The sequence below is a fragment of the Lithobates pipiens genome, unplaced genomic scaffold, assembly GCF_037356315.1.
Source record: "Lithobates pipiens isolate NorthernLeopardFrog02 unplaced genomic scaffold, aLitPip1_a1.2 Scaffold_10, whole genome shotgun sequence".
NCBI classification, from domain to species: Eukaryota; Metazoa; Chordata; class Amphibia; order Anura; family Ranidae; genus Lithobates; species Lithobates pipiens.
The window spans coordinates 164,653,223-164,797,401 of record NW_027507686.1 but is presented as its reverse complement, the minus strand read 5'-3'; the positions used below and the strand labels follow the sequence as shown (position 1 = coordinate 164,797,401).

Below are 144,179 nucleotides of genomic sequence, written 5' to 3'. Positions count from 1 at the left end.
TTGGAGAAAGGATATTAAGTACCTAGGAGTAAGATTAACTGACATCTTGAGGAAAATCTATATTTTAAATTATATACCTTTATTAGATGAAATAAGAAGCGAAACAAAAAAAAAATGATAACTAGTCCCCTGTCATGGTTCAGGCGAATTAACGCGATAAAAATGATGATAACTCCTAAAATTCTCTACAAATTTCAAATGCTCCCCTTAACAATCCCACAATCCTTTTTTAGAATCTTAAAGGGTATCATTTCCAGCTTTATATGGCACAATAAAAAACCCAGAATTTCAGCAATGGTATTATACCAAGGGAAAAATCATGGAGGACTAGTGGTGCCGGATTATAAAAAAATACTATAATGCGGTGTCACTTTCACGATTAATTGGATGGACAAAAGGGTCTAGTGATGAAAGATGGAGAAATATTGAATTCACTTTGAGTAATATACATTTAGGTCACATAATATGGAACCCACCACAATTTAGGAAATTAAGACAGAATACACATGATATCACATGCACTACATTTAAAAGATGGTATAGGGTACATACACAAAAAAAATGAAAATATAACTCACCGTTGATTTATTTAAAGGAAAATGATTATTTTGAGCCAGGGAGGAGGGACGTTGGAGGAAATTGGATCAAAAAAGAAAACGTGCAAGTGAAAGATATAATAGAAAATGGTAAAATACATACAAGAATTGCAGATAGACACGGAGGTGATGAAAATTGACATATGGAGGTACACCCAACTGAAAAGTTTTCTGGGGAAATTACCAACCTCAATTCGATCCTTATAAGATTATACAGGGATGGAAAGGTTAGTTATGAAGGGAAATTCAAAAAATAACATTGCACGATTATATAAAATTCTTCTAGAGGAAGAGGGATGGGATGTCCCTCCATATGTCAAGAATTGGGAAAGGGAAATAGGAACTAGATGCACTAAACATGTTAGAAAAAATATGGAAATTGATGCATTGTTCAGCGATAGACTCCAAGATGGCGGAAATGAATTATAAATGCCTGGCAAGATGGTATTTTACGCCGGAAAGAATTAGTAACTTCCAGTTAGCGAGGTCATCTGAGTGTTGGAGAGGGTGTAAAACCAAAGGTACAATGTTCCACATATGGTGGGATTGTACCATTATCAAAAAATATTTGATAGAGATCTTAGAACTCATAAAGATGATAACTAATAAAACTATCCCAGTGGACCCATGGGCGTGTTTGTTCCATGGGACAAATAGATCAGTGAAACAATATAAAGCCTCGTTAACTCCAACTATGCTTAATGTAGCAAAGGGCCTAATCCCCAAAAAAATGGCAGACAATAGAAAGCCCCAAAACATGTAATTGGATATTCGGAGTAAACACCATACAAAAACTAGAGAGGGAGGAAGTATGGGAGGAGGATCTGGAAGTAGAGGTAGAAGGACAAATGGAAAGAGTGGGATCGGTTTAAAAGCTCTTATGTGTGTCTCAATAAAATTGGAGATCAGATAGGAAAGAGGGGTGGGGAAGGGAGGACCAGGGCGAGATGATGAGAAAAGTAAGGGAAAAGAGTTTGTCGACTGCCTTTTAGGATGGAGATAGTGGTGCACGGGGGGGGGGGGGTTGGGAAACAAAGATTGTAAAGAGAAGAGGCACCCTCTTCTCTTCTTGTTGGAGCACACGCTTTGTGGAATAATGGACAGGGTATGTGAGACAGAACAGAGGGAGGAAGAGGAGGACTTCCTTACCTCTCAAGGCCCCCTTTATCCTGACAGTATTCCTGCGGGCCAACCAATCACACAGGAAGAGGAGGAGGATTGTGTCAGCATGGAGGTGGAGCCTAGCACTCAGCATCATCATCAGTCTTTAAGGGATTGTTTGCAGTCCCCAGAAACCTATGGACTTGTAAGTGGTTGGGGGGATGGATCATGTCATCCTTAGTGACCCAGAGGACTCCGGATCGATCCTCCCTGATCCTGCAAAGCCTGCGAAAGGACCCTCGGATTCGTGATATCAAGGAGAGGGATCATTACTGGCTGGCAACCCTTCTTGATCCACGTTACAACGGTAAGGTTGCAGAACTTATCCAGCCTTCGCAGAGGGAGCAGAGAATGAAACATCTTTGGGAGGGCTTGCAGAAAAGTTTGTGTGTTTGCGTTTCCAGAGCCTGGGAGGTTACAATTTCCTGGTCCTCCTGGAAAACATATTGCTGAGGCTTCGGTCAGTCACAGAAGGAGCGGTGGAGAAGGTGGCCGTCTGACCAATGCGTTCAGACAGTTCTTTAATTCCGCGGCGCCAAGGTCTGATCAGTTCCAGCCAGGGCTGGTGCAAGGATTTTTGGCACCCTAGGCGAAACCTCATTTTGCCGCCCCCATTGGCTCCGCCCCTGACTCCACCCCCAGAATACCGCTTCACCAGCGCTCAACAATTCCGCCTCACCAGCGCCCATAAATTACAGACTTGGGGGAACATTTGGCAGATCAGTCAATATAATAGATATATATATACACTCACATTTTAAAATTACATTTCATGGTCATCACATTCACATAATGTCATTCACATTAAGGCCCCTTTCACACTGGGGCGGTGCGGGCTTCAGCAGCAAAGCGCCGCTATTTTTAGCGGAGCTTTACTGTTGTTTTAGCGGCGGTATGCGGGGGTTAAAACTGCCCCGCTAGCGGCCGAAAAAGGGTTAAAACCGCCTGCAAAGCGCTGCTGCAGTGGCGCTTTGCCGGTGGTATAGCCGCGCTGCCACATTGATTTAGATGGGTAGGAGCATTTTAGGAGCGGTGAATACACCGCTCCTTCGCCGCTCCAAAGATGTGGCTAGCAGGACTTTTTTCACCGTCCTGCCAGCGCACCGCTCCAGTGTGAAAGCCCTCCGGCTTTCACACTGGAGTGAAAGGGGCGTTTTTTTTCAGGCGCTACGCAGACGCTATTTTTAGCGCTCTAGCGCCTGAAAAACGCCCCAGTGTGAAAGGGGTGTAACAGAGAGAAAGCAACAGTTTTTTACTTACCTCACGGTCACACCAGTAACACCTGTTGCTGGCACCAACTCCACTGTATTTGCTAGCCTGTGTACCTGCCTCGTGTGGTGCGGTGCCTCTTCTCTTCCTGTTCCAGGCTGCACGTACCTGACCCCAAGCCCAGAGAGCGGCCGTCAGGTGCCACGCTGATGCCGTCATGCTGTAGCCTGTATCCCATGATGCATGCATGCTGCCTGCATCCATCCCTGTCCATCATTCGTTCCAGGAGAGCGGGGGGGCGGGGCCACGGGCTCCGTGCTATCAAAGGGCATGTGTAATTTCAGAGGAGGACTGACAGAGAGCGGAGGGGCGGAGCGGCTGCTACTGTGCCTGTGTGTGTGTGTGTCAGGCAGACTCATCATAGCTATTAGCTAATGTCCCAGACCGTCGGACTGACAGGTGGGGGAGGGGGATCGGCTGCAGTGTGCCTGCCTGTGTGGCATAACTATTTTCACAGACCATCGGATGATCGGAATGAAGTGGAGGGGGCGGCTGCTGGTGTGTGTCATCATCACAGAGCGAGGACTGAGTCTGACAGAGAGCGGAGGGGAGGAGGGGGGCGGCTTCTGCCTGAGACACAGAGGCGGTGCGGTGTATGTTACTGGTCTGAATAGTGATTGGACACATGATGATACACTGCGTGAGCGAGATGATGATACCAGAAGAGAGGAGGATTACTGTGGAAAGCCAGAGCGGGGCGAGGGGGGGGCGGATGGCGCCGCTGCTAGACATGGCACTGACATTCATGGTAGTTGCAGCAAGGAAGCCAGGAATAAAATAACCAGCGGCCGGGCGCCCTAGGCGGCAGTGCGCCCTAGGCGGTTGCCTAGTCCGCCTAGTGGTAGCGCCGGCCCTGGTTCCAGCAACCATCGCCAGCGTCTGATTCACATGGTGCAGGAATACCTAGGGGCAAGATCATACTTGGAGACCTTTCCAGGTGAAAGTCCACTGGGTTACTGGATCTTGAGGATGGATCACTGGCCATAGCTTGCACAATATGCAATTGAGCTACTAGCCTGTCCTGCATCCAGCGTTCTTTCTGGGCACACATTCAGTGCTGCTGGAGGCTTTGTAACTGATCACAGAGTGCACCTGTCCACAGACTTAGTTGATCGGCTCACCTTCATAAAAATGAATCAGTCTTAGATCACCAGCTACCAAGCACCTAATGCTGATTAATTTTTCTATGAATGTGATGAATGATCCCTTGAAGACTGCCTATGCTGAGTGACTATACTTGTCATGGATCTGCCACCTAGGGGTTAAAATAGTGCAGACTAATTTCAGTGATTGGCAACAGGCTGCCTTATTTAAACACCTCAGCAGCACTGTGTCTTTGATGTCTGATCAGCAACTCATACCTGTTCCAGTTCCTGTGATCCAATCTGTTTCCTGTGTTTGACCCGGCTTGTTTGACTATGATTGATCTCTGTTATCCTGACCCTGGCCTGCCTTGTAACCACTCTCAGCTCTACACTGCTTGATATCCTGTTGCCTAACTTTGCCTGTATCCTGACCATTCTCTGCCTGTCGTCTATATCTACATCTGATCATGTTACCAAACCCGGCTTGTCTGACTACGTATTCAGTGTCTCCCCAGCTTACCAACCTGCTTCCTGTTCCCTGCTGCACCAGCTGAACTGACAAGACCAAGGACGAAACAGGCACCTATACACCGCCAGGCTATTGCGGCCACTGTTGCAGCACTGGTGGCCCTTGAGCCGGGGTTGTATGAGACAGCCTTCCCACTGCACGTCAGGCTCATCCGGCAGGTACGTAACAGTATCAGGCAGCCATGTCTGAGCCTGCAAGTGGGAAGTCGGCCATGGATGACATCTGTCAGCACCTTGCAGCCCTTACCCAAGCAGTCATATCTCTACAGGAGGGTTATATGCAACTGGAACAACATATACAGACTATCTACACCAGCAAGCACTGCTGCATCTTCTGCTTCAGGGACTGCCACTGCAGCAACCTCAGTGGTGATGTTGCCCCCTGAACCCAGAGTTCCAGCACCAGAGAGATTTTCAGGGGAAAATTTCCTTCCATAACGCATGTGAACTGTACTTTGCCCTGCAACTTCAAACTTTCTCCCTTGAAGCCACCAAAGTAGGATTCATCATATCACTGCTTTAGGGTGAGCACCAGTCCTGGTCTCATCGGATAACAATCCTGTTATGCTGAGTGACTATCCTATTCCTCCTCAATGTTCATGTTGATAGCTTCTAAGAACATTTTTGTTTCAGGACACCTGTCTGAGAGGTTACCTGACTGGACGGATGGCCGGCCCCTCTGGCTCGCGTTGGCACACGTTGGCACGCGTGTTCCTGTGTGTGCGCTCCTGTGGGTACTTGTGCCCGTGTGCCGGCTGAACCCGATGCACGTGTTGGTGCGCGCAGATGCATATTGGCACGCATGTTCCTATGGGCATAGACTCGCATGCTTCTGGGGGGCGCCGGGGACGAGCGAGGGTGTTCGGGCGCGTGCGCGTGCAGGTTTGCGCACGCCTTTGCGCATTGGCGCACACATGTGAACGCTGTTTGGCGCCGACTGGCCTATTTAGTCTGGCTGAACCCATTGATCAGTGCTGCCTGATCAATAGCTCCCTGTGACCTTGTTCCCTGAACCTGAATTCCGGCTTGACTACCTATTGACTCGGCTTGCCCTTCTGAGCTTCCTGGATATCTGCCCGCATCTAACCTCTAGCTCGTTTTTGACCTTTCTTCTGCCTGCTCCCTTGTACTTCCTTGCCCGCATGTTGCTGAACCCAGCCTGTACCTGGACTTACCTTACCTGCTCCTGCTCAGTGTCTGTAGCCTGCATTCCTGCTCTCCACCTTGCTGTCTGAAGACCTTTCTCTTCCAGCATCAATACTTACCTACCAGGCTCTTATACTCCTCCGCGCTCCTGAGCCACCTGTCTTCTCTACCAGGGGCCGCAAGTCGGATACGTAAGGGAGACCACCCTCTGCCCAAGTGGACTCACGGGTCAGGTAGGTAGGCTCTGATAGCACCACCACCAGTGCCTAAGGCCCAATTTTTTTGCCCTGTTTAACAGGGGTATGTAATTCCAATTTTTGCTGTAAGCAGGTTTTGTTAAGGAATGCTGGATTGGTGGCAGGAGAAAGGGGAGGAGCGGAGGGGAATTGAGCAGAGTGGGAGTCCCTCTCCAGCTCAGTAAAGCAAGGAGGAGCAAGCTTGAAGGGACCATGGTGGCGGTGGAGCAGCTCTTTGCTAGCTTGCTAGGCCAAGGCGGCAGAGGTATTGGGAGATGGTTCTACAGTGGCCGGATTCATGGGGCGGGATTCCGCTAGAGCACGGCGGTCCCGGCTGCCTGCTCGCTCGAACCCCCCACTCCTCCCCCCAGGCAACATGGCAGACACAGCCGGGCTCCGTCTGGACCCCCCGCGAAGCGTGCAGCGGCGCACGCGGTGGATGGGCAGGGGAGGTGCACCCATGCAGGCCAGGGAGTGGCAGGCTGAAGATCTGGTTGCCCCGGGGCAGCCGCCGGGCATACAGCATGGAAGGATGGAGACAGAACAGGCCCAACCCTCGCTTCATTGCAGTGGGGGCGGGGCTACAGCCTGGGAGACAGACATCACTGGCCTTCCAGTGCATTAGTGCATTAGCCGGCAGCCTGCCTTTGATGGAGGGATGGAGGAGGGTGGAGCCAGGTAGCGCAGGACGGCACCATGGAGAGGGAGCCACAGGCACAAAGAAAGGCAGGAAGACATCAGCAGTGGGAACTGGCGCGCAGAGGAGGAGCTGAGAACACTTGCTTGCAGTGACGCATCCAGAGATGGTCTGTCGGCAGGCTATGGCGGTCGAACAGAGGATGAAGGGCAACCAGAACAGCCGGCGGTGATGGAGGCGGGATGCTCGGCTGGGGGGAACCCTTCCAGGCAGCCCGGTAAGCCAACATTTTCTTGGGGTAATGGAGGCGGGGGAGGTGAGGCGTCGAGGGGTTAGAGGGGGTAGTCAGTCCTTGGCAGAGCGATCAGTGTTGACCGCCTCCAACCCTCCAGCCACGGCATTCTCGGACCGCGCCACAGTGGATACAGGGTTACAGGGCTTCCTAGCAGGGTTAAAGGAGCTAGTCACCAAGTTTGAGCCAGGGCCGAGTGGCCTTGCCTCGCCGGTGTCAGTATGGGTGTCCCCAGGGGGATGGGGCAACCAATTTGGGGACGGTACTGGGGGGGGTCGTTCCCACACCCCCAACAGGGTTGGCAGTACCGGTAGCAGAGGCGGCGGTTGCAACGGAACAGGGTACAGTACCCAAGGCGAGTGGGGAGTCGGGGGTGCTTCCAAAAGCAGGATCTGGTCAGGCTGGCAGATGTGGCAAAATGTGAGGTATATGTATGCTTCAAGAAGCCACTCGGAGCGCACCTTAAACAGGAAGTACGGGAAAAAATATGGAAAGGTGAGTACGTGGAGATTTTCACGTTATTGCCACTGGAAATATTTAATCTGGATAGGGTGAAGCCTGAGGATCACAAGAAAGAGGACGAGGAGAAGAGGAGGTATATACTTATACTGAGGACTTTCCCAAACTGGCTGCAGGCCTTCGCCATAATGGCGAGCGTCATAGGAGAGAAAAACCCAGAACACTGCTCGGCGCTGTTCTGCTACTTGGATGCCATGGGAGAGGCGTACAGAGTGTATGGAGGAACTTCATGGTTGCGTTATGATGAGCATAACGTTATGATGAGCAGTGTAAGCAGAAGAGGGCCATACATTGAAGTGGGATCACAAGGACCTCAGCATGTGAATGCGCATGATGGCTTCTACGAGACAGTCAAATAGTTTTTTTCCAGGGGGGCGGCTGATGGCTCATCCAACCCCAGACAATCGGCCACAAAAAAGAGAGGGATATGCTGGCAATTCCATGAGAGTTCCTGCAGGTTCGGAGGGTCCTGCAAATATAAACACAAATGCTCCGGCTGTGGAGGTGGGCATTCAGCATTACGGTGCTTCAAACAAGGAAAAATTCGAGCAGGTGAGTCTGTCAGTAAGGGAGACAAGGACAGTGAAGGTGGAAAAGATGCTACCTTTCCTCGATAGGTACCCAGATAGGGGAGCAGCGCAATTGCTGGCCCAGGGGTTTAACCACTTGAGACCCGCGCTATAGCCGAATGACGGCTACAGCGCGGATCTCCTTTTCCGGGACTACGTCTATTGACGTAGTCCCGTGCACGAGCGGCCTGCGCGCCCCCTGAGGGGCGCGCGCGGCGCGCTCTGTGATCGGCGAGTCTATGAGACTCGGCTGATCACCGATCCGTGCAAGGGGTCGATTCTGACCCCTTATCACGTGATCAGCTGTCAGCCAATGACAGCTGATCATGTGATATAACGGAGCCGGTAATCGGCTACTAATCGACCGATCACCGGCGGCAGTGATCGGGACATCAGTCCCGATCACGGCCAGTCCTGCTAGTGCCCACCTGCCCCCTGCCAGTGCCCACCTGCCCCCTGCCAGTGCCACATTAATAAAAAGTAAGTGCCCCTCGTCAGTGCCACCCAGCAGTGCCCATAGTGCCACCCAGCAGTGCCCACAGTGCCACCCAGCAGTGCCCACAATCTGCCTCAACAAAGGTGCTGCACCCCAGTGCCACATATCCGTGCCCATCAGTGTCATCTACCAGTGCCCAGCAGTGCCGCCCATCAGTGCCCAGCAGTGCCACCTATCAGAGCCACCTATCAGTGCCACCTATCAGTGCCCATAAGTCCCATCTATCAGTGGTACCTATCAGTGCCCATTCGTGCCACCCATCCGTGCCACCCATCTGTGCCCCCCATCCGTGCCATTTTATCTGTGCCCATCTTTGCCCATCAGTGCCGCCTTATCTGTGCCTATTAGTGCCGCCTTAACTATGCCTATCAGTGCCCACCAGTGCAGCCTATCAGTGCCCACCAATGCAGCCTATCAGTGCCCACCAATGCAGCTCATCAGTGCCCACCAGTGCAGCCTATCAGTGCCGCCTCATCAGCGCACTTCAATGAAGGAGAAAAATTACCCGTTTGCAAAATTTTATAACAAACTACTAAACATGTTTTTTTTTTTTTTTGCATCTTTTTTTGTTTGTTTAGCAAAAAATAAAACTCCAAGCTGTAATTAAATACCACCAAAAGAAAGCTCTATTTGTGGGAAAAAAATTATAAAAATGTCATTTGGGTACAGTGTTGTATGCCCGCGCAATTGTCATTCAAAGTGCATCAGCGCTGAAAGCTGAAAATTGGTCTGGGACTGAGGGGGGTTTAAGTGCCCAGTAAGCAAGTGGTTAAAGAAGGTTTTAGGATTGGTCAATTCTCCCCCGCCGTCACGTAACTTGTGGTCGGCCTTACAACATGCAGACGTAGTTTCTGAGAAACTACGGAAGGAAGTGGCGCTGGGCCGCATGAGTGGCCCCTTTCCTTCCTTGCTGCTCCCAGACTTGGTAGTTTCACCATTGGAGGTAGTGCCAAAGAAGGAACCTAATAAATCCACCATTTATCATTCCCTGAAGGGGGTTCAGTAAATTATGCCATTGATCCAGAGATGTGCACATTATTGTATACATCTTTCTTTGCAGCAGTGTTTTGGGTGCAGAAGTATGGGCAAGGGGCACAGATGGCAAATGGCAAGAGGAGTTCTATGTAGACCGCTGCCTACCCATGGGGTGCTCTATATCTTGCGCATTATTTGAGCAGTTTATTTCATTCATGGAATGGGTGGTGAGTGACGTTGCGGGAGTAAATTTGATCATACATTATCTAGGCGACTTCCTTTGCGTGGGCCCAGCTGCGTTGGAAGTCTGTGCGGTACTGTTGGCTACGTTGGAATCCTTGGCACTGGAAAAGACAGAAGAGAGAAGGTCCGGCTACAGTGCTGAGTTTTCTGGGAATTGTCCTGGACTCTATGGAGATGGAGTGTAGGCTTCCAGAGGATAAATTGAAGGCATTGCAGGTGGAGATTTGGGGTATTATGGGATTACACAAGGTGAAATTTAGGACACTGCAGTCATTGCTGGGTAAATTGAACTTTGCATGTCACATACTTCCGATGGGGAGGGTATTTTGCAGACGGCTGTCTGCAAATATCGCGAGGTGATGCCCCCTAAGCAATATGTGCCCTTGGTGCGGGCACATAGAGAGCATCTGATGGTGTGGCACGCATTCCTGGCTAATTTCAATGGCAGGGCGTTATGGATGACAGGGCCGGTTAGCAATTTCGATTTGGAGTTGTACACAGAGGGTCGAGGGATCAAGGGGCTACGGAGCATTTTTTCAATGTAAGTGGAGTGCGGGGCCCTGGCCTGAGTCATGGCGGGCAGCGGGACTTGTAAAGAATATGTTGCTGTTGGAATTGTTTCCAGTGGTTCTGGTGGTTGAGCTCTGGGGGAATCCTTTAGAAACTTGAAGGTGAGGTTTCATGGGGACAACCTTGGGGTGGTACAGGTGATTAACAAAGTGTTGGTAGCATCTCCGCCAGTGGTGAGGTTGCTCAGACACCTTGTTTTGCGATGCCTGGAGCTGAACATATTCATTCACGCTGTACATCTACCGGGAGTGGAGAATGTCAATGCCAATGCATTGTCTCGCTTCCAGTGGGACAGGTTCCGGGAGTTGGTGCCGGAAGCGGAGCAATGCGGGGTCCCTTGTCCTGAGGGGCTATGTAGGATTGCCTTGGACGAGTATCTGGATGGATCAGACAGTCAGTGAGTGAGAATACGTGGGCAGCGTACAACAGGGTATGGCACGAATGGGGATCCATGGTGCAGCAGGTGACAAGGGACAAGAAGAGCAGGAGCTGAGGTTGTTGGTGCTTTATTTTGTTTCGAGAAATTTAGAAGCTGGGGTGTCGGTGTCAAGTTTGGAGAAGAAGTTGGCAGGATTGGCATTTGGGTTTAAATTCCGGGGACTATCTGACTTCACAGAGGATTTCTGGGTTCAAGCGCTGAAGGGTTATCGGCATGGTAAGCTGAGTAGGGATTCCAGATGCCCAGTTTCATTTGAGCTTTTGGGAAGGTTAGTAGCACAATTGGAGGCAACGTGTTCATCAGAGTTTCAGGTGGTTCTAGTCAAAGTGGCGTTTGCACTGGCATTCTTTGAGGCTTTTAGGATTAGTGAGTTGATTAGCCAGTCAAAAGGAGGATTAGGTGTGGCGGAATTTAGCTGTGGTTCAGATAAATTATCCATATGGGCGCACAGATCAAAAACAGACCAGCGGGGCAGGGGAAGGATGGTGCAGGTTTTTTCACTGCCCGGTATTCCCTTGTGCCCAATAGAATTGGTAAGGGGGTTCTTAGAGATATGCCCGCACATAGAGGGTTCCTTATTTGTGCACCAGGATGGGTGTTCGTTGTCACGCTTTCAGTTTAATGTAGTTTTTTTCAGAAATGTCGGAGGCATTAGGTTTGGGGGATCAAACATTTTTGTCGCATTCATTCCGCATAGGGGTGGCTACTGAGGCAGTTAGGTGGGGGTTGGATGAAGCGGCAATAAAACGAATTGGGAGATGGGAATCGTGGAGGTTCAAATCATATGTTCACCCCCACTTGATGCATGTTTAAAGTCAAGGTAGGAGGTTAAGTGTGGTATGTGGTACGTTGATACACATTGGTTTGGGGATATTTACTGTGATGGGGGTGTTTTTCTTTCTTCTCATTTAGGAAGGACCCAAGGACTGGTCTGGATAGTAGGCCACTCCTATGTGTGTTGGGTGGCCAGGAGAGGTGATGCATGGCATGAGGGGAGGCAGTTGGGTATTTCTAGAAGGGAAGCCTGTATTAAGTGGCTGGGGGTGCCCGGAATACTCTGGAGTAGGGCAGTTCCAGAAATGCACAGATTTGCGTGGCTGGACAGACTGCCTGACGTATCAGTGTTGCACGTGGGCGGTAACTTGGACTTGATGCATGACATCAAGTTCGACTTCGTATGGCCTTTCCAAAAATGCTTATAGTGTGGTCCGACATCATAGGGCGGACCACTTGGAGGTTGGCTGGGTCTGTGGAGAAGATTAACTGGGCCAGAAAGAAGGTGAACAGGGAGGTCAGCAGGTTTGTGGTCAGGAATGGGGGATTGGCAATTAGACACCTGGAGTTGGAAGTAGACACCTGGCGGTACCTGCGAAGTGATGTTGTACACCTTAATGAGGTTTGTAATGATCTGTGGGCATTGAGTTTACAAGACGGAATCCACAGAGGCGGGATGTTGGTCTTTGCGGGTAAAGGAAGAAACCCCAGATGTGGAAGAGTTTGGGACCCATCAGTGGTATGGGTCCCGTTGATGGTATTTCAGCGAATGGTTTTAGCTGGAATTGGTTAATGGGGGGCACTGCGGTAAGTGGTTTTGTTGTCTCTGAGCTAGCATGTCAGCTGCAGGCCTGTTTTCAGTTTATGGTACAGCAGTGTCAGAGTGGAGTGTGTCAAGATTGTGTTTTTTTTTTTTCCTGCAAAGGCCAACGTGAGTATCTAACTGAGGTGGGTGGTACTAATAGGTATTTTTATACAGTTAATGTGAATTTTATTGAGTGTTAATAAAAATGGCTGCTTTGACCAATATTTACTCCAGCTTAGTGTGGTCTCAGTTATTGGGCAAGAGGGTTGGGTATTGGGAGGCTGGAGGGGCGGGTCTGGCTGCAAGGTAACAGGCAGAGTACATCTTTTATACAGTAGTCATGCGCCCAACAAAAGTATCTGTGAGGGGTTACAGTGTTGTGCCACCACCACCGGCTAAGGCCCAATTTTTATGCCCCTGTTTAACAGGGGTGCGTAATTAAAACGTTTGATCTAATGTTTCACAGCAGGGCCCGTAACTGCGCTCAACAAGAGTATCTGTGCGGCTTTACAGTGTTGTGCCACCACCACCAACACCACCGCCTAAGGTCCAATATTTCTGCCCCTGTTTAACAGGGGCATGTAATTACAATTCTTGATATAATATTTCGCAGCTGGGCCCGTTACAGCACCCACCAAGAGTAATGCCCCATACACATGGTCGGACATTCTGACCACAAAATCCGTCTGATTTTTTCCGACGGATTTTGTCCGAAACTAGTCTTGCATACACACGGTCGCACAAAGTTATCAGAAAATCCGATCGTTCGGAACAAGGGGACGTTCATAATGTATGACGGGACTACGTAGAGGCCAGTAGCCAATAGCTTTCATATCCAAATTTTTTCTGAGCATGTGTGGCACTTTGTGCGTCGGAATTCTCTACACACGATCAGAAAAAGTGCGATCGGATTTTGTTGTCGGAAAATTTTAGATCCAGAAATTCTGACAGAAAAAGTCCGATAGAGCCCACACACAATTGGATTTTCTGACAACATAATCCGATCTGACTTTTTCAGTCGGAATTTCCGACCGTGTGTATAGGGCAAAACTGTGAGGGCTTACAGTGTTCTGGTACCACCAACACCTAAGGCCCAATTTTTCAAAGAGTATATAGGGCAGGCTGCATAGTATATACAGGTGGTCCTCTATTTTCAAAGATCGAAATTACAAACGAAACGACTCCTACTTACAAATGGTGGGAGACAACAGGAAGTGAGAGGAAATCTACCCCTAGGAAGGGAAATTCTCTCCTGTAATGCCACGTAAAAAAGACCAGTCTTTCCTTCAGAATAGGCCCAACCGAATCATTCCGTCGTATAGTCCGATCATGCGTGGTATGGTCTGATAGTTTTTCTTAAAAAAATCCTGAATGGACCTAGAAATAGAACATGTTTCAAATCTGATGTTCCTATCGGGAAAACCGTTCATCTGTATGCCGGTCCAACGGACCAAATACAACGCAAGGGCAGCTATTGGCTACTGGCTATTGAACTTCTTTTTCTACTCCCGTCATACGTCATCACGTTCAAAACATTCAAATGGACTTTAGTCTGTGGGCATGTCCGTTCATTCGGAAGTCTGATGTAACTCTGTCGAAAGTCCATCGGACCTTCGGACCTTTTCTGCCGGAAAGTCCAGTCGTGTGTATGTGGCATAAGAGTTAATATGGGAAAAAGGTGTCTCCACTGATGCTTTATCACCAATACTTGTTTCTACAACAATGCAACATTTTCAAAATCAAATTCTCATTGGGACAGAAAGTGAGGTGAAATCTTCTGAACAGGGGCACAGACAGCAAAACAAATGTTATAGGGGTGATGATAACCCTTCCCAATGTTATCCAAAAAGCTTTTAAATATATTTTCTTTGGCTGGAGCTACACTTAGAAAATGTACCTGTTCCAAATTACAAACAGATTCAAGTTAAGAACAAACCTACAGTCCCTATCTTTTTTGTAACCTGGGGACCGCCTGTATGCTGCTGCTGTTCAGAGTACATAGGACCTGGGGGCTCCACACCTTTTTTTATTTGGGTGCAGGGTTCACCTTAATATCCATACCAGACCCAAAGGGGCCATTAATGGGCTGGGGCAACATTACATTACAGCCGCAAGCAGTTTTAAATAACTTTAGAAAAATGTCATTTTGTGCAGGGACTGTTCTAAACACGGGAAACGTACCACTTTACAGGCATACTATAGACACCCCCCAGGTACGATATTTAAAGGAATATTTCACTTTTATTTTTTCACTTTAAGCATTATTAAAATCACTGCTCCCGAAAAAACTGAAGTTTTTTAAACTTTTTTTGCATTGATACATCTCCCCTGGGGCAGAACCCAGGTCTCCAAACATTGTTCTACATTGTGTGATTTACAAACCTATATCATATATATGCGTGGATTCACTTTTTAGCAGAATTGTATATTGTATACACTAATAAAGATTTTGTAACATTTTATATATTTACTTTTTTGTGTATTATAAAACACCAAATGGCCCCCTACTCTCCTTGATTGGGGACTTTGGGTTCTCTTTTTCCCTTTTGTCTGTTATAATCAGGATTAATTTATTTGGTTGATAAATTAACCACTTGCTTTACTGGGCACTTAAACCCCCTTCTTGAACAGAACAATTTTCAGTTTTCAGCTCTTTCACACTTTGAATGACAATTGTGCGGTCATGCAACACTGTCAGGGCCGTCTTTAACCACTGTTTCGCTGCAGGAGCGATCCGGGATGAGGGGATGGCCGTTGGTTTCTGGCCATCCCCTCTCGATCGCTCCTGGCGAATGAGAAGCTTCCTTCCACTGTGTATAGTAAACACAGGCAGGGAGGAAGTGATGTCATTCTCCTCCGGGCGGTCTTATTGACCGGACTACGAGGAGAGGACACAGTAAGTCTGCACCAAACACTACACTAACACATAGGCACACACAGGTACACAACCCCCACCCCAGATCACCCCCCCGATCGCTACCCGATCCCCCCCGCCCCCCCCTTTCCCCGCCAGTCACAGTGTCACTGATTGCAGTGATCATTTATTTACTGATCACTGCATTCAGTGTCAGTTGTGACAGTAAAAACTGTCAGGGCAGTTAGTGTTAGGTCCAGGGTAGCCCCCTACCACCCCCCAATAAAGGTTTAACCCCCTGATTGCCCCTAGAGTTAACCCTTTCACCCCCTTTTGCCAGTGTCACTAAGCGATCATTTTTCTGATCGCTTCATTAGTGTCGCTAGGTAGCTAGTTATTTTTTTAGGTTCACCGCCAGGTTTTTATAGCGCTAGGTACCCCGATATACTACCCAATAATGGTTTTAACCCCCTGATTGCCCCTAGTTAACCCTTTCACCCACTTTTGCACGTGTGTCACTAAGCGATAATTTTCTGATCGCTGCATTAGTGTCACTGGTGCCGCTAAGTAGCTAGTTATTTTTTTAGGTTCACCGCCAGGTTTTTATAGCACTAGGTACCCCCATATACTACCCAATAATGGTTTTAACCCCCTGATTGCCCCTAGTTAACCCTTTCACCAGCGATCACCGTATAAGTGTCACTGGTGGCGCTGGTTAGCCAGTTAGTTATTTAGGTTCCCCGTCAGGTTTTTATATAGCGCCAGGGACCCCCATATACTACCTAATAAAAATTTGAACCCCCTGATTGCCCCTAGTTAACCCTTTCACCAGTGATCACCGTATAAGTGTTACGGGTGACTCTGGTTAGTTTGCTTTTTATAGCATCAGGGCACCCGCCATTTATTACCCAATAAAGGTTTAACCCCCTGATCACCCGGCGGGTGATATCAATTAGGTTTTAGGGTCAGGGTCTGCGTCGCCCCAGGCAGCGCTAGGTTAGTGCCAGTGCCGCTAACACCCACGCGCAAAGCATAAACCTCCCGTAGTGGTATAGAATCTGAACAGATCAATATCTGATCTGATCAGATCTATACTAGCGTCCCCTAGCAGTTTAGGGTTCCAAAAAAAATGCATTGTTAGCAGGATCAGCCCAGATACCTGCTAGCACCTGCGTTTTGCCCCTCCGCCCAGCCCACCCAAGTACAGTATCAATCGATCACTGTCACTTACAAAACACTAAACACATAACTGCAGCGATCGCAGAGTCAGGCCTGATCCCTGCGATTGCTAACATTTTTTTAGTAGCGTTTTATATTTAAATCCGGAAGGCAGTGCTTGGTTTTCGGGGTCCCGTACGCGGCTAGGCTCCCAAAAAGTGACCCACATGTGGTATCCCCGTACTCGGGAGAAGCAGTAGAATTTATTTTGGGGTGTAATTTGACTTATGCCCATAGCATGTGTGAGCAATATATCATTTAGTGACAACTTTGTGCAAAAAAAAAAAAAATTGTAATATTCCTGCAACTTGTGGCAAAATATAAAATATTTCATGGATTCAACATGCCTCTCAGTAAATAGCTTGGGGTGTTTACTTTTCAAAATGGGGTCATTTGGGGGGGGGGGGTGTTGTGCTATTTTGGCATTTTATGATAGGTAGTGAGGAGTGAAATAAAAAATTTGCACCCTTAGAAACCCTGAAGGCAGTGATTGGTTTCGGGGTGCCGTACACGGCTAAACTCCCAATAGGGTCCCACATATGTGGTATCCCCGTACTCAGGAGAAGCAGCAGAATGTATTTTGGGGTGCAATTCCACATATAACTATGGCATGTGTGAGCAATATATCATTTAGTGACAACTATTTTGTAAACTTTTTTTTTTTTTTGTGTCATTATTCAATCACTTGGGACAAAAAAAAAAATATTCAATGGGCTCAACATGCCCTTCAGCAATTTCCTTGGGGTGTCTACTTTCCAAAATGGGGTCATTTGGGGGGGTTTTGTGTTATTTTGGCATTTTATGGCCTTCGAAACTGTGATAGGTAATGAGGAGTGAAATCAAAAATTTGCATCCTTATGCCGCGTACACACGATCAAACAAGCGGGTGGAAAAGTCCGGCAAACTCTAGTTCGCCAAACAATCCCCCCGTGTGTAGCCTCCGGCATTCTTTTTTGACCCGAAAGTACGGCGGACTTAGAATGTAGTTTTACACTCCAATCTTCCCGCCGGACTCGCATTTCGGCGGACAATCCAGCCGTGTGTATGCCAGTCTGCCGTACTTTTGAAATGAACTGACTTTTCCCGCCCGGAGAAAAGTCCGCTCATTTCGAGCGGGTCTCCAGGTAGGCGGGGCCCGTGAAGGAGACGTGGCTGGTCCCGCCACCTGGTATGGACTTAAAGGGGAACCCCAACGCCGAAAAAAATCGGCGTGGGGGTCCCCCCAAAGTCCACAACAGACCCTTGTCCGAGCACGCTACCCGGCCAGCCAGGAAAGGAGGGGCGAGCGAGCGCCCCCCCTCCTGAGCCGTACCAGGCCGCGTGCCCTCAACATGGGGGGTGCCTTGGGGAAGGGGGGCCGCGCGGCCCCCCCACCTCAAAGCACCTTGTCCCCATGTTGATGAGGACAAGGGCCACTTCCCGACAACCCTGGCCGTTGGTTGTCGGGGTCTGCGGGCGGGGGGCTTATCGGAATCTGGGAGCCCCCTTCAATAAGGGGGCCCCCGGATACCGACCCCCCACCCTATGTGAATGAGTATGGGGTACAATGTACCCCTACCCATTCACCTGTAAAATAAAGTACAAAAAAAACACAACACAAAAGATAAAATAATTTATTGCACAGCTCCGGGGGTCTTCAGTCTTCGGGGGTCTTCTCGCTGGACTCCTCCGCTATCTTCTTGTAGCTCTTTTACTAGCGGAGGAGCCCGGCATTCTTCTTCATCGCTGCGGCCTCTTCTTCCGACTTCGGGGGTCTTGTCCCCCTCTTCGGTTCTTCTGCCGGGCCACCGCGCCTTCTTATAGCTCTTTTACAGGCGGTGGCCCGGTCTTCTGTCGCCGTCGCCGCCGCCGCCTTCCGTTCTTCTTCTTCTTCTTCTCCTGGAGATGTTGACTCGACGTTCTCTCCGGCCGCAATGCCAGGGACGTGCGTACTCAGGAGAAGCAGCAGAATATATTTTGGGGTGCAATTCCACATATAACTATGGCATGTGTGAGCAATATATCATTTAGTGACAACTTTTTGTAAACTTTTTTTTTTGTGTCATTATTCAATCACTTGGGACAAAAAAAAAAATATTCAATGGGCTCAACATGCCCTTCAGCAATTTCCTTGGGGTGTCTACTTTCCAAAATGGGGTCATTTGGGGGGGGGGTTTGTACTGCCCTGCCATTTTAGCACCTCAAGAAATTAGATAGGCAGTCGTAAATTAAAAGCTGTGTAAATTCCAGAAAATGTACTCTAGTTTGTAGACGCTATAACTTTTGCACAAACCAATAAATATATGCTTATTGACATTTTTTTTTTACTAAAGACATGTGGCTGAATACATTTTGCCCTAAATGTATGACTAAAATTGAGTTTATTCGATTTTTCTTATAACAAAAATTAGAAATATCTTTTTTTCTCAAAATTTTCGGTCTTTTTCCGTTTATATCGCAAAAAATAAAAATCGCAGAGACAATCAAATACCATCAAAAGAAAGCTCTATTTGTGGGAAGAAAAGGACGCAAATTTCGTTTGGGTACAACATTGCATGACCGCGCAATTACCAGTTAAAGCAGTGCAGTGCGAAATTGTAAAAAGACCTCTGGTCCTTAGGCTGAAAATTGGTCCGGAGCTGAAGTGGTTAATATTGATTGGACGCTGGGCATGCATTTTCTTTGGCCCCCCCCCCCCCCATGCAATTTCACTCCCCCCCAATATTCCAAAGCACATAGACTTATATATAAAAAAAACAGACATAGACTTTTCTCCAAAAAACTTTAATAATATAATCAAAGAATAGTCATGAGCTCAATGTTCGACTCGAACACCGGCTGTTCGCCCAGTTCAGCGAAGCCAGAACTCTGTAGGCCGCTCGCGCCATATTCGCGTGGCGCTCACGGCCCACGATGCACTGCGCCATCGCAGTGCATTGCTGGCTCATGATTGGCCAAGCATGCACTGCGACCCCGCACGCTTGGCCAATCACAGCGCCGGCAGCAAGGAGAGCAATAATTGCCTGTGGCCAATTATAGCTCGGGGGGTTGAGTACACGCCCCACACTATATAAGGCCTCCAGCACGGCGGACATGTGTAGTGTGTTGCGGCGGTCAGGGAAAGAGCAGGATAGGTAGGGACAGTGTTTTTGTGGCTTGCAAACCTAGCACTGTTAAAGTGGGTGTTGTGTGTCTCGAGCACACTATACACCTGAAGATACCCTTTATTACTGGTGTTCTGTAATACAGGCATCTGCAGCAGTTAAAGTGGGTGTTGTGTGCCTCCAGCACAGTATACACCTGAAGATACTCCTTATTGCTGGTGTTCTGTAATGCAGGCATCTGCAGCAGTTAAAGTGGGTGTTGTGTGCATCCAGCCTAATATACACCTGCAGCTACCCTTTATTACTGGTGTTCTGTAATACAGGCATCTGCAGCAGTTAAAGTGGGTGTTGTGTGCCTCCAGCACAGTATACACCTGAAGATACTCCTTATTGCTGGTGTTCTGTAATGCAGGCATCTGCAGCAGTTAAAGTGGGTGTTGTGTGCATCCAGCCTAATATACACCTGCAGCTACCCTTTATTACTAGTTTTCTGTAATGCAGGCATCTGCAGCAGTTAAAGTGGGTGTTGTGTGCCTCCAGCACAGTATACACCTGAAGCTACCCCTTATGGCTGGTGTTCTGTAATACAGGCATCTGCAGCAGTTAAAGTGGGTGTTGTGTGCCTCCAGCACAGTATACACCTGAAGATACCCCTTATTGCTGGTGTTCTGTAATGCAGGCATCTGCAGCAGTTAAAGTGGGTGTTGTGTTCATCCAGCCTAATATACATCTACAGCAGTTAAAGTGGGTGTTGTGTGCCTCCAGCACAGTATACACCTGAAGATACTCCTTATTGCTGGTGTTCTGTAATGCAGGCATCTGCAGCAGTTAAAGTGGGTGTTGTGTGCATCCAGCCTAATATACACCTGCAGCTACCCTTTATTACTGGTGTTCTGTAATACAGGCATCTGCAGCAGTTAAAGTGGGTGTTGTGTGCCTCCAGCACAGTATACACCTGAAGATACTCCTTATTGCTGGTGTTCTGTAATGCAGGCATCTGCAGCAGTTAAAGTGGGTGTTGTGTGCATCCAGCCTAATATACACCTGCAGCTACCCTTTATTACTAGTGTTCTGTAATGCAGGCATCTGCAGCAGTTAAAGTGGGTGTTGTGTGCCTCCAGCACAGTATACACCTGAAGCTACCCTTTATTACTGGTGTTCTGTAATACAGGCATCTGCAGCATTTACAGTGGGTGTTGTGTGCCACCTGAAGCTACCCCTTATTGCTGGTGTTTTTCTGTTTCTGTAACACAGGCAGGCAGCTGCAGCATTTACGGTCCGTGTACTGTGTCATCTGCTCAGTGTGCACCTAAAGCTACCCAATTGCTGGTTTTCCTATCTCCCTGCAGGCTATTACTATGTTTGGAAAGCCAACAAGGAGAGGCAGTCACGAGCCAATAAAAGAGGGCAAGCAGGGTCTGTGTCTAGAAACAACAGTGCTGGTTGTGGATGCGGTGCATCGTCATCAGCACGTGGCCATGGGACACGCTTGTCCTTATTTTCGGCAGCTGAACATGTTAAGCCGCATCATGCCGAAGACTTGGTAGAGTGGATGACCAAGCCCTCCTCATCTTCCTTATCCTCTCTCACCCAGGCTCAGGGTACTAGCAAAGCAGCTGTCAACGCGTCCTCTTCCCTCATCTCAATGTCATCAGTCACTCCTTCACTAGACCCACCATGTCCTCCTGAGGAGTCCCCCGAACTGTTTGAGCACAGTGTTGGGTACATGCTCCAGGAGGATGCCCAGCGTTTTGAAGGCTCTGATGATGATACCCAGCTAGAGGAATGCAGTAGCGTGAGCGCAGAGAGAGGGGATTCTCAAGAAGGACAGCAATCTGGCAGTCATGTTCCATCAGCTGCAGCATACTGCCAGGTTTGCTCCAGTGATGAAGAGGGAGGGGATGATGCGGTCACTGACTCCACATGGGTGCCTGATAGGAGAGAGGAGGAGGAGGAGGCACATCTCCAACGAGGCAGGATACCCTCTGGGGGCCAGCTTAGCGGCAGCACACACCAAATGCCACTTTTTCTCACGGAAGGCGATTCTGGCTCTCTACCAGCATGTGGAATGCAATGTCCATGCCTTGCTGGACAGGCGGTCAGCGGTAAGGTGCATATTACCACTGACTCATGGTCCAGCAGGCATGGACAGGGACGTTACCTGTCTTTCACGGCCCATTGGGTCACTCTTCTGGCAGCTGGGAAGGATGCAGGACAAGGTGCAGTAATGTTGGAGGTTGTTCCTCCACCACGCCTCCAAAATGCTACTACTGGTTGTGACACACCTCTCTCCTCCACCCCCTCCTCTTCTTCTTCCTCCATGGCCTCTTCCAGTGCTTTGTCCTTGGAACCAGCGGTGTTCCATAGGCGTTCAAGGGGCTACGCAAGTACGCAGGTAAAAAGATGCCATGCCGTGCTTGCGCTGGTTTGTTTGGGGGACAGGAGCCACACTGGGGCAGATATTTTGTCAGCTCTGCAGGGGCAGGCCAAGAGGTGGTTGACGCCACGCCAGCTTAAGCCAGGAATGGTGGTTTGCGACAATGGCACCAACCTCTTCTCCGCCCTCCGACAGGGAGAACTGACCCATGTGCCCTGTGCGGCGCACGTCCTCAACCTGGTGGTGCAGCGGTTCTTGGGCAGGTACCCGGGCTTACAGGATGTCCTGAGGCAGGCCAGGAAAGTCTGTGTGCATTTCTGCCGATCATTTAATGCAAATGCTCGGCTGGCTGAGGTCTAAAAGGAGTTGAACCTGCCCAAGAACCGCCTTATATGTGACATGCCCACCAGGTGGAACTCAACGTTGGCCATGCTGCAGCGGCTGCACACGCAGCAGAGGGCCATCAATGAGTACCTGTGCGACTACGGCACCAGGACAGGGTCAGGGGAGCTTGTTTTTTTCTCACCACGCCAGTGGGGCATGATCAGGGATGCATGCACTGTCCTGTGATTCTTTGAGGAGGTCACGAGGATGGTGATCAGTGATGCATCAGCGACACTATACCTCTTGTTCACCTGTTGGAGCATAAGCTGCGTGGAATAATGGACAGGGAACTTGAGGCAGAAAGAGGATAGTGACAGTGTTCCTGCTGTCCCACCCATCACACAGAAAGAGGACGAGGAGGAGGAGGAGGCTTGTGTCAGCATGGAGGTGGAGTCTGGCACTCAGCATTAGCAGTCTTTTAGGGATGATTTACAGTCCCAAGAAACCCGTGGACTTGTACGTGGCTGGGAGGAGGTGGCTGCAGAGCATGTTGTCCTTAGTGACCCAGAGGACTCCGGACCGAATGCCTCAGCTAACCTTCGCTGCATTGCCTCCCTGATCCTACAAAGCCTGCGAAGGGATCCTCGAATTCTTCGTCTCAAGAAGAGGGACCATTACTGGCTGGCCACTCTCCTTAATCCACGGTACAAGGGTAAGGTTGCAGACCTTATCTTGCTGTCACAGAGGGAGCAGAGGCTGAGACATCTCCGGGAGGCCTTGCAGAAAGGTCTGTGCAACGCGTTCCCAGAGACTGGGCGGTTACAAACTCCTGGTCCTGGACAACGTGTTGCTGAGGCTTCGGTCAGTCACAGAAGGAACGGTGGAGAAGGTGGCCGTCTGACCAATGTGTTCAGACAATTTTTTAGTCCGCAACCCCAAGGTATGATCAGTTCCAGCAGCCATCGCCAATGTCTGATTTACATGGTGCAGGAATACCTAGGGGCAAGGTCTGACTTGGACACCTTTCCCACCGAAAATACTCTGGGTTACTGGGTCTTGAGGATGGATCACTGGCCAGAGCTTGCATAGTATGCAATTGAGCTACTGGCCTGTCCTGCATCCAGCGTTCTTTCGGAACGCACCTTCATTGCTGCTGGAGGCTTTGTAACCGATCACAGGGTGCGCCTGTCCACCGACTCGGTTAATCGACTGACCTTCATAAAGATGAATCAGTCATGGATCACCACCAGCTACCAAGCACCTGAAGCTGATGTAACCAAATAATTTTTTCTTTAAATGTCACATCCCTTCAAGACTGCCTATGCTGATGCGGAGCGACTGTCCTGTTATGTTGACTGACTATCCTCTTCCTCCTCAATGATCCTGCTGATAGCTTGGAAGAACATTTTTGGTTCTGGGTGACGCCACCAGTGGCTAAGGCCTAATTTTTCAGGCCCTGTTTAAAAGGGGCATGTAATTACAATTTTTGATGCAATGCTTTGCAGCAGGGCTCATTCCTGCACTCCAACTAGACTATCCGGGAGAGGTTACAGTGTCATGGCACCAGCACCAGTGCCTAAGGCCCAATTTTTCACAGCCGGGCCTGTTGCTGCGCCCACCGAGAGTAACTGTGAGGACTTATAGTGTTGTGGCACCAGCACCACAACCACCAAAGGCCCAATTTTTCTACCACTGTTCAACAATGGCATGTAATTACAATTCTTGATATAATCGTTCACAGCAGAGCGCCCACCAAGAGTCACTTTAAGGGTTACAGTGTTATGGCAACACCAACACCTTAGGCCCACATTTCTGCAGAGCATAAAAGGCAGGCCCCTACTTTCAAACATCCAACTTACAAACGTCTCCTACTTGCAGACGGAAGGAGACAACAGGAAGTGAGATGAAAAAAGACAGACGGCCCAAAAAATTATACAGGGGTGATAACCCTTCCCTATGTTTTCCAAAAAGCTTAAAAATAGTTCAAAATTAGAAACAGATTCTACTTAATACAACAAACCTACACAGTCGTCTTGTTTGCACCGCCTGTATACTGCTGTTATGGGTATATAGGGCCTGGGGGCTTCACGCGTTTTCCTTTTTTTAATTTGGGTACGGGGTTCCCCTTAATATTGGTACAAGACCCAAAGGGGCTGGTAATGGGCAGGGGGGCTACCCCTGGCATTTTTTTCTCAATGATTTTCATCCATATTGCCGGAACCAGACATTACATTAAAACCGCAAGCAGTTTTAAATGACTTTTTTTCCATTAAATGTCATTTTGTGCAGGGACTGTCCTAAACACGGGAAACACGTGCCACTTCACAAGCATACTATAGACACCCCCAGGTACGATATTTAAAGGAATATTTAACTTTTTTTTCACTTTAATCGTCAATAATATCAGTGCTCCCGAAAAAAACTGTAGTTTTAAAAAAAAAAATTGCCATTGATCCATGTCCCCTGGGGCAGGACCCGGGTCCCCAAACCCTTTTTAGGACAATATCTTGCATATTAGCCATTAAAATTAGCACTTTTTATTTTGAACGTTCGAGTCCCATAGACTTCAATGGGGTTCTAAAGTTCGTACGAATTTTCGGTCCGTTCGAAAGTTCTGGTGCGAACCGAACAGGGGGGTGTTCGGCTCATCCCTATCAAAGAACTGCTTCACACTGATTGGTTGTTAGAGGGTAGTGCACCTTATTACTGCTCACTGATTGGTTACTATTGTCTTCTCTCCTCCTGTCCTGCAGAACCTCACACATCTCCTCTCCTCCTGTCCTGCAGAACCTCACATATCTTTTCTCCCCCTGCCCTGCAGATCATCACACGTCTCCTCTCCCCCTACCCTGCAGATCATCACACGTCTCCTCTCCCACTGCCCTGCAGATCATCACATTTGTTTCCTCTCCCCCTGCCCTGCAAATCATCACACGTCTCCTCTTTCCCTGCAGATCATCACACATGTCTCTTCTCTCCCTGCAGATCATCACACGTCTCCTCTCCCCTGTCCTGCAGATCATCACAAGAAGAGACATGTTCTTACCTTGCTATTGTGCCCCCCATACCACGGAGCTCTCCAGATCCACCACTACATGGTTGTAAAAGGCCAGTCTGAGTTTTGTTCAGCAACCAGACCAGCCTCTCCACCCACTGGACAACATAGGAACAGCAGCAAACCAGCAAGGAGAGAGAAGGCGGAGTCCCAGAACAGGAATAGAGTAACAGACATAGCAGAGGAGTCGGGCTGCCCTCCACCTTTGCAGTCTGACATGGTGAGGCAGGAGACCTCACTCTCTGTAGCAGGGACCTACCTGGAAGCAGTGTCAGATATTCCTCCACCCATCGAACTAGGCCAGAGAGTAGACAGAGTGTTTTTAGATGTTTTAATTTGAAATGTACCTTGACGTGCTTTAGTAAGGTCTGTACTTTGGAAAATGTCCACCACAGCCTTGGTCTTGGTCTTACACATAAATGGACTGCCTGCACACAACACCCAGCAGCTTAAAGACACAGGCCATTAACAAACAGGTTTATACTTAGCTGCTCGGTACATTGAAATTGTACAGAACAGCCCCGATCCTCCTCTTCTCAGGTCATGATGCATCCAGGATATCAACCTTTGTAAATAGAGCACCGCAGCCTTAATGTCGCTATACAGCCTAAACATTTTTTACCTTAATGCTTTCCCTGTATGTTTAGGCATCAGTATCTTCCTCCCCCCACCCCTACTTTTACTTTACTTACCTCGGGGTACCTCGCAGGTGCTTATGGCTTCCCCTTTCCAGTGAGCGCCCCCATGGAAAGCCGCTTCTTATGGGGGCACTTGTGTGGGCTCGCTCCTGAGCCTCGCTGTCTGCATCTATAGACACAGACAACAGGACTTTGATCCCCCACCACTATCCACTCCCTTCTCACTGGCTTTTATTGAGGGCAGCAGGAGCCAATGGCTACTACTGCCTCAACAAAGCCTGTAAGACCAGGAAGTAAGAGGGGAGAAGAGCTGCAGACAGGCACAGCACTGGATCGAATGAGGGCTCAGGTAAGTAAAAGTGGGGGGTGAGGAAGGATACCCAAACATGCAATGAAAGTATTAAGATAAAAATGTTTAGGCTTTCTAACCACATTAAGGCTGTAGTACTCTAATCAAAAAGGTTATGTTCCTGGATGCATCACAGACACATTTTTAGACGCTGAAATTAACTAGTATATTGCTGTTAAGACAATTTAATACCGGTTTTGTTTTTAAAGCGATATATCCGTTTTTCCTGCTATATGTATTTTTTCTTTATCTATGTTTGATTGTAATCTTTGTATATTCTTCTTTAAATAAGAGATTTTACTGCTTGAATATTCGCACATCCCCTGAGGAAGCGTTTCTGCGAAACATGTCGGGATAATGTGCAATAAGATATTTTCATCCAGTATATTCAATTATTTAGACCACCATTGCATTGTACTGTATTATATTGTTATTGTCTGTATATTTTATGTGTATATGACATTTTTAACCTTGAGTCAAATAAATAATAATAAAAAAAAAAACCTTTTGCATAATTATGCATTATTATATTTTTCCAGATAAAAAAGCACTGTTAAAATCCTTTGTTCTCCCTATTATATTTTCTAATTTTGGGATGTGGTGCCTACTCCTATGGGTGCTTAGCCTGTTTAGTTGAACCAAACCTATTCTTTATTTAATAAATGATAAAATTCCCAAAGCGCTATGGATGATCTAAAGAGACAGTACAGCATACGTAGCATACGTATAGCTACCTTCCTTGAGGCTCCATTTTTCTAATTGATGCCTTAAAGTGTTTGTAGCCTAATAAATAATGTCATTATCAACCCCTCTCACGTATCCAGCCATAATGCACTGTATAAGTATTTTTTTAAAACGATGCCTCTAAATACCTTTTTATGCAGAGATCTTCAGGTCAGTGACGTGACTCCCGTCCACTCTCCTACTCCGATCCAGGGCTACAGCGGGAGGGGCTGAGATCTCCTGTCATGGTACTACTTACAGCGAACCCTCAGGCGAGCAAGTGACACGGGATCCCCCAGGGTGTGGAATCTAAGAGTCAGCCGGTGTTCCGTCAGTGACCCTCTCACAAAGGTTTGGACTTAGCTGCGTGCTGACCCCAGGTCACGACCCCCGGGTTCACCCTGCTCGCTAGCTAGGGAAGTACCCGAAGACATTGTAGACAAGGATTGATGGATGAAGCAAGGAAAGCCAGGTAGTGAGCCAAGGTCAGGGCGGGCTGCAGACAACGTAATCAGAACAAGCCGGGTCGGTACACGGAAGATCAGATCACGAGAAGACAGGAAAACAGGTTTCACAGGGGAGCTAGGAACAAACGTTGCTCAAGCAACCAGTAGCAGGTTTGAAAGGGGTTTAAATAGAGAAGCACATGAGGGCTGGACAGGAAGTAGCAGGAAGGAATCATATATTAGGCAACAGGTGAAGGGCGTCGACACTCATAGCTGGAGAGTGCACAGAGCTGAACACCAGACAGTGGACAACAGATGCCAGCCGACCCACTGCAGTAAAGGTGAGACACAGATCAGCTGGCCGCTCAGCCCCTACCACTGTAGCCATGGATTGGAGGTGTAGCGCGGCCGGGAGTCACATGACTGCCCTGAATCTATCTGAAAAGGGTATTTATAGGCATTGTTTTAAAAAAAAATACATAGGGCATTATGGCTGGATACACGAGAGGGTCTGCCAGTGACATTTTTGAAAGTTTATTTTTCTACTGATAGCAGAAGGAGGGGGGGGGGGGACACAGAGCTCACGGGCAGGGTGGGGGAGGGGGGAGAAGGGCACAAGAGAGCTACAAATGATGGAGGCATGCAAACTGACCATGGTAATCAGGGCTCAGCAGCCATGATTATCGTGGTCATTACAGAGAGGGGGACACAGGAAGTGACAGGATCAGATCAGTCCTGTTTAATCTGCTATAAGGGAACAGGGGCTCTTATTTTTTTAGAGTTACAAACAGTTTAAAGAAAGCTAACTAATAAGGGGATGAGTCACTGCCTTGATTCATTCACTTGTGTATACATTTCAGCATAGAGCTATTGAGCTCTATATACAACAGGCTTTTTTCAACAGGCAGTAAAGAAACTGTGTGAAAAGGAGAGCAAAGTACAGAAAAATGGTGCTGCGTGCTGCCAAAGTGATATATGAAATACAGTGACCTTATTTAAATTGACGTCTAAGCTGCTGCAAAATTGCATCCAAACCAGTGTGGTCAGTTACTTCTTTGCATTCATCTTGGTAGCACAGCCTGCCTGTACTTCAGTGGTCAAAACTTCTGCTGGCTCCCTGCACAGCTCCTCACTGGGAAGAAAGGTGTACTGCTGTTTCTCTGTCCCCTACTGACACATGCCTCTGCCCTGCTCATCCCAGTATATTTCTGTCTTCATTTTACACTGGCCTGTGTCTGTGCTCTGTTCAAGCTGCTGCTGTCATGCCCCCCACCATCACAAGGTCTCCACCCCCACCTCTCTAAGCCCCTTATGCAGCTTAAAACAGAAGTCATGAGGTAATGTGACCATTTATAAAAAAAATATTTTTACACACACACATATACATATATATATATATATCTATATATCTATATATATATATATATATATATATATATACATTTCTATTTTAAATTGAATGAGTTTTGTAAGGTGAAGGTTCACAAATAATTTCTACCCCGGTTGACTAGAAAAATATTACAAAAGCAATTCTTCATATTTTTTTTAACTGAAAAAATATATTAATATTTTTAGTTCTGAAGACAAACAAACAAATAAATGACATACAAAATCACCATGACATGTTCTCTTTTACTACTTAAACAGCTGTAGATGTTGGTTAATTTTGAATAATAAGCTTTACATTAGGCTCATTTATATTAGTCTATAGGCCTGATGCAACATGTTTAAGGGTTTAAGTTGTTTAAGGTTGGGTGCCATATTCCCGAGCAACATTCATGGTTTCTATGGTGGCACCTGGTTTTCATGGCAGCCGGAAATAATGAGGTCCATTTAGTAGGTTGGACCTATGTGCAGAGCTCATGATGGTGCTGTGAACCTGGCTAGAGGGCAGTGCAATGAAGAAGCAGGAGGAGACAGCACCAGGTTCAGGGAGGATTTATAATAGTAAGTGGGCAGAGGCTGATGCCTTTTTTGGTGCAGCTGAGGAGATGGAATAAAGTGAGTACGACTACACAGTTAATGGGACAAGAGCTGGGAAGATTTCATTGCTCTAAAACTCCCAATAAGAAGAGGTGACCTTGACACAGTACTGCTTCAAAAATAAAAGGAGTGGATTTTTCGGCTAAGGATCCTCATGCCGAATGGCTTAAAAGTGAAACTGAATTTACAGATATTTCAAACCCCATAATTTGATCTCCACCAAATTGACCGTTTATCAAAATGTTGTACCAGGCAATGGGCCTCAGTGTGTATAAATGTATCTGTGCACAGTGTTACATTCACACTTTTGATATAATTACTACTGTATTCAACCAATATGATTAAAAGTACGTACAGTGTTAATTGGTGAATGTTTATTCACCCTATACATCAGTATACTATGAACTGCAATAATCTAATACTGCCACAATTAAACTTTTTCCTTACAGCAGCCTGAATCCCCCTGTGGAGTTAACATGATCGTGTCTAGACCGGAAGTGACGTAACAGGAAGTACCTCTCCGGGTGTCACTCTGAAAACCTATAAAAAGGATTCAGTTCAGACTAGTACATCACCCTGAAGAAACCCACATCAGAAGTGAGTGAAACATGTCAGTGTTTGCCTCTAGCCAGCCCTGGCTTTTCATCATCTTCTTTTAGCCCTCCTATTGTTTCCATGAACCGGAAGTCCAGGAACAACCGGAAACTGGAAGTAGATGGCAAGATGGCCCCATGACAGTTTTTGAGTGAATAATACCCTGTGTGTGTCACCAGGACTAAGAATACAGAGATCTGCACCCTGCACATCTGAGAATCCCTGCAAAGGACTCTGAATTCATCGCCCTGCACCCGCAACTGAGCCCCAACTCAATACCTTCTAAACAATGAGTTCTTTCAAGCTGGTATACCCAGCCCCTTTGAGACTTTGTGCTTTGACTCAGCTGATTGCATTCCTCTATTTACCTGATATGTGGTGCTGCTGTTAAGGTTTCATGGAAACATGGTGTTGAAGGTTTAAAAGACTCACTGTGGATTTATGAGTATTTGCAAAGCTGGTTTATCCAGTAGGTGATTACAGCTTATATATCCTTTGAGACTGTGTGCCTTGATTTAGCTGATCCACATTATTCCATCTACCTGATATATGGTGCGAAAGGCAAATCCACTTTGCACTTTAAGTGTGAAGTGCACTTGAAATTGCACTGAAAGTGCAGTCGCTGTAATCCTGAGGGGTAGATCTGAAATGAAGGGAAGCTCTGCTGATTATATTATCCAATCATGTGCAAGCTAAAATGCTGTTTTTTCTTTTCCTTTCATGTCCCCCTACGTCTAAGTCTACAGCGGCTGCACTTCCAAGTGCAATTTCAAGTGCACTTTGCACTTGTAGTGTGTACTTGTAGTGCAAAGTGGATTTGCCTTTTTGTAAATAACCCCCATGGTGTTGAATATTTAAAAGGCTTAGTGCGGCTCTATGAGTCTTCCTAGACTCAAGTCACATTGCTACATCATGGCGTGCTGTATTCTACTGTTTTACCATCTATATGGCTGATAGTGCTACCGCAAGAATCTACACCTGCCATTTTTTGGGCATTGACAGCTTCCAACCTGAAATTGCATTTATTTGTCAGTGAGGATCAATGCATTTACTATGGCTGTAAATACTTTATGCAACAGCTTTATGGGCATATAGGAAGTCTGGAGGTCCATGATTAAGCACAATACAGATACCGGTCTGTGCAACCAAGGTGTCCTAGAACTCACCTCGCCCAATGTGCATAAATGTTATGTGATAAGTCACACTAAATGACCTGGGTTAACACAAGCGCGTGATGTGGATATGGTTGAGCTCATGGACATGTGTTTTTAAGTGATAACGTTGTCAGTTTTTATTATGTGCAAATTCCTATTGTTTATGCTAACCCTTTAATGATGCACTTTTTTCTACTTAAATTGCTTCAATAAAGATTAATCAGGTTAAACCGCTGTTTGTTGCTTTCCCTTTATTGAAGGTAATGACACCTTGGGTCCTATTCCCACTCCCCCCTTTTATTTTGGCTGCAAGAGCTGGGAAAGCATTTCCACCTACCCATCCTAAAATCTGTCTGTTTCTTTGCAGGTCTGTTTCAGCTTTGGGTAAAAGCCTGCTAGGCGGATCAGTGTAACTTGAGGGCAGATTTGGAACCTTCGAGACTGCAAGTGGGAACAGGTACTGACTGTAGGCAGAGCTATAGTACTACAGGCAGAAAAACTGCACACTTTTGGCACAGTGTGCATTGCCAAGGGGAAGGTCTCATCTTGCTTCCACAAGCAGCATATTGCAGGCAGGGCTCAGCTGCAGGATTGGGCCCAAGAAGGCCAGGAATATGCTATGAGGGTTCATAAGGAGCCAGATGCATACTGGCTTAGCCAGAGTCTGATAGGTCTCAACAGAGAGCTTGGGTGGCAGGGGAAATGGCACTATCTGCTGTAGGGCTTTATAGTGATGAATGCTTGAAATCGTCCAATAAACTTAAGTCCCCCAATTTTTTGTCATTAGGGTTGCTGTCCTGATCATACAAACCTTTAGACAACATGTTGCATCAGTTCTAAAAAAACAAAACAAATTGGGTGCATCCCTAGGCAAAACTTTTTTTTTTTTTCTTAGTTTTGTACAAGGTGGGGAAGGGTTAGAACCTCAAGTCTGTTTGCTGTGTCCCCTTTAGGCAGATTCACATCTCTATTTATACTGTTGACTATAAACCTTTAAAAAGAAAGTCAGCGGAAATCCAAAATGGACATCTGTTGTAGAACAATTATCTAAGAAGTGAATTCCCATCCCCTTTAGAAATTTTGCAAGTGGGATTTGGGAAATGTTGTGCATCTGGGACAGGAAGATGGAAATGTACACAGTGGTATACAGACAGTAAAAAAAAAGACCGGGGTTTAACTCTTATACTCTACCAAAAAAGTTTTGCCTATATGTACACATTAAGTTATACATATCCCGTTTTTTTCCTAGGATGTGCAGAATTTTATACCGGAAATTACCACAACAAGTTAAGCACCTTGGTCTGGTGTATGTCTTTTTCTGATTATTATTTATACCAGTCTGCAAGGCTAGCAATAGTCTTATGTTTAGGTGCTTTTTTAAGCGCCTTGCATATTTTACAGTAATGGATATCCCAACCAAATTCTTGAAACGAATGGAACTTTGTCCTCCAATGGAAATATTTTTTGTATGCTTCATCATCTTTGTCTAACTGCAGGATATATGCAGCCAGTTCCTGTGCTGTGGAGAAGTCCTCCACATGTATAAAAGAGTCTTTAGGAATAAAACGTTCATAATTTGCCCGAGGAGGACCTAATACAATAGGCACACAACCAGACATGAGAGAATTCTTCCATAATTTCTCGGTTATATAGTCTTCATGCACAGAGTTTTCAAAGGCTAGATAAAATTTATACTGGGAAAGGACTTGTTGCTGTTCACTATTGGGGAGACTTCTATGAAAATGTCCAAATACATCAATGGACACATACTGTTTTAGCTCCTCATAATAACGCACTCTTCTGGAATTGGAATTCCAGTTACTGATTGCCCAGGCTACCAGCTTATTTTTCGCTGGAATAGTGAAGTTCACTTCTTTATCATTCTGCTCCAGCCAACCATAAGGGGTAAAAACATCAGAGTCAGACCTGTAACTCATAGTCAGGCTGATGAGATTGTTCAGAAAGTCTAAGTTTGGAGTGTTTGATGGAGACTCTAAGTTAAACCATACCCAGTACTGATTTGGTGGTCTTGGCATGCGTGGTAGGTTTCTTTTAGAGCAGCAAACATCTCTGTGGTGCAGAACAACTGCATCAGCAGCAGAATATAACAGTCTGTTCTGTGTGTAAAAACATCCTGAAGTATTATAACTCAGTGGACACTGATTAAGTGGAAAGGTATCTCCAAATGGCCAAGTCCAAAGTAGAATGGTGATTTGTGAATGGTTAGATAGTTCCAAGCTGGGGTCCTCAAAGTTCATTTTAAAAAATATTGATGTAAGATTTATTTTGCTATAGAGCGTAAACAAAATGCAAGCTATACAAAATTGTGAAATCAGTATTACAAAAGATTTCTTTAAAGATATATTGCTACTGGGGGAATCCATTTTGTTAGGACTGTTTAGGAATGTTGCAGTGTTGAGACAGTCCTGTGGATGGGATGCCGAGTGTTATTCTTTTTCCTATTGGAGAAACAGATTATTAGGTCATGTATTACAGTTAGTATGTACTGAAATATATGAAATTATTAAAAGAAAAAAACATCAATACTTATCTGTATATTTAGTCTAGAAACCTACAAATTTGCTTGTTTTTATTTATTTATTTTTTTTATTTTTTTTAGAGCCCTACATCCTATAGACCCAATTACAAATAAAAAAAATGTGTGGAGAACTATGACATTACTTATTCATAGAATCCTTCCATCAACCCACCATTCTCTTAGCATGATCAGTATTATGAAAAAAATGCAAATTTCTATCTTTCTCCTGGATACGAAGTAGGAACACAGTCTTTTTTTTAATGACAAATGTATATGTCTCCCTATTAAGCTGCTCACCAAGCTCATGCCTTAAAACATTTATCTTTTTTACAGCTAAATAACATAACAAATATGGAGAATAGACATGTGTGGTTCGTTTTTGTTCCAAAAATTCTTACAAAATTCTTGTTCAGAAGTTTCCGAATTACAATAGTAACAAATTTAAATGAATCTGGAATAACTAAATTCAATTTCAGTCAAAATTCGATTCATTTTCGAATTTCCAAATAGCCAAATAGAAAAAAAGAATAGAAAATAAAAGAATAGCGAAACAGAACAAAATAGAATAGAAAATAAAAGAACAGAATAAAATAGAAAATAAAATAAAGGAATGTAATTGAATAAAAAAGAAAAATAGACTAGAATAAAAATAGAAATAATCTAACCATATTCTGAAATTCGAATTTCAAATAAAATAAATTCAAATTTGAATGGAATAGAATAGAATAGAAAAAAAGAATGGAATAGAAAGGATTAGAATAGAAAAGAAAAAATAGAATAGAATAAAATATAAAGAATATAACCATCTTTGGAAATTCAAATAAATTTAGATTCGAATGGAATAAATTTGAATAGAATAAAAAGTAAAGGTATAGATCAAAATATATAAAAAATATAAAGAATATAACCATTTCCTAAAATTCGAAAAGAATACATTTGAATAGAATAGAAAATAATTGATTTGAATAAAATAGAATATAAAAAAATAGAACAGGAAAAAATTTAATATAATAAAATAGAAATAATATAACCATCCTCTGAAATTCGTATTTCATAAATTCAATTTGAATAAAAAATAAAAGAATAGAAAAGAATATAAAGAACAATATAACCATCTTCCTAAATTCGAAATTTCGAATAGAATACATTTGAGTTAGAATAGAATAAAAAATAATTGAATATAATAGAAAAGAATAGAAAGTAAAAATGAATAAAATAGAAAAGACTAGAGTAGAATAGAAAAAACTATAGAATAGAAAGGAATAGAAAGAAAGAATACTATATAACCATCTTCCAAAATTAAAGTTTAAAATAGAATAAATTTGATTTAGAATGGAATTAAATTCCAATTTGAATGGAATTCAAATAGATTCAAATATTTTGAATTTTGTAGACATTAATTCAATAGACCAGAATAGGAAAACATAGACTATAATAAAATAGAAAGAATATAACCATCCTCCAAAATTCTAATTGAATAATATATTCAAATATGATAGAAAATAAAACAAGAGAAAATGAAATAATATAGAAAAGAATAGAAAGAATATAACAATATAACTATCTTCCTAAATTCAAATAGAATACATTTGAGTTTTAATAGAATATTAAAAAATATAATATAATAGAAAAGAATAGAAAGGAAAATAAAAGAATAAAAGTATTCCTTGCATGAATCCCTGATCCCTCAAACTTGGTTACTATATACCAAGGATATGCAATTAACGGACCTCCAGCTGTTTCAGAACTACAAGTCCCATGAGGCATTGCAAGACCCTGACAGCCACAAGCATGACACCCAGAGGCAGAGGCATGATGGGACTTGTAGTTTTCCAACAGCTAGAGGTCCGCTAATTGGATATCAGTGCTATATACATATGCCCCTGCAAACTGAAGATTTGTAGAGACAAACTACATTGGATTTGAATTTATTATATAAATAAGGTATGTCAGTGCTCCCTTTCCCCCTGTTTCACATTTAGTCTGTGTGACTTTGCGTGGGTTGGTGTGGGCCCATTCCATACTCCTTGGACAGATTACCACCTGGAAACTACCCCGCCTATATGCTTTTAATCGACTCTAGCCATGCACGATATTTCAATTTGAAGATGTCTTCATCCCCCTGAAGATCAGAACAATATACGATCAAAACATGTTGGAGCTCTTCTGTGAGCAATAGCATTTAGTGTTAAACTCTTTTTTGCTATTTGTAATATTGACGTCTCATGTTTGGATACCATGCATACCATGTTTTTTTTTATCATATATTTGTTCGTAATAGAACTTTTTTTTATACATTCTATTCAGTCCATTTTTTTCTAGATGCCCATTAAGCCCCTGGGAGCAATATTTGAAATTTAGATATAATATATAACCACCTTCCAAAATGTTAATTAAAAAAAAAAAAAAAAATTTGATTTAGAATGGAATAATTCCAGTTTGAATGCAGTTCAAATTCATTTGAATATTCAGAATTCTGTATAATTTAGTCCAATTCGTCCGAATTTGAAAATTCTAATCGATTTGAATCCGGATAAACAAAACTAATCGGCCTATAACCAAGAAATCATCCAAATAATGCAGGATCGATCCAATGCCCGACAAATCCTTGACTATCCATTCCAGAAAAGAACTGAATAACTCAAAATATGAACAGGATATAGCGCAATCCATTGGCAGGCATCAAAAAAAAAAAAAAAAAAAAAACTCCCCCCCCCAACAACATCCCAACAACCGTACCCTATCCGGACCGACAGTAATCTAAAGGCCGACTCAATATCGGTCGTAGCCATCAGCGTCTCCTTCCCGAATTTTTGTGCCCACCGAACCACTTCATCAAAGAGGCATAAGAACCGATGCAAAGAGCCGGATCAATCGCATCATTCACCGACCCACCGTTCAGGTGTGAAAGATGGTGAATAAGCCGAAACTGATTTGGTTCCCGCTTAGGAACCACCCCCAATGGTGACACCACCAAATCCCCCACTGACAGTACCGCAAACGGACCCACCATTCTACCCAAAGCTACTTCTTTCCGCAGTTTACTGGAAACCACGTCAGAGTGTTCATATGCCAACCGAGGGGAGGAGCCTCCGCCAATTCACAGGGAATCGAGAAGCCCTTCTTAAAGCCCAACCACAGCTTTCTCTCCGCTCTCCTGTTTGGATACCTACTTGGGGACGGCGCCATTTTTTCCACCTTCATCAGCATCCTCTCTTTTTCCAGCATCACCCCGTTTTCTCCCTTTTTTTAAAACATTTTGACAAGGGGTGGGAACTGATGCAGCCCGAACACTCATGTCTAAAGTGGCATGAACCCCCGAACTTGCAAGTACCCTCATTGTACTGCCAACAGAACCCTTTCCGGCCGATGGTGAAAAGGCACTCCTGACCCCCCATGAATAGGCTGTGGCCCTACGCTGGCTTGCGTCATGAGCTTCATCCACAAATCTATGTCCTTATGATCCCATCACAATGATAGTCTCACTGCTTTCCGTTGCCTGTACTGCTTACCATAGCTCAACCATGCCACCCCCCGTATACCCTCTGGGCCTCACTAATGTAAGCAAGATAACAAAACAGGGCCAAATAGTTTTCCGGCGTCTTTTCTCCGTTGACACTGGCCAATATGTGAAATGCCTGCGACCAATTCACAAATGTGTGTGGAATAAGGCAGTAATGTTGTTTCTCTTCCTCCTCTTTCTTACTCTCGTCGGGTTTAACTTTATCTAAATTAAACTTCTCGAGAGGCAGCAGCAAGAAAATCTCCATGTAGTCGCGCTTCCAGATTTTTTCCCTCACCTCTGCTTTTAGATGAGTACCCAGAGGTCCCTTGTAGCAAACATAGACCTCGCAGCGGGCTGCATCCACTGCAGGGTCAGCCCCCATCCCCAAACTTACCTGTGAGGAACCTACCACCGTCAATGGGGCTGCTCCCACCCCTGTACTCACCTGTGCAAGTCCCCCCACCCTCTGGAGATCCGCAGCCACCCAATTTGCTATCAAATGCACCGCTGGACATACCGTGGCCCCCAAAGTGACCGCCGGCAGAGCGAGGGCCCCAGTGCTAGACTCCCCAACTTCCACCCATGCCACAGTGGGCAAAGTCATGGAGGCACCAGGCTCTGCCGCAATCCCTCTGGCCACAATAACCCTGCAGCCCGCCAGCCTAAATGCCACTAATTGCTGCAACAAAGCTTCCCCGGGCCCAGGGGCACCGCCCGCCACCAAGCCTACCCCACCCCTTGACGCCAAGTTTGGTGCCACCTGTGGACTATCCCCGCCCATAACCCCTAAAGAAGCACCGGCAAGTGGGGGGGAGACACAGACAACATGGACACAGGAGACGATAAAGGTAAAAGACTAGAAGAGGACTTACCAGGCTGCCCAGGAGAAACCAACCGACCAGCCATCACACCAGATCCATGCTGAGGCCCTGACTGGCCCAGCTCACCACTTCTGCCACATTGAACTCAGAATCAGACAGCTCTCCCTCTGACCGCTGAGCCTCCCTTTCTGTGGGGGACGCTGTGGAAGCCGACGAGGCCAGGTGCCCCCGAATGTCGTTCTCAACAGTGTTCCTCCCCACCGCGCTGCCCTCCACTACCGACCTCTCCGCTGAGCCCTCTGCCCGCCAGCAGATGCTGCTCTGGAACAGGTGCCATCACCACCTGGACCTCTGCTTCTTGTTGCGAGGGCTGCGTCCGCCCTGGTTGGGTAGCCTGCTTACGGTCTGGCAGCTCTTCCTCGGAGGGCCCCGGACGTGCTGCAGCAGCATACCGGTCCACCATTGTAGAAGGCCTAGAGGGGGAAGGAGACACTCCCCTTCTGGCCGGGTCCCACCTGTGACGGGATTCCTCCCATCCCCCTGACCGAATCAGGTGCATGGCGCTTGGCCCTGGGAGGAGGAGGGTCCAAAATCAGGCTCCCTGAGTGGCGGCACACCCTGGGTGCCGGATCAGGGTTGAATCGCGGTGGAGGCCATGACTGTTGTGCCCCCTGTGTGGGGGGGCGAAGCCGACATACCTTACCCCGGACCCGGGAGCAGCTCAGCGAACTGCTCAGCCAAAAGGTCCGGCCCGTGGACCATGGCCACTGTGCGGAACTGCTCCAGAATGCTCTCTAACCGCTCCATAAAGAGGTAACAACAAAAAAGCTGATGCTGAGCTGTTACCTCTTCCACTGATTCTCCTGACTGAAAAACTCCACCCCTTATCCTCACTACATGTGCTCTGCAGGAGCCCGCCCAACTGTGCTGCAAACCACATTGTCCCCACTTCCTGTGCACCAACCAACTGCCCCCAGTCATACAGCCCCTCCTCTAAAGGTTACCTCTGCTCCAGAGCTAATCTGTATACCTGGAAGTCTCACCTGACAGTACTCCAGTTGGAACATCCATGCAAGCAGCCCAAGCTAGTGGCCTGTTCTTTGAGCCTGGCACCTCCTTCAGGGGTGCCTGGAGCTTATCCACAAGGGGAGCCCTCTCATCATTGGCCTCCAACAACAGGTACATAATACTTTGCAATTTTAAGTTGAGGAACATTATTTTGAAATGAAAAATATGTGAATCTATCCATGCTACAACATACTATATAAAGCAAATGATGAAGCAGCCAGCACAGTTCGACTAGCAAATAAAAATACATGAAAAGTCCATATGCAGCGCTAAAACTACTTTCACACTGAGGCACTTAGTGCTAAAATAGCACCTGCAGATGCGTCTCTCTAATCACTCCAGTGTGAAAGCCCAAGTTATTTCTCAATAGAGCTGTGCGCTTGCGGGGCGTTGAAAAAAAAGTCCAGCAAGCAGCATCTTTGGGGAGCTTTAAAAAAACACCCTGCCCATTGAAATGAATGGGCACCTTTGGGATGAATTAGAGTGGAGACTGCGATCCAGGCCTTCTTGTCCAACATCAGTGCCTGACCTCACAAATATGCTTCTGGAAGAATGGTCAAACATTCCCATAGACACACTCCTAAACTTTGTGGACAGCCTTTCCAGAAGAGTTGAAGCTGTTATAGCTGCTAAAGGGTGGGCCAAAGAAATATTGAACCCTACAGACTAAGACTGGGATGCCATTAAAGTTAATGCATGTGTAAAGGCAGATGTCCCAATACTTTTGACAATATAGTGTACATGCTTAACTAGGAGACTGAAAGTGGAATACAATAAACAGATACAGCAGTATAACAACAGTATTGGGATGCCATGTGGTGCAACCTGCGGAAATGTACTAAATCACTATCAATCAGAGAAACTCAATATTTTTATCAGATGGTACTATACTCCTTTTTGGCCGGGTATTCACAGGTCAAATGTCGAGAGACATTTGGCGGTTCAAAAAAATAAACAGCCGACATTCGGTTTGTGTGCATGTCCTTCTGTCCAACAGAAGCCTACTTCTGTCGGACTAGCATGCTGGAAGACCAGCAGCTGGCCGACTCTCGATCAGCACTCTCAGCCAATGGTGGAGAGCTCTGATCGGAGTGTTTGGGGGGGGGGGGGGGGCTGTCACAACAGAACACAACAGCTCACCTGTACTAACTTTGCATAGTGAGTACAGCGGGTCTGACCGGAGCTGAGTTTTTTTTGTTTTTTTTTCAACCCAGCGGGTAAACCTATAGTGTGTACCAGGCTGTAGACTACATTCTATTTATCCACAGGTCTCTCAGTCCTGTTTCCATTGTTGCCCTAGCTCTGGATCCTTTATCCATATATTTTGACCTTGTAAAAATGTCGATCCAGTCTGGCGAATCTCTCCACGAAATTTGCCAGTACACCTATCTCCCTAACAATGGATAACTGTTTATTCTCTTCCAGTCCATTAATATCACACCATACAGGGAAGCTGATTTATTTGTGTTGCCATTAAATGAGAAATAGCTTTAAATTGAGAATTCCCCACAGTTCCCTTTTCACGAATAACGGCTAGGATGGTTTCTACTAGCTTGATGAAAAACATATTTCACACTATACATGATTCTAGGCCTTGCTTTTCAGAGAAATTGGGACCCATTGTTTTTACTTCGTCTTCCCTCCTCCAGCTAAATCTTTAAAAAAAAAATGTTTCCCGGTATATTACACTGTTTAATCTCATACATAAAGTGTATAATTGTTTATTGAAAAAAAAAAATATCAGCAGTGTTTGATTACTATGCTCTGTTCCATGATCCATGATTTTACTTACTTAAAGTGGATGCAAACCCCCAAATTTCTATTACAGTCCACAAAGAGTTAATCCAGCTCTGAGAAATCCTCTTATCTATCTTCAGTAAGATAAAAACAGACACACAGTGAAATACTGTAGGTGTCAGTTTCCATCCCCTTGCTGTGAATGGCAAGTGATTTCCTTATCTCATGCAGGAGTGTGAGAGAGACATTCTGTGTACTTCACATCCCCCTCCTTTCTTCTCCAGCTCTCCCAGGATTGGCTGCTCCACACCTCAGCATGATTGGGCATGCTGAAGTCATGTGGTGACTTTCCTGCATTTTGACTGGATATTAGAGATCATGGGGCATAATCTACAAGATCAGCAGAGGTTCAGTGTAAGAAATATCGATGCCTGGCCAAGGGGAGTGTAGAGGTGGGCAGGGAGTCTACTGACATCACATCTCCATCCACCCATCCCTGAACAACAGACCCGTCCACAGAATCTGGAGTATTGCAGGGCTCCAAACAGCTACAGGGGAGATACTTGACAGGTAAGGATACATGCAGGAGGCATGTATATCCTTATAGATCAGCACTATGGAAGTAATTTAGAAATTATGAGAGTGGGTTTACATCCACTTTAGGTTTTGTTACACTCCCTTTAGTTTGTACAATTGTATGTTTTGAATATGTATATCTTGAACTGCACCACCAGTTTTGGTGCCATTTTTCTATTGCTTCATTCTATATGCTTACTTTATTGAGGTTGAATATGTATATTCTCAATAAAAAGTTTGTAAACAAAAAAACTTTAGCATCATATGACTATATATCACATGGTACCTTGCCGCCTGCAAGCAGTGATTCCTGTACTGACCCCGGCTCCTGAAATTTATCATCCCAGCAATTCTGTAATTCAAAAGATGGGCTCTGTGAAATGTGTGATCCAGCAGTGGCTACCCACTTGGAAAAGTGAATACGTAACATGGAATTCCAGAAAGTAAATGTGTGGGATCTTTACAAAGCAAGTTTACAAACTTCAAGATTATTCAGATTAATAGTAGGCTGGAAATAATTTAAATACAATGTAGAAATGAATATATTGTTTTACATTTAGTGATGTATTAATAGTATTTCCTTATTTTCCAGCTCATAAATTATGGATTGGTGGAGGTTGTGGTAGATTGACTTTTGCTATTTTGTGTGTTTACCGTATATACTCGAGTATAGGCCGACCCGAATATAAGCCGAGGCCCCCAATTTACCCCCAAAAAAACTGGCAAACTTATTGACTCGTGTATAAGCCGAGGGTGAGACATGCCTGTCCATCCCTGTGTGTGTGTCCGTCCATCCCTGTGTGTCCGTCCATCCCTGTGTGTCCATCCATCCCTGTGTGTCCGTCCATCCATCCCTGTGTGTGTGCGTGTGTCCATCCATCCATCCATCCTGTGTGTGTGTGTCTCCATCCATCCATCCATCCATCCCTGTGTGTGTGTGTCTCCATCCATCCATCCCTGTGTGTGTGTGTCTCCATCCATCCGTGTGTGTGTGTGTGTGTGTGTGTGTGTGTGTGTGTGTGTGTGTGTGTGTGTGTGTGTGTGTGTGTGTGTGTGTCCAGCCTACCTGTGTCCCGAGCCTTTGTCCCGAGCCTCCGTCCCGTGCCTTGCCGCCGTGCCGCCGTGCCTTGCCTCCGTCCCGTGTCGTGCCTTGCCTTGCCTCCGTCCCGTCCCGTGCTGTGCCTTGCCTTGCCTCCGTCCCGTCCCGTGCCCTCTTCGTCGGCGCCTCGGCGGCCATTGTAAAATTCAAAAGCCTCCGCCTTCGCCTGTGATAGGCGGAACACTGAATTTCCCAGCAGCCTGTGTTCCGCCTATCACGGACATCGTATCATCCTCGTCCGTAGTACGAGGATGATACGATGTCCGTGATAGGCGGAACACAGGCTGCTGGGAAATTCAGTGTTCCGCCTATCACAGGCGAAGGCGGAGCCGGAGGCGCGGCTTTTGAATGATAGAATGGCCGCTGTCTGTCTGCTCGACACGCTGATCGAGCGGGCAGACAGCGATGACTCGAGTATAAGCCGAGGGGGGCACTTTCAGCCTCAAAAAAGAGGCTGAAAATCTCGGCTTATACTCGAGTATATACGGTATTTATTTTTTAGGGCAGTGGTTTATTTCATCATTAGCTGATTCTGTTACAATACACAGCAGTGGCGGAATTATCAGGGTCGCAACAGTCGCAGTTGCGACTGGGCCCTGGAATTCCATCACTGTGGGGGGGCCCCGGCGTGGTTGCTATTCACAGGGCTGTGAGTGAAGAGCGTGTCTCATGTAAACAGCAGCACAGAGACACCGGCACTCGGGAGTGAAGTTTCATTTTCCCTTGTCCTCTCGCAAAACACACAGCTGATCCTGCTCCCCCTTCGGCCCCCCCTCCCCTCCTCTCCTCTCCTGTGTTCTCCGCGGGCATTCAGGTGTGAAGCTAACAAGCTCACATTTCCCGCGGAGAACACAGGAGAGGAGAGGAGGGGAGGGGGGCCGAAGGGGGAGCAGGATCAGCTGTGTGTTTTGCGAGAGGACGAGGGAAAATGAAACTTCACTCCCGAGTGCCGGTGTCTCTGCGCTGCTGTTTACATGAGACACGCTCTTCACTCACAGCCGTGCTGACTCCTCTCCAGTGTGTGCAGAGACTCAGGAAGATCCCGCCGCCCATCAACATCATAGAGCTGCTGATCGCTGCCTCCCCCCAGGTGCGGGGGGGGGGGGGTACAGAGATCTGCTGGGGGCCAAGGTGCACGGCGGAGTCCAGCAAGGTACAGAGAAACCTCTTTAAGGGGGGTGACTGTCTAGGGACCCTAAAGTAAGGGGGGCTCTCTGGGGACCCTAAATTATCTGGGGATCCTGATGTCCAGTACCACCGCCACCCATCCTCCAGTATCACCACCACCACCGTGCTACCCACCTTCAGTACCACCGCCACCCCTCCTCCAGTACCACCACCACCACCGTGCTACCCACCTTCAGTACCACCGCCACCCCTCCTCCAGTACCACCACCACTGTGCCACCCACCTTCAGTACCACCGCCACCCACCTCCAGGACCACCGCCACCCCCTCTCCAGTACCACCACCATGCCACCCCCTCTCCAGTACCACTACCATGCCACCCACCTCCAGTACCACCGCCACCCCTCTCCAGGACCACCATGCCTCTCCAGTACCACCACCCTCTAGTACCACCACCCGCCACCCACCTCCAGTACCACCGCCACCCCTCTCCAGGACCACCATGCCTCTCCAGTACCACCACTCACCCTCTAGTACCACCACCGCCACCCACCTCCAGTACCACCGCCACCCCTCTCCAGGACCACCATGCCGCTCCAGTACCATCGCCACCCTCCTCCAGTACCACCACCACCCACCTCCAGTACCACCGCCACCCACCTCCAGTACTACCATCCCCCTCCAGTACCACCGCCACCCCTCTCCAGGACCGCCACCCCTCTCCAGTACCACCACCCCCCCTTCAGTACCACCACTGCCACCAACCTCCAGTACCACCACCACCCACCTTCAGTACCACTACCACCCCTCTCCAGGACCACCATCCCCCTCCAGGACCACTATCCCCCTCCAGTACCACCACCGCCACCAACCTCCAGTACCACCGCCACCCATCTCCAGGACCACCATCCCCCTCCAGTACCACCACCACCCCTCTCCGGGACCACTATCCCCCTCCAGTACCACCAACGCCACCCACCTCCAGTACCACCACCCCTCTCCAGGACCACCATCCCCTCCAGTACCACCACCGCCACCCACCTCCAGTACCACCACCAGCCCCCCTCCAGTACCACCATCCCCCTCCAGTACCACCACCGCCACCCCCCTCCAGTACCACCACCGCCACCCACCTCCAGTACCACCACCGCCACCCACCTCCAGTACCACCACCCCTCTCCAGGACCACCACTGCACTGGTGACACAGGTTCCACTGGGGACACAGGTTGCACAGAAATGTTTTACTTTGTTGTACAGTGGAAAAAAATATAGTATCAAAATCATGCTTTTCGGGGGGGGGGGGGCCCTTAGGTTTCTAGTTACGCCTCTGATACACAGTATGTACTCCAAAACATTTTTTTCCGTTTTGGATGTAGTGGGGAAAAGGATAAAATCTGATGTAAATTTTTACTTCTATTAAAGTGTATGTCCACCCTAACACTAAAATCCATGCATCTACAGACATCCACAATCTAACACTAACCTATCTAGCCCTATAAAGATGAAATCAGTATACATACTTTTTGAAGCCATCCAATCACCATCGGTGAAATCTCTGCAAAGGACACAGCCGACAATGGCTGTGAAATTAATGGGGAGTGACCTCATCCTTAGACTTACTATGTGGCTTCCGTTGTCAGCTATGTCCTCTGCACCCACCTCCACAAGAAAGCCACCGCTGACAGCTCAGCGTGGGGTTGAGTGGACTTCAAAAATGGTATATATACCTGTTTCTTCTTTACATGGCTAGATAAGTTAGTGTTAGATAATGGATGTCTGTAGATGCAGGGATTTTAGTGTTATGGTGGACTTCTACTTTAAGGGCTCCCATAGAGAGATTATTGTCCTAGTGACAGTGTCTCACCAGGCAGGAACAGGAACCCCACCAGAGATAGAAATATTGTTTTAAGTAGGAGAAGTCTAGAACCTCTATTTGTAGGATATACAGTATCTCACAAAAGTGAGTACACCCCTTACATTTTTGTAAATATTTTATATCTTTTCATGTGACAACACTGAAGAAATTACACAATGTAAAGTAGTGTGTGTATAGCTTGTACAACAGTGTAAATTTGCTGTCCCCTCAAATTAACTCAACACACAGACATTAAAGTCTAAACCACTGGCAACAAAAGTGAGTACACCCCTAAGCGAAAATGTCCAAATTGGGCCCAATTGGCTATTTTCCATCCCCAGTGTCATGTACTGTCATGTTACAAAATCTCAAGTATGAATGGGGAGGAGGTGTGTTAAATTTGGTGTTATCGCTCTCACACTGGTCACTGGAAGTTCAACGTGGTACCTCATGGCAAAGAACTCTGAAAATCTGAAAAAAATTATTGTTGCTCTACATAAAGATGGCCTAGCCTATAAAAATATTGCCAAGAACCTGAAACTGAGCTGCAGCATGGTGGCCAAGACCAGGGCTGCCATCAGGGGGGTACAGCCGATACACATGTACCAGGCCCGAGCATCTGGAGGGGCCAGGGGCCCGGGGGCAACCAGGAAGTGCGCAAGAAAGAGGAGCCAGAAGAGAAATAGTGCAGGAAAGGAGTTGTAGGCTAAGCTGGCAGGGCTGGGACTCGGAGATGCTATGAGGGAGGGACTTAACAGCCTTTCCGTTGCTCATTGGCTGAGGAGGCAGCAGGAGGCAGGCTGCTCCGCCTCCTGCTGCCTCCTTAGCCAATAGGTGCACAGGGTGCACTGTCCATCACTGCAGAGCCTTGTGCTTCCTGTGTTGATGGGAGGGACAGAATTCCTCTGAAAAGAAGCTGCTGTTCCAGAGATTGAGGTGAGTGTGAAGAAAAAAAAAAAAAAAAGAAGTGTTTCCCTGAAGCTGCTAGAAGACATTGTATATGCACAGCCTGTGCTCCCCTGTTAATATCAATCACTGCATTGCCAGCCCTATTACTGTCTTTTTACCAGAGTGAAAGTAACGTCACATATGTGCAGCATAGGTGTCAGCTTATATCAGCTTACGTCACCATGTTAAAAGGACAGCAATATGGGTAGCATTACAGTGACTGTTATAAGTCCAGGTTCACTAAACTAGCCAATGCTCTGAAAATCAATCCATGCGGATTGCTTTTCAGGCCCCTTTCAAATGAGTGATCTGAACGGGTTCTCCTGTCCGCTTGAAGCAATCTGATCGGACCACCCATTGTTCTCTATGGATCGACAGATTTAAATGGAAATTTGTCTGTTTACACCTGCCTACCTCCAATCTGATCTGGCAAAAAGAAAAGATGGAAGACCTCCATTCCCCTCCGTCTGGCTGGATCAGAGGACAGTAGGGTGTAAATGGACAGCATGAGTGTACACAGACCGGTCAGTTGCCTGCTCAGCTTAATTCCCACGGACAGAGCCCCTGTTGAGAAAAACTGGATCGGCCCCTGTGAAGATAGCAGCTAGAGTGCAGATAAGGCTAGCCATAGACAGTTTGAATCTCAGTCTGTTTAGCAGAGACTGGTCAAGATTCAAACTATGGATGGGCAGGCTGAACGTACCCATGGTAATCGATCAACTTGAGTACAACCAGCCTGTCAGATTTTACATACAATTATCACTAGCAGCTATTGTAGCCACTAGCAATAATTACTGTGTTCTCCTGGCAGGGGTAGTTTTCCGTCCCCCACTGGGAGAATGCAATGGCTCCACAGCAGGGATTCCCCCATCAACACAATCAAGCAATTTTTTTCCTGCAACCCGTGGGACACAGATGGGTGAAACAAAAATGAATGGGGTTTTAACTCTTTCATAATTTGGCCAAAATGGGGAAAAAGGCGATTGCTTTATATATACTTTAGTATGATACATAAATAGAACATCTAACAGGGTTGTGGTTAGAGCTGCCACGATGCGTCGATGTAATCGACTACGTAGTCTACGAAAATACGTCGACATGCGTGAATGCCGTCGACGCGTCACGCACGTGTCATCTCGCGGGCAAATGGCAGAGGCGGCAGCTGCTGCTGATGCTCCTCGTCCCCCTGCTCCCGGGAATGGGAAAAAAAGTTCTGGTGCAGCACGAAAAGCCAGACCACGACTTTCAAAAAAGGTATGGGAATTCTTTAACCACTTGCTTACTGGGCACTTAAACCCCCCTCCTGCCCAGACCAATTTTCAACTTTCAGCACTGATGCACTTTGAATGACAATTGCGCGGTCATACAACACCGTACCCAAATTACATTTTTATCGTTTTTTTCCCACAAATAGAGCTTTCTTTTGGTGGTATTTAATTACAGCTGGGAGTTTTATTTTTTGCTAAACAAACAAAAAAAATGCAAAAAAAATAAAAAATCATGTTTAATAGTTTGTTATAAAATTTTGCAAACAGGAAATTTGTCTCCTTCATTGAAATGCGCTGATGAGGCAGCACTGGTGGGCACTGATAGGCTACACTGGTGGGCACTGATAGGCACAGTTAAGGTGGCGCCGATAGGCACAGATAAGGCGGTACTGATAGGCATAGATAAGGCAGCACTTATGGGCACAGATAAGGCGGCACTGATTGGCAAAGATGGGCACAGATAAGATGGCACAGATGGGTGGCACGGGTGGGTGGCACGGATGGGTACCACTGATAGATGGGACTGATGGGCACAGATAGGTGGCACTGATGGGCGGCACTGATGGGCACTGGTAGATGACACTGATGGGCACGGATATGTGGCATATGAGGTGCAGCACTGTTGTTGAGGCAGATTGTGGGCACTGATAGGTGGCACTTGGGCACTGATAGGTGGCACTATGGGCACTAATGGGTGGCACTATGGGCACTAAGGGGTGGTACTGATGGGTGGCACTTTTACTATATGTATGTTGCACTGGCAGGGGGCAGGTGGGCACTGATGACTTGGCCGTGATCGGGACTGAAGTCCCTCTCACGGCCGCCGGTGATCGGCTTTTATTTTCTCCTCGTGCTGACAGCTGATCACGTGGTAAGGGGTCGGGATCGACCCCTTGCTTCGATTGGTGATCAGGCGAGTCTCATAGATGCGCTGATCATAGAGTGCGCTGCGCGCGCCCCTCAGGGGGCGCACAGGCCGCTCGTGCACGGGACGACGTCAATAGACGTAGTCCCGGCAAAGCAGGTCCGCGCTGTAGCCGTCATTCAGCTATAGCGCGGATCTCAAGCGGTTAAACAGAGGCCAGATAAAATGGTCCTTTGTTCCCTCTGCAAAAACGAAATGGTGTACCACAGCAGCACTACTGCGATGCACAAGCACCTCAGAAGAAAACATCCTGGCGCACTACAGCCTCAAACGGACGAGCCATCTTTGTAAGTACTACTTACTAGTATTTTGTTCGTTTTGGGAGACAATGGGAGTAATTTGTGGTCAATATTTATTAATATATTAAATTTATATGCTCATGCTGCTACTGCTAGTAAGTAAGATACATCATTATTAGTGCATGCTCAGGGGGTACATATTTGTTGCTGTGCTAGTGTGCTGCTTTGCTAATTTCTTTTTTTTTAGTGGCCATCTCATGTTTTTTTAAAATGTTTCACATTCACAAGGCACTTTTTGCACTGCAGCCCTCTTGCTGATCTGGGGATCCCTCAGGGCATGGTTTGACAACTTCCTGCAATGTATGAGCTGAGAGAAGAGATGCCATGCTTTTCTTCCAATACACAGAGCAGCAACAATATAATATAAATGTATTTAATTGCAGACAGACATTTACTACCCTACCCGTACCCCCTTTTAAATACCCAGTACAAGTACATTATTAGCATTGAGCATTCATGTTGGTTAAACTTGGTTCAGGTTCCTAAATGTTAATTATTATTGTGTGTCTTTTTTTGTTTTTTTTCTCAGGAAGAGGCAAAGCTGTGTACAGGAGTTCTTCTTTCATAAAAAGGATGTCACTGTTTGCACACCCCAAATGGCCGTTGCATATACCAATAGCACACTCAACATGATTGTAAAAGATATGAGACCTCTTTCCATTGTAGACGGTCAAGGATTTCGTGAGATGATCAACACGTTTTACCCAGGATACACACTTCCCTCCAGGTCCCATTTCACTAAGCTGATGGAGAAGAAATATAAACATTTTGAAAGATTGAAAGCATCACTTAAAGATGTGAAATCAAAAATAGCTCTCACCACAGACGCATGGACCAGCATTGCCACAGAGGCATACTTGGGTGTCACATGCCACTTCATCAATGAAGACAGGAATCTTACATCGTACAATCTGACCACTATGCCACTTGAAGATCGGCACACAGCTGAAAACATTGCTAACTGGGTGGAAAAAGCAGCTGAAAAGATTGAGATATCCATGGCCAATGTAAATGCAGTTGTCCATGATAACGCTGCAATTGTTGTCGCTGCTCTGCGTATTTTGGAAGAAAAGCATGGCATCTCTTCTCTCAGGTGTGCTGGTCATACATTGCAGTTAGTTGTCAACCATGCCCTGAGGGATCCCCAGATCAGCAAGACCCTGAGGGCTGCAAAGTGCTTTGTGGAACATTTAAAAAAAGTGAGCTGGCCACTACAAAGCTTAAAGCAAAGCAGCAACAAATGGGTACCCCTGAGCATGCACTAATAAATGATGTATCCGTAAGATGGAACAGCACTTTACACATGATCAGCCACCTGCTTGAACAGACGTGGCCTGTGACTGCAACTCTTTCTGATCCTGATGTCACACCATGAGGGAAGCGCTTCCTGGATTTAAAACATGATCAGTGGAGCTTACTTGAGGAAGTGGAACAAGTCCTGAAGCCATTTGAGTGTGCTACTGTTTTCTTGAGTGGAGAGTCCTATGTGACTGCTTCCGCTCTACCTCCTCTGGTAAAGGGCCTCCAGAAATCCTTACAGAGCACAATTTGCGAGACAGCAGCAGTCAAAGCTTTCCAAAGTGTTGCTGCACAGGAGATGACATCAAGATGGGAGCGGGAAACTAAATTCAGAGATGATGGTGGAGAAAATATATGTCTTATTGCAGCAGCCCTGGACCCCAGATTCCGCAAACTAAAATTCCTGCCAGCAGAGGACAGTTTAAAAGTTCACCTCAAGGTCCAAGCTCTTGCTCTTGAAGTGAAAAGATGATATGAGGAAGAGCAAACGCAACATCGATGTGAGGAACAATGGTCAACCAGTGCAGACATGAAATTTTCTGAGAAGAGGCAAGTGTCTCTGTTAGACACTTTGCTCGGTTCTTCAGATTCAGATGACCACCACAGTAATGGCGAGGATGACACTGGTCACATAAAACATCAAGAAACCCACAGTAAAGTTGTGCAGAATGAGATACACATGTATTTCAGTGAGCAGGCTACTCTAAAGGAAGAAAATCCGCTGAAATGGTGGAAGGAAAATGAAAAGAGGTTTCCCATCTTGGCCATGCTGGCAAAGAGTTATTTGTCTGTGCCTGCAACATCATCACCATCTGAAAGGCTTTTCTCAGTTGCTGGCAACATTATGACTAAAAAAAGAGCAAGCCTAACATCAGAGCATGTCGATATGCTAACCTTCCTCCATTGCAATGCTAAAATATAGCATTGCAATGGAGGAAGTAACACAGGCCCCCAACCTTTTTCACTCATGACTGTGTGTTGTGTTCTTGTTGGGCTGTATTAGTGTATTTATGTTGGGATGGCTCATGGCTGTCTTCAGTGTTGTATTGGCCATATTTTTGCACAGCCACAGTGTTGAGCAGTGCTTTTCGTGGGCTTGGTTCCTCCTTGCTTCCTTCCTTGAAAACTGTTACCTCCTCAGGTATGTTTTACATTACAATTATACACCACAAACATACTGCTCAATCAACTCTACAATAACACTATGTAAGTAATAATGATTACAATTACATAGTGTTATTGTATGTTGACCAGCATTTTTGTGGTGTTAAACAACAACTCTTTAGGTCAAGAGGCATAATGCCATATAAATTCTGCCTAACACTTTGCAAAAGATGCATTCAGAAGGCATTATGTGTGGTTGAGTAGTAAGGTAAGGTTAACAGTACCACACACTGTTGCACATGCACAATGCATCTTTTGCAAAGTGTTAGGCAGAATTTATATGGCATTTTCATGCCTCATGCCCTAAAGCGTTACCTTGTATTTTTTGGCACTTGTGTTTTTGCACACACAGTGTTGAGCAGCAGTTCAGACTCAGAGCAGCAGTGCTTTTGTGGATATGGCTCCGCCTCCTTCTTGAAAACTATGTTACCTCCTCAGGTATGTTTTACATTACAATTAAAGTAACACACCACATAAATTACTGCTCAATCAGCACTCTCTACAATAACACTATGTATTCAATGATGATTACAATTACATAGTGTTATTGTATGTTGACCAGGGGCGGATCCAGGGGGGGCAACGGGTCAATTGCCCCCTCCGAGAAAACCGCCAGCTGATGACAGCAAGGCCGGTTCTGCGGGTCCAATCGCGGCCGGTTCCGCGGGTACCCGCGGGCCGGTTCCGCGGGTCCAATTGCGGCCGGTTCCGCGGGTACCCGCGCTGAGTGGACGGGTGGGGGGGGGGCAGCTGGGCGGCTTAGGAGGGCTGCTGGCCAATCAGGAAGCCAGCAGGCAGGGGAGCAGGGAGATGACATCGTCTCTCACTGCCCTGCATCCCTCCAGTTCCGCCCTCACTGTGCAGGAAGCTGTGTGCAGCAGAGAGATTGCATCATCTCTCTGCTGCCTATCTTCACTCTGGGACCCAACAAAAGACCACCTTAGAAGAAAAGTGACACAGTAGGTGACAATCCGCAATGTGTGGCAGGCTACGTGGCAAGTAGCAATCCGCAATGTGTGGCAGACTACGTGGCAAGTGGCAATCCGCAATGTGTGGCAGGCTACGTGGCAAGTGGCAATCCGCAATGTGTGGCAGACTACGTGGCAAGTGGCAATCCGCAATGTGTGGCAGGTGACGTGGCAGGTGACGTGGCAAGTGACAATCCGCAATGTGTGGCAGGTGACGTGGCAAGTGACAATCCGCAATGTGTGGCAGGTAACGTGGCAAGTGACAATCCGCAATGTGTGGCAGACTACGTGGCAAGTGGCAATCCGCAATGTGTGGCAGGTGACGTGGCAAGTGACAATCCGCAATGTGTGGCAGGTGACGTGGCAAGTGACAATCCGCAATGTGTGGCAGGTGACGTGGCAAGTGACAATCCGCAATGTGTGGCAGGCTACGTAGCAAGTGACAATCCGCAATGTGTGGCAGGTGACGTGGCAAGTGACAATCCACAATGTGTGGCAGGTGACGTGGCAAGTGGCAATCCGCAATATGTGGCAGGCAACGTGGCAAGTGACAATCTGCAATGTGTGGCAGGTGACGTGGCAAGTGGCAATCCGCAATGTGTAGCAGGCTATGTGGCAATCCGCATCTGGTGGCAGGCGACGTGGCAAGTGACAAAATCCGCAATGTGTGGCAGGTGATGTGGCAAGTGACAATCCGCAATGTGTGGCAGGCTACGTGGCAAGTGGCAAGTGACAATCCGCAATGTGTGGCAGGTGACGTGGCAAGTGACAATCCCCAATGTGTGGCAGGCTACGTTGCAAGTGGCAATCCGCAATGTGTGGCAGGCTACGTGGCAAGTGACAATCCGTAATGTGTGGCAGGTGACGTGGCAAGTAACAATCCGCATTTGGTGACAAGTGACATGGCAACTGACAATCCGCAATGTTTGGCAGACTACGTGGCAAGTGGCAATCCACAATGTGTGGCAGACTACGTGGCAAGTGGCAAGTGGCAATCCGCAATGTGTGGCAGGCTATGTGGCAATCCGCATCTGGTGGCAGGCGACGTGGCAAGTGACAATCCGCAATGTGTGGCAGGTGACGTGGCAAGTGACAATCCGCAATGTGTGGCAGGCTACGTGGCAAGTGACAATCCGCAATGTGTGGCAGGTGGCAAGTAACAATCCGCATTTGGGGACAAGTGACGTGGCAAGTGACATCCTCAGGGCTCCCACTGATTCTGCATTATGGTGAGTTGAACCATTTAATTTTATATTACAATGTATTAATAGAAATAATGCGCTTCAATCATCCTGACACCATAACAACCATGGTGCCATAATGATTGAAGCGCAAATACCAGCCATTTCCCATATAAATTGCCCCCAAAAAAACATATTTTATAGCAGTGCCCCTCCCGAGATTAGACTCTGGATCCGCCCCTGATGTTGACCAGCATTTTTGTGGTGTTAAACAACAAAACTTTAGGTCAAGAGGCATAATGCCATATAAATTCTGCCTAACACTTTGCAAAAGATGCATTCTGAAGGCATTATGTGTGGTTGAGTAGTAAGGTTAACACACAATGCCTTCAGAATGCATCTTTTGCAAAGTGTTAGGCAGAATTTATATGGCATTTTCATGCCTCATGCCCTAAAGCATTACCTTTTTTATTTATGGGCACTTTATTTTTGTATATTATGTCTTTCATGTGTTTTGTACACAGTGTTGAGCAGCAGTGCAGAGCAGCAGTGCTTTTGTAGCATTTTTATATGGCATTTTTTAATGCTTCTGGCTCTGAATTAATGGCAATGCCATTATTCATGCCTAATGCTAAAGTGTTGTTTACATTTTATTTTTGGCACTTTTTTATACTGTAAACACTTTACAACATTGAAGTACATTTTTGGAAAAAATTTAATAAAAGTTGAAATATTATATTTAGAAGTTGTACGTATCATTTTTTTGTAAAGTTATACAAAGGATTATCTAATCACAAAAGGAACACACTAGATTCATTTAAAAAAAAAAATAATTGGATAGTCGTGGACTAATCGAAAAAATAATCGATAGATTAGTCGACAGACAAATTAATCGTTAGTTGCAGCTCTAGTTGTGGTATTGCATGAGATTTCCCCTCACTTTCTGTCTTGATGTGACCAGAACAGGAAGTGTGGGAATCTCCCTGTGGGGCTATAGCCAGCAAATGTTAACCCTATTAAATGTTCTAGTTATGTATAAAAAAGTAAATATAATGAAGGCATTTTTTTAAAATTTTGGCTAAATTTTGGAAGAGTTAAAACCACATTCTTTTTTTTTTTTAATCATCGAGGTCCCATAGACACAACAGGTAGTGAGAGAGAAATGCCTTTGGAGACAGTTGCCACCAGAACTGGAGTCCCAGGATGGAGGAGGAGGAGGATATGGGATAGAGGAGGAGGAGGATATGGGATAGAGGAGGAGGAGGATATGGGATAGAGGAGGAGGAGGATATGGGATAGAGGAGGAGGAGGATATGGGATAGAGGAGATGGGACCGGAGGAGGATAAGGACATTGACACTGGATGGAGGAGAAGTGCCTGGAGGAGGGTGTGTGATGGAGGATATGGACTGGAGTAGGAGGAGGACATGGGATGGAGGAGATGGACTGGAGTAGGAGGAGGACATGGGACAGAAGGAAGGAGGATGTGGGATGGAGGCGATGGGACGGAAGGAAGGAGGATGTGGGATGGAGGAGAGGGGACGGAAGGAAAGAGGATGTGGGATGGAGGAGATGGGACGGAAGGAGGAGGAGGAGATGGGATGGAGGAGGAGGAGGGTTGATGAAAGGGTTACTTCTTCTGTGACCCAGTTGATGAGAGGATTGTGTGCCTTTAACCAGGGCTGCCCAAGGATGGCTGGAAATAAAGGAGAAGTAATGACATCTAAACATAGCAATTCGCAATGTCCAGAAGCTGTGAGACACAGGATGGGTTCAGTCTCTAGAGTAACAGGCCCAGACTTGATACCTGAACCATCTGCCAGATGGACCGTGAAGCTGTTCTTCTTGGCACACAAGGGAAGAGAGTGCATATTAGCAAAGGTAAAGTCCACAAAACAGCTATAGGCCCCAGAGCCCACAATGGCAGAAACGGTAAGTGCCTTTCCGGTTAACTGGAGGGAGACTGGCAGCAGGGTGCGATATTGGCTGGAACTCAGTGCCACAACTGTAGAAGATGGAAGGAGGGGTCTTCTACGAAGTCTCCTGGAACAAGTCTGTAAGAAGTGCCCCTGCTCACCACAATAAAGACAGAGGTTATTGAGGCGACGTCGAGACCGCTCTTGAACTTTCCTGACGTCAGAAACATTTCTTGGCAAAGTTGAGAAGGAGGCAAGTGATGAATCCATCGAGCAGGTAGGTAGTGGATGAAGGTTCCCGACTCTTTCAAACTGTCTTTCACATAGGCGACGGTCAGTCTGTATACTGAGATGGATTAAATCATTCCACTCTGGCAAGCTAATCCTTGATGGCTTCTGACAGGCCAAGAGGAAATTGGAAATGTAAAGCTGAATCATTCCATTCAGTATTGGTGCTCCATAAAAGAAAGTTGGACACATAGTCTGAAGGCTTGTTGTAAATGACTTAGTGAAGTCTCTGCCATCTGGCGACGGGTCGGCATATAATTGAGCCATGGCAGTGAAAAAGGAATTGACCGAAGCCAAGATAGGGTCAGGTTGTTCCCAAAGCTAAAATGCCCAAGCCTGAGGTTCCTCCAGCAATAAGGATGAGGAATCCCACCTTCACTTCGTCGGTAGGGAATGTACGAGGCAACAACGAAAAAAAAAATATAGTTCACAGGCATTCTGAAAAGTTCTGTATTTTTATGGTCCCCAGAAAACCTTTCAAGTAGAGGTACCCTGAGTTCAGGAAGGTAAGACAGTCCATTTTGAGTTAAGCTGGATGTATACTGCAGTTGGTTATGGATGCGGGTCATGTCCATGTGCAACCCTTGCACTACATGGGAGAGTGCGATAACAGTCTGGCTGAGGGTTGACAGCAGAGAGTAGGGATGCACCGAAATTTCGGCCGCCAAAACATATGGGCCGAAAATGGCCCTTCGGCAAAAAGCCGAAAGAGAATTTCCGCCGATACGGGTGCCGAAAATGGGGCGGGGCTTGGTGCAGCCCATCACGGGGGTGTCATTCTGTCTTTAGCTCTCCTCCTCCCCTCCCTCCTCCAAAATTGAGGCGAGGACCTGTGGAGGCTGTGGTGACCATGACTACCTGAGATGAAGAGAGAGATGCTGAGGGAATAAACATTGGCATGCCATTCCAATTTGTGAGAAATTCGACTCCCATGGGCAGATCTGCTATAGCTGGCACATCTTAATTTAAGGATTTAGTCAGGGTCTTGTACCTGGGAGAGAAACACTAAAAGGTGGGAGATAAAGGATCACCTTGAGTCTGGCTGCTGCCTTGGCTGAAAATGAGCGGTGATAGTCAAAGGATGGGCACCCTGCGTACTTGTGACCTGCTGCATGCAGATACGGGTCCAATTCTACCCTCCTGTTGGGGTTGCTCTGCCTAGCATGTCTGACTGTCCCCAAGGCCAGCACAAACTCTGTGACAGTGAGCTTGCGATTAAGTAAAGGGTCTCTGGCCTTCAGGATGACGGAGACATCTCCCCGCGAATATGACTTGTTCTAGGCCAAGTTGTGTACTGCTTTGAGGAGGGATGCTAAGTTAACGTCGTTGTCATCCAAGATGTCCTCCTAGATGCCCTGCTAGGACAAGGTGTGCAGACTCACAACCTTGAGTCTGGCTGCTGCCTTGGCTGAAAATGAGCGGTGATAGTCAAAGGATGGGCACCCTGCGTACTTGTGACCTGCTGCATGCAGATACGGGTCCAATTCTACCCTCCTGTTGGGGTTGCTCTGCCTAGCATGTCTGACTGTCCCCAAGGCCAGCACAAACTCTGTGACAGTGAGCTTGCGATTAAGTAAAGGGTCTCTGGCCTTCAGGATGACGGAGACATCTCCCCGCGAATATGACTTGTTCTAGGCCAAGTTGTGTACTGCTTTGAGGTGGGATGCTAAGTTAACGTCGTTGTCATCCAAGATGTCCTCCTAGATGCCCTGCTAGGACAAGGTGTGCAGGGAAGACAATGGTGCAGAAGTTGGGTGTACCTGTAAGTGAAGGTACGGGGATGACGGTGGTAACTGGAGCTGGTAGGGGCGCGGCTGGGCGTACCTCCAGGTCTGTCACTCTGCTTGGACTTCGGCGACTGCTGTTGACAGTGTGGTTACCCAGGAGTGCAGCTGAGTAGTCGCAAAGAAGATAGACTGAAGTGGTGCCTGGAAGGGCTGCCACTGGCGGTGGAAACAGTAGCCTAAAAGCTTGGTTTCCTGGCTGCAGAAGGGTAGGATTTACTCCTGCGACACCGTTCTGCTATGAGTTTTTTTTATATTTATTTTTATTTAATGTGAGACTGTAAACCGCCACTTGCTGAGACCGCAAAGGGTGATGGCAGGGCTGAGGCAAAGTCCTCACTGTCTGCCTGCGACATAGCGTCAACTAAAAGCAACGGGGGGGGGGGGGTGCGTATGTTTGAGGTAAGTTGCAAAGGTAGGAGGGGATAGTTGCGTTTGGGTAGATAAGATGAAAGGCGGAAGGAAACAAGAAGAATAGGACAAGGAACGACAGCCATAGTGACAGTTGGTTTGCGCTCGAGCGCTGTTGAGTGTGACTTTAGAAAACTCAAAAGAACGCGTGACAACCATGGTGAGCCAGGAGGTGACTGGCTAGGTAACCGATAGCTCGGGTGTCAGTCTGTGCTCGGCACAGACTAATGAACCAGAGTGCCCCAGGGCGGACTGGGGTGGGTAGCTGAAGTCTGGTATACTAAGTAGGAATGTTGCGATCTGTAGTTAATTGATGTGGGTTCGGTCTACTAATGCTTGCACTGCCAGCAAGTATGGAGATTAGGCGACCTTGTCTGCGTATTGAAGGCTTGTGCTTCGAAAACAGAGTGAAGTGCACAGAAGTATGTGACAGTTGCTAACGCCTCAGGAGCAGGTCAAATTCTGTATGTGAAGTAAAAATATGTAGTAAAAGAGTGTTTAAGAGAAAGGGGGAATCCCTTTGAACTAAACACCTGATTTTATGCCCTAGTTGTGAAGTCGACTGGTTGGGGTCGAGAACTGAGTTGACCGGGAGCCTGTAGTAAGGCGACATGAGAATTTCGTTTTGACAAGGGGGATTGCAAAGAGCTGTTTGGGGCAAAGCTGGCCCCCTGGTGAAGATGCAAGCCCTCGACAATGTTTTTTTTTTTTTTGGGAGATACTGTCCAAACCTGGTGCAGGGTGGACCAACTGGTGTTCTAACTGGCCTAAAAAGGGAAAAGCGACAGAGAAAATGATGAGCAGCCGTGTTGCTACTGGAGACGATGAGTGGCAGTTTGAGCCACTTGCTGAAATGCTTGAAGCGATTGCAAGGAAGCTGCCTTATTTGAATTATAAATTGAATTATGAAGTGAGAATGAATGAATGAGGTGAGCAGCTGTGTTGCTACTGGAGATGAGTGGCCGTATTAAGCCATTGCAGAGATGCTTGCAGCGATTGCAAGAAAGCAGCTTTATTTGAATCTATAAATTTAATTATAACTGTGTAGGAATGAGGAGAGCAGCCGTGTTGCTACTGGATATGAGTGGCCGTATTGAGCCATTGCATCGATGCTTGCAGCGATTGCAAGGAAGCAGCTTTATTTGAAAGGTGAAAGCAATGTTTTGCGGAATTATAAGTGTGTAGGTATGAGGTGAACAGCAGTGTTGCTACTGGAGGCGATTGGCAGTTTTGAGCCAAATGCAGAAAGACTTGCAGCGATTTGCAAGAACACAGCTTTGTTGAAAGGCGAAAGAAAAGGTTATAGAGGAAAATGTGATTATGTAGGAATGACCGTGCGCAACACTGAGCAAATTGGTGGAGAGAATTGTGTATGATCATGTATGGATAGACTGAGAAAGTCAAACGTAAGTACTGCTGAATTCGTACAGTCGATGTGACTAGTTTGAACTGGGCTATAGCTATGGAATAGTCTGCGAAAGATTTGACTCATTTGAGTCGGTGATGCAACAGGATTCGGCTTGGTTGTTAGAGTTGCGTTTGGCAAGGACTGGAATCATTGCGCCGATGCTTCGACTAGACTCAAATCCTCCGTAGGTGCGACTGAGAGGCTCGTATATGGGATCCGACTGTATCGCTGAGGATATGGCTGGGTTCGGATTAATTGAATTGTGATGGTGGTTGAAGGGGCTGGTGATTGCCAATTAACGGAAACATAGACGCGAAGTTGCGACTAGATTCGAATCGGCCGTAGATGCGAGGTGACTACAGGGCTCGTATGACAGATCTGACCGTATTGCCGATGATATGGCTGAGTTTGAATCAACTAAATGGTGATGGCGGGTTGAAGGGGCTTGTGATTGCCAAGTATCCGAAACATAGAAGTGAAGTTGCGACTAGATTCGAATCGGACGTAGATGCGAGGTGAGTAAGGGGCTTGAATGTCGGATTTGACCGCATCGCCGTGAAGTGAACGGCTCGAGTAAACCCGCGTTTGGTAGAAAGCATGAAATACATGAAAGATGACATAGAAAGACTTACGGTGGCGTAAGTGCGACTTTTGCAAAACGAACATGATAACGTAACTACTAGAGTTTAGAGGAGCGGTAACAACAAAGTCCTACCTGCGACAGCGAGTGTGTAGCGGTCCGAGCGTGGGACAATCGATGAAGATATACGACCGATCTCGAAGGTACAACTACGTGGAAACGCAGTGAGTTGGCAGAGTCAGCCTGTGCAATGCATTTGACACGAATCAGCTTAAAAATGTATGAGATGAATCTGATATAAATTGGCAGTAAGGAGTATCTGATACGAATTGGTTGTAGAGTGTATGCCATTCCTTACTGTGAAACCAAACACCTATCAACCACCCATCCCCCCAGGCTAGTCAAGTGCAGGAAAGAGATCAGGTGGGTTTAATTACACCTCAATCAGCCACAGAAACCCATACAAACAATACCTGTTTATCTCAAAAAAAGATGAGAACAGTGAATTTTATATCCAGTGAAGCCTATGGCGAGTGATATTGGAGAACGACCGACCGCGACTCGGAGACTTGGATCTATGAATGAATCGTATGTTTGGTAGAAGGAATTTACGAATGTACTATGCCTGTGCTGAAAGATGTCGGGACATGAGTGTCAACAACTCAGAGGTAGGTTTTGCGAAAGGGGTGCAGGATAGTAAGCATGATAAGCCGCAAGGTTGCACATGATATGAAAAGATTCAGATACTACTTATCTGCGACCATGAGCGGGAACCGCAGACGAAGACCACGAATGAAGAAGCCGAAGTGCACCTGTGATTGGACACATGGATAGTCGACCGTGAGGGAGCTGAGAAGAGTCGGCCCTTTGATGTGCAGTACCTTGCACTGGAACCGACACAGACCATTGTGGGTGGTCCTCCCATAATTACGGGCCACCATACTGGCCCTCTTATATATATGTACATGTGCGTGCGTGCGTGCGCGTATGTGTGTGTGTGTGTGTGTGTGTGTGTGTGTGTGTGTGTGTGTGTGTGTGTGTGTGTGTGCGTGCACAGTCTCTGACCAGCTCCTGTAGCATGCCTGCAGTCTCTGACCAGCTCCTGTAGCATGCCCGCAGTCTCTGGCCATCTCCGGTAGCATGCCCGCAGTCTCTGGCCATCTCCGGTAGCATGCCCGCCGTCTCTGGCCATCTCCGGTAGCATGCCCGCCGTCTCTGGCCATCTCCGGTAGCATGCCCGCCGTCTCTGGCCACCTCCGGTAGCATGCCCGCCGTCTCTGGCCATCTCCGGTAGCATGCCCGCAGTCTCTGGCCATCTCCGGTAGCATGCCCGCAGTCTCTGGCCATCTCCGGTAGCATGCCCGCAGTCTCTGGCCATCTCCGGTAGCATGCCCGCAGTCTCTGGCCATCTCCGGTAGCATGCCCGCAGTCTCTGGCCATCTCCGGTAGCATGCCCGCAGTCTCTGGCCATCTCCGGTAGCATGCCCGCAGTCTCTGGCCATCTCCGGTAGCATGCCCGCAGTCTCTGGCCATCTCCGGTAGCATGCCCGCAGTCTCTGGCCATCTCCGGTAGCATGCCCGCAGTCTCTGGCCATCTCCGGTAGCATGCCCGCAGTCTCTGGCCATCTCCGGTAGCATGCCCGCAGTCTCTGGCCATCTCCGGTAGCATGCCCGCAGTCTCTGGCCATCTCCGGTAGCATGCCCGCAGTCTCTGGCCATCTCCGGTAGCATGCCCGCAGTCTCTGGCCATCTCCGGTAGCATGCCCGCAGTCTCTGGCCATCTCCGGTAGCATGTCCCCAGTCTCTGGCCATCTCCTGTAGCATGTCCCCAGTCTCTGACCATCTCCTGTAGCATGTCCCCAATCTCTGACCATTTCCTGTAGCATGTCCCCAGTCTCTGACCATCTCCTGTAGCATGTCCCCAGTCTCTGACCATCTCCTGTAGCATGTCCCCAGTCTCTGACCATCTCCTGTAGCATGTCCCCAGTCTCTGACCATCTCCTGTATAAAAATATTTTTTAAAAATAGTCAATTTCGGTATTGGTGCTGTTTCGGTATCGGTTTTCGGGATCAAGGAAGATTTATTTATTTTCGGTTTCGGCACCAACCGTTCGGTGCATCCCTAGCAGAGAGACCTCCCTTTCAGACTCCATTACTTGCTGACTGGTACTGGGCCGAGCAGGGCACCTGAGCAAGGTCACAAGAATAGCCGGGTTTGTCAACAGGCGGGCAGCAGGGTACTGGAACATCAGGCAGAGACTGGTCAGATGGGAAGCCAGGTTCATCAACAGGCGGGCACCAGGGTACCGTAACATCAGGCAGAGACGGGTCAGATGGGAAGCCGGGATCAGGAACCAAAGATCAGGTATAGCAGAGTTCAGAGCAGGGTCAACGGGAGCCAGGGTCAGCAACGGGTAATCAAACAGTGCAGGTTTCAGAGTAACAGGAACAAAGGTGAAAGACCAGTCAACGCTGATCTGTTGCTCTAAGCAGCGCTCCTGCACATGTACGCTGCTCACAGGTGCGCACAGGCATCTGTGGCCCCCCTGTGCGCACGCGCACTTGGTGATCTCTGATGGTTCTTTTAGTTCCATGCTCGCGCGCACCATTCCTTTAAAGCTGCACTGCATTTTATACTGTGTACACAACCAGAAGTGTAGACAAAACTGTACACACTGTATTAGATACTGTGTACACCGCTAGCACTGTATTAGAAACTGTGCAACGGCTGCACTGTTTTGTATATTGTGTACACCACCAGAAGTGTAGTAGAAACTATACGCACTGTATTAGATAATGTGTACACTGCCTGAGGTGTATTGGAAACTGTACACGCTGTATTAGATACTGTGAACACCACCAGAAAAGTAGTAGAAATCATACACACTGTATTAGATACTGTGTACACCGCCTGCACTGTATTAGAAACTGTACAACGGCTGCACTGTATTGTATACTGTGTACAACACCAGAAGTGTAGTAGAAACTGTACTAGATACTGTGTACGCCACCAGAAAAGTAGTAGAAACTGTACTATTGCTGCACTGTATTGTGTACACCACCAGAAGTGTGGTAGAAACTGTACACACTGTATTAGATACTGTATACACCACCAGAAAAGTAGTAAAGACTGTATTATGGCTGCACTGTATTGTGTACACCACCAGAAGCGTAGTAGAAACTGTACACACAGTATTAGATACTGTGTACACCACTAGAAAAATAGTAGAAACTGTACTACGGCTGCACAGTATTGTGTACACCACTAGAATTGTAGTAGAAACTGTACACACTGTATCAGATACTGTGTACACCACCTGCACTTTAATAGAAACTGTCTACGGCTGTACTGTATTGTGTACACCCCAGAAGTGTATTTAAAACTGTACACACTGTATTAGATATTGTGTACACCGCCTGCACTGTATTAGCAACTGTACTACAGCTGCACTGTATTGTGTAATGTGTACACCACCAGAAGTGTAGTAGAAACTGTACGCACTGTATTAGATAATGTGTACACTGCATGAGGAGTATTGGAGACTGTACACACTGTATTAGATACTGTCAACACAACCAGAAAAGTAATATAAACCGTACACACTGTATTAGATACTGTGTACACCGCCTGAAGTGTATTAGAATCAGTACGCCACAGAATGCACTGTAGATATAGGCTACAGATGCAGAGTATTATATATATATATATATATATATATATATATATATATATATATATATATATATATATATATATATATATATATATATATATATATATATATATATATATACACACACACACACACACACACACACACACACACACACACACACACACACACACATATTATTATTGTTATTATTATTAGTCTAGCAGCAGCATTCATGATGGACTGAAGGAGGGATAGTCTATTTTAAGGTAAGCCAATGAGGAGGAAGTTGCAGTAGTCAAGGCGAGAGATAACCAGGAAGTGAATCAGGAGCTTTGTGGTTTCATTGGTTAGAAAGGGACATAGTTGAGATGTTGCAGAGGTTGAGGCAGCAATCTTTTGAAAGTGATTGGATTTGGGGCCGAAAGGAGAGTTCAGAGTCCAGGATAACACCTGGCATGCTGACATGTGGGGATGGGTGGATGGTTGTGCCATTGCTCTTGACAGAGAAGTCAGGGGAAGAGGCACGTGGGGGAGGAAATATAAGCTTGGTTTTGGACAAGTTTAGTTTGAGGAAGTGGTGCGACATCCATACAGATATGTCTGTTAGTAAGTTAGTGATGCGTGAGCAGACTGATGGAGTGAGTTGAGGGATGGAGAGATAGATTTGTGTGGTTAGCATAGAAATTATCTTGAAAGCTGTGAGAGGCTATCGGCTGACCCAGGGAAGAGGTGTAGATTGAAAATAAAAGAGGTCCAAGAACAGAACCTTGGGGGACCCAGACGAAGAAGAGGAGTGGAGGAAGAATTGTAAGTGACCCCGAAGGTGCGTTGTGATAGGTAGGATGAGAGCCACTGAAGAGCACAGTCACAGAGACCAAGGGAGTAAAGTTTTTTTGAGGAGAAGGGGGTGGTCAACCATGTCAAAGGCAGTTGCAAGGTCCAGAAGTAGGTGTACAGAATAGTGTCCGTTGGTTTTTGCAGTTATTAGGTCATTTGTGAGTTTTAAAAGAGCAATTTCTGTGGAGTGTTGAGGGCGAAATCCAGATTGAAGGGGGATCAAGAAAGTTATTCTTAAAGGAGGTGGTCACTCGGTTGTAAACCAGGGGTTCAAGGAGTTTAAAGGAAAAGGGGATCAAGGAGATAGGGCGTAAGTTGTTAAGATTAGTAGGGTCCAAGGACGGCTTTTTAAGTATGGGGGTGACCAGTGAATGTTTTAGAGCATTGGGGAAAATGCCAGAGGTGAGGGAGAGATTGAAGATGTAGGTTAGAGAGTGTAGGATAGAGGCAGAGGGCGACCATAGTGTTTGAGACTAAATAGGCTCCAGGGGGCAGGTGGTTAGGTGGGTGATAGAAAGGAGTTCAGCAACTTCATCTGTAGTAGCAGATTTGAATAAGGGGAGTCTCAATTGTACCTGTTGATATGGGGCCTTAACTGGGGGAGATACCTGTAGAGTGGAGATTTCATCACGGTTTGTATTAATCACCTGGGCAGTGCGTCAGTCAGTGGGTGGAGGCTGTGGAGGATGAAGTAGAGAGTTGAAGGTAGAGAAAAGTTTACGGGGACTGAATGAAAAAGGTGTTAATAAGAGTTGTAAAATAGGTCTGCTTGGCAGTGTGGAGAAAAGCATAATATTTTTGGAGGGCAGATTTGTATTGGTTGAAGTCTTTGAGAGACTTAGTCTTGTGCCACAGACGCTCAAGAGCGCGACTACGTTTTTTGAGAACTTTAGTGTCATCTGTTTGCCAGGGTTGTAGGGGTCGAGGCCCGATTCTGCATGTTGTGAGGGGAGCAAGCTTGTCCAGGGTGGAGGACAGGGATTTATTGTAGATGGAAGTGGCTTGGTTGGGGCAGGACAGAAGAGAGATTTTGTCATACAGGTGGTCAGTAGCAGAATAGAGGAGAGAAGAGTTGAAGTTGCGAAAGTTTCTACGGGTGATGGCTAGGTAATTGGAGGGAAAGGTGGTGGAAGACAGGGAGAGAGAGAAATGAATAAGATGATGGTCGGAGAGAGGAAAAGGAGTGTTTGAGAAGTTACATGGAGTGCATAGGTAGGAGAATACAAGGTCAAGGGTGTTGCCATCAGAGAGAGTATAAGCCTGTACCCATTGCTTCAGGTCAAATGAAGAGGTTAGACTAAAGCCCCATACACACTATCAGATTTTCTGCTGATTTTTTCCTTCAGATTTACCAAAACAATGTAGTGCAAGGGCCTGCCTGATTGCTTAACCACTTAACGACCGCCACATGCCATTGTACGTCATCACAATAGCATGTACAGGCACAAGCACATACATGTATGTGCTTGCCTTCCAGCGGGTGGGGGGTCCGATCGGACCCCCTCCCGCTGGATGCGGCGGTCCGGTTCGCTTCAGGAGCGATCCGGGATGAGGGGATGGCCGCTGGTTTCTGGCCATCCCCTCTCGATCACTTCTGGCAAATGAGAAGCTTCCTCCCACTGTGTATTGTATACACAGGCAGGGAGGAAGTGATGTCATTCTCCTCGGGTGTCACAGTGTCACTGATTGCAGTGATCATTTATTTACTGATCACTGCATTCAGTGTCAGTTGTAAAGGTAAAAAGTGTTAGGTCCAGGGTAGCCCCCTACCACCTCCCAATATAGATTTAATCCCCTGATTGCCCCTAGAGTTAACCCTTTCACCCCCTTTTGCCAGTGTCACTAAGCGATCATTTTTTTGATCGCTGCATTAGTGTCGCTAGGTAGCTAGTTATTTTTTTAGGTTCACCGCCAGGTTTTTATAGCGCTAGGTACCCCAATATACTACCCAATAATGGTTTTAACCCCCTGATTGCCCCTAATTAACCCTTTCACCCCCTTTTGCCAGTGTCACTAAGCGATCATTTTTCTGATCGCTGCATTAGTGTCGCTAGGTAGCTAGTTATTTTTTTAGGTTCACCGCCAGGTTTTTATAGCGCCAGGGACCCCCATATACTACCTAATAAAAATTTGAACCCCCTGATTTCCCCTAGTTAACCCTTTCACCAGTGATCACCGTATAAGTGTAACAGGTGACTCTGGTTAGTTAGTTTGCTTTTTATAGCATCAGGGCACCCACCATTTATTACCCAATAAAGGTTTAACCCCCGGATCACCCGGCGGGTCATATCAATTAGGTTTTAGTGTCAGGGTCTGCGTTGCCCCAGGCAGTGCTAGGTTAGTGCCAGTACCGCTAACACCCACGCGAAAAAGCATACACCTCCCGTAGTGGTATAGAATCTGAACAGATCAATATCTGATCTGATCAGATCTATACTAGCGTCCCCAGCAGTTTAGGGTTCCAAAAAAACGCATTGTTAGCGGGATCAGCACAGATACCTGCTAGCACCTGCGTTTTGCCCCTACGCCCAGCCCACCCAAGTGCAGTATCGATCGCTGTCACTTACAAAACACTAAACACATAACTGCAGCGTTCGCAGAGTCAGGCCTGATCCCTGCGATCGCTAACAGTTTTTTTTTGGTAGCGTTTTATATTTAAATCCGGAAGGCAGTGCTTGGTTTTCGGGGTCCCGTACGTGGCTAGGCCAAAAAGTCCCCCACATGTGGTATCCCCGTACTCGGGAGAAGCAGCAGAATTTATTTTGGGGTGTAATTTGACTTATGCCCATAGCATGTGTGAGCAATATATCATTTAGTGACAACTTTGTGCAAAAAAAATAAAATTGTAATAGTCCTGCAACTTGTGGCAAAATATAAAATATTTCATGGACTCAACATGCCTCTCAGTAAATAGCTTTAGGTGTCTGCTTTCCAAAATGGGGTCATTTGGGGGGGTTTTGTGTTATTTTAGCATTTTATGGCCTTCGAAACTGTGATAGGTAGTGAGGCGTGAAATCAAAAATTTGCACCCTTAGAGACCCTAAAGGCAGTGATTGGATTTTGGGGTGCCGTACGCAGCTAGACTCCCAAAAAGTCCCACATATGTGGTATCCTCGTACTCAGGAGAAGCAGCAGAATATATTTTGGGGTGCAATTCCACATATAACTATGGCATGTGTGAGTATTATATCATTTAGTGACAACTTTTTGTAAACTTTTTTTTTGTGTCATTATTCAATCACTTGGGACCAAAAAAAAAAAATTCAGTGGGCTCAACATGCCCCTCAGCAATTTCCTTGGGGTGTCTACTTTCCAAAATGGGGTCATTTGAGGGGGGGGGTTTGTACTGCCCTGCCATTTTAGCACCTCAAGAAATGAGATAGGCAGTCATAAATTAAAAGCTGTGTAAATTCCAGAAAATGTACTCTAGTTTGTAGACGCTATAACTTTTGCGCAAACCAATAAATATACGCTTATTGACATTTTTTTTTACTAAAGACATGTGGCTGAATAAATTGTGCCCTAAATGTATGACTAAAATTGAGTTTATTCAATTTTTCTTATAACAAAAAGTAGAAAATATATTTTTTTCTCAAAATTTTCGGTCTTTTTCCATTTATATCGCAAAATATAAAAATCACAGAGGCAATCAAATACCATCAAAAGAAAGCTCTATTTGTGGGAAGAAAAGGACGCAAATTTCGTTTGGGTACAACATTGCATGACCGCGCTATTACCAGTTAAAGCAGTGCAGTGCCAAATTGTAAAAAGACCTCTGGTCCTTAGGCTGAAAATTGGTCCGGGGCTGAAGTGGATAAACACTGAAACTCCTAAGGTTTGACCTCATATTATATGGTTTTAGTAAATCTGAAGGAAAAAATCTGCAGAAAATCTGATAGTATGTATGTGGCTTAAGAAGTTTATAAGTAGCAGGAGTATTTGTATTGGCAGGGATGTTGAAATCACTGAGAAGGATTGTAGGAATTTCTGAAAAGAGAAAGTAGGGTAGCCAGGCAGAAAACTCATCAAGGAAATTCGATAATGGGCCAGGGGGCCGGTAGATTACAGCAATTCTTAGGGAAGTTGGACAGAATATACGTATACAGTGAGCTTCAAATGATGAGAGGGAAAGAGAGGGAGGGGAGTGAATAACCTGGAAGGTTCATTGGGGGGATAGGAGGAAATCCACTCCACCTCCCTTGCATCCATTAGACCTAGGGGAGTGAGTCCAGTGAAGGCCACCCTGGGAGAGGGAAGCAGGAGAAGGGGTGTCAGATTTGTGGAGCCAGGTTTCGGTGAGAGCAAGTAGATTAAAGGAATTAGTGACAAAGAGGTCATGCACAGTGGTGAGTTTGTTACAGACAGAGCGAGCGTTTCAGAGGGCGCAGGAGAGAGGGAGGCTGCCATTGGAAAGAGGAATGGAGACTAAATTGCATAGATTGTGACTACTACCAGAGGGTGTAGGGTGATGGTGATGGATGTGTTGGGTACAGTTAAATAAGGGAGGCCCAAGGTTTGGGGAAATATCTCCAGTGGTTAGGAGAAGCAGAAAAGGGAGGGAGGTAATATGAGAATACGATTTGTATGAGGGGACATGCTTCAGTATCCTGGGGGGTTTGTTAGCAAGTTGGCTTAGAGTTAGAAAGAGGTGATGAGAGCAGTAATAGGGGGAGGGGAGAAGTGAGGGCGATATGTACAGATTGTGGGGTGGATAAGAGGGGTGAAGAAAAGTGAGTTTGAGGAGAGAGGTTGCAATTGTGAAAAGGAGAGGTAAAGAGTGCATAAATCAGAGAGGAAGGTGAGATAATTTGGAAACTAGGTCACCTGCAGTCTGCTGTGGTTTGCTTTGTGCAAATTGCTGAAGTGCAAGAGTGGAAGTACCATTTATTTAAAGAACACCACTTCTTTGGAAGAACCCCCTGTATGTGTAGGGTGTGGATCGAATCTGGCAGTTAATCAATCAGGAGGTAATATTAGGCACACAGCTAGCAGAGCAAAACATTTCACACCACAATCAAACTGCAAGAGGACCAAAAGGCCAAAATTGGAAAGCTAAGGGAACCCATCATTTAGGTAAGACTTATTAGCTAAATAAACATTGAAATAATGTGAGCATGGCTACAGATGGAGTTGAAACAGTGGTGACAAACAGATTTACCAAATATACGTGTGAGCAGTCAATGTTCAGTTTAAAGGACATGGGAGTATATATATCTCAATATCAAATACACAGCCACTAACTGAATAACCTGCCTGCTTAACCACTTTCAGACCGGACCATTTTGCTGGTCAATGACCAGAGGTCTTTTTACAATTTGGCACTGCGCTGCTTTAACTGGTAATTGCGCGGTCATGCAATGTTGTACCCAAACAAAATTTGCGTACTTTTTTTCCCACAAATAGAGCTTTCTTTTAAAGGTATTTGACTGACTCTGCGATTTTTATTTTTTGCGATATAAACGTAAAAAGACCGCAAATTTTGAAAAAAAATGATATTTTCTACTTTTTGTTATTAGAAAAATCAATAAACTCAATTTTAGTCATACATTTAGGCCAAAATGTATTCAGCCACATGTCTTTGGTAAAAAAAAAGTCAATAACTGTATATTTATTGGTTTGCGCAAAAGTTGTCACATCTACAAACTAAGGTACGTTTTCTGGAATTTACGCAGCTTTTAGTTTATGACTGCCTATCTCATTTCTTGAGGTGCTAAAACGGCAGGGCAGTACAAAACCCCCCAAATGACCCCATTTTGGAAAATAGATACCCTAAGGAAATTGATGAGAGGCATGTTGAGCCCATTGAATATTTTATTTTTTTGCCTCAAGCGATTTACACAAAGTTGTCACTAAATGATATATTGCTCACACATGCCATGGTTATATGTGGAATTATACCCCAAAATACATTCTGCTGCTTCTCCTGAGTACGGGGATACCACATGTGGTCGACTTTTTGGAAGCCTAGCCGCGTACGGGGCCCCGAAAACCAAGCACTGCCTTCAGGATTTCTAAGGGTGTAAATTTTGATTTTTACTCCTCACTACCTATCGCAGTTTTGAAGGCCATAAAATGCCAAGATGGCACAACCCCCCCCCCCCCCCCCAAATGACCCCATTTTGGAAAGTAGACACCCCTAAATTTAGGGGTACACTAGTGAGACTCACAGGTAAAAAAGCACCTAGGCTGTCAGCGACTGTATCAAAACGCTACAAGAAAAACTGTTAGCGATCGCAGGGATCAGGCCTGACTCTGCAAACGCTGCAGTTATGTGTGTTGTGTTTTGTAAGTGACAGTGATCGATCGATACTGCACTTGGGTGGGCTGGTCTGGGCTTGGCGGAGGGGCTAAACGCAGGTGCTAGCAGGTATCTGGGCTGATCCCGCTAACAATGCGTTTTGGGAAACCTAAACTGCTGGCGACGCTAATATAGATCTGATCAGATACTATATTACTAAGGGAGGTGTATGCTTTGTGTGTGGGTGTTAGCGGTACTGGCACTAACCTGACGCTGCCTGGGGCGACGCAGACCTTATCTGACCCTCAAACTTATATCACCCGCCGGGTGATCAGGGGATTAAACCTTTATTAGGTAATAAATGGCGGGTGCCCTGAAACTATAAAAAAATAACTAACCAACCAGCGTCACCTGTAACAGTTATATGGTGATTACTGGTGAAAGGGTTAACTAGGGGGCAATCAGGGGGCTTTATGCGGTAGTATATGGGGGTCCCTGGCGCTATAAAAAGCTGCGGTGAACCTAAATACCTACCTGCCTAACTAGCGTCACCTGTGACACTAATACAGCGATCAGAAAAACGATCGCTTATTAGGCTGGGTTCACACTGGAGCGATGCGGGAACGCCACGAATCCGCGGCGGGTTCCCACATCGCATGCCTCCCGGCGGCAGTTCACACTGCCCTATGCGAACTGCTGGGAGTGTCAGTGAAATGTTAATGACACCCCCAGATCAGTTCGCATATCGCAGTGCGATCTGCAAACTCGGATCACATGGTGTGAACACCCATGCGATCCGATTCTGCTGCGGACCAAAAAAAGGGTCCCGTGCGAGTTTGCGGCGGGTGCGGTGGGTGCGACGCGAATTCAGCCATACTATCTGTATGGCTGAACTCGAATCGCACAGAGATCGGATGTGATTTGCACTGCAGTGCGGTGCGAATCACATCCGTTCTCATAAACCGCTGCAATGTGAACCCAGCCTTAGTGACACTGGCGACGGGGGGTGATCACGGGGTTAAACCTTTATTGGGGGGGTTAGGGGGGTACCTTAGAACTAAAGGGGGCTAACCCTAACTGCCCTAGCAGTTATTACAGTCAAAAATGACACCAATGCAAAAAAAAAAAAAAATGCAATTGGTGTCACTGTGACTGGGGGGGGCAGGGGTGATTGGGGGGGTGATCGGGGGGTGAAGGGGGGGTGAGAGTGTGCCTGGCATGTTCTACTGTGTAGTGTCGTGTTGGTGCAACTCACCGATCCTCTCTCCTCGGTGCCGGAACGAAAAATACCGACACGGAGGAGAGATTACATCACTTCCTCTGCCTGTGTTTACATTACAGGAGAGGAAGTGATGTCATGCTTCACTTCCATTCGTCAGGAGCGATCGCGAGGGGGTGGCCATGAATGAATGGCCGCCCCCTCATCCCGGATCGCTCCTGAACGGATACCGACCGCCGCTGGCACCGGGGGGGGGGGCCCGATCGGGCCCCCCACCAGCGGGAAGGCAGGGACGTACATGTACGCCCATATGCCTGCCCGTGCCATTCTGTTGACGTACATCGTCGTGCGGCGGTCGGCAAGTGGTTAATCTAACTCAAGCTCAAATCTCCACGGCAACAACACTACACACGGCCGCCGTGTAGGCAGCCTTATATAGTGCTGGGCGTGGACTTAATCCCCCTATGATTGGCCAAAGGCACCCTACCTTTGGCAAAATGATGGCTCTCTTAGCAGAGCACTCTGTGATTGGCCAAAGCATGCAGGTCAGGTGCATGCTTTGGCCAATCACCATGGAGCAATGCACTGCGATCTCGCAGTGCATTATGGGGCGTTCTGTGGCGCTCAAGTTTCCCATGAATGCCCCATAATGTTCTCTCTTCGGCGAAGAGCAAACATCCGATGTTCGAGTTGAACATTAAGCTAGTCCCTAAAAAAAGCCCATCCTGCCTAATAGAATGGTGCCGGTGTTCTTTCAGATTAGCGTACCCATTAGATCAGCGAATAAAAGTGATGTTCTGTCAGCTGCGCATGCGTTCCACCGCTACCAGCTTTGCTAATCTGACACCTGCAGTCAGAAGGTGGCAGCGGACATCTTACTACACCCAGCTACGTCTTGAATTTCAGGTTAATTTTAGCAATAAAGTTAGCGTATATAAATAAATATAGTATATTGACATCTGTGATGTTTTTTCGATGTTACATTTTGAAAGAAGCTGGATGCCAGCAGTAGGAAGGTGGCAGAGGCCATGTTGGTACACCTTGCATTACTCTGTGCTAAACCTTTAGGCTTTCAAAATTAAAGTGGTTGTACACCCTGTACAATCACTTTTACCTAAAGGTAAGACTATATTAAAGTGGTTGTAAACCCTAATGGAAAAAAAAAAAAAACAACCTGCAAGATAAAGGCATAATGAACTAGTATGCATAGCATACTAGCTCATTTTGAATTACTAACCCGAGAACGAAGCCCTACAGCCGTCCTCGTCTCCCCCTCCGGCCGGTGACATCTATCCCCTTTCCACTTCTGGGTATCGCGACTCCGGCATTGTGAGTGGCCAGAGCCGCAATGATGTCACTCCCGCGCATGTGCGGGAGCCACCAGGAACAGCACAGTACAACTGAAGCAACATGAGAAATTGGGAAAAACTGCGCAAAAAATTAAAAAATATAAACCTAAAAATGTATTAATCTAATGCTGCTCCCCTGAAAAGAATAATACACTCCTCAGTTCAGATTTAGATAACATATAGGGGGCGCTAGTTGGCAAAAAATTCTCATCAACGTGAATAATACCCCTCTCATTAACAATCAATATTTTGCCACTCTTAACCACTTGAGATCCGCGCTATAGTCAAATGACGGCTACAGCACGGATCTCAAATTCGGGGACTACGTCTATTGACATCGTCCCCTTTAAGAGCTCCCCGCGCGCTCCCGGGAGCGCGCATCGGGGAAAATCTGTGTTGGCCGTGTCCCCTGGACACAGCCAATCACAGATCGCTGTAAACGGCCAATCACAGCGGCCGTTTACAGCGCGATCGCCGCCTCCAATGGGTGATGATCTCAAATGTAAACAAATGAGATCATCACCCATTGCCGAATCTGTCTCCTCACACAGCGATAGCGTGTGAGGAGAGAGATACTGCGAGTTCAAAAAAGTTGAGTGTTTTGTGCCATCTGTGCCCAGATCTACCCTGCCAGTGCCCAGATCTACCCTGCCAGTGCCCAGATCTACCCCACCTGTGCCCACCTGTGCACCGCCAGTGCCCCATCTGTGCCCCGCCAGTGCTCACGTGTGCACCGCCAGTGCCCCATCTGTGCACCGCCAGTGCCCGCCAGTGCCCGCCAGTGCCAATCGGTGCCCATCTGTACCAATCGGTGCCCATCTGTGCCGCCTCAGCAGTGCTCATCTGTGCCGCCTCAGCAGTGCCCATCTGTGCCGCCTCAGCAGTGCCCATCTGTGCCCATCTGCTGCCTCATCAGTGCACATCTGCAATAAATCTGCACATCTGTGCAATAAATCAGTGCCCATCTGTGCCGACTCAGCAGTGCCCATCTGTGCCGACTCAGCAGTGCCCATCTGTGCCGACTCAGCAGTGCCCATCCGTGCAATAAATCTGCACATCTGTGCAATAAATCAGTGCACATCTGTGCCGACCCATCAGTGCCCATCTGTGCCACCTCAAAAGCGCCCATCTGTGCCACCTCAAAAGCGCCCATCTGTGCCACCTCAAAAGCGCCCATCTGTGTCACCTCAAAAGCGCCCATCTGTATAATCAGTGCACATCTGTGCCACCTCATCAGTGCCCATCAGTGCTACCATGGCTAAACGAGTCTTTTCCGCTGAGGAGGCGTACCAAATTATTTCCACGGCTGACGAGAGCAACGGGGAGCTCTCCTCTTCAGATTCCTTTTCAGATTCGGATTCTGAAGCCGACGTAAATTATGAGCCAGTCCTCAGCAGTGAAACACTGACTGAATCCGAGGAGGAAGATATCCAGCCCATCAAACAAAGGCGTTCTAGTGAGGCAGTGCCGTCCACCAGCACCGCAGTGCCCCGGCAAGAAAGGTCAAGTACCAGTGGGGTGTCATCTCAGCCCCAAAGGGTTAGGAGCCATGCTGGCCTTCCCTATGCCCTTCAGAACCCCTTGTGGCTTCCTCCTAATTCAGGAGAGGCCAATGTTCCCCCTTTCACTGCCCAGCCAGGAGTCCAGGTGGACACGGAGAATTTTACCCCAATAGATTTTTTTAATTTAATTTTTACGGAGGATATGTTGTCGTCAATTGTGACCCAATGCAACCTGTATGCACAACAATTTATTTTTCAAAATCCGACCTCTTATTATGCCCGTCCCTATGAATGGAGAGACCTAACGGTGGAGGAGTTCAAGGTTTTTTTAGGCCTCACATTTAATATGGGACTCAACAAAAAAAATTAATTACGTACCTACTGGTCAACCCACCCCCTCCACCACTCACCGCTCTTCTCCGCGGTAATGCCCAGAACCAGGTATCAGATCATCCTGAGGTTCTTACATTTCAGCGACAATACCCAGTGCCTTCCACGAAATGATCCAAATTATGACCGGCTTTACAAAATTAGACCAATACTGAATTATTTTTCTGAAATATTCCCCAAATTGTTTACCCCGGACCAACACATATGTGTGGATGAGTCCCTTATTAAATTTAGCGGCAGGCTTAGAATGAAGCAATTTATGCCCAGCAAAAGGGCCCGCTATGGGGTGAAGGTCTACAAATTATGCGACCGAGCCACAGGGTACACATATTCATTCATGGTGTACGAAGGGAAGGACACCCAGCTGCAGCCCCCTAATTGTCCGGACTACTTGGGATCCAGCGGAAAAATTGTTTGGGACCTCATATACCCCCTATTGGATAAAGGCTACCACCTGTATGTAGATAACTTCTACACATCTCTGCCCCTGTTCCACAACCTTCACCGGAAGAAGACGCCAGCATGTGGCACCGTAAAAAAGAATCGGAAGGGCTTTCCTCAGTCTTGTGAACAAGAAGCTGCGAAAAGGAGAAACCGCAAGTCTGAGAAACAAGGAGGTTCTGGCAGTGAAGTGGAGGGACAGAAGGGATGTGTATATGTTATCTTCTATCCACAACGATACCTTCGTGGAAATCCCCAGAAGGAATGGCCCCGTAAAGAAACCCAAATGCATTTCCGAATACAATTTGTTCATGGGAGGAGTCGACTTCAATGACCAAATGATGGAACCATATCTTGTCACAAGACGGACATACCATTGGTACAAAAAAGTAGCAATTTATTTTTTTCAATTGGCCATTTATAATTCCTATGTCATTTACCGCAACTCCACCCAAAACCCCAAACGTTTCTTTGGCTACCAGGAGGAAGTTTTCACTGCCCTTATTTTCCCAAACGGCCCACCAGAAAATATCCGATCAGACGTCGTTAGTCGACTCTCTGAGCGCCACTTTCCCGATAAAATCCCCCCCAAACCAACAGGCCAAAGACGTCAAAAAAGATGTAAGGTGTGTACCAGAGCAGGAGTCAGAAGAGACACATCTTATTATTGTGCACAATGTCCTTCCCAACCAGGCCTCTGCATAGGCGACTGTTTTCGGCGTTACCATACTTCAATACATTTTTAGTGAAGTATGGTAAACCTAATCCTCAGTTCCTGCCTTCATACACCTTCACACCCCTTATGCCACTGCCTGCTCTGTAACTGACCCTGGCTTATTTGACCACTCTTATGCCTGCCGATTCTGTACATACCGCTGCCTGATCTGGAACTGACCCTGGACTGTTATTCGACCATGCTTCTGCCTAACGATTCTGTACATACCTCTGCCTGATCTGGAACTGACCCTGGACTGTTATTCGACCATGCTTCTGCCTAACGATTCTGTACATACCTCTGCCTGATCTGGAACTGACCCTGGACTGTTATTCGACCATGCTTCTGTCTAACGATTCTGTACATATCTCTGCCTGATCTGGAACTGACCTTGGACTGTTTGACCACGATATTTTCCTGCCTCTTGGACTGATCTTGTATTCTGCAACTGGACTAGTGGGATTCAACACAGGGTCTCACATATGTGAGGGGCTCCAGTATAGTTTTTCTGGAAGAAGAAAACAATTTTCTTTGTTTTCTTATTCCTAGATTAGGGTCCGGAGACTTCGGAGGCTTCAAAGAGATTTGGGAGGGAGAAGCCTCTACCCCTATCCCCATTCTGTCCTGAACGAGGCTCTACTTCTGTCTGCTGCCTGTAGGACTTACTGCCATCATGCCGCACTGACCACACCACAAGGACCTGCCTACTACCAGGACCAATATTTTTGGCACTGCTGACATCTCTGCACTGACCCTGGACTGTAATATGGACAGTATCCCTGCCTGCTGCCTGAAAAACTGTGTCCGCTGTTGCTGACCAAGTCCCTGCCTGCTGCCTGGACCAGTGATATCCTCCTGTGGACAACTGCGCTTCTAAAACCACAGGTAATTTTTTTCTTTACCCTTTGCTCAGCATAATGTATTTGGGGGTGTAATTCTTGGTATGTGCAGGCTATGTGTCCCTGGAACGCCGACGGTGTTTCTTGCATGTTGCGCCTCTGTATGTGGCCAGGCTGTGTAAACGTCTCACACATGTGGTATTGCCATACTCAGGAGGAGTAGTAGAATGTATTTTGGGGTGTTATTTTTGCTATGTAAATGCTATGCGTTGGAAATATCTTATAAACCGACAACTTTGTTTAAAAAAAAAAATGCGTTTTCCTTTTTTTCCACATTTTCCAAAAACTTCTGGAAAAAAATGAACCATTGAAAAGACTCATTATGCCTCATAGATTATACGTTGGGGTGTTAGCTTTCCAAAATGGGGTCATTTTCTGGACGTTTCCATTGCCCTGGTGTTCCAGGGCCTTCAAAACTGTAATAGGTGGTTGAGAAATGAAATGTGTAATTTATGCTCCTAGAATGCCTGAAGGTGCTACTTCAAAATTAGGCCTCTGTATGTGGTCAGGCTGTGTAAAAGTCTCACACATGTGGTATCGTTATACTCAGGAGGAGTAGGAGAATGTATTTTGGGGTGTTATTTGTGGTATGCACATTCTGTGTGGGAGAAATAAGCTATTACAATAAAAATTTTGTGTAACAAAAAAAAAATCGTAATTTTGCAAAGAATTGTGGGAAAAAATGACAACTTAAAATAACTCACCATGCCTCTTACTACATACATTGGAATGTCTACTTTCCAAAAAGGGGTCATTTGGGGGGCATTTGTACTTTCCTGGGTTGTTAGGGTCTCAAGAATGGAGATAGGCCTTAGTACATCAGATGTGATCTTTTTTTGCAAATCTTTATGATTTGCACCATAGCTTGTAGACTCTATAAATTTCACACAGATCATATAATATGCAAAAATTTGGGTTATTTTTACCAAAGATGTGTAGTAGTATAAATTGTGGCCAAAATTTATGAAGAAAAATTGCTAATTTGCTAAATTTTGTCACAGAAACAAAGAAAAATAATTTTTTTTTCAAAATTTTCGGTCTTTTTTCATTTATAGCTCAGAAAATAAAAAACCGAGAGGTGATCAAATACCACCAAAAGAAAGCTCTATTGGTATGAAGAAAAGGACAAAAAAATCATTTGGTTACAGTTTTGCATGACTGAGTAATTGTCATTCAAAATGTGAGAGCACTGAAAGCTGAAAATTGGTCTGGGACTGAGGGGGGTTTAAGTGCCCACTAAGCAAGTGGTTAAACAAATGTCATATAAATGGCAACTACTCATAATAAATATCATATCATATGTGCAACTACTCATAGTGCATTCCCCATAGTATGTGAATAAAATTAATTTTACAACAATTCACACATTCATGTGATAACACCCCAGTGACAGCAGTTACTGCAACAAATATATTAGAAAAGTCCTTGAAATTTAAATGATTCCAGTAAAAAGTTACTTTATAGCGCGATAGGATTGCCACGCATAGAAGGGATTGTAATGTGATTCAGTTTACCAGATTTTATTGACCACTTTATTGAAAAAGTTAGTAAATCACCTCTGCAGGGTTGTGCCTGCTCACATGCTTTAAGCCTGTAGGTAGATTCAGCCTTTCTCCTCACAGACATATACGGTAAATGCGATATATAAAAGACAGATGGAGACCTTCCATAGCGTAATTCAATTTATTAAAAAATAAAAAATAGTACACAGCCAAATGGCTCCTTACTTTTAAAAGTGCCTTTTCACTGGCACTGGGGCTGCTGGCATTATTCTAGGGTGAGCTGCAACACGGAAGGTATCAACACCATCCACTGCAGTTGGCGTGCGTTCCACACACTCGCGCCATTAGCCAAAACGTTTCGTTAATATAACGTCTTCAGGGGTGACATAAAATATTGCAATGACCGCCATTTTATTTTCTATGGTCTATGCTAAAAATATATATATAATGTTTGGGGGTTCCAAGTAATTTTCAAGTAAAAAATACAGATTTTAACTTGTAAGCAACAAGTGTAAAAAAAGATTTAGTCTTTAAGTGATTAAACTGCCCTCATCTACAGAGCGAATTTCATCCCTTTGATCTCTAAACGATCTAAAAGATACATTCTATCTATTCTTTTCTCTATCTCTCAGCGCTGAGGAATGTTGATAGACATTTGTCTGTTTTTTTTTTTTTTTTTGGTTTTTGATACCTCGGCTCTGCACTGTTTACTTAGCTTATTAGTATCGTGAGGGGGGGGGGGGGGGGGAGGGGGGGGTTGAATTGAGATCTTGATTTTTTTTTTAACGATTAATCATGCAGCTCTACTCTGCATATGCTCGGTTTGGTGTGTATTGCTAGAAAGTTTTGTTTTTTTGTTTATTTTGGGCGGGTACATGTGATCAGCATAGGACCAATCAGCACTGTCCAGATTGAGGGTCAGGGGTCACGCAGCCTCATATAGTCAGTCAGAGGAGAATGAAAACTCCTACAAGCTTTAACCAGACACTGATAGAAGTCACAAGACTGCTATATACTGCTGATGATAAATGGTATTTAGCAGTTTATATTTGCTAAAATAATTGCATTTCCATGTTCTGTGGGTTTAGTAACACTTCAAATGTACTAGCAGATTAACAAATTGAAGCAAAACTCTAACTAATAGTTTTACAGCAAACTGTTTTTTTCCCCTTTTAGGATAAAGGTATTACATAAATAAAAGCCAATCACGGTTTGTCTCATCCTTGTAAACTGATACATCTGGAAGAGAGCTTGTTCTTTTGGAAAGAACAGACTTATTGGCAGGATCACCAGATGAAAACAGAAGAAAGCAAACCTAAAAAACAAAAACAAATACAGCCATCAAATCCGAGCTGCATTATAATAAATGCTTGTTTTCGGATACTGCTTTAACTCCCAAACAGCTATACTTTTCACACTTAAAGGTTTTTCTTTCGGGTTTATTACCAGTTCAACCTCAGCAACATACCCAAAAGTTGTCTGGTTAATGGGGTTATACTGGGATGATGCCTGAATTTACAGGCATCATCCCAGTAGCTTTATTTTATTTTTTCAGCTGGCGATGGGCGCTACTGTAAAAGCAAACCTAGTGGCTAATTAGCCACTGGATCACTTTTACAGGTGGCTGCGCCGTCACACCGGGGAGCCAGGGGGTGACCATAAAGATGACAGAGGACTGGAATGTCCCCAAACATCTCTATGGTCTTTAATGGTATTTAATGGATCTTTTATGGTATTTAATCACTTCCGGATCTTAGTCTAATGCAAACAGACCATATTTGGCCTATGAAGGCATCGGATCAAACCAATCTTGGTTTGATCTAAATAGTTTGAAGGGCAGAGGAGAGATCTGGGGTCTAATAGAAATAGTAAAGGGTACCTGTCACTGCCCATGCTATCACAAGGGATATTGTTTATCCCTTGTGAGCAATAAAGTTCATAAAAAGAAATAAAGAGACAGTGTAAAAAAATTAAATAATATTTTTTTTTAAAGTACCCCTGTCCCCCAGTGCTCGCTTGCAAATGCGAACGCACGCATCAGTCCCGCATGCATATGTAAACAGCGATCGCACCCCACATGTGAGGTATCGCCACAAATATCAGAGCAATAATTCTAGCACCAGATTTCCTGTGTAAATCTAAAGTGGTAACCTGCAAAGGCTTTTAAAGTGTCACCTACGGATAGTTTAATGTACCATAGTTTGTTGCCATTCTGCGTGTGTGCGTAATTTTGAAGCATGACGTGTTTGGTATCCTTTTACTATTATTATGTTTGCTTGCACTAAAATTCAAAGTGTAATTTTTCCAAAAATATGCATTTAAAGTGGTTGTAAACCCTTACAACACACTTTGACCTACAGGTAAGCCGCACCGTAGACCGTGTTGCGCAGGCGCACTGAGCGCGCCGCAGTTAACGGCAATATGCCGCGAGTGGCGGCTCCCGTGCGCATGCACGGGAGTGATGTCATCGCGGCTCCGACAAATGACAGCACCGGAGCAGTGAGACCCACCAAGAAGATGGAGGCTCCGGACTACAGGGGACAGCGGTAACTTCGCTGGCTCCTGTGTCAGCTAAGTGACACATAATGGACTACTATGCGATGCATAGTAGTCCATTATGCTTTACCTTTGCAGGGAATCAAAGAGGAAGTAAACTCATCAGGGTTTACTTCCTCTTTAAAATAAACACTGCCCAAATACTGAATGACATAAAAAATTGCAACACTCACCATTTTATTGTCTATGGCCTGTGCCTAAAAATATATATATTTGGGGCCTCTAAGTCATTTTCCAGCAAGAAAATGCTGATTTTTACATGTATGACAGAAATGTTAGAATTGGCCTGGGGCTCAAGTGGTTAACCAAATGGGTTCTTTCCACCTTAAACAATTTCTCAGAGTAAAAAGTGGACTTTGACTCTAGGTTTACAGCTTCACTGCATTACTGCATTTTAAAAGATATCAACCCTGTGTCATCATTGTACTTTGGCTTTATTCACTTGTATTAAAGATAATGATCTAGGAGCAATCTAATTAATTAATAATTAAACATTTTAGAAAAAGAAAAACTTCTAAAGGAACGCTACAAAACCTTATCTGGTTTAATATTAAAGGGGTTGTAAACCTTCAAGGTTTTTGACCTTAAAGTGGAACTTCTGTCATTTTTTTGATCTTTCCATCTATTAAATCTTCTGTCGTTTTTAACTTTGGATAGTAAAACTTTTTTTTTCTGCAGTAAATACCTTACACAGCCCACTTCATGTTTCTTGTTTGGGGAAAAAAAACCTAGGCTTGTGACATCCATGCACAGCTTTCTCTCTCACTCTCATAAGAGTTTGCCAGGAAGGGAGGGCGGGATGAGTCATAAGGGAGCCAATCAGAGCTGCAGGTGTGCCTCTGTGTAAATGCAGGAAGTGAACAGGCAGCAGCTTCAGCTGCCCATGGTTAAAATGGTTGCAGCCAGTGGAGGGAGATTTCAGCAGCATATTTGGCAAATACAGAATAACAGTATATAAAATAATATGCAAAATGGTTGGAGGGAAGCTTGTGGAAGGCAAAGATATTTTTATTACAAATTATGTGAGCAGACTGCAGTTCCTCTTTAATGAATTCTATATATGAAGGTGAAAAACCTTTTGTGCTGCAGTCCCCCCCCCCCCCCCAGTTGCTGTCTCGGGTCCTGATTGGATATTGGCTCCCACTACTGTCAATCAAATCCAGTGACCCAGGAGTCGGGGGGTGGGCAGGGTTAAGTCTTGTTATCTGTGTCATTAGACACAGCAGCAGGACTCTGGAGCGTGCCCGCACGAGTGCCTCCATGGAAAGCGGCTCTCTGTGGGGGCACTCGAGAAGAGAAGCCAGGAGTGTCACTGGCAGACCCCAAAAAAGGAGGACTGGTGCCACTCTGTGCAAAACCCTTGCACAGAGCAGGTAAGTATGACATATATTTTTTTTTTAACAACGCTTTACAATAACTTTAATTAACCACTTAACGACCGCCGCATGCCATTGTCATCACAATGGCATGTACAGGCACAAGCACGTACATGTACATGCTTGCCTTCCAGCGGGTGGGGGGTCCGATCAGACCCCCTCCCGCTGGATGCAGCGGTCCGGTTCGCTTCAGGAGCGATCCGGGATGAGGGGATGGCCGTTGGTTTCTGGCCATCCCCTCTCGATCTCTCCTGGCGAATGAGAAGCTTCCTCCCACTGTGTATTGTATACACATACAGGGAGGAAGTGATGTCATTCTCCTCGGGGCGGTCTTATTGACCGGACTACGAGGAAAGGACACAGTAAGTCTGCACCAAACACTACACTGACACTAACACACACACACAGGCACACAAACCCCATCCCCGATCCCCCCCCCCCCCAGTCACAGTGTCACTGATTGCAGTGATCATTTATTTACTGATCACTGCATTCAGTGTCAGTTGTAAAAGTAAAGTGTCAGGGCAGTTAGTGTTAGGTCCAGGGTAGCCCCCTACCACCCCCCAATAAAGATTTAACCCCCTGATTGCCCCTAGAGTTAACCCTTTCACCCCCTTTTGCCAGTGTCACTAAGCGATAATTTTTCTGATCGCTGCATTAGTGTCGCTAGTGTCGCTAGGTAGCTAGTTATTTTTTTAGGTTCACCGCCAGGTTTTTATAGCACTAGGTACCCCGATATACTACCCAATAATGGTTTTAACCCCCTGATTGCCCCTAGTTAACCCTTTCACCCCCTTTTGCCAGTGTCACTAAGCGATCATTTTTCTGATCGCTGCATTAGTGTCGCTAGTGTCGCTAGGTAGCTAGTTATTTTTTTAGGTTCACCGCCAGGTTTTTATAGCACTAGGTACCCCGATATACTACCCAATAATGGTTTTAACCCCCTGATTGCCCCCAATTAACCCTTTCACCCCCTTTTGCCAGTGTCACTAAGCGATCATTTTTCTGATCACTGCATTAGTGTCGCTAGGTAGCTAGTTATTTTTTTAGGTTCACCGCCAGGTTTTTATAGCGCTAGGTACCCCGATATACTACCCAATAATGGTTTTAACCCCCTGATTGCCCCTAGTTAACCCTTTTACCCCCTTTTGCCAGTGTCACTAAGCGATCATTTTTCTGATCGCTGCATTAGTGTCGCTAGGTAGCTAGTTATTTTTTTAGGTTTACCGCCAGGTTTTTATAGCGCTAGGTACCCCCATATACTACCCAATAATGGTTTTAACCCCCTGATTGCCCCTAGTTAACCCTTTCACCAGCGATCACCGTATAAGTGTCACTGGTGACGCTGGTTAGCCAGTTAGTTATTTAGGTTCCCCGTCAGGTTTTTATATAGCGCCAGGGACCCCCATATACTACCTAATAAAAATTTGAACCCCCTGATTGCCCCTAGTTAACCCTTTCACCAGTGATCACCGTATAAGTGTTACGGGTGACTCTGGTTAGTTAGTTTGCTTTTTATAGCATCAGGGCACCCACCATTTATTACCCAATAAAGGTTTAACCCCCTGATCACCCGGCGGGTGATATCAATTAGGTTTTAGGGTCAGGGTCTGAGTCGCCCCAGGCAGCGCTAGGCTAGTGCCAGTACCGCTAACACCTACGCGCAAAGCAGAAAACTCCCGTAGTGGTATAGAATCTGAACAGATCAATATCTGATCTGATCAGATCTATACTAGCGTCCCCAGCAGTTTAGGGTTCCAAAAAAAAAACGCATTGTTAGCGGGATCAGCCCAGATACCTGCTAGCACCTGTGTTTTGCCCCTCCCCCCAGCCCACCCAAGTGCAGTATCAATCGATCGCTGTCGCTTAAAAAACACTAAACACATAACTGCAGCGTTCGCAGAGTCAGGCCTGATCCCTGCGATCGCTAACAGTTTTTTTTTATAGCGTTTTATATTTAAATCCGGAAGGCAGTGCTTGGTTTTTGGGGTCCCGTACGTAGCTAGGCTCCCAAAAAGTCCCCACATGTGGTATCCCCGTACTCTGGAGAAGCAGCAGAATTTATTTTGGGGTGTAATTTGACTTATGCCCATAGCATGTGTGAGTAATATATCATTTAGTGACAACTTTGTGCAAAAAAAAAAAAATTTATATATTCCTGCAACTGGTGGCAAAATATAAAATATTTCATGGACTCAACATGCCTCTCAGTAAATAGCTTGGGGTGTCTACTTTCCAAAATGGGGTCATTTGGGGGGGGGGTTTGTGTTATTTTGGCATTTTATGGCCTTCGAAACTGTGATAGGTAGTGAGGAGTGAAATCAAAAATTTGCACCCTTAGAAATCCTGAAGGCAGTGATTGGATTTCGGGGTGCCGTACGCGGCTAGACTCCCAAAAAGTCCCACATATATGGTATCCCCGTACTCAGGAGAAGCAGCAGAATATATTTTGGGGTGCAATTCCACATATAACTATGGCATGTGTGAGCAATATATCATTTAGTGACAACTTTTTGTAAACTTTTTTTTTTTTTTGTGTCATTATTCAATCACTTGGGACAAAAAAAAATATTCAGTGGGCTCAGAATGCCCCTCAGCAATTTCCTTGGGGTGTCTACTTTCCAAAATGGGGTCATTTGGGGGGGGGGGGGTTTGTGCTGCCCTGCCATTTTAGCACCTCAAGAAATGAGATAGGCAGTCATAAATTAAAAGCTGTGTAAATTCCAGAAAATGTACTCTAGTTTGTAGACGCTATAACTTTTGCGCAAACCAATAAATATACGCTTATTGACATTTTTTTTACTAAAGACATGTGGCTGAATAAATTTTGCCCTAAATGTATGACTAAAATTGAGTTTATTCGATTTTTCTTATAACAAAAAGTAGAAAATATCTTTTTTTTCTCAAAATTTTTGGTCTTTTTCCATTTATATCGTAAAAAATTAAAATCGCAGAGGCAATCAAATACCATCAAAAGAAAGCTCTATTTGTGGGAAGAAAAGGACGCAAATTTCGTTTGGGTACAACATTGCATGACCGCGCAATTACCAGTTAAAGCAGTGCAGTGCAAAATTGTAAAAATACCTCTGGTCCTTAGGCTGAAAATTGGTCTGGGGCTAAAGTGGTTAAGAAAGAACTTGTATATAAAACAATATCAAATCTAAAATGCACCTTAACCCTTTCATGACTAAGCCTATTTTTGACATTTGGTGTTTACAAGTTAAAATCCATATTTTTTGCTAGAAAATTACTTGGAACCCCCAAACATTATATATATATTTTTAGCAGAGACTCTAGAGAATAAAACTGCGATTGTTGCAATATTTTATGTCACACGGTATTTGCGCAGCGGTGTTTTAAACGCAACTTTTTGGGAAAAGGGATATTTCTCCAGTCATCTTCCAGGACGGCACACCTGAGAGATGACTGGTCCACCTGACAGGAAACACAATCAACAACGAATTTAAAAGTCCCCACCCCTCCCTCAGACCCTCAGTTCTTGATTGTGTTTCCCACAGGATGACAGCGAAACCAAGTTTCTTTCTAAAAAGTTTTTTCCTTGGGGTCTGGGACCCTGTGTTTTTTCTCGTGAGGTTCTTTTTTTCCTTTTAGGGACTTAAACAGACAGGGTCTGTGGTGCTCCCTTGTATACCCCCAAGAGAAATCTTGGGGGGGTATGCCTCACTCAAGGTCTCCTTAGGGAGCCTTGTATGAGCCTCGTGGGACAGGGGAGTTGTCCCAGTAGGCTATTCCCCTGTTGTATTGGCCTACCTGCACATTCGTTGGTGGAGTGGTGAGGTGATGCCTTTCCTTATGCGGACGCGGATGGCGTGCGTTCCAACGCCACAGCGCATGTCCGGAAGTCCAAGGGCGTCACTTCCGGGTATCGAGTTCCGGAAGTTGAGATGGCTGGACGCACCGATGTGCGTTCCAGCCTCAGTGCGCAGGACCGGAAGAGGCCGTGCGTCATTTCCGGGCGACGGACCTCCTTAAAGATGGCGCCGAGCGGCGCGGTTTTTCAAACAGAACGGGTGTGCTGTAATACACCCAGTCTCCTCGTCCTGCAAGACGCTTTCCTGGCACTTGGAAAAGACAACAAGGGGATGCTCGAGACCTGATCCAGCGATCCTGCAGGGCAGCAAATCGCCATGGAAGAGGAAGGTCCGTCTGAGCAGACAGTCGTTGAGGTCGCCACTGGGGGTGAGTGATCCAACTTTATTTAGGGGCAGGGTTCTCGGGGTAGAGCTCCTGTGCCCCTTTTAGGACTTGTGTAGCTAAAATTGTCTATTTTTTGACTATTCCCAGGGACCGAAAGCTCTGCCCAGGGGTCAGCTGCTAGGTCTAAGGGGAAGGTTACTTCAAAGTCCAGGCGTTGTGGTTACTGTAACGCTAAGTTAGCACAAGACCACTCCAAGCCTTTCTGCGATCGATGTATCATCAAGCTCGCAGGCAGGGAGACCGCTCAGGTCGTGAAGGAATGTAGGGCCTTACAAGCAGAAATGTTGGCTACCCTTCAAACTTTTCAGTCCACCCTTGTGAAGGGTTTGCAGGAAGTACCGTCAGAGAGTGAGACTCCTCAGTTACAGGAAAATCTTTCCACATCTTATGCGGAAAGTTCCCAGGGCCAAGTCTCCCTATTATCTGAAGTGGAGGAAGGCCAAGTACCAGATTGTAGTTCTGGAGAGGAAGATTCAGACCAAGATAGCCAGGGGGAGGCTAAGCTTGGGGGATTTTTGTTCCCGAGTGAGGACATGGAGGGTTTATTAAAAGCCATTTACGCCTCAGAAGATATTCAGGTTCCCTCTGCTCAAGTCTCAGCTCAAGATAGAGTATATAGAGGTCTAGGAAGGTTACAGACCAGAACCTTTCCCATCCACCAGTCTCTGAAGGAGATAATCCTTAGAGAATGGAAGGAACCTGAACGCAAGCTTCTCAAACTGAAAGCTTGGAAAAGGAGGTGTCCCTTTAAAGATGAGGAGGAGGAAAAAATTTTTAAAGCTCCTCGCTTGGATGCAGCCTTAGCACAAGTATCTAAGAGGTCTGACTTATCCTTTGAGGATTCCGGAAATATCCAGGATCAGATGGATAGAAAGTCGGAAACTTTACTCAAAAGAGCCTGGGAGGCGAATGCGGCAGCAATGGCGCCTGCCCTAGCTTCCGCCTGTGTAGCCAGAAATGCTGACACCTGGCTGGGCAAATTAATGGATCATGTTTCCCGCAGTAAGGAGGCTAAAGAGATTGTAGACTCGCTGGAAGTAATCAGTCGAGCAGTAGCATATGTGGCAGACGCAGCTGTAGAAACTGTTAGGACCACAGCTAAAGCAGCAGCACTTTTGAACTCTTCCAGGAGAGCTCTATGGGTCAAGACTTGGGATGGGGATTTTACTTCCAAGTCTCGCCTATGCGGCATCCCCTTTGAGGGTTCCTTGCTGTTTGGTTCAGGCCTAGATCAGGTTTTGTCCCGATCTACGGAGAAGGGCAAGAAATTTCCTGTAAGGCCCAAGAAAGAAAGGGGTAAGAAATTTTTTCGAGGCCCCTATTCAAAGTCTCATCATAAGGGGAAAACTGAACCAAGGAGAAAATGGAACTTGGGGAAAGGAAAAGAAAAAAGTACAATTCTTTTCTCCAGCTCCGGAGCCTCTCAGAAAGAAGGCAAATGACGCCACCGTAAAGGTAGGCGCAAGACTCCGCGATTTCCTTCCACAGTGGGAAAGGATCACGCAGAGTCCATACATTCTAAACCTTTTAGAAGTGGGGTACAGACTAGAATTTCAGACCCATCCCCCACAGGAATTTCTGGTTACTTTTCCTCCCAGGGACCCAACCAAGGCAGAAGGGTTACTGAAAAATCTAAAGGAGCTAGCAGAGCAAAGGGTTATTACTCCAGTACCAACCAATCAGCTTACCCAGGGTTTTTACTCACACGTATTTGTGGTTCCAAAACCCTCAGGAAAATTTCGGTTGATAATAAACTTGAGAAGACTCAACCGTTACCTGCTTCACAAGAAGTTCAGGATGGAGAGTATCTACTCAGTAAGAAAGCATCTGCAGAGAGGAGTCTTTATGGTCACCCTGGACCTAAAAGACGCTTATCTACACGTACCCATTGCTCCCGAACACCAGAAGTACCTACGCTTCGCAGTTTGCATACAGCAGAGGATACAACACTGGCAGTTCAGGGCTCTCCCCTTTGGGCTGGCGGCAAGTCCAAGGATATTCACAAAGGTGTTAGCCGAAGTAGTGGCATACCTACACCTGCAGGGGATAAGGTTAATACCCTACCTGGACGACTTGCTGATCTACAGTGCCGATCAGAGGCAAGCAGTAATAGACAGAGACATCGTGTTGGAAACTCTGGAGACCTTGGGCTGGATGGTCAGTCAGGAGAAGTCCTCACTGACTCCATCTCAGTCCAAGTTATACCTAGGCTACCTGTTAGACTCGCAAGGCACAGAAGGTATTCTTACCAACAGAGAAGGTAACGAAGGTCCAGAATGCGGTTGTCACCCTTCTCGAAAGAGGAGAAGCCTCTCTGAGATATATAATGAGGTTGCTGGGCCTCATGACGGCCTGCATTCCGGCAGTAACCTGGGCACAACTCCATTCTCGGGAGCTTCAGTCTTTTCTACTTGCCTCATGGGGAGGAAAAAGAGAAACATTAGAGAACAGAGTGCCCATCACAGAGGAGGTATCTCGTTCTCTGCGGTGGTGGCTCGACCCACAGAATTTGTTGAATGGTCGCCCCTGGTCTCAGGTAAACCCTTTGGTCTTAACCACGGACGCCAGCGCCTGGGGTTGGGGGGCTCATCTGGGAAACCGATATTCCCAGGGGTCCTGGAACCACAGCCAAGCCAGGGAGTCTTCCAATTTCAGGGAGCTTCTGGCAGTAGGAAAAGCCCTAGACTATTTCCGAGAGGAACTGCAGGACAGGGAGGTTCAGGTCCTCTCGGACAACCTGGTCACGGTGGCATACCTAAACCACCAAGGAGGGACAAGGTCGGACAAACTAAGACGGTTAGCGCAACAGATCCTTGTGAAGGCAGAAAAGAGGGTCCTTTCATTGTCAGCGATTCATATAAAGGGCTCGCTCAATCTGCAAGCAGATTTTCTAAGCAGACAGCCCATCCTTCAGGGGGAATGGGGATTGAGCAAAGAAATCTTCTTCCTGGTGTGCAAACATTTTGGCAAGCCAGAAATAGATTTGTTCGCTTCCCGGGAGAATGCGAAGGTTCTCAGGTTTTTCTCCCTTTACAAGGATCAAGAAGCAGAAGGGATAGACGCTCTTGTACAAGTGTGGGATTTCAGACTGGCTTATGCCTTTCCCCCATTGGTGCTCCTTCCCAGAGTCCTGCAAAAATTAACCTACTCAAGGTCAGTCCTGATACTGATATCACCCTGGTGGCCCAAGAGAGTTTGGTTTCCCACCATTCAGAGTCTCGCGATAGCTCCCCCGCTGCGTCTGCCGGTGCAACGAGACCTACTCAGTCAGGGTCCAGTCTTTCACCCCGACCCGGGTCGTCTCTCTCTGACAGCATGGCTATTGAAAGGGAAATACTCCGAGACAGGGGCTGTTCGGAAAAAGTGATAGATACTCTTCTCCTCAGTAGGAAAGGCGTCACCAGAAAGATTTATGCAAAGGTCTGGAAAGTCTTCTCCCACTGGTTACAGTCTAAGGAGGGGGCTCTCCAGATGATACCCACCATCCTAGACTTTCTTCAGGAGGGGGTGGACCAGGGTTTGGCAGTTAGCACCCTAAAGGTCCAGGTGGCAGCCCTGTCCATGTTTTTTGATAGGAAGCTAGGACAGGAGCCGCTAATAAAAAGATTTTTATCGGCCAGGGAAAGGGTAGTTCCAGTTAGGTCGGTCAGTTGCCCTCCATGGGATCTGTCCCTGGTATTAGATGCCCTAACAAGGGGGCCTTTTGAGCCGGTGGCTCAAATTTCGGTTAAGCTTTTATCATTTAAGTTGGCCTTCCTCCTGGCTATCACTACGGCCAGGAGGGTGAGTGATATACAGGCTCTGTCGATTAAAGAGCCGTTTTTGCGCATCCTAGAGGATAGGGTAATCCTCACTTAGGATCCTCTTTATTTGCCAAAGGTTGCTTCATTATTTCACAGAACACAGGAGATTATTCTCCCGTCCTTTTGCCAGAATCCTAAGAATAAGGAAGAAGAAAGATTTCATTTCTTAGATGTCAGGCGTTGTCTCCTAGTCTATTTAGAAAGGGTGAAAGACTTTAGGAGATCCAGTCATTTATTGGTCACTTTTTCAGGGAAGAAAAAGGGTCTTCAAGCATCTAAATCTACGATAGCTAGATGGGTTAGACAGACCATATCCATAGCTTATAGACAGGCAGGTAAACCAGTACCAACCCGCCTTAAGGCGCATTCAGCTAGATCCCTAGCGACCTCCTGGGCAGAGAGGGCAGGCGCCTCAATTGACCAGATCTGCAGAGCAGCAACATGGACGAGCCATAGAACATTTCTGAGGCACTACAGAGTGGAGCTGTTGTCCCCTCAGGATTTGGCATTTGGCAGGAAGGTCCTACAAGCGGTTGTCCCGCCCTAAAGGTAGGCCTGAACTTCTTGCTTATCCTCTCAGGTGTGCCGTCCTGGAAGATGACTGGAGAAAATGACCAGTTACACTTACCGGTAACGTCTTTTCTAGGAAATCTTCCAGGACGGCAGGCCTACTCCCTACCCTTGTTTTATTGGTGTGATATATTGATTCTTCACAGAATGTTCCCTCTGACACTGGTGTGGGATTTTCTTTACCATAACTGAGGGTCTGAGGGAGGGGTGGGGACTTTTAAATTCGTTGTTGATTGTGTTTCCTGTCAGGTGGACCAGTCATCTCTCAGGTGTGCCGTCCTGGAAGATTTCCTAGAAAAGACGTTACCGGTAAGTGTAACTGGTCATTTTTCATGAATTAAAAACGAAACAGTAAAATTAGCCCAATTTTTTTGCATAATGTGAAAGATAATATTACACCGAGTAAATAGATACCAAACATGTCACACTTTATAATTGCACGCACTCGTGGAATGACGACAAACTACGGTACCTAAAAATCTCAATAGGCGACGCTTTAAAAAAAAATTCCAGTTACCAGGTTAGAGTTACAGAGGAGGTTTAGTGCATAGAATTATTGCTCTCGCTCTGACGATCGCGGCGATACCTCACATGTGTGATTTGAACACCATTTACATATGCGGGCGCGACTTCCGTATGCGTTTTCTTTGCTGCGCGAGCTCTTATTTTTTTAATTTATTTTAAAATTAATAAATAGTTTTTTTTTTAAATAAAAAATTTTGATCACTTTTATTGCTGTCACAAGGAATGCAAACATCCCTTGTGACAGTAATAGGTGGTGACAGGTCCTCTTTATAGAGGAATCCCTCCTTTACACTTCAAAGTATTCAAAACGCCGTTTTCGGCGATTCTGAATACTGTATATATTTTTAAATCCGGCGCCGTTGGCAGCCGAGTAAACTGGAAGTGACATCATGACTCCGCTTCCGTGTTTACGTCAAGGAGACTGGAATGAAGCCGCTTACGGCTTCATTCCAGTCCCTCCCTAGCCGCCAGAGGCATCGGATCATGCATCGGTGCTCCCGATTGAACGCCCCGGTAAGAGTGGCAGGAGGGGCGACCCCTCCCGCTCCTCCGGCATAACAACCCAATCACCCGCTCTAAAAAATGGTACCGGGATGATGCCTGCAGGTGCGGGCATCATCCCGGTATAACCCCCGGAAGCCGAGTACGCACATCTGCGTACGCTCGGCGGCAAAGGGGTTAAACCATTAAAACATTGTAGTGTTGAAAAACATAAACCCTATATGAACCACCACCGTTGACACACATACACTACCGTTATGAATGTTAGTTGCAATCGTAAACTAAAGCTAATGCGGAGAGTGTTAAAGTGATTGTAGAGTCAGTTGCTTTCTTTTAAAATAACAAACTTTTTGTACTTACCTGCACTCTGCAGTGGTTTTGCACAGAAGAACCCCTGATGCTCCTCTTCTTGGGTCCCCACCGGCGCTCCTGGCTCCTCCTCTTCTTGGTGTGCCACCATTGGAAGCAGCTGCCTTTTGTGGCTTGATCCCAAGCTACACTGTCTTTGTCTATAGACCCTGCCCCCAGGTCACAGGATTTGATTGACAGCAGCAGGAGCCAGTGGCTCTCACTTCTATCAATCTGCCCTGTGAGGAAGGAGAGAGCAAAGAAAGCCACTTCTCTCAGGGACAGAGCTGGATCAAGAATGGGCCTCAGGTAAGTGTAAAGGGGCTGGCAGGGAGAGCTGCTGTGCCCAAAAACGGAAAATTGTATACTCACCTTTCCGTAATTTTCCTTTCCTGACGCATCCCATGGCAGCACACACACTGGGTTGTGACTCCGCCTCCACAACCTGATAGGACTGGTTAGCTATAAGATTTGAAGAGGAGTCCACCGTTGCATTCTCAGTAACTATCACCTTAGAGGGGTGGGATCTGTGTGCTGCCATGGGATGCGTCAGGAAAGGAAAATTACGGAAAGGTGAGTATACAATTTTCCGTTTTCCTGACGCATCATGGCAGCACACACACTGGGAAATAACTCGCTACATGGGAGGGTGCCTTTCAGAAGTTTTTTATTTACTCAAGCACAAGATATGGATGAATTTGATTGAATAATTGATCTCCCGAACTCAACCGTAGTTAATTGAGCCGGATCTATTCTATAGTGTGACATGAATGTGGTTTTTGATGACCAAGTTGCTGCCTTGCAAATAGTCTCTGGTGATACTCTGCTGAACGCTGCCCATGAGGTCGCCATCGCCCTCGTTGAATGCGCTTTCAGGTTTTCCGGTATTGGAAGGTGTTGAACTAGGTATGCTTTCTTGATGACTTTAATCAGCCATGAAGATATTGTCCTTGAAGAAGCCGCTTGACCTTTTTTGGCGCCATGCGGAATGACCAGGAGGTTTTCTGTCTTCCTGAATGGAGCGGTAGCCTCCAGGTAGGCAGATATTGCAGACTTCACGTCCAGAGGGTGCGGATTTCCATCTGTGTTGAGAAAAACAGGAAGATTGATCTCCGGATTAAAGTGGAAGCTAGATGCTACCTTTGGCACGAACTGTTCCGAAGGTCTGAGTACGACCCTGTCTGGGAAAAGAACTAGGTGTGGTTTTTTGATTAATAGAGCTTGCAGCTCGGAGACCCTTTTGGCCGATGTGATTGCAACTAGAAACGATAGTTTTAATGTCAAGTCCCATAGGGATATTGATCCCCCCGGCGAGAAAGGTTCTTTTGTTAAAGCTTCCAGGACGATCGACAGGTCCCAGGTCGGAAAAATTGGTTTTCTGGGAGGCCTTATTTTTAGGCATGCCTTCTGAAACTGAATGATGAGGGGGTTTAAAGCCCACTTGACTCCTGTCATTGCGGATATGGCAGAGACGTGAACTTTTAAGGTGCTTGACCTTAAACCTTTCTCTAGACCTAGTTGTAGAAATTCTAACACCTGAGAGACTGATGGGGAAAGGGGGTTCCAGGACTGTAGTTGGGCTACTGCGGAAAATTTCTTCCAAATCTTATTATATATGTTGTTTGTCGATTTCTTCCTTGCTTGTTGTAAGGTGGATATTACTCTTAATGAACAACCCTGATCTAGCAACCTTTCCCTTTCAGTTTCCAAGCCGTCAGGTGTAATCGCTCTGGTGACGGGTGTAGGAATTTCCCTTGTGAGAGCAAGTCTGGGAACAGCGGAAGTGGGAGAGGCTCTTCTGTGTTCAATTGCAGGATGGTCGGAAACCATGGTCTTCTGGGCCAGAAGGGCAACACTGCTATTACTATGGAAGACGAAGTCCTCAGTCTGGCCAGAAACCTGGCTATCAGGGGCACCGGAGGGAATATGTAACCTAGGCGAAATTCCCAAGGATGGTGGAGACAGTCGATCCCTGTTGCTGCTGGATAGGCGGTCCTTGCTAAGAAGCGAGTGCATTTGCGGTTTGCTGGAGTTGCTGCCAGATCCATATCGGGAACGCCCCATTTGCGTGTCAGAAGAGTAAAAGCCTTGTGACTGAGAGACCACTCGTTGTTTGAAATGAATATTCGACTTAGGTCATCCACGAGTTGGTTGTGAATCGCGGGTACGTACAGTGGTGTGAAAAAGTGTTTGCCCCCTTCCTCATTTCCTGTTCCTTTGCATGTTTGTCACACTTAAGTGTTTCGGAACATCAAACCAATATAAACAATAGTCAAGGACAACACAAGTAAACACAAAATGCAATTTGTAAATGAAGAGGTTTATTATTAAAGGTGAAAAAAAATCCAAACCATCATGGCCCTGTGTGAAAAAGTGATTGCCCCCTAAACCTAATAACTGGTTGGGCCACCCTTAGCAGCAACTGCAACCAAGCGTTTGCGATAACGTGCAATGAGGCTTTTACAGCATCCTGGAGGAATTTTGGCTCACTCATCTTTGCAGAATTGTCCTAATTCAGTTACATTAGAGGGTTTTCGAGCATGAACGGCCTTTTTAAGGTCATACCACAACATCTCAATAGGATTCAGGTCAGGACTTTGGCTAGGCCACTCCAAAGTCTTCATTTTGTTTTTCTTCAGCCATTCGGTGGTGGACTTGCTGGTGTGTTTAGGATCATTGTCCTGCTGCAGAACCCAAGTTCGTTTCAGCTTGAGTACACGAACAGATGGTCGGACATTCTCCTTCAGGATCTCTTGGTAGACAGCAGAATTCATAGTTCCTTTTATCACGGCAAGTCTTCCAGGTCCTGAAGCAGCAAAACAGCCCCAGACCATCACACTACCACCACCATATTTTACTGTTGGTATAATGTTCTTTTTATGAAATGCAGTGTTCCTTCTACGCCAGATATACTTGGACACACACCTTCCAAAGAGTTCCACTTTTGTCTCATCGGTCCACAGAATGTTGTCCCAAAAGTCTTGGGGATCATCAAGATGTGTTGTGGAGAAATTGAGACGAGCTTTGATGTTCTTTTTGCTCAGCAGTGGTTTTCTCCTTGGAACTCTGCCATGCAGGCCATTTTTGCCCAGTCTTTTCCTGATGGTGGAGGCATGAACGCTGACCTTAACTGAGGCAAGTGAGGCCTGCAGTTCCTTGGACGTTGTTGTGGGGTCTTTTGTGACCTCTTGGATGAGTCGTCGCTGCGCTCTTGGGGTAATTTTGGGCGGCCGGCCACTCCTGGGAAGGTTCACCACTGTTCCATGTCTTCGCCATTTGTGGATAATGGCTCTCACTGTGGTTCGCTGGATTCCCAAAGCTTTGGAAATGGCTTTATAACCCTTTCCAGACTGATAGATCTCAATTACTTTCTTTCTCAATTGTTCCTGAATTTCTTTGGGTCTCGGCATGATGTGTAGCTTTTAAGGATCTTCTGGTGGACCTTACTGTGTCAAGCAGCTCCTATTTAAGTGATGCCTTGATTGTGAACAGGTGTGGCAATAATCAGGCCTGGGTGTGGCTAGAGAAATTGAACTCAGGTGTGGACAACCACAGTTATAGTATGTTTTAACAAGGGGGGCAATCACTTTTTCACACAGGGCCATGATGGTTTGGATTTTTTTTCACCTTTAATAATAAACACCTTCATTTACAAATTGCATTTTGTGTTTACTTGTGTTGTCCTTGACTATTGTTTAAATTGGTTTGAAGTTCCGAAACACTTAAGTGTGACAAACATGCAAAGGAACAGGAAATGAGGAAGGGGGCAAACACTTTTTCACACCACTGTACACTGCCTTCAGATCCGTCAGGTACACTTGAGCCCACTCGATTATAGGTCGAACCTCCTGCATTAGGGCCTTGCTTCTGGTGCCCCCTTGCCTGTGGACATAATTCACAGCCACTGTGTTGTCCATGCGCAGGAGGACACTCTTCCCTGAAAGGAGGGGACTGAAAGTTAGAAGTGCTTGCCATGCAGCCCTGAGTTCCAGAACGTTTGAGACTATCCCTTGTGGACAGAAGGGCCAGGGGCCCTGTGCTCCCCGATCTAGATGATACGCTCCCCAGCCAAGATAACTGGCATCCGACGTTACTATTTCTGGGAGTGGATGAACGATGGGACGACGGCGTGCTAAATTGCTGGTTTGAGTCCACCATCGTACTGACTCCTTGACCGTCCTGGTGATTGTTATTTGTTGTGACATTGACACCCCGTTCCATTGTTTTAGGAACGAATTCTGGAATACCCTCGAATTCCATTGGGACCACTGAACCATTAGAAAGGTTGATGACATTGAGCCCCAGAACGCTTAAGCATTTTCTTGCAGACAGGTGGTCTACTGACAGTAGCTTTCTTACTTTGCGGATAAGAGGATAAAGTTTCTCCTGGGGAAGCCCTACTGTGTTGGATCTGGTGTCCAATTCGGCTCCTAGGAAGACCATTTTCTGTACTGGGGCCAGGCTGCTCTTCCTCCAATTCACTATCCACCCGAACTGCTGGAGTGTGGAAATCAGAATTGAACGATGTCGTAGAAGTGTTTCTCGATTGTCTGCTAGAAGAAGAATATCGTCGAGATAGTGTAGGACTCTTAGACCCCTCTCTCTCAATAGTGCTATAACCGGAAGTAACACCTTTGTGAAGGTCCTGGGTGCCGTCGATATCCCAAATGGAAGGCTTTTGAATTGAAAGTGTTGCCTGCCTATCGCAAAGCGTAGGTACTTTTGAAAGGTTTGATGCACTGGAATGTGTAGATAAGCGTCGGACAAATCGACCGAGAGCATCCAATCTTTCTCCCCTATTGTTAGTAATATTGATTGGAGACTCTCCATCCTGAACGATTCGACTAGAATCATTTGGTTTAACTTTTTTAAGTCCAACACGGGCCTCAGGTCCCCTGTTTTCTTTGACACCAAGAAGAGGGGAGAATAAAACCCCTCTCCTCTCTGATCCTGTGGAACTTCTATGATTGCTTGCTTCTGGAGCAACTCCATAATGTATCTGACCAAAAGCTTTCGTTTTAGGCGCGAAAAGGGTAGTTTGGTAGGTCTGTAGTGTTTTTTTGGCGGTTTTCGCTTGAACCTCCACCTGTGACCTTGCTGAACGGTGGATATCGTCCAGGGTTCCTTTATTTTGTCTATCCATACTTGGGCAAATAGCCTCAGCCTCGCACCTACTATTACGGGCTGGGCATGCGTGGCATCAAAAAGATTTTTGTTGGTCTCCCGGAATGGTTGTCTTTGATTTTTGGACTCTCACAAAAGAGGGTTGTGTGCTTCGCCAATTCCGTTTGAATTCTTTCCCGGGTCTATAAGATCTTACGTCCCGGTACCTTTCTGGCAGGTGACGTCTGAAGGGCGGATTTTTCTGTTGTTTGGATCTTCTGTCCGACGGTATTAGACCCGATTTTCCCCCCGTGACCTTTGATATTGCGGAATCTAATTTTGAACCAAAAAGGTTAGTGCCGTCATAAGGGATCTTACACCAGCTGGATTTGGAAGTTGCGTCAGCAACCCAAGGTTTTAGCCAGAGAGCTCTTCTGGAAGTTACTGAGGCTAGCATCGCTCTTGCTGAGGACCGTATAATGTCCACCGCCGCCTCCGCTACGAAATCACCCGCAAGGCTGAGTTCCTGCAGTGCTGAAATAATCTTGTCTTGGTTTGCTGCTTCTACAATTAATCTTTCAACGCCAGACGTCCAGGAGGTGATGGCTCTACCGACCGCTGCTAGAGCAATTGCTGGCCTACAGGCCCCCCCCGCTGCTGAATAGGCTTTCTTAAGGTCGAGATCAATTTTTCGATCCATCACATCTTTAAAGGTTACGGCGTCTTCTATTGGTAGGGTTACATGGCGCGCTAAACGCATCAGTGAGGAGTCTACCACGGGAGCGGAGATAAGAGGGTTCACTGCTGGCTCTTTTAGGGGATAGAGCTTTGCTAATCTGTTGTTCAAGCCGGACTTCTTTTCTGGTTTTTGCCATTCATCTTTTATGAACTCCTCTAGCTCTTCAATAAAGGGGAAGACCTCAGGGTCTCTTTTTAGGTTAGGGAAATATTTCCGTAACTTAGGCGGAACGTCTCTTTCTTCTTCCCAACCGATCGCCTCCTTGACCGATTTCGCAAATGGGTTTATTAATGCGAAGTCAAAAACTGTAGGGGCCAGGGGTTCCTCATCCTCTGGGGAGTCATCTGGATCCTGAGGGGTGTGAGAAGTTGAGGCTGAGTTAGATGACCTGATTGGATCATAAGCTGTCACCTGTAAGATTGTTTCTTTAACCGAGTCTCTTATAATATTGGAAGCTTCTCTAGCGTCAGCTTCCTTGTCCCGAGTTGCTTCCTCCAGACAGATTTGGCAAACAAGCTTACTAGGTAATGCTTGCGCTCCACAGACCCAGCAGGTATTAACCGCAGGACGGGTATGGTGCTCCTCTCGGTGTGAGGATGACGCTTCTCTGTGATGACGGGAAGACCTTGACCGACTACGCCGAGAGTGAGAGTGTCTTGAGGGGGAACGTTCCTTTCTTTTAGAATGGGATGACCCCGATGACCTGCCAGAGCTACCAAAATGAAAGGTATTAGTGGCAGTGCTCTTTTTCTCCTCTTCACTACTTACCAATCCATACGTCCCCTTACCTTGTAGTTCTAGGATGGTCTACTAAGGCGGCGGTCTCCATAGGGAAGAATAGAGTACACCTGTGACCAGAGGTTTTCAGTGTAAGAACCAATGCAGAGTATGGGCAGAAGGTGCTGACACAGAAATGAATGGTAAAGCACATAAAGATGATAGAGAAAGGGCTTATCAGAGATCAGGAGGACTTGTCTTGCAAGGCAGCAGGCTGTGTGCAGAGATCAGGATGGTAGGTGATGTAGAAAGCACAAGCAGCATTTTAAAACGAAAATGACAGTTTTTAAATAGCCCGCTGTCACCGGAGGAGTGACGTCACCGCCGCGCATGCGCAGTGGCCAGCCGCGCCGTCCTACGCCATCTTGGATGCTGGCAAATGCAGAGGGCAAGGGGAAAACCTCACTTCCTTAGCGCCGAGCGTCCGAACGGAACCGTCATGATGGAGAGGTCACAGCGCTGTGGAACTACAGGGCTCAGCGTGCCCAGAGGGGGAAAAAAAGGAGGAAAAGAGTAAAAAACAGAAAACGGAAAGCAGGCAGAAAGGGAGGCATGCCTTGGAGGTAAGTGGAACCACAACAGATAGGGGGGGAGACCGCTGCAAATTATTAAAACCTTTTTAAGGTTTTGTTTCTTAAAAGCCTGTTGATTTGTTGTTTTGCCCCTGAGACCACCAGAGTGGGGCCCCCTGCGTTATGGCTCATTTAGAGACCGTACGGACAGGGACTTCCAGGTAGGAGAGGCTGAACCTAGCTGGGGTAGTGTGGTAAGGGGTTTCCATCTGCTAACCGATCGCAAAACGTGATGTCCCATTCAGGTGAGGAAAAAAAGGAGAATGCAACGGTGGACTCCTCTTCAAATCTTATAGCTAACCAGTCCTATCAGGTTGTGGAGGCGGAGTCACAACCCAGTGTGTGTGCTGCCATGATGCGTCAGGAAAGGTTTTTTACATGAATACATAGAATGCATTACGGTAATAAAAACCTTCTACCTTTACAACTATTTTATTGGTGAGCTCTATGGGGATGCAATTTCAATAAACACAGATGTATGTGATTTATTGAAACAATGGTTATTCAAGACAGCCCTTAATACACAGGTGGTGCTCCAGTATTTCAGGTTTTTCCAAAAAGATCAGCTATTATAGTGGTATTAAATCCAAAACCGAAAGTATAATACATTGTTACTTACCAATCACTAAATGTGGTGGCTGCATTCGTTCTCATTTTTCTAGGTTTTTTTTCCCCTCTGTTTTCACCTGGTAATCTGGCCAGTAACATACCTCCTGTATAAAGGCCCATACACACGATCAGACTTTTTGACAACAAACATGCAAATTAGCTGTTTTGGAGCAACATCCGACCGTGTGTACGCTCCATCAGACAAACTTTTTTGGTTTTCATCTGACTTTTGTTGGCTGTGCGAACGGACAAACTTTCTGGCAACAAAAGTCCGATGGAGCAAAGTCCGATCGTGTGTACAGAAAACCATAGGACTTTTGTACAAAGTACAAACAGGCATGCTCAGAACCAATGCAAAAGATCAGACAACAATACAGAAGTTGACCAAAGGTGGCGGTAAAGAGCAGAAAAACCACGTGATTTGGTGAAAGTTGGCTGAAAAAGTCCTGCTGTGTGTATGCAACACAAGTTCAGGGCCGACGCCCTTTGTACAAAAATCCAAGGGAAAGTTTGTACAAAGTCCTATCGTGTGTATGAGGCTTAAGAATGCCCCCACTCTGGACAAAGAAGTAAGAGCAGAATGGATTAACATAGGGGCTATTGGAGCTGCAGTTCCAGGCCCCTTACCTTAACAACTTCAGCCCTGGACCATTTGGCTGCCAAATGACTAGGCGACTTTTTGCGATTCGGCACTGCGTCGATTTAAATGATAATTGCGCAATCGTGCGACGTTGCTCCCAAACAAAATTGACCTCCATTTTTTTCCCACAAATAGAGATTTCTTTTGGTGGTATTTGATCACCGATGTGGTTTTTATTTTTTGTGCTTTAAACAAAAATAGAGCAGCAATTTTGAAAAAATATATATTTTTTTACTTTTTGCTATAATAAATATCCCCAAAAAATATATAAAGAAAAAACATTTTCCTCAGTTTAGGCCGATATGTATTCTCCTACATATTTTTGGTAAAAAAAATAAATACAAAATAAGCTTTTATTGATTGGTTTGTACAAAAGTTATAGCGTCTACAAAATAGGGGATAGTTTTATTGCATTTTTATTAATTGTTTTTTTTTTTTACTAGTAATGGCGGCGATCAGCAATTTTTATCATGACTGCAACATTATGGCGGACACATTGGACAATTTTGACACATTTTTGGGACCATTGGCATTAATACAGCGATCAATGCTATAAAATTGCATTGATTACTGTTACTGAAAAATGTTACTGGTAGTGAAGGGGTTAACCACTAGGGGATGGGCAAGGGGCTAAGTGTATCCTAGGGAGTGATTCTAACTGTCTGGGGGATGGGCTAGCAGTGACACAACACTGATCACTGCTCCCGATGAGAGGGAGCAGATGATCAGTGTCCTGTCACTAGGCAGTTCTTCAGCTCCATGACACAATCACAGGCACCCGGCGGACATCAAGTCCACGGGTCCCGCAGGCACGGTCACGGAGCTTGCGGAAGGTGCACACACGGTGGAAAATTAAGTGGTTAAGATGGGCCCATTTGCAAAAAAAAACAAAACAGGGTAGTAGAGACCCCAAACTTGGGGGAGTAGGTAGCCGATTGTTTATGGGTATAAGGTTTACCTATAATCCCAGGTTTTTCTCACACAGTTAAGAGGGAGAATGAGAATCTTCTGCTGCTTAAAAGATACTGTTTTAATCAAGCTAAATCATATATTTATTTCTATATGTTATGACATAATTTATCATTTATCTATTTACTGTGAAATTACTGGTTGGAAGTTATAACTTCAAACTTCAGTAATTTGTCCGTTAAAGCGGTAGTAAACCCGCACATTTTTTTATTTTATTTTTTTAAACCTGCAAAGCAAAAGGCATAATGAGCTAGTATGCACCGCATACTAGCTCATTATGAAATACTTACCTTAGAACGAGGCCCCGACATCTCGCCTGATCCACGCCGAGGGAGCTGACATGCTCCCTCTGCGTTTCTTCCGGGTATCGCGGCTCCGGCGCTGTGAGTGGCCGGAGCCGCGATATCGTCACTCCCGCGCATGCGCGTGGGAGATTTCATTCCGGCCGGCCACTGCCGGATTTTCAGGCCGAGAATCCCCTTGTGCGCATGCGCCGCTGCAGTCAGCGGCGCATACCGAGGGGAATATCTCCTAAACCGTACAGGTTTAGGAGATATTTTTTTTACCTACAGATAAGCCTTATTATAGGCTTTCCTGTAGGTAAAAGTTAAAAAATTGAGTATACAACCACTTAAAGCCACCTGTTTGAGTGCAGATTTTGAAGATCTAGTAAATTACCTTAAAATCAATATATAGTAGTTATTTGTATATTACTTATGGCAATTAACCCCTCACCACCAAGGCCAATTCTGACACTTCTCTCCTACATGTAAAAAGCATCTTTTTTTTTTTTTAAAGAAAATTAAGAACCTTCAAACATTATATATAAACACCATAGGGAATAAAATGGCGGCCCTTGCACCTTTTTATATTACACAGTATTTGTGCAGCAATTTTTCAAACGTGTGTTTTTTTTGGAAAGAAACTGTTTAACCACTTACGGACTGCCTGCCGTCATTTTATGTCTCTATTTTGAAGAGGAATAATGTTGTTATGGTAGCAGCTAGCTACCATAACCCCAGTATTCTCTTCTTCAGCGCTTCAAGATAAAAGTGGTCTCTGTGGTGGATTCGCTGCAAGATCACTTTTATCAGCAGCGGGAGTGGGTCTCCTCCTCCCGCCGCTCTCCAATGCCATCCACCGCTTACCGGAGCCGTCAGTAGCAGCGGAGGCGATCGGATCCTCTCCCTGACATGGAGATGAGTAACGGAAAGATAGCCCCCACCCATCTGCAGTGCTCTTAAAAGGGACATATTTTTTATTTATTTTTTATTATTATTGCATTTAGTGTAAATATGAGATCTGAGGTCTTTTTGACCCCAGATCTCATATTTTCATATTTATGAGGTCCTGTCATGCTTTTTTTCTATTACAAGAGAAATATAGGTGGGAGGCAATCATTTTACTATTTTGTGTGCCACATCCAAAATTGTAAACCGAAAAATTGGGGGACCCCTAGTGGTGGACTTTTTAGGCAGGTAAAAGAAATATCAAATTTATAAAGAACAAAAAGATTTTTTATTAAGATATATTAAGAATACATATAAAATAAGGAATGTGCAAACACATTGATAGGGTATCTTGAACAATCAGTGTGTATATTGACTATCAATGTGTTTTGTACATTCCTTAATTTATATATATTCTTAATATATATCTTTAATAAAAAATCTTTTTGTACTTTATAAATTTGATATTTATTGTACGTGCCTAAAAAGTCCACCACTAGGGGTCCCCCAATTTTTCTATTACAAAGGATGTTTACATTCCTTGTAATAGGAATAAAAGTGACCCAATTCTCTCTCTCTCTCTCTCTCTCTCTCTCTCTCTCTCTCTCTCTCTCTCTCTCTCTCTCTCTCTCTCTCTCTCTCTCTCTCTCTCTCTCTCTCTCTCTCTCTCTCTCTCTCTCTCTCTCTCTCTCTCTCTCTCTCTCTCTCTCTCTCTCTCTCTCTCTCTCTCTCTCAAAAAATTGTTTGCATTTTTTTTACATTTTTTTTACATTTTTTATAAAAAGCTCACACTTTATAAGCAATGCAACATTTGTTTTTCTTTTGGATAAAAAGGTTTTACATAAATAAAAGCTGATCATTGTAAGCACCCCTGTCAGCTTCAGTTAACTGCTACATCTGCAAGTTAGATTGTTCTTTAAATGAAAAAGATTTACAGGCAGGCTCACCAGGTGGAAAAAAAAAAGAAAACTAATGCAACTATCTCATCTAAGAACTGGTAAGCTGTGATATAATAAATGTTTGTTTTGGGGTTTAATACTGCCTTAACTTTCAAACAGCTACACTGTTTTCACATCAAGTAGCCATACACTGGGAAAATTTAGTCTAGTTCATCCCAAACTCGCTGACATTTGCTAAATGGGTGGCCCGGCCATCCCCGCTCAGTTCAGATGACTTTTATAGAAGGGGCCTGCTGGAAAATTTTCTGCCAGACAGGGTCTGCATTCAAACCAGATGTAGCCGCTGTTCAGGTATTCTGATGGGTGCCACTGAATAAAGAGCCCAGCAGGGGCATCCACGCTGTTTAACATGGGTGGAAGGATCTGTTAATTTCTTTCAGCAAGAAAGTTGAACGAAAGAAAGCCAACAGTGTGTATGACTATCCTTAGAAAATTTTTAAATCCAGAAAATTACACTTGCAAATTTTGACCTGTGCCGCTTATCAGATATCTTTTATTCACTGGCTTCCCCTGACAGTATTCACATGGTTACAGGCTTGTCTTTAAACCTAGTCCAGCCATGTGATATGTCACATCCTCTCACAACCTGCACCCATATTCTCATTCATGTACAAAGTCATATGTCATTAATCACTGCCTAACTCCAAAGGATTCCTATTTATTCTAGAGCTATAGCCTATCAGTTTCACATTGCATGTGACATTTACAGTTAGCAATAAAATGTACGTCAATACCTTAGATATGACTTAGCATGGACTATGGCACACTAAGCAAGTCATCCACATGACTTAAAAAAATAGTATTATAAGTAATCAGTAAAGTAGCTTTAACCACTTGCTGACCGCTGCATGCCGATATATGTCGGCACAATGGCAGCGGACGGCAGATGGGCGTACCTGTACATCCCCTTTAATTGGCAGAGCTAGTAGGCGCGTGCCACGTATGGTGTGATTGTGCCTGCGAGACCCATGACTCTGTCTGCTGGTGTCCCGGTGATCGTGTCACAGAGCCGCAAAACGGGTGTCAGGAAAAGTTCCATCCGCTGGTAATATCTGTCTTTTGGCATGCAGTACTGAGGTCCACCAGCAGGTGGCTTTGCCCTGCTGATATGTCATCTTTGGGCTGCAGTACTGGCGTTCACCAGCGGATGGATCCTGGCGGTGTGGAGCAGACAGCACCTCCTGCAATCAGGTGTCACTTGAGGCCAATCACAGGCCTATAAATACCCGGCAAGCACTCACATGTTTGCCTTGGTTTTGTCCTTGAGCCCTGACCTGCATCCTGTGATCCTTGTCCTGCAACCTGATCCCTTTCTCCGTGTCCCCCCATCTGCTGACCTTCTGTTTATGACCCTGGCCTGGCTTGACTACAATTCTGGTATCCCCTTTGTCATATATATATATATATATACTGGTTGGTTGTCACTGTTATTTGGTTTTCTCACTCTGTTTGGTATTAGTGGTGTATTCTCATTATATGCATTTATCTTAATAAAATCACTTACTTTCACCTACTTATGTTTGGTTTACTCTGTCGCAGTCACACAGTTCTGGTCACATCTGGTTTATGACAATGGGTAGATGCTTATGTAAACAAGGCATTTCCCCATTTTTACCTAGTGACATGATAGAGATCACTGCTCCCTGTCCTCGGGAGCAGTGATCGCTGTCATGTCAGTGGAAGCCTATCCCCCCCCCCCCCCCCCCACAGTTAGAATCACTCCCAAGGACCGACTTAACCCTTTTCATCACCCCCTAGTGTTTAACCCCTTCCCTGCTAATGTAATTTACACAGTAATGAGTGCATTTTTATAGCACTGATCACTATATAAATGACAATGGTCCAAAAATAGTGTCAAAAGTGTCCGATGTGTCCGTCATAATGTTGCAGTCACAAAAGAAAATCGCAGATCGCTGCCATTACTAAAAAAAAAAAAATATAAATGGTATAAAACTATCCCCTATTTTGTAGACGCTATAACTTTTGAGGAAACCAATGAATATATGCTTATTGCAATTTTTTTAACCAAAAATATGTAGAAGAATACATATCGGCCTAAACCGAGGAAAAAAAACATTTTTTAAATATATTTTTGGGGATATTTATTATAGCAAATAGTAAAAAATATTGCTTTTTTTTTTTCAAAACTGGCACTCTTTTTTTTTTTTTTTTAATAGCGCAAAAAATATAAAAAACAAACAAACAGAGAGGTGATCAAATACCACCAAAATAAAGCTCTATTTGTAGAAAAAAAAGGATGTAAATTTTGTTTGTGTGCAAAACGCTGCCTAAACTAGATGTGACCAGAACTGTGTAACTGCGACAGAGTGAACAAGACATAAATAGGTGAAAGTAAGTTTATTACAGTAAATGCATATAAATGTGAACACACCACTAATACAAATTGAGTGAACAAACCAAACAACGATAATAAACCAACCAGCATATGTAGCAAAAGGGAGTACCAGAATCGTAGTCAAGCCAAGCCAGGGTCATAAAGTCGGGTGATGCCCAATTGCAGAAGGTAATACCTGCTCCACACTGCCAGGATCCCTCTGCTGGTGGACACCAGTACTGTGGCCCAAAGATGGAATAATACCAGCAGGGAAAAGTTCTTCTGACAGTTCCAAACTGCCAGCAGACACCTGCTGGTGGACCTCAGTACTGCACGCCAAATGATCGATATTGCCAGTGGAGGGGACCTTTCCTGACAGGCGCAGTGCTGAATCACAATAAATTGCTCTGGTCAGAAAGGGGATAAAATCTTCCAGGGCTGAAATAGTTGAACTAATGGTTTCTATGTTACAACACGGCTATACAAAATTCAATTAACACTGGTTGTTATCGTACAAATCAATGCACAACGGCTAAGAGTGACCTAGCTAGATAGCAAGTAATTGTGCTGCAAGCCTGAAAATGACTTGCCAAGCTATTGCTAGACTTCACAAGTTTGTTGCACAATTGCAGCCGAAGTCCGTATTACATGACTCCAGATTAAAAAATTTTGCAAACATTCTGCAAGTCTGCTCCAAGTTCTGGTTCAGTTATGTTGTGCAATAGTGATCCCACCACAGGGGGCACTGTGGCTGAATTTTCATGCTGTAAACTTGAAGAGCTCTTGCTGTAGACTCAGCACTACAACTTTGCTTTTGCTAGAGACATGTCACCCAAATTTTCTAAAAACTGAAAAAGTGTCAACTTGAACTTGTGCTTCACATGCTGTACAAGTCTTCAAATTGTCAGTGAAAATGTGCAGCAAGTTGGCAGACTTATGAATCAATGCTGCCACACATTTGTGGCAAGTTATCCTTGCTATCTAGGGACTGTACTGGAAAAAATGCAGACATACATTACTGACCACATTCAAAAAAATGTGAAATGCCTACTTCAGTTTATTCTGAATTCACACTGTAATCTATTGCCCGGCAAAGCTCAAATTGTTTTATATTCAGGTACAATTTTAGGTAGCCAGTTTCTTTTTAATGGCTTTTCAGTCTACCTAAACCCATGAGAATAGGTCCTGCTAAAAAAATGTAAGCGCGACACACATGCGTCTGTGTGCTGCAGTGTGATATAATGCAGGTGTATTGCAAGATAATGTAGATGTGTGTTAGGGCAAAAATAATAAAAAAATGGTAGCACACCACAGTGCACATCTACAGCACGTTACTGTACATTGGCAAATGCATGGCATAAGTTGTATGGTGTGAATTAGGGGTTGATTGATTATCGGAGGGGCTAATTAGAGTCAATATTCACAATTTTTCAAATAATCAGTATCGGTCAGAAAGGTACCGATATTGGTCAGACCTCCCCCTGTCCCTGCGTGCCACTCACTGTAGTCTCTGCTAATGTGCTCCTCCAGATTCCATTTAACCATTTCAGCCCCAGAAGGTTTACCCCCTTAATGACCAGGCCATTTTTTGCGATACTGCACTGTTATTTTAACTGACAATTGCGCGGTTGTGCAACGCTGTACCCAAATAAAAATTGATGTCCTTTTTTTTTCCTACAAATAGAGATTTCTTTTGTTGTTATTTGATCACCTCTGCGTTTTTTTTTGTTTTGTTTTTTTGCTCTATAAACAAAAAAGTTGTTCAAAAGACAATGACAACTACTTTCTGCTATAATATACTGTATATCCGTCAAAAAAAAATCAAAAAAAATCAAATTTCTTCATCAGTTTAGGCCAATGTGTATTCTGCTAAGCATATTTGGTAAAAAAAAATACCAATAATTGTATATTGATTGGTTTGCGCAAAATTTATAGCCTATAAAATATAGGGGATATTTTTATGGCATTTATTTTTTCCATTTGTAAAGGGGGTAATCAGCGATTTTTAGCAGGATTGCGACATTGTGTGAATATGTACTGACACACTATAAATGACACTGGCAGGGAAAGGGTTAACATCAGGGGTGATCAAAGGGTTAGCAGTGTGTTTCTAACTGTGTGGGGGGGATGGACTGCATGAACACTCTGATCTGTGTTCCCGATTAGCAGGAACACTAGATCAGAGTGCCCATGTCTGACAGCACGGTGGTCTGCTTGTTTACATCGGCAGACCGCCGTTCTGTCTCTGCAGGGAGCGATCGCGAGTGACTGGCGGACATTGCTGATTGGCTCCCCCTTGGCTCTGGTGGCATGCATGCGCTCCCCCTATAGCCATTGACAAAATCACGTAAAGGTACGTGATTTCCTGCAATAGCGCCACAGTATATGTACAGCAGGCGGTTGGGAAATTTAAGTAGGCCCTGACTGGCCATAGGGCACACCATGGAGGGAGTTACTTACCTTGTCCCCTGGATCCAGCGATGTCTCCCCGATGTGATCACGAGCCACCATGTCTGGCTCGATCTGTGACAGTGCCACGCTCCGTTCCCTGTGAGCATTGCCACGCAGGGGTAGGGAGTTCCACGCCGAATTCAAAAAGTAAAAAACACAGTATAGATACAGTATACTGTAATCTTACAGATTACAGTACTGTATCATATAATTACACATCCCCATCGTCCCTAGTGGTTTGTCCAGTGTCCTGTATGCAGATTTATATTATAAATACTGTTCTTTATGCCAGGAAACTGGAGATTGTCCATAGCAACTAAAAAATGTTCGTTTACATCAAAAGTGGTTATAGACCAGCTAGAAAACAGCGATAATAAATTAGAATCACTCGCAGAATTGAGCGATAGTAATTTGTGGGGAAATTCGTCAAACACTAAAAGTAATGACCGCGACAATTCTGCAACTCGGCACATTTCAGTGTTTTTGATTTGATTACATTATTGAATTATTTTATTATTATATTATTATTTGTTATATAAACGATTTAACGATTTCATATTTTATCATACCTGTCTACTAGACTCTTGTTTGGATGGATTTAAGTGAATTATTTCTAAGAATTACAATATAAAACACCAAATTTCCATGCAAAATAACGGTACCGCTTTCAGCACCTAAAATCTGAAATAATCATACCGCCAGGGAGGTTAAAATTGTAAAGCACAATGCAAACTGTTGGCGCTATATATAACAATTTGAAACAAGCAGGCAGTAATAGCTCATTCACATGCAATATAAGTAGACAGTTGAGCTATGCTTTTACCTCCTCTGACAACGCACCTAAAGAAGGACATGCAGCTGCTCAGGGCTGCACACAAGCCACAGCCACAATTCTTTGCTTGGTGGCCATAGGAGAAATGAAACCGCATGATGCATTCGGTACCACCACCGAGCGCACCCCATTTAAGTGTAATGGGCTGTGCCACAACCACCCTGCATGCATGTACAATGCAGATATTCTCTGCTCACTGCCTGTCAAACTTGGTGGGTTGTTTTTAAGAGGGGCAGCCCGCACGTCAAGGTGAGCCCTAGTGAAGCACTTGTTTCTGTTAACTTACTGTACTTGAGAAACATACTGAAGTCACTGAATCTCAATGACTAGCATTCTCATAAAGAGCTTTTTTTATAACTTCCTTTTTTGGTGGCTTCACACTGATCCACTGAGCCGTTTACCCATGTTTTTTTTGCAAGTTAGCTAAGCTTTCCATTATGTTTTACAGAAAGCGCACCAAAACTGCGGGACATAATAGAATTCTATAGGAAAGCGCAGCCAACCATATAAAAACTGTGGGTACACTGCTCTGCACCCACACTGCGCCCAAAGCACAGTGGGGACAGTGTGAAAACACCCAAGATACTGCATTTTTCATAATTAGTTTTTTTTTTGCTGTTCTTTTTTTGTTGTCTTTTTTGTCTTTACTTTCTTTACATTTATAATAATTGTGTTTGATAAAATATAGCATATTGCATTCAGAATTCCTGACTACATGCTATAAAAACAAAGTTCCATTAGGAGTATACAATTACTGGTAGATAAACTGCAATCTAAAGCTGGCCCCACACTATGCCATCTGATTGTACAATTTCTGTGCAACCTCCTGAAGATTTAACACAATTATATAATATGAGGACAAACTTAAACAATACTTTCAATTTGTATTCAGTCAGGCAGGCTCTCATACGATATATACAGGAAATACCGGCGCGAAGATTAAAATTGGGTTTTACTTTATCGTTTGAGTCTGCTGCAGTCAGAAAAAACCTGCTTTACTTATAGGTGAGCTGTAAAGAAAAAAAATATATGTATGTGGACTGCGCCAACTATTAAATAAATATATTTATCACCACTCGTGTTTATAACCATAAATCTTAATGATATAAGTCTCAGTGTGCTTATCAAACAAACTAATGCTCAATAATTTAATGTGTCCTCAGTCACTGGTTCATCAAACCCAAAATATTAAATCAAAAATATATATATGTGTAGATAAACCAAGTACAAACAGTAAAAAATATATATATTGTTGATTTAATATTTTGGGTTTGATGAACCAGGGACTGAGGGCACATTCAATTATTGAGCATCAGTTAGCTAATTAGCATCAACACAGTTGATGGGGGATCTAAGGGAGTTTGTATAATCAGATGTACAATGTATCACCTTTAGCATATCAGCAGGTTATGATATGTTTTTTAATGTAATTAATTTATCCCTAGAAATTTGAAAAACATTCAATGCATTAATTAACAATTATCTTTAAAATCATCATATGAGTAAATAGGTCTTTAACAAAAGAGCAAATATAAAAGAACATTACCTGCATGTCTGCCTGTGAAGCTGCAGAGAAGACAAATGAAGCGTAAATGAACACAGCAGGACCTGGTTCAGGAAACTGAACTCCAACCACTGAAGTCCTGCCCCTCAACAAACACATAGTGAAATGGAGGAGAATGCCAAAGAGCAGAATTTTTGTAGCACAAGTGAAATTTTATTTACAATGCAAAACATTAGACATACACTTACAGGGTGAAGAGTGGAAATTAAAAGCATCATCCAAACTATGCTTACAAAAATAAAATCAAAAAACACTGCGCTGTCAAAATATCAAATAGCAGCTAATGCAACGTACACACGTATCAGACTATCCGGCAGACTTAGTCTGGCGGACAAACCGCCGGACTTTCCGAACGAGCTACCTGCCCACACACGGTACTTTTGCGGCGGACTAGGTAAGTCCGCCAGATTATCCGCCGTACTTTTGAAATGAACGGACTTTCCTCCGTGTGTGTGGGCGAGTCCGTTCATTTCAAAAGTAAAATGAACGGACTCGCCCACACACACGGAGGAAAGTCCGTTCATTTTGAATGCGTCTCCAGGTAGCCGGGACTAGCAAAGGAAGCGTCGCTGGCCCCGTCACCTGGTATGGAGTTAAAGGGGAAGCACTATGCCGAAAAAATGGCGTGGGGGTCCCCCTCTAGGTCCATATCAGACCCTTATCCGAGCACGCTAGCCGGCCAGTCAAGAAAGGGGGTGGGGACGAGCGAGTGGCCCCCCCTCCTGAGCCGTACCAGGCCGTGTGCCCTCAACATGGGGGGTGCTTTGGGGAAGGGGGGGCCGTGTGGCCCCCCCACCCCAAAGCATCTTGTCCCCATGTTGATGAGGACAAGGGCCTCTTCCTGACAACCCTGCCCGTTGGTTGTCGGGGTCTGCGGGCGGGGGCTTATCGGAATCTGGGAGCCCCCTTTAATAAGGGGGGCCCCCGGATACTGACCCCCCACCCTATGTGAATGAGTATGGGGTACAATGTACCCCATACCCATTCACCTGTGAAAAAAACGTTAAAAAAAACACAACACACAATTTATTGCACTGCTCCGGGGGTCTTCCGTCTTGGGGGGTCTTCTCGCCGGACTCCTCCGCTATCTTCTGCTAGCTCTTTTACTAGCAGAGGAGCCCGGCTTTCTTCTTCGTTGCCACCCGGGGGTCTTCTTCCGACTTCGGGGGTCTTGTCCCCCTCTTTGGTTCTTCTTGCCGGGCCTCCGCGCCTTCTTCTAGCTCTTTTACAAGCGGTGGCCCGGTCTGTCGCTTCTGCCGCTGTCGCCGTCGTCTCTTCTTCTGTTCTTCTCTTCTTAAACTGTTGCCTCGTCGATGTCTCTGGCCACAATGACAGGCACGCGCAATGCGGCGACTTATATAGGGACATTGCTGGATGATGTCCCCGCCCATTATGATGTCACAGTACCAGCATCCTCTGGGACTGTGACATCATAATGGGCGGACATCATCTGGCATTCTTTTTTTATCTGTGAAATTTTGACAATTCAGGACTCAGGAGCGCATGAAGGCAATGGAGGAGAGGAAAGGTCAGGGTAGGCTATGAAGAGGGTGCAGGAAATGATCACCAGCACCGTGATAGAGTGCACTGACACCAGCACCGTGAGAGCACTGACACCAGCACCGTGAGAGCACTGAGGAGCGCATGAAGGCAATGGAGGAGAGGAAAGGTCAGGGTAGGCTATGAAGAGGGTGCAGGAGATGATCACCAGCACCGTGACAGAGCGCACTGACGCCAGCACCGTGACAGAGCGCACTGACGCCAGCACCGTGACAGAGCGCACTGACGCCAGCACCGTGACAGAGCGCACTGACGCCAGCACCGAGATAGAGTTCAATGGCAGGCGAACTTTAAAAACCTACAGGTCATATTTTCAGCCACAAAATACTTACTAGCTGTGCACACATAGTCCCACCACATGGCCACTGACATAACACATGTATGAAGTGAATCTGGGATCGACAACTACAAGCATTCTTTTTTTATCTGTGAAATTTTGACAATTCAGGATTAAGGAGCGCATGAAGGCAATGGAGGAGAGGAAAGGTCAGGGTAGGCTATGAAGAGGGTGCAGGAGATGATCACCAGCACCGTGATAGAGTGCACTGACACCAGCACCGTGATAGAGTGCACTGACACCAGCACCGTGATAGAGAGAGCACTGACACCACACCAGCACCGAGATAGAGAGCACTGATACCAGCAACTCACTGCTGGACCCCAGAAATATGACACCGCTCAACCTCTTCAAACAGGAGGGTACGGGCATATAGTACGGTGTGCTTTTTTTGTACAAGGAAGTGAGCCAAATGTAGAAAAAAGGTCTGTGTGCTCAATATTTTATAAATGTGAGGTAGTCAACACTGTAGTGAGCAAGACAAGTGCGCTTATCGGTCACGATCCCCCCTGCTGCGCTGAACGTCCTTTCGGACAGGACACTGGACGAAGGGCAAGCCAACAGTTGCATTGCAAATTGGGCAAGCTCTGGCCAGAGGTCAAGCCTGCCCACTCAGTAGTGCAGGGGTTCATCACTCCTCAGAGCGTCCACATCGGCCGTTAACCCGATGTAGTCGGACACCTGACGGTCTAGGCGTTCCCTGATGTTGGATCCGGATGAGACCTGTCGATGGGTCGGCTGAAAGAATGACCTCATATCAGAAGTCACCAACACATCTTCAAACCGGCCTCTTCGTGCAGGCGCTATTGGATTGGTATCTGCAACTCTTTCTCTGGGAGTGGGAATTCCTCCTCTGCCAGCGCACGCAAAAGCAGAATGCAGCATTTCTCAAAGCAAGGCCTGGAAGTGCTCCATTCTGACAGCCCTCTGTGACGGTGGTAACATTTCTGCCATTTTGTGTTTGTACCGGGGTCTAAGTACGTTGCCACCCAGTACTGGTCCTTGACCCTTATGCTTTTTATACGGAGGTCCCTGTTAAAACACTGGAGCAGGAAGGCCCCCATTTGCACTAAACTGGAAGCAGTGTGGTGGCCAGGCTCCTGCTCATCATCCAGGATAATGTCGTCGTCCTCGTTCTCCTCTCCCCATCCACGCACAACAGGGATCCCAGAAAGGTTTAAAGCATGCTCTTCTTGCTCCTCCTCATCCGCCCCGGCACCATCCTCCTCTGACTCTTGTTGTTGACTTGTATCAGATAGAGTAGCCCCCCCCGGGAATTCATCCAGCATTGCGACTTTCGCATCTTCCTGCTCCTGCTCCTTCACGGCTTGATCAATGACACAACGCAATGCACGCTCCATAAAGAAGGCATAAGGTACGATGTCACTGATGGCACCATGGCTGCGACTGACCAGTTTGGTGATCTCATCAAATGGCCGCAGAAGTCTGCATGCGTCGCGCATGAGCAGCCACTAGCGCGGTGAAAAAAAAAACAAGCTCCCCAGAAACTGTTCTGCCGCAGAGTTCATACAGGTAGACTTTTCTGCTGGAGCAGCCTATCAAGCATATAGAAGGTTGAGTTCCATCGCGTCGGGCAATCGCAAATAAGACATCTGACCGGCAGATTATGTCGCCGCTGAATGTCAGCAAGGCGAGCCATGGCCGTGTAAGATCTTCTGAAATGGGCCGAGATTTTTCTTGCCTGCCGCAAGATGTCCTGGACCCCAGGGTATTTGACAACAAATCGCTGCACGACCAAGTTTAAGACGTATGCCATGCATGGCACGTGCGTAATTTTGCCCTGTTTCAATGCACTAAGCAGATTGGCACCGTTGTCACACACCACTTTACCAACTGTCAAATTGAGAGGTGTTAGCCACTGATCTGCCTGTGAACGCAAAGCTGAAAGGAGTGCGGGGCCAGTGTGGCTCTTGGCTTCCAGGCAAACCAGACAAAGCACAGCATGGCAACGTCTCACCTGGCATGTCGAATAGGTTCTGGGGAGCTTGGGCGGCGCAGCGGAAGAGACGCTAGCAGTGGAAAAGGAGGAGTCAGCCGAGGAGGAGAGGGAGGAGGATGGAGTTGGAGGAGGAGGAGGAGGAGAAGAGCCAGGCCTGTATGTAATCCGTGGCGGTAAAACCAAATCTACACGGGTGCCACGGGTTACATGCTTGAGGCCGTCTGAAGGTTCACCCAGTAGGCAGTAAAAGTGATATACCTTCCCTGCCCGTGTTTGCTAGACCACGTGTCTGTGGTCAGATGTATCTTGGCACCGACACTGTGTGCCAGAGATACATTCACTTGCCGCTGAACATGGCCATATAGCTCTGGGATGCCCTTCTGTGAGAAATAATTCCTTCCTGGGACCTTCCATTGTGGTGTTCCAATGGCCAAAAATTTTCTAAAGGCCTCCGAGTCCACCAGTTTATATGGCAGTAGTTGGCGGGCTATCAGTTCTGACAAGCCAGCCGCCAACCGTTGGGCTAGAGGGCTATCCGGGGTCATCCATTTTTTTAGGCTCAAACATTTGGCCCACGGAAGCCTGCCTTTTTGCAGAAAAACGTGAGGATGGCGTGATGGAAGGTGGAGTGGAGGACAATTGTGAGAAGGAGAAGTAGAAGACGAGGCTGGACTGTGAGAGCCTGGAGAGTGGCTTTGTGTGTTCTGTTGCTCCCACTGGGCTCGGTGGTGGCATCTCATGTGCCTTCAAAGGCGGTCATCCCTAGGTGAGTGTTGGGCTTACCGCAACTTATACGTTGACTGCAAAGATTGCAGATGGCAACACTATTGTCAGCAGCAGACACGTTAAAAAAAGCCCACACTGCGGAGCCATGTGCCGACGTCCTGGGAGCGCCAGATGTGACCGTACATGGTTGATGCCTCGCTCCTGATACATTCGTAGTCTGCTTTGTCCCTCCTGTGCAATGTAAGTTATTCTTGCTTCTCCTCCCTAACTGCTGGTCCATATCTCCCTCTGAACTCCCCTCCTCTTCCTCTCTTGTGGGCACCCACGTGACATCACTAGACACGTCTTAATCGACGTCACCTTCCCCACCTCTATTATTAGAGATCTCGGAGTAGGCAGCAACAGCGGGGACCAACCTCCTCCTTGGGCTGATCTGGGTACTGTCATCAGACTGCTGAGTGGCGGTTGTTACTACCTCCTCTTCCTGATCCAATGCCAAGAGTGGCTGCGCATCGGAAATGTCTTGATATGGATCGGAAAATAATTCCTGTGACTCAAGCAGAAGGTATATGGTGGTGGTGGTGGTGGTGTTGGTGGTAGTGTCTTTGGGGGTGCACACAGCAGAGAGTGAAGAAGAGGGTGCAGATCGAAAGGATGAGGAGGGTGCAGAAGAGTAAGGCTGAGTGAGCCACTCAACCAAGTCTGGTGCGTCCTTTGATGTAATCGCATGCACCTTCTGCAATTTGCCACTTTGGCTCAAGTCTGTTGCTCCTGCCCTACCCCACCACCCCTGTGGAAGGGCCTGCCTCTTCCTCTGCCTGTTATTTTTTAAATGACCCTGTGACAAAAGTCTCTAGAGAAGTGCAGTATGTATGTGGAAGAAGGTATATAACACCAATCTGTCGTTTTTGGGGGCCAATGGTCTATCACACCAGTTATAATACTTTTTTTTATTGCGTTTGTCACTCTTTGTAGTATGGCTGCAGAACCGTTCAGCAGTCACAATGCTGCAGAGTGGAAATGCACTATATTATGCTTTCTATATGTGCAAGTATTTTATACGTGTATTACACCCCTATATACTACACACCAAATAGTACACCTATACCAGTCCGTACAAGGACCTTTGTAGCTAGTGATTTGTAGACTGTCCCTCAGTCCCTACACTGATAAAAGACAGCTGCAGAAATGAGCAGTAATCTGCAGCACAGCAATGCACCAGCACTCTATATATTGTACACCTATACCAGTTCTTAAAAGGACCTTTGCTGCTCCACACAGCGTCCTGTCCCTACACTGACAAAAGACAGCTGCAATCACTAGCACAGCAGTGCACTGAACCCTATATACTGTACTACACCTATACCAGTCCTTAAAAGGACCTTTGTGGACCTACCGGTAGTAGTAATAGCTAGCTAGTGAATAAACTGACGGTCCCTGCTCCACACAGCGTCTTGTCCCTACACTGACAAAAGACAGCTGCAATCACCAGCACAGCAATGCACCAGCACCCTATATATTGTACGCCTATACCAGTCCTTAAAAGGACCTTTGTGGACCTAGTAGTAATAGCTAGCTAGTGATTAAACTGACTGTCCCTGCTGCACACAGCATCCTGTCCCTACACAAAAGACAGCTGCAATCACCAGCACAACAGTGCATTGAACCCTATATACTGTACTACACCTATACCAGTTAAAAGGACTTTTGTGGACCTAATAGCTAGTGATTTGTGTCACTACAGTCTCTCCCTGCTGCACACAGTGTCCTGTCCCTACATTGACATAAAACAGAATGTAAAATGGCCGCCAGATCAGGTCTATTTATAAGGTAGGGGGTATGTCCAATTGTCCATGTGCTGAAATGTCTCAATTAGCTGTCCTGTAAACCTTTGGAAAACAGCGCTGTCCAGAAATCACTCGATTCATAAAAATAAGGCCTAAGCCAGTGAGGCAAACTCTAAACGTGATAATATGAATAATAACAATATAAATTCTTGCTGCAGCCCAATGTGAGATACCCACACTAAACACAAACCAAAAAATATATAAAGCTGCGCTAAAACTTATAAATGACAATAATAATATTGTGACATATTAAGTTCTAGTATCAAATACTAGACAATGTGTACTATCAAAAATTGTGTAAAAAATCATCAAACTTAAAACACATGAAAAGTCCAAGGGGAGGGAGGCACAAAGGTATGGATTCAGTCCATTGAAGTGACTCTTTACAAACACCCTTCAGATGTATAGCAGGTGCGCCCAGAGAGTTATCCACCACCTAATTCAGTGAGGCTTACCAGCTGCCAAGATCTCTTTTCAGGGAGATCATATAAGCATGAAGCAAAGCGATCGTTCCAGGTCTCTCCAATGGGTTCTGCTGGCGTCTCCACCTCCTATATCTCTTTCTTAAAGCGTCTCACATTCCACCGTAATTGTTAGGTAAAAGAAGAAAGAAAGGCTCCCATAGCATAATTCCGTATAAAATTTTAATCCGAACGAAATAAAAATAAAACAAACTCACAGATTTCCAGTTGAGTACAAGCGTAAGTACAATAACGAGCCGACCGGCTCTCTCCTATTAACACTGCCCGTCCTTCCTGGTCAACGGGGAATGGCGGTAACGTCAGCACGCCGCTCACCCTATGTCGTTTCGTCAAAAATGACTTCTTCTTTGATAGTACACATTGTCTAGTATTTGATACTAGAACTTAATATGTCACAATATTATTATTGTAATTTATAAGTTTTAGCGCAGCTTTATATATTTTTTAGCTGTCCTGTACCCCATGATGGATGTGTCATCATGGGTCAAAGTTCTTTCACACTGTAAACACATATGTCTGCCAAGAGAACAGCGACAATAGTCTACCGATCTGGCGAATCACGAACACGCAAAATTTGCCGCAAACCGACCGCCGGGCGAACAGTTTGGCCATCCCTACGCATTAGCCTGCATACACTCAAGATGAATTCTTTTAAAGGGCCATACATGTTGAATAGTCATAATTACACAACCATCTGAAAAAACCCACAAAATACTTAAAATATGGTGCATGCAAAAAATATGGTGTATGAAAGAAAAAAACAAAAAACAAAAAACAAATTGTGTTCCTTTTGGATTACTGTTGTGGAATTCCCTATAACAGGCATGTCCAAAGTCCGGCCCGCGGGCCAATCGCGGCCCGCGTTCCGGTTTCGGACGGCCCGTCTGGTCATGTTCACATATCTATCTTTTGTGGCCCCCAACGAATCCCCGATCGCCGGGGGCCACAAAAGATAGATATGCTGGCTGCCATGGAGGGGGCAGGACGAGTGCCATGAATACAGGACAGCGTCCTGTGTAAAAGGAAGTCCCGTCCTGTGCTGCCATTGGACAACCGTTTTGTCCATCACAGGAGGCGGGACTTTCAATTAAAGAGGCCGTCATAGAAACAGGAGTTTCTCCTGTATGTCTGTCGGTGCTCGTCCCGCCCCCCTACCTGTCTCCTCCAACGCTGCAGAGGGACATGAATCAGGCTGCACTGATGGCAATGGTGAGTCTGCATTCATGGAAATGTGTGGGCTGCATTCATGGAAATGTGTGGGCTGCATTCATGGAAATGTGTGGGCTGCATTCATGGCAATATGGGGGGCTGCATTCATGGAAATGTGTGGGCTGCATTCATGGCAATATGGGGGCTGCATTCATGGAAATGTGTGGGCTGCATTCATGGCAATATGGGGGCTGCATTCATGGCAATATGGGGGCTGCATTCATGGCAATGTGTGGGCTGCATTCATAGCAATATGGGGGCTACATTCATGGCAATGTGGGGGCTGCATTCCTGGCAATGTGGGGGCTGCATTCCTGGCGATGTTGGGGCTGCATTCATGGCAATGTTGGGGCTGCATTCATGGCAACGTGGGGGCTGCATTCATGGCAATGTGGGGGGCTGCATTCATGGCAATACGGTGGAGGCTGCATTCATGGCAATACGCTGGGGGCTGCATTCATGGCAATACGGGGGAGGCTGCATTCATGACAATAAGCTGGGGGCTGCATTTATGGCAATACGCTGGGGGCTGCATTTATGGCAATATGCTGGGGGCTGCATTCATGGCAATACGCTGGGGGCTGCATTCATGGCAATACGCTGGGGGCTGCATTCATGGCAATACGCTGGGGGCTGCATTCATGGCAATACGCTGGGGGCTGAATTCATGGCAATACGCTGGGGGCTGCATTCATGGCAATACGGGGGAGGCTGCATTCATGACAATACGCTGGGGGCTGCATTCATGGCAATACGCTGGGGGCTGCATTCATGGCAATACGCTGGGGGCTGCATTCATGGCAATACGCTGGGGGCTGCATTCGCAGCCCGCGGGTTCCGGTTTCAGACGGCCCGTCTGGTCATGTTCACATATCTATCTTTTGTGGCCCCCAACGAATCCCCGATCGCCGGGGGCCACAAAAGATAGATATGCTGGCTGCCATGGAGGGGGCAGGACGAGTGCCGTGAATACAGGACAGCGTCCTGTGTAAAAGGAAGTCCCGTCCTGTGCTGCCATTGGACAACCGTTTTGTCCATCACAGGAGGCGGGACTTTCAATTAAAGAGGCCGTCATAGAAACAGGAGTTTCTCCTGTATGTCTGTCGGTGCTCGTCCCGCCCCCCTCCCTGTCTCCTCCAACGCTGCAGAGGGACATGAATCAGGCTGCACTGATGGCAATGGTGAGTCTGCATTCATGGAAATGTGTGGGCTGCATTCATGGAAATGTGTGGGCTGCATTCATGGAAATGTGTGGGCTGCATTCATGGCAATATGGGGGGCTGCATTCATGGCAATATGGGGGGCTGCATTCATGGAAATGTGTGGGCTGCATTCATGGCAATATGGGGGCTGCATTCATGGAAATGTGTGGGCTGCATTCATGGCAATATGGGGGCTGCATTCATGGCAATATGGGGGCTGCATTCATGGCAATGTGTGGGCTGCATTCATAGCAATATGGGGGCTACATTCATGGCAATATGGGGCTGCATTCCTGGCAATGTGGGGGCTGCATTCATGGCAATGTTGGGGCTGCATTCATGGCAATGTTGGGGCTGCATTCATGGCAACGTGGGGGCTGCATTCATGGCAACGTGGGGGCTGCATTCATGGCAATGTGGGGGGCTGCATTCATGGCAATACGGTGGAGGCTGCATTCATGGCAATACGCTGGGGGCTGCATTCATGGCAATACGCTGGGGGCTGCATTCATGGCAATACGCTGGGGGCTGAATTCATGGCAATACGCTGGGGGCTGCATTCATGGCAATACGGGGGAGGCTGCATTCATGGCAATACGCTGGGGGCTACATTTATGGCAATACGCTGGGGGCTGCATTCATGGCAATACGCTGGGGGCTGCATTCATGGCAATACGCTGGGGGCTGCATTCATGGAAATGTGTGGGCTGCATTCATGGCAATATGGGGGCTGCATTCATGGCAATATGGGGGCTGCATTCATGGCAATGTGTGGGCTGCATTCATAGCAATATGGGGGCTACATTCATGGCAATATGGGGCTGCATTCCTGGCAATGTGGGGGCTGCATTCATGGCAATGTTGGGGCTGCATTCATGGCGATGTTGGGGCTGCATTCATGGCAACGTGGGGGCTGCATTCATGGCAACGTGGGGGCTGCATTCATGGCAATGTGGGGGGCTGCATTCATGGCAATACGGTGGAGGCTGCATTCATGGCAATACGCTGGGGGCTGCATTCATGGCAATACGCTGGGGGCTGCATTCATGGCAATACGCTGGGGGCTGAATTCATGGCAATACGCTGGGGGCTGCATTCATGGCAATACGGGGGAGGCTGCATTCATGGCAATACGCTGGGGGCTACATTTATGGCAATACGCTGGGGGCTGCATTCATGGCAATACGCTGGGGGCTGCATTCATGGCAATACGCTGGGGGCTGCATTCATGGCAATACGCTGGGGGCTGCATTCATGGCAATACGCTGGGGGCTGCATTCATGGCAATACGCTGGGGGCTGCATTCATGGCAATACGCTGGGGGCTGCATTCATGGCAATACGCTGGGGGCTGCATTCATGGCAATACGCTGGGGGCTGCATTCATGGCAATACGCTGGGGGCTGCATTCATGGCAATACGCTGGGGGCTGCATTCATGGCAATACGCTGGGGGCTGCATTCATGGCAATACGCTGGGGGCTGCATTCATGGCAATACGCTGGGGGCTGCATTCATGGCAATACGCTGGGGGCTGCATTCATGGCAATACGGTGGAGGCTGCATTCATGGCAATACGCTGGGGGCTGCATTCATGACAATACGCTGGGGGCTGCATTTATGGCAATACGCTGGGGGCTGCATTTATGGCAATACGCTGGGGGCTGCATTTATGGCAATACGCTGGGGGCTGCATTCATGGCAATACGCTGGGGGCTGCATTCATGGCAATACGCTGGGGGCTGCATTCATGGCAATACGGTGGAGGCTGCATTCATGGCAATACGCTGGGGGCTGCATTCATGGCAATACGGGGGAGGCTGCATTCATGACAATACGCTGGGGGCTGCATTTATGGCAATACGCTGGGGGCTGCATTTATGGCAATACGCTGGGGGCTGCATTTATGGCAATACGCTGGGGGCTGCATTCATGGCAATACGCTGGGGGCTGCATTCATGGCAATACGCTGGGGGCTGCATTCATGGCAATACGCTGGGGGCTGAATTCATGGCAATACGCTGGGGGCTGCATTCATGGCAATACGGGGGAGGCTGCATTCATGACAATACGCTGGGGGCTACATTTATGGCAATACGCTGGGGGCTGCATTCATGGCAATACGCTGGGGGCTGCATTCATGGCAATACGCTGGGGGCTGCATTCATGACAATACGCTGGGGGCTGCATTCATGGCAATACGCTGGGGGCTGCATTCATGGCAATACGCTGGGGGCTGCATTCATGGCAATACGCTGGGGGCTGCATTCATGGCAATACGCTGGGGGCTGCATTCATGGCAATACGCTGGGGGCTGCATTCATGGCAATACGCTGGGGGCTGCATTCATGGCAATACGCTGGGGGCTGCATTCATGGCAATACGCTGGGGGCTGCATTCATGGCAATACGCTGGGGGCTGCATTCATGGCAATACGCTGGGGGCTGCATTCATGGCAATACGCTGGGGGCTGCATTCATGGCAATACGCTGGGGGCTGAATTCATGGCAATACGCTGGGGGCTGCATTCATGGCAATACGCTGGGGGCTGAATTCATGGCAATACGCTGGGGGCTGAATTCATGGCAATACGCTGGGGGCTGAATTCATGGCAATACGCTGGGGGCTGAATTCATGGCAATACGCTGGGGGCTGAATTCATGGCAATACGCTGGGGGCTGAATTCATGGCAATACGCTGGGGGCTGAATTCATGGCAATACGCTGGGGGCTGCATTCATGGCAATACGCTGGGGGCTGCAGATGGGCACTGACCCTTATTTTGCTTCACATGTCTTTATTTAAAATGTAAGATTTTTAATTTTTTTTCCTGAGACTTCCTTTTTAAAGTTAAGGTGTGTGGTATAAGCCGATTAAATACAGTATATCCAAATAACACACCCGAGCTCATCTGTTCACCACACACAGCACAAAGGCAAGAGAATTCTTGTTGGGCCGTGTATTAGTGCTCGGATGAACACACTTAGACTGAATTTTAATGGTTTAAAGAATGTCAAGCAAAATGGTCGGCCCTCGAGCATGTTCACTTCATCAAATCTGGCCCTCTTTGAAAAAAGTTTGGACACCCCTGGTTTAAAGCAGGCATATCCAAAGTCCGGCCCGCGGGCCAATCGCGGCCCGCGTTCCGGTTTCGAAAGGCCCGTCTGGTCATGTTCACATATCTATCTTTTGTGGCCCCCAACGAATCCCCAATCGCCGGGGGCCACAAAAGATAGATATGCTGGCTGCCATGGAGGGGGCAGGACGAGTGCCGTGAATACAGGACAGCGTCCTGTGTAAAAGGAAGTCCCGTCCTGTGCTGCCATTGGACAACCGTTTTGTCCATCACAGGAGGCGGGCCTTTCAATTAAAGAGGCCGTCATAGAAACAGGAGTTTCTCCTGTATGTCTGTCGGTGCTCGTCCCGCCCCCCTCCCTGTCTCCTCCAACGCTGCAGAGGGACATGAATCAGGCTGCACTGATGGCAATGGTGAGTCTGCATTCATGGAAATGTGTGGGCTGCATTCATAGAAATGTGTGGGCTGCATTCATGGCAATATGGGGGGCTGCATTCATGGAAATGTGTGTGCTGCATTCATGGCAATATGGGGGCTGCATTCATGGAAATGTGTGGGCTGCATTCATGGAAATGTGTGGGCTGCATTCATGGCAATATGGGGGCTGCATTCATGGCAATGTGGGGGCTGCATTCATGGCAATGTTGGGGCTGCATTCATGGCAATGTTGGGGCTGCATTCATGGCAATGTTGGGGCTGCATTCATGGCAATGTGGGGGGCTGCATTCATGGCAATGTGGGGGGCTGCATTCATGGCAATGTGGGGGGCTGCATTCATGGCAATACGGTGGAGGCTGCATTCATGGCAATACGCTGGGGGCTGCATTCATGGCAATACGGGGGAGGCTGCATTCATGACAATATGCTGGGGGCTACATTTATGGCAAATACGCTGGGGGCTGCATTCATGGCAATACGCTGGGGGCTGCATTCATGGCAATACGCTGGGGGCTGCATTCATGGCAATACGCTGGGGGCTGCATTCATGGCAATACGCTGGGGGCTGCATTCATGGCAATACGCTGGGGGCTGCATTCATGGCAATACGCTGGGGGCTGCATTCATGGCAATACGCTGGGGGCTGAATTCATGGCAATACGCTGGGGGCTGAATTCATGGCAATACGCTGGGGGCTGAATTCATGGCAATACGCTGGGGGCTGCATTCATGGCAATACGCTGGGGGCTGCAGATGGGCACTGACCCTTATTTTGCTTCACATGTCTTTATTTAAAATGTAAGATTTTTCATTTTTTTTCCTGAGACTTCCTTTTTAAAGTTAAGGTGTGTGGTATAAGCCGATTAAATACAGTATATCCAAATAACACACCCGAGCTCATCTGTTCACCACACACAGCACAAAGGCAAGAGAATTCTTGTTGGGCCGTGTATTAGTGCTCGGATGAACACACTTAGACTGAATTTTAATGGTTTAAAGAATGTCAAGCAAAATGGTCGGCCCTCGAGCATGTTCACTTCATCAAATCTGGCCCTCTTTGAAAAAAGTTTGGACACCCCTGCCCTATAATGTCTGGGGACACTGTGTTTAGAATCCTTGTTCTTAATTAGAGCAATGTGTTCCCCCACTCTGACAGAAAACATCCTTGTTGTGCGACCAACATATTGTTTGCCACAAGGGCAGGTTATTAAATATACAGTGCCTTGCGAAAGTATTCGGCCCCCTTGAACTTTTCAACCTTTTGCCACATTTCAGGCTTCAAACATAAAGATATAACATTTTTATTTTTTGTGAAGAATCACCAACAAGTGGGACACAATTGTGAAGTGGAACGAAATCTATTGGATTTTTGAAACTTTTTTTAACTAATAAAAAAATGAAAAGTGGGGTGTGCAAAATTATTCGGCCCCCTTGCGTTAATACTTTGTAGAGCCACCTTTTGCTGCGATTACAGCTGCAAGTCGCTTGGGGTATGTCTCTATCAGTTTTGCACATCGAGAGACTGAAATTCTTGCCCATTCTTTCTTGCAAAACAGCTCGAGCTCAGTGAGGTTGGATGGAGAGCGTTTGTGAACAGCAGTTTCCAGCTCTTTCCCCAGATTCTCGATTGGATTCAGGTCTGGACTTTGACTTGGCCATTCTAACACCTGGATACGTTTATTTGTGAACCATTCCTTTGTAGATTTTGCTGTATGTTTGGGATCATTGTCTTGTTGGAAGATAAATCTCCGTCCCAGTTTCAGGTCTTTTGCAGACTCCAACAGGTTTTCATCCAGAATGGTCCTGTATTTGGCTGCATCCATCTTCCCCTCAATTTTAACCATCTTCCCTGTCCCTGCTGAAGAAAAGCAGGCCCAAACCATGATGCTGCCACCACCATGTTTGACAGTGGGGATGGTGTGTTGAGGGTGATGAGCTGTGTTGCTTTTACGCCAAACATATCGTTTTGCATTGTGGGCAAAAAGTTTGATTTTGTTTTCATCTGACCAGAGCACCTTCTTCCACATGTTTGGTGTGTCTCCCAGGTGGCTTGTGGCAAACTTTAGACAAGACTTTTTATGGATATCTTTGAGAAATGGCTTTCTTCTTGCCACTCTTCCATAAAGGCCAGATTTGTGCAGTGTACAACTGATTGTTGTCCTATGGACAGACTCTCCCACCTCAGCTGTAGTTCTCTGCAGTTCATCCAGAGTGATCATGGGCCTCTTGGCTGCATCTCTGATCAGTCTTCTCCTTGTCTGAGCTGAAAGTTTAGAGGGATGGCTAGGTCTTGGTAGATTTGCAGTGGTCTGATACTCCCATTTCAAAATGATCGCTTGCACAGTGCTCCTTGGGATGTTTAAAGCTTGGGAAATCTTTTTGTATCCAAATCCGGCTTTAAACTTCTCCAAAACAGTATTACGGACCTGCCTGGTGTGTTCCTTGGTCTTCATGATGCTCTCTGCGCTTTCAACAGAACCCTGAGACTATCACAGAGCAGGTGAATTTATACAGAGACTTGATTACACACAGGTGGACTCTATTTATCACCATCAGTCATTTAGGACAACCTGTGGATCATTCAGAGATCCTCGCTGAACTTCTGGAGTGAGTTTGCTGCACTGAAAGTAAAGGGGCCGAATAATTTTGCACGCACCACTTTTCAGTTTTTTATTTGCTAAAAAAGTTTAAATTATCCAATAGATTTCGTTCCACTTCACAATTGTGCCCCACTTGTATATCTTTATGTTTGAAGCCTGAAATGTGGCAAAAGGTTGAAAATAGGGAGGAGCTTTGTGTTCGAGTCGAACATACGTTCGACTCGAACATCGGCTGTACGCCCGTTCAGCGAATTCGAACGTTATGGGCCATTCGCGCCAAATTTGTGTGGCGCTCACGGCCCACAATGCACTGCGATGGCGCAGTGCATTGCTGGCTCATGATTGGCCAAGCATGCACTGTGACCCCGCATGCTTGGCCAATCACAGCGCCGGCAACGAGGAGAGCCATGATTGGCCACAGGCAGGATGCCTGTGGCCAATCATAGCTCAGGCTGTGTAGTACACGCCCCACACTATATAAGGCCGCCAGCGCGGCGGCCTTGTGCAGAGTGTTGGCGTCTGAAGCAGTTAGTGGGTGTTCTGTGTACCTTCAACACAGTATACACCGATCGTTATCGGCCGATTTTTCGATCTTGCTCTTCTGTAGTGGTTGTTGTCTGCGTGCCCTGACCGCAGTATACACCGCTATATTCACCTCAACTATATAGCTAGCGATATATCTATCTTTTATAATAGAGCTTGCAGTCAGTGTTAGGAGCTTGTGCGTGCTCTGTACCCAGTACACACCGCTATATCCACCTACATAGCTCTTCTCTATTTGAGCCATCTGCCATCTGCAGGAGTTATTGGAAGTTGTGTGTGCCTCCAGCACAGCACAGTATACATCTGTATTTACCCTTTATTGCTGGTGTTCTATAATAAAGGCATCTGCAGGAGTTAGTGGGTGTTGTGTGCCTCCAGCACAATATACACCTGTATCTACCCTTTATTGCTGTTCTCTAATAGAGCCATCTGCAGGGCTTAGTGGGTGTTGTGTGCCTCCATTACAGTATACCCCTTTATCTACCCTTTATTGCTGGTGTTCTATAAAAAAGGCATCTGCAGGAGTTAGTGGGTGTTGTGAGCCTCCAGCACAATATACGCTACCCAATTGCTGTTTTACCCAACTCCTTTCAGGCCATTACCATGTCTGGAAGGCCAGCAAAGAGAGGCAGACAGGCGCGAGCCGATAAAAGAGGGCAAGCAGGCTCTGTGTCTAGAGACAACAGTGCTGGTCGTGGACGCGGTGCATCGTCATCAGCACGTGGCCATGGGACACGCTTGTCCTTCTTTTCGGCAGCTGGACATGTTGAGCCGCAACATGCCAACGACTTGGTCGAGTGGATGACCAAGCCCTCTTCATCCTCCTCATCCTCTCTCACCCAGTCTCAGGGTACTAGCAAAGCAGCTGCCAACGCATCGTCTTCCCTCGTCTCAATGTCATCATCAGTGACTCCTTCCCTAGACCCACCACGTCCTCCTGAGGAGTCTCCTGAACTCTTTGAGCACAGTGTTGGGTACATGCTCCAGGAGGATGCCCAGTGTTTTGTAGGCTCTGATGATGACACTCAGCTAGAGGAAGGCAGTAGCGTGAATGCAGAGAGAGGGGATGCTCAAGAAGGACAGCAATCTGGCAGTCATGTTCCACAAGCTGCAGCATACTGCCAGGTTTGCTACAGCGATGAAGAGGGAGGGGATGATGAGGGCACTGACTCCACGTGGGTGCCTGGTAGGAGAGAGGAGGAGGAGGCACATGTCCAACGAGGCAGGATGCCCTCCGGGGGCCAGCTTAGGGGCAGCACACTGACTGAATCACACCGCAAAGCTCCGCCTGTGCAGGGCGCTGCCTCTGCGCGTTATTCTAAAAGTTCTTTGGTGTGGGCCTTTTTTGAGACAAGTGCATCAGATCGCACCGCTGCTATTTGCAACATATGTCTCAAGCGTATCTCGCGTGGCCAAAACATCAGCCGCTTGGGCACCACATGCTTGACCAGACATATGTTGACCTGCCATGCAGCTCGTTGGCAAGCGTACCTCAAAGACCCACACCAAAGAACAAAGCGGACCTCTCCTTGCTCCTCATCAGCTGGCATCTCCAACCCCACTAGACCTTCAGTCCTCTCTGAAACCTGCTCTGAGAGGAATGAAGGTGTAGAATTAGGTGTGTCACAGCCAAGTGCTTCCGGGCACTCTGCTAGCAGTACACCCACGTCCGATTATAGCAGGCAAATGTCCCTGCCCCAGCTGCTGGACCGGCGAAAGAAGTTCACTCCCAGCCATCCACATGCCCAGTGGTTGAATGCTAGCTTGGCTAAATTGCTAGCACTTCAACTGCTGCCTTTTCAGTTGGTAGACTCGACCCCCTTCCGTGAGTTTGTACAATGTGCGGTTCCTCAGTGGCAGGTCCCCAAATGCCACTTTTTCTCACGGAAGGCGATTCCGGCTCTACCGGCATGTGGAAGGCAATGTCCTTGCCTCGCTGGACAGGGCGGTCAGCGGTAAGGTGCATATTACCGCTGACTCATGGTCCAGCAGGCATGGACAGAGACGTTACCTGTCTTTCACAGCCCATTGGGTCACTCTTCTGGCAGCTGGGAAGGATGCAGGACAAGGTGCAGTAGTGTTGAAGGTTGTTCCGCCACCACGCCTCCAAAATGCTACTGTCACGTACCTGGTGGTTGAGCCCACGGATGCTGGGAGAGGCTACTCGTATTCCTCCGGCTCAGGAACTCCTGGTAGAGGAGACAGAGGTTCAAGAGCGCGGAAGGGGCACAAGTGCCAAGCAGGACACAGGTGTCAGGACTGATCCGGCTCCGGGTACTGGAGAAGAGCAGATGTAGCAGGAACAGCGACCAGCAGGAGGTGAGAGCAGTGGAAGATGCACACGCTGGAGCAGCGGGGAAGGTTTTCTGTAGTACGGCTTCTCACAGCAGACCCGCAAGCAGGTTAGGCAGGATACTGGAAGACTGGCACCGTAGAGGGACGGCAGACTGGACGAGGTCGTGGACAAGCCGGGTCAGGAACAGGCAGGCAGATAGGTACCGAATCAGCAGGCAGAAGAATCGTCAGACAAGCCGGGGTCGTGGGCAGGCAGCAAACAAGTAGTCATCAGGGTAAGCCGGGTCACAGGAGTAATAAGTATCAAGCAGGATCAAAGGGATCACGACAGGAACGCTGTAGACCGGACAGCAATGAGGCAAGGCAACAGGTCCATTTAAGTAACCCCTTTGGCGCCAAGAGCCGTCACAGCGCGCTCCTGCGCGCTCCCACATGCACGCACGCGCTCCCGCGTGCCCGCGCACCCACGTGCGCTCAACACCAGTGCGCACCCGCGCGCGCCCACCAGCGTTAACGCACGTCCGCGTGCGCCCATCAGGACATCTGCGCACCTGCGTGCGCCCACCTACATTAGCGTGCACCCGCGTGCGTCCACCTGCGTTAGCGCGCACCCGCGTGCGCCGACAGACACTCACAACAGGGGCTTTGCGGCCCGAACCTTCAGGAGCAGTCGGATGACTGAGCTGACCTTCTTGACATTGCCCCCCCCCCCCCCCAAGGGGCAGCCCCCGGATGCCCAACTGGGCCAGCTTAGCTGGGTGCGCTCTCTTGAAGGCCAGAATCAGCTTTTCAGCATGAATGTTACTTTCCGGCTCCCAAGAATTATTTTCAGGACCGTATCCCTTCCATTTCACCAGGTACTGAACCTGTCCCTGTCTCCTCCTGCAGTCCAGAATCGATTCTACTTCAAATTCGACTTCTCCGTCGATCAGGACAGGTTCAGGTGGACCAACATCTCTGCCAACGAAGGGATCTGGGACAGCGGGTTTGAGAAGAGCCACATGGAAGACCGGGTGGGTTCGGAAAGACTCTGGTAGTTGCAACTCGTACGCCACACTGTTGATCTTCCTCTTAACCGGAAAAGGACCAATGAACTTTGGACCCAGTTTCCTGGAGGGACATGCCAGTTTTAAATTCAGGGTTGACAGCCAAACTTGATCCCCAGGCTCCAGGCTAAGTTCACCTCTCCTCTTTCTATCAAAGATCCGTTTATAATACTCCTAAGCTCTGGTCATTGTTTCCTGAAGAAGCTTGTTGTTGTTGCTGAAGAAGGTCAAAGTTTCCTGAGCGGCAGGTACCCAGCATTCCGGAAGATTATTTGTTAGAAACAGGGGGTGAAATCCGTAATTCGCAAAGAAGGGGGTTTGCTTGGTGGCAGAGTGGACAGAATTGTTGTAGGCAAACTCAGCGAGAGGTAAGAGGGAGACCCAATCATCTTGAGAGAAAGATGAGAAGCAACGTAAGTACTGTTCCAGAGTTTGATTTGTTCTTTCCGTCTGGCTATTAGTCTGCAGATGATATGCAGAGGAAAAGGAAAGGTTGATCTCCAGGCAACCACATAACGCCCTCCAGAACCTTGAAGTAAACTGTACCCCCCGATCAGAGACAATGTCCACAGGAATCCCATGAAGCTTCACAATTTCTCTAACAAATACCTTAGCAGTCTCAGCAGCGGAGGGGGTACCTTTCATGGGAAGGAAGTGCTCCATCTTTGAGAGCCTGTCCACAACTACGAAGATGGTAGAATGGTCTTCAGAAAGAGGCAGCTCAACAATAAAATCCATGGAAATCATCCTCCATGGTCTTTCAGGGACAGGCAGAGGTTTCAGCAGACCCCAGACCTTGGATCTGCTGCCCTTGTTCCTCGAGCAGACCGTGCAGGATTCCACATAGTTCTTGCAGTCCTTCGCCAGTTGTGGCCACCAAAAGGTCAGCTGAAGGAGTTCAAGTGATTTGAGCACCCCGAAATGACCGGCCAACTTATGGTCATGGTAGGCACTGAGAACAGCTACCCGTACCCCCTGGGGTACAAAGATCTTGTCCAGATGCCACAAAAGATTGTCTCTTGCCTGCAGAGTGACACCAGGAGGAGGAGAGACATGGAGTGAGGCCCGTTTGATTTGATCCAGCAGGTTTTCCTGAAGTAAAAGGAAGTTCCCGGAAGATAGGATGGTATCCGGGGGAGAAGAGGCCTCAGATCCGCAAAACATCCTCGAGAGGGCATCCGGCTTGGTGTTCTTCAACCCAGGTCTGTAGGTTATGTGAAAAGAAAATCGAGTAAAGAAGAGTGCCCACCTGGCCTGACGTGGTTTTAGCCTCTTAGCGACCTTCAGATATTCGAGATTCTTGTGATCAGTAAAAATGAGGATGGGGTATGCTGCTCCCTCCAGAAGGTACCTCCATTCCTCGAGTGCCAATTTGATGGCCAACAGTTCCCGATCTCCCACATCATAGTTCCTTTCAGCCTCCGAAAGCTTACGGGAGAAGAACGCCACCGGATGCAGAAGGGCCTTGGAACCTTGCCTCTGTGAAAGAACAGCCCCAACCGCAATTTCAGAAGCGTCGATCTCTAAGATGTAAGGCAGAGCCGGATCAGGGTGCTTCAGGATTGATGCCGAGGTGAACAGCTTCTTGAGGGCCACAAAAGCTTCCTGGGCTTCGGAAGTCCAGTGGAAATGACAGCCCTGCTTAGTGAGCTTCGTAATGGGGGAGATGATGGTAGAGAACCCCCTGATAAATTTCCGGTAAAAGTTGGTGAAGCCCACGAAACGCTGAACGCCCTTCTTATTGGAGGGAGCAGGCCAGTCCAGAATGGCGGAAACTTTCTGTGAGTCCATTTGAATGCCTTCCACAGAGATGATCAAGCCCAGAAACTGAATACTCTGCTGCTCAAACACACATTTCTCTGGTTTTGCATACAGGCCATGACAACGTAGTCTGGTTAACACCTTTTTGACGTGCTCACGGTGCTCGGACAGAGAAGGGGAAAAGATCAAGATGTCATCAAGGTAAATTATAACAAACAGGTCAAGATAGTCCCTGAAGATGTCATTCACGAAGTGCTGGAATGTAGCAGGTGCATTGCATAGTCCAAAGGGCATGACCAGGTACTCGAAATGCCCGAACTGGGTGCGAAAGGCAGTCTTCCACTCGTCGCCGCTTCGGATACGAACCAAGTTATAGGCCCCGCGAAGATCCAGCTTAGTAAATACCGCTGCCGTCCCTAGTCTCTGGAACAGTTCGGGTACCAGAGGTAGGGGGTACCGGTTCTTGATAGTTATTTTATTCAGTTCCCGATAATCAACACAGGGGCGCAGCGAGTGGTCTTTCTTCTCCACAAAAAAGATTCTGGCTCCCGCAGGGGAGGTAGAAGGTCGGATGAATCCCCTTTCCAAGTTCTCATCAATATACGTCTTCAAGGTGCCCAACTCCAGCTCAGTTAGAGGAAAGATCCTTCCGAAGGGGATTTCGGCTCCAGGAAGAAGCTCGATCGGACAATCGTAAGGCCTATGTGGCGGGAGAGTTTCGGCACCTTTCTTGTTGAAAACGTCCAAGAACTCGTGATAGGCCTCAGGGACAGATTGGTGAATCTCCTTGTCAGCTTCCAGGCACAACAAAGAAGGGGAGATATCGGTAGACTTAATTAAGCAATGCTGGTTACAATAGGAAGAGCAGAAGTTAATCTTCCCGGTACGCCAGTCCACCTGAGGGTTATGGGCCTTCAGCCAGGTTATGCCAAGGATGATTGGGAATAAGGGAGAATCAATAATGTCCAGGCATAAAAGTTCTTGATGATTCTCAGAGATGGTAGTCAACAGGGGTCTTGTTTCCTGTGTCACTGGCCCGGACTTAAGAACAGATCCGTTGGACAAGTGTACTGAGAGTCCCTTGGCCCGAGGTCGCAGGGGAGCGTAATTTTTGATGGCAAAGGTCAAGTCCATGAAGCCACTGCAAGCTCCATAATCAATAATTGCGGTGGCCCGGATACTCCTTCCTGGAAGCTGTAAGAGAGCGGAAAAGCCAGATGAGAAGCGTAATCAGGTAAGGTAGATACAGGAACAGTAGTAGCGGCTTGGCACTTACGGAGCTTGGCTGGGCAGGTCCTTACATAGTGTCCGGGTTCCCCGCAGTACAGGCACAGATTATTAGTCCTCCTACGCAGACGTTCTTCTGATGTGAGAGAGGCTCGCAGGAGACCAAGTTGCATGGGTTCGGAAGAATCAGAGGATGAAGACCAGAAGAGGCTGGCTGAGGGTAGCTGGTGACTCGTGGAAGCATCCAAACTGGATGGGAAGGACCGGCAGAGCGTTCTGATCTCCGTTCTCTTAACCTCCTGTCGATCTGTATGGAGAGGTTAATGAGAGCTTCTAAAGTCTCTGGGATACCCACTCGGGCCAGCTCGTCCTTCAAGTTTTCAGAGAGACCTGCACGAAATTGGTAGCGCAGGGCGTCGTCGTTCCAGTTGGTATCGGAACTCCACCGCCTGAACTCAGTTACATAGTCCTCTACAGGTCTGCGGCCCTGCTGTAAGGAGTGCAAGGCCGCCTCCGCGGTAGCTGTCAATTGAGGGTCCTCATAAAGCTGGGACATCGCCTGGAAGAAGGAGTCCAAGTTGTCAAGGGAGGCATGCTTCTGCTCAAGAAGACGGTGGGCCCAAGACTGAGGTTCCGCCAGTAACAGGGAAATGACGAACCCCACTTTAGTGGATTCAAGCGAAAAAGTCTGAGGTTGCAGGGCAAAGAATAAACTGCAGGCATTACGGAACGCCCTGAATTTGCTTCGATCCCCTGAGAACCTCTCAGGCGTGGGGACCCTTGGTTCGGGTGGCATCATTACCACGGACGGAGTGGGAGCTGGACCTGATGAAGGAGGTGAAGATGCCGACAGAGCTTGAACTTGACCCTCCAGACGGTTGTACCCTTCTTGTAGGTTCTTCACAGCCTGAGTGAGACCAGCAAGATGGCGGCAGAGTTCATCCATTGGGGAGGCTCCCGACGTGGGCTCAGACATGGCTGTCCGGTACTGTCACGTACCTGGTGGTTGAGCCCACGGATGCTGGGAGCGGCTACTCGTATTCCTCCGGCTCAGGAACTCCTGGTAGAGGAGACAGAGGTTCAAGAGCGCGGAAGGGGCACAAGTGCCAAGCAGGACACAGGTGTCGGGACTGATCCGGCTCCGGGTACTGGAGAGGAGCAGATGTAGCGGGAACAGCGACCAGCAGGAGGTGAGAGCAGTGGAAGATGCACATGCGTGCTCCCGCGCGCGCTCCCGTGCGCCAGCGCACCCGCGTGCGCTCAACAACACCAGCGCGCACCCGCGTTCGCCCACCAGCGTTAACGCGCACCCGAGTGCGCCCATCAGGACATCTGCGCACCCGCGTGCGCCCACCTACGTTAGCGCGCACACGCGTGCGTCCACCCGCGTTAGCGCACACCCGTGTGCGCCGACAGACACTCACAACAGGGGCTTTGCAGCCCGAACCTTCAGGAGCAGTCGGATGACTGGGCTGACCTTCTTGACAGCTACTATTGGTTGCGACACACCTCTCTCCTCCACCCCCTCCTCTTCTTCTTCCTCCATGGCCTCTTCCAGTGCTCTGTCCTCAGAACCAGCGGTGCTCTGTAGGTGCTCCAGGGGCTACGCAAGTACGCAGGCAAAACAATGCCATGCCGTGCTTGCGCTGGTTTGTTTGGGGGACAGGAGCCACACTGGGGCGGATGTTTTGTCAGCTCTGCAGGGGCAGGCCGAGAGGTGGTTGACGCCACGCCAGCTTAAGCCAGGAATGGTGGTTTGCGACAATGGCACCAACCTCCTCTCCGCCCTCCGACAGGGACAACTGACCCATGTGCCCTGTGTAGCTCACGTCCTTAACCTGGCGGTGCAGCGGTTCTTGGGCAGGTACCCGGGCTTACAGGATGTCCTGAAGCAGGCCAGGAAAGTCTGTGTGCATTTCCGCCGATCATTTAATGCCTGTGCTCGGCTGGCTGAGCTCCAAAAGGAGTTGAACCTGCCCAAGAACCGCCTTATATGTGACATGCCCACCAGGTGGTACTCAACGTTGGCCATGCTGCAGCGGCTGCACACGCAGCAGAGGGCCATCAATGAGTACCTGTGCGACTACGGCACCAGGACAGGGTCAGGGGAGCTTGGTTTTTTCTCACCATGCCAGTGGGGCATGATCAGGGATGCATGCACTGTCCTGTCACCGTTTGAGGAGGCCACAAGGATGGTGAGCAGTGACAGTGCATGCATCAGTGACACTGTACCTCTTGTCCACCTCTTGGAGCATACGCTGCGTGGAATAATGGACAGGGCACTTGAGGCAGAACAGAGGCAGGAAGAGGAGGACTTCCTTGCCTCTCAAGGCCCCCTTTATCCAGACAGTGTTCCTGCTGTGCCACCCATCACACAGGAAAAGGAGGAGGAGGAAGAGGAGGATGATTGTGTCAGCATGGAGGTGGAGGCTGGCATTCAGCAGCAGCAGCAGTCTTGTAGGGATGATTTACAGTCCCAAGAAACCCGTGGACTTGTACGTGGCTGGGAGGAGGTAGCTGCGGATCATGTTGTCCTTAGTGACCCAGAGGACTCCGGACTGAATGCCTCAGCTAACCTACGCTGCATGGCCTCCCTGATCCTGCAAAGCCTGCGGAAGGATCCTCGTATTCTTCGGATCAAGGAGAGGGACCATTACTGGCTGGCCACTCTCCTTGATCCACAGTACAAGGGTAAGGTTGCCGACCTTATCTTGCCATCGCAGAGGGAGCAGAGGATGAGACATCTCCGGGAGGCCTTGCAGAAAGGTCTGTGCAACGCGTTCCCAGAGACTGGGAGGTTACAAACTCCTGGTCCTGGAGAACGTGTTGCTGAGGCATCGGTCAGAAGGAGCGGTGGAGAAGGTGGCCATCTGACTGATGCTTTCAGACAATTTTTTAGTCCGCAGCCCCAAGGTATGATCGGTTCCAGCAACCATCGCCAGCGTCTGATTTACATGGTACAGGAATACCTAGGGGCAAGGTCAGACTTGGACACCTTTCCCACCGAAAATCCTCTGGCTTACTGGTTCTTGAGGATGGATCACTGGCCAGAGCTTGCACAGTATGCAATTGAGCTACTGGCCTGTCCTGCATCCAGCGTTCTTTCGGAACGCACCTTCAGTGCTGCTGGTGGCTTTGTTACGGATCACAGGGTGCGCCTGTCCACTGAATCAGTTGATCGACTGACCTTCATCAAGATGAATCAGTCTTGGATAACCCACAGCTACCAAGCACCTGAAGCTGATGTAACCAAATAATTTTTTTTGAAATATCACATCCCTTCAAGACTGCCTATGCTGATGCTGAGTGACTGTCCTGTTATGTTGATTGTCTATCCTCTTCCTCCTCCGCTGATATGTTGGAAGAACATTTCTGGTTCTGGGTGATGCCATCAGCCCAATTTTTCTGCCCCTGTTTAACAGGGGCGTTTAATTACAATTTTTGATGCAATGCTTTGCAGCAGGGCTAATTCCTGCAATAAAGCTAGAGTATATGGGAGAGTTTGCAGTGTCGTGGCAGCAGCACCAGTGCCTAAGGCCCAATTTTTCTGCCCCTGTTTAACAGGGGCATTTAATTACAATTTTTTATATAATATTTCACAGGAGGGCCCGTTCCTGTGCCCACCCAGAGTAACTGTGAGGACTTATAGTGTTGTGGCACCAGCACCACAACCACCAAAGGTAAATTTTTCTACCACTGTTCAACAATGGCATGTAATTACAATTCTTGATATAATCGTTCACAGCAGGGCGCTCCAGCGCCCACCAAGAGTCACTTTGAGGGCTTACAATGTTGTGGCAAAACCAACACCTTGTTCCGCCATTTCTGCAGAGCATATAGGGCAGGCCCCTACTTTCAAACAACCAACTTACAAACATCTCCTACTTGCAAACGGAAGGAGACAACAGCAAGTGAGATGAAAAAAGATGTACGACAAAACAAATTATACAGGGGTGATAACCCTTCCCTATGTTTTCCAAAAAGCTTAAAAATAGTTTTTTTGACTGGAGCTACACTTTAAAAATGTACCAGTTGAAAATTACAAACCGATTCAACTTAACACAACAAACCTACACAGTCCCTGTCTTGTTTGCACCGCCTGTATACTGCTGTTCTGAGTATATAGGGCCTGGGGGCCACACGCATTTCCTTTTTTTAATATGGGTACGGGGTTCCCCTTAATATGCGTACAAGACCCAAAGGGGCTGGTAATGGGCAGGGAGGGCTACCCATGCCATTTTTCTCAATGATTTTCAACCATATTGCAGGAACCAGATATAACATTAAAACCGCAAGCAGTTTTAAATTATGTTATTTCCGTTTAATGTCATTTTGTGCAGGGACTGTTCTAAACACGTAAATACGTGGCACTTCACAGGCATACTACAGACACCCCCCAGGCACGATATTTAAAGGAATATTTCACTTTTTTTTCACTTTAATCGTCATTAAAATCAGTGCTCCCACCAAAACGGCCATTTTAAAAAACATTTTAGGCATTGACCCAGGTCCCCAAACCCTTTTTAGGACAGTATCTTGCATATTAGCCGTTACAATTGGCACTTTTAATTTCGAACGTTCGAGTCCCATAGACTTCAATGGGGTTCTAAAGTTCGTACGAATTTGGGGTCCGTTCGAAAGTTCTGGTGCGAACCGAACCGGGGGGTGTTCGGCTCATCCCTAGTTGAAAAGTTCAAGGGGGCCGAATACTTTCGCAAGGCACTGTACCACATATCTCGTACTACACGTACAGAATGTTTTGATAGTGTATTTCTTATTCGTTACAGATGACATAAACTTGACTGTCTTAGGCCGCGTACACACGGGCGGATTGTCTGCCCAACTTAGTCCGCTGAACAGTGTTTCAGCGGACAATCCGCTCGTGTGTGGGCTTCAGCGGACAGTCTGACGAACAAAGTCTTACAGAATTTCCGTAAGACAGTCCGTCCAAACTTGGTTTCAGCGGACAGTCCGCTCGTGTGTAGGCACGTTGGACGGACTAAGTATGACGCATGCCCAGAAAGGATTTACAGGGTGGACAGGGCGGAAGCGCTCGGTCTTGTAAAACTAGTGTTCGTATTGAAGCTAGCATATTCGTCATGCTGCTAATTTTGTGTTTTTTTTAATATAGCCCGTTCTTTTCTTCTTCGTAATGCAAGAAAAGTGAAGTAGCTTTGCTGCTTATATTCACACAGTTATACCAAATGTTTTTATTCATCCTCATCCTATGATTAATCTTCCAATTATAGAAAAATATATTCAAAATTATTTAAAAAAAAAACCCCCCCAAAAAAAAAAAAAAAAAAAAAAAAAATATATATATATATATATATATATATATATATATATATATATATATATATATATATATAAATTTTTTTTAAATAAAAACCCCCCCCAAAAAATAAAAAAATTATATATATATTAAAAAAAAATATAGAATTTATCTATTACTATATATCTTTGGAACTACTATTGGCATTTTTTTTTTTTTTTTGTGGGGGGGGGGGGGGTGGGGGGTTGAAACAAGATGGACTTGCATTTTTTTTGGCCAAGCAGGACTATGCAAGTAGAGATAGATAGATAGATAGATAGATAGATACCCAAACCAGCATTTTAGCTTACACATGATTGCATGTTCAAAATCAGCAGAGCTTCCCCTCATTTCAAATGTTAAGCCTCAAATTTACAGCGACTGCACTTCCAAGTGCACTTGCAGTGCTTTAAAAATTGCACTTGAAGTTAGCATATTTACATGAACGTGTGTTTTGTAAATAACCCCCAGAGTCTTTTGACATGTATCTGCCTACTCACAAATAAACTTTGTTTTTTAAGCCAAAATTAAAAAAAAAAAAAAAAACAACAAAAAAAAAAACATACAATATTTTTTGAAATAATAAATTTTAATTTTTCCTCAGAACAAAACGAAATCAAGAGGGAGGCAACACTGGAGACAATTTTGACGTTTGTGAAGCCTTTTGTCCCACAGGCACACATCAAGTGAGTGGCCACCAAAATTCAGAACCTGTGTAGCATGTAAATAGGGAGCACAACATGGTCCTAGAATCCCAAAGACCAGGAACAGCAGCAGATGAGATCTATGTCCCCAGACTGTGGTACTACAACAGCCTGCGTCTTCTTTCAGAGCAGACTGAAGCCAGGCAGTCACTTCCGACTCTTCCGTCTAGCCTTCCCTCCACGCTTTGCTGGAGGCTGTGCCTCTGGTGGTGGACTTGTGGTAGGAGGAGGAGGAGGAGGAGGAGGAGGAGCAGTAGGGTCTGCGTTATACAGCTTGGTGGTCGGTGTGAGCTCACCCTTCAGACCCCGTTGAATGGCATCAAAAAATATGGCTTCGCACAAGTTGCGCTGTGCTTTTTCCATTTCGAGTAACTTACTAGCCAAATAAGTGCCATAGGCCTCCTTAGGATTGGGGGGTTTGCTCAGAACTTGGGTGGCTTGGCGTATAAGTGCCAATGACTCCTCCTCTGTACGGGTCATCCTCCTGGGCCTTTTGCTGGCTAGGCGGAGGGGAGGGACCTGGCTTTCGGTCCGACTCCTGCTGGGCCCAGCTAGCTCCTGTGTGTGGCTGGTCCCGGCCTCCTCCTCCATACCACTGGTCCCGGCCTTCTCCTGGGTGAGCTCATCCTGTGTAAAAAACAAAGAAATCAATAAATAAAATATGTCTATATTTTGAAATCATCAATCACTAACAATTTTACAGTTCTCACTTGCAAATACATTTGTCTTGAAATACAAAAGGCTATCATTTTGACACCATCATTTTTCCATCAGTTCACCAAGATTTGAGCCACATTTGTGTAAACTACTGTATCCTTCTATCTAATTTAATTTGTGATGAAATCCTAGATTTGGAAGCAATTCAAACCTTGAACTTTACATCATTAATATTTGAGCAATCCAAACTTTAGAAACTAAAATATACCTGGCTCCAGCTGGGCGCATCAACTTCGTCCAGCAAGGAAGGGTCTGGATCTTCCAGGGATGGCTCACCTGAGGTGGAGGGAAGGGTGGAGGGAAGGGTAGACGGAAGAGTAGAAAGTGACTGCCTGGCTTCTGACGTGTCATCCAGAAAACGCAGCCTGTCATAATACCACAGCCTAGGTACATAGACCTGACCTGCTGCTGATCCTGATGTTTGGGACTCTAGGCTCTTTCTGCGCTTCCGCCTATACACGCTACGCAGGTTCTGAATTTTGGCGTTCACAAAGTCAGTGTCTGCCTGGGGGAGTCGGGTTTTCACAAACGTCAAAACTGTCTCCAGTGTCTTCTTCCGGCCAGAACGGCTAGAATATTGTGGGTGTTTGGCATCCCAAAGACTCCTGTGCGACTCTATTAAATCAAGAAATGTGGAGAGGAAGGCCTCCTCCTTAAAGGGGTCTGGGTTATACCTTTGCATTTTATGTTTATGTTGTTTTCTGAAAAAAAAAAAAAAAAAAAAAATAAGTTAATAAATACTAAAAAAAAATAAAAAAAATGTCAGACCAAATGCACACTATTTATATTGTGACAATGTAGGCGAGACACACACTACCACACACGCTACCCCCCCCCACACACACGCTACCCCCCCACACACACACTACCCCCCACACACACACACACTACCCCCCACACACACACACACACACACACACACTACCCCCCCCACACACACACTACCCCCCCACACACACACTACCCCCCCACACACACACTACCCCCCACACACACAAACACTACCCCCCCACACACACACACACACTACCCCCCCCATACACACACACACACACACACACACACTACCCCCACACACTACCCCCCCCCACACACACACTACCCCCCACACACACAAACACTACCCCCACACACACACAAACACTACCCCCACACACACACAAACACTACCCCCACACACACACAAACACTACCCCCACACACACACAAACACTACCCCCCCCCACACACACACACACACACTACACACACTACCCCCCCACACACACACACACACACGCGCACACACACACGCACACATACACACAAACAAACACACACACACACACTACCCACCCCCCCCTATACACCCACCCCCACCCCCCACACTACCACACAAAACACCAACCCCACTCAACCACCAACCCACATAAAAAACAATTAACCATCAATAAGGTTAAATTTCAATATACACATTCCTAACGCAGGCTTAAAATTAAGATAAAATAAAACGATTACTATCTTACCGTCGCGTGTAGCACTCGCTGCTTCCGTTCGGACAAGCGTATGGCCTCGCGGTAACGCTTTATATACAGCGCATGCGTTCAAGCTCCGCCTGCGTCGCCCGCCCCTGACGTTCCGTGTGACCGTATTTCCCCGCCCCTTTTACCCTCGTTCCGCTGTGGGTGATTGATAGGTGAAAATGGCGGATGGAAATTCAGTGAGCAGCGTGAGCAGCGCGGAGGAAAGCCATGGACCCCATGCTTCCAGAGCAAGGAGGAGATATAAGGCCACCAACATGGCCTTTGAAGAGATGGTGGAGATGGTGAATATATTAAGAAGGGAGGACTATGATGGGGAAAATGGCCCGTACCCCAAACCCAATGTCCGGAAAAGCGGCATCTTGGATAAGGTCGTCACAACTTTGTATAACAAATTTGGGGTACGAAGAGGCAAGGACCAGCTCCGGAAACGATGGTCCGACATCAAGTCCAGGGAGCCGGACCAATATCATCGCATCAAAAAGGCCCTGAAAAAAAGTGAGTAAACTCCGCGTTTATCGTGACTGTCGGACATAATCGTTCGTATAGGTATTATATGTAAATCTGGCGAATTTGATCGTGAGCGTCGCCCATAATCGTTCGTATAGGTATTGTCTGTAAATCTGGCGAATTTGATCGTTCGTGTAGTTAATAGACCATGTAATGAGCGAATATGCTTGTTCGTATATGTGGTCGTAAATAGCATGAATTTGTATATGGTGTAAATTTATCTGGTGTTGGATTAGATTTTAATTAGTTATTAATTTTTTTGTATTGTTCATGATAAACTGAATTGTCACACTCAGTTTATAGGATATTAATTTTTAATAAAGTTTCATAAATTTATTCAGTGCAATGTAGACTCAATAAAAAAAATGAGATAGATAGATAGATAGATAGATAGATAGATAGATAGATAAAATTCTGGTTCAACATCTGGACTGGGAAACATTTAGTGTAGTTTGGGACATCATAGAACATTTTTTGACATAATCACACACAGGTACTCCAGGGGATGATTCGAGTGTGTCCGTCTGTGAAACTTGGACAAAAGATATAAAGTATCACAGTTTGGTTAAAGGTTAGGTTCACATTGCTGCAATGTACGAGATCAAATGTGATTTGCACCGCACTGATCACACATGTGATCTCTGTGTGATGTGATTTCAGCCATACATATAGTATGGCTGAATTCGCATCGCATCCGGCCCAAACTTGTACATGGCCCTTTTTTTAGTCCACAGCCGAATCGGATCACATGGGTGTTCACACCATGTGGTCCGATTCCTGTCCGATTTTAAAGATTGCACTGTGATATGAGAACTAATTTGGAGGTGTCAATAAAACTTTACACTGATACTCCCAGCAGGTCACATAGGGCAGTACGAACTGCCTCCGGGAGGCATGCGATGCGTGAAACCACAGTAGATTTGCAGCGTTCGCACATCGCAGCAGTCTGAACACAGCCTAACTAAAAAAATGTCATTTTAATGATGTATTAAACTAGGAGCTTGTAATAACCAGCTAATAATTGTACACCACTTCAAACCAATGTTTCATATTCAAATTTCTGAACTCAAATATCACTATGCTTAAAAGTATCTTTTTTATTTTATTTTTTTTCATTCTCATAGGGGAACAAAGACTCAGACAAGAGGCGGAGCAGCCCAGGACCCCCCCGACCTCGCCAGCCTGATTGGGCAATTAGCCCCAGCCCCGTGTCGGTATTGGAGCTGCCCAGCCCCGTGTCGGTATTGGAGCTGCCCAGCCCCGTGTCGGTATTGGAGCTGCCCAGCCCTGTGTCTGTGAGGGAGCAGCCAAGCTCCGTATCCGAGCTGGATCAGCCGAGCCCAGGGGCTAGATGTGGAGGAGGAAGAGCTGGTGGAGATACACACCCCACAAAGTGAGTGTCTGACAACCCAGCTTAAGGTAAACAATTAATGGCTGTATATTTTAACCAATTTTTTATCTACACATGTTTTTAGGTGATGATCTGGTTGTGGTAGGACAAGCCGCGGAGCCATTTACCACTGATAGTGCCCAGAGGCTGATTGGTGACATCATGGCCTGGAATGGCCAGATTGATCGGATGGAGAACCAAATTCTAAACATCCAAAGAGAACTGGTCACTATGAGGCAGGGAATGAAGAACATGATCGATGTTTTAGGGAGAATCTAAGCCCCTTTTCCCTAAAACCCAATCGATCATGTTCTTCACTCCCTTGGAAAAAAGTTTTTAATGTTTTTACAACATTGTTTTTAGAGGCCAAATTTTGAAGATGCACACGGT

At 46.5% G+C, this 144,179-nt stretch overlaps 1 protein-coding gene across 2 annotated transcripts; it reads right to left on the bottom strand.

Annotated features, from left to right (window-relative positions):
- Nucleotides 1-28,937: 28,937 nt before the first annotated feature.
- On the bottom strand, nucleotides 28,938-111,423 carry LOC143935320 (3-galactosyl-N-acetylglucosaminide 4-alpha-L-fucosyltransferase FUT3-like). Of its 2 annotated transcripts, XM_077459112.1 has the most exons (3): nucleotides 111,311-111,325; nucleotides 110,721-110,774; nucleotides 28,938-33,597 (listed from the first exon to the last, which is right to left on the bottom strand). In XM_077459112.1, the coding sequence occupies exon 3, from the start codon at nucleotides 33,520-33,522 to the stop codon at nucleotides 32,464-32,466; it is 1,059 nt and encodes a 352-aa protein (XP_077315238.1). In that variant the 5' UTR covers nucleotides 33,523-33,597; nucleotides 110,721-110,774; nucleotides 111,311-111,325; the 3' UTR covers nucleotides 28,938-32,463. The 2 variants fall into 2 exon arrangements, with proteins under 2 accessions (XP_077315238.1, XP_077315229.1); XM_077459103.1 differs by lacking the exon at nucleotides 110,721-110,774 and having other exon boundaries at nucleotides 111,311-111,423.
- Between the last annotated feature and the right edge of the window lie 32,756 nt (nucleotides 111,424-144,179).

Coding starts and splice junctions, on each gene's coding strand:
- LOC143935320 (XM_077459103.1), bottom strand. CDS start 33,522: ATGGATTCCCCCAGTAGCAATATATCTTTAAAGAAATCTTTTGTAATA.